Source organism: Mesocricetus auratus, unplaced genomic scaffold, assembly GCF_017639785.1.
Source record: "Mesocricetus auratus isolate SY011 unplaced genomic scaffold, BCM_Maur_2.0 Super-Scaffold_100014, whole genome shotgun sequence".
Classification (NCBI taxonomy): Eukaryota; Metazoa; Chordata; class Mammalia; order Rodentia; family Cricetidae; genus Mesocricetus; species Mesocricetus auratus.
In genome coordinates this window covers 72,851,119-72,995,297 of record NW_024429197.1, presented here as the reverse complement: position 1 = coordinate 72,995,297, position 144,179 = coordinate 72,851,119, and the positions used below count along the sequence as shown (strand labels likewise).

Sequence of the window (144,179 nt, the reverse complement as noted above, 5' to 3'; positions counted from 1 at the left end):
TTTTTTACTCCAGATGCTACTTTATTCATATAGACTCTCAATCACTTCATCTATCAGGATGTAGATTCTGCTTTTATTGCCATTTTATGCTTTAAAAAAATGAGAATTAGAGAGTTAATATGACCTGCTTAAAAGACTAAGACTGAAATTCTGGTGCTGTAACTGCACAGCCTACATTTCTCTTAGGGTCCCCGTAGAGACCTATGGGATAACTGACTGGCTGGTTAAATAAGATGTGGCTCTTCCTGAAATGTTATTTTGGTAAGAAATCCTAGGGAGGTGAATACTGATGATGGGAGTAGGGGCAGTAATATCCAAAGGACTATCCAAAAGTCTACTTTTGTCTATCTAGAAACCCTTCCTTCTCTCATCAGAAGGCACACAGTGTCAGCTGTGAAAGACAGAAGATAAGGCGACTAAGCAAGCTCACTTACAGTTCCGCAGCTTGAGACTACCATGCCCGAGAGCTCAGTGCAAAGTCCTTTGAGACATGCCATGTTCCTAAGAACAGTGAGAATATTTATATGGAGGATCAGCTTATAACCCATCATGGACATGGAGAGAAAATTACCAACACTCTATTAGGGAGTCCGTGTACACTACAGTTTGTTATCTCCAGTCTCTTAAGGGTCTGCAGCATTCTGGATGCACAGTGAGAAGCAGCAGCATCCTAGTATTGCCAGACCACAGGTGAATGGAGATGGCTTGTGGGAGTACAGGACCTTTGCCTATCATGTTTTAAACCCTTGAGAATCACCTCTAAATTCTGTTTCTCCACCCTATCGTTACTGGATCTACTAGCCTGAAATCCCCCCAGTGGCCCTCTGACTAGTTGGGAGTCTGCTTCATTCTGTGATCTTCTGGGGTCTGTCTCAGACTGCTGAAAGAGCTTGCTCTCACAGCTGTTGAAAGTGACCCATTGATGGAGTTGGCAACAGTTGCTTAGCATTGGAAGACCAAATGGGGTAAAAAAAATGGAAATAATGGTTAGTAAGTGACTGACCTCATTCCGTAGGAATTCTTTCTGGAAAGGCAGCCACAGAAAGTTGTGACAGGCAGTAAGTCATCTCTAAGAATGTTTACTGTGGAATTCTAGCAAAAGAAATGGCTGGAGAGACTTCCAAGATGACATGAATACAGAGACTCCACTGCAGAGTACTGGAAAGCTTCAGCCTTGGGGGAGAGGATGTCCACTCCTGTGCCGAGGACAGCTGAAAAGGCAGCAGTGTTTGAGATACCCAAACTGCCAGGATGACAATTTTATGGATCTCGAGTTGACTTGGCTTTAAACACCAGTTGTGACACGTGAGGGAAGAGTTCTTTGCAAACATGTGACCAGGAATCACTGTTACCACTCTATGGAGTCTTACATAGATGGTGAGAAATTTCCAATTCCTCAGGTTTAATTTCTGTAGTCTGGGTGGACACTCAGCTGTATATGACTCCAACTCATGAAGCTGCCCCTCTGGAGAACAGGGCTATCCTGTGTCCATATTTTCTTCCTCCATTGTGTTATCTGAATCTAGGTGTGTAGAAAACTGGTATATGAAGCCTGGAAGAAACTTAAGTTTCCCACAGTGTGGTCAGGATTCTGACTGTGCTGGTGGGAATGGAGTAAGAGAAGATGAAGTGTTTTTCACTTTCTCTCTTGCTTTCTAGGAGACCAGTTTCTAACCCCCTAGGAGTCCACCTTTCGATTGACTCGACTTTCTGGCTTGCGTCTATCAGAATACAGCCTCCACAGCCAATTCAGAGAACAGCGCTGTATGAGGTATGGGGAATGCAAACATAGATTGATCGTGGCTTATGAACTTTAAGCACTCATCTACAAGCTAGAAAGTCAGATATGAAAATTTTTTACTTATTTCATTTTATTGTAAAGTCATATGTCACAGATCATTGTGAGGGGTAGAAGTAGAGACAGGGGTATCTATCAAAGCCAGAGGAATGACACAGTCCTTTGAAGAGAAGTAATTAATTTAACCAATTAGTGGGACCTGCTTTGGGTCAGATACTCTTTTGGGTATTGAGGTATGCTGCACTTGGAAAGCAAAGGCATTTCTTACAGTATTTAGGAGGTACAGTATTCATAACTAAACATAATCTCATTCAAAATAGTAGTAGTGATGGAGAGGATAGTAGGAAAATATCTAAAATGTGAGGTGAAGTTGAGCATTTTTTAGTTGTTCATTGTGTGTGTATGAGAGAGTTGGAGAGGGAGAATGAGAAAGAGAGAGAAGGGAAGATCTTGCTATAGTGCCAAGTCTGGCCTGGCGCTCACAATCCTGCCTCAGTCTCCCCAGTGCTGGGATTTCAAACATGCACTAGCACATTTGGCTGAGGATTTACTTATAAAAGGATGTCCAGAGAAGCCTGCTTTAGTGAATGTCTTCCGAGCAGAAAACTAAGGGATATGACAAAAAAAACCTTTTCTGATGTTTAAAGTAACTGTTCCCTGGGTAGAGGGAAAGACAGAACCAACGTGTGTGGGATTTAAATGATTAAAGTATTGGGGCTTAAGAGATGGGTCAGCGATCAAGAACACCTGATGCAAATCTAGAGGACACAGGTTTGATTGTTAGCATCTCCATGGTGGCTCATAACCATCTCTAACTCTTGAAGTACACATGGTGAACAAATGTACATAGAGTGAAAACACTATGCAGATAAATAAATTGATTTAAAAAATCATTAAACTATGTCTGGATGGAATAGTCAAGGGCTTCTGTCGTAAAAGTAGAAAGAAACATTAAAGGGATCATTTACTGTATCTGAGCATTCAAGGCAAAAATGAGAAAAACCATTCCATTTTCTTCTTGGTCATCATCAGTGACATTCCTGTGACACCAAAGCACAGAGGAAAAAGATACTGGGTGCAAATATTCCACTCTGATTACATACCTGGAGATGCCACTGTGAATTATGATGCACACATTCCTGCTTCCAAATCAGACTCAATCCAATCACCTCTGCCTTCACCCCTGGCATCAGGAATACTACCCTCTGCAGCACACATCCCATATCTGTCATCGTCTTTCCAATCCTTCATCATTGTGCCTAACATCCCTTCAAGGCAAGAGCAATCGGACTGCAAATAAAGCTGTCTCCATAAATATTTAGACTGAATAGACAATGTGCCAAAGATGCAAAGAATATGTCCAGAAGGAAAAGAGACCTTCCTGTGCGTTGTTTCTCCAAACTCATGACTTAATTCATGGATATGTATCCCAGAATAACACTTAACTATTAGTTCACATGAAAGAGCCCCCACAGAAACGAGAGGTTCTTCATCTGCTATACTCCACGTGACATTGTCTTCTCACTCCTGTGTTCATGATCCTTCAGCTTCCCTTACCCTTCTCTTTTTTTCAATCTCTGTATTTCTGACCACATATGCAGGTTCAGGCTCTGCTAAACTTACTCCACAGCCTATATTTACCACCGCTTCTTACCTCCTTTACTTGTCGCTTCGTTTTAATTAGATTTCTTCCTACTCTATCCCTTTTCCTATGCGTGTCGTCACTGAGGTCAAGCCAGTAAGCATGTTCTGGTTCTTACTTTACTAGTTATCTTCATTGAAATAGGTTGTATTCATTGATCCCGACTGAAACTCAGGTATCCTCTGCATCCGTTTGAACCTTTCTTCTGCTTGGACTCGTCTGACCCTTTCTTCTCCGCCCCTCACATTTCCAATGCTTTGTGGGCTGTGTCACATGTGGCTGTATTTGACTCTTCATAGCTGCTGGTGTTGGATGCCCTGCCTAGGTGCAATAGGCAGCTCCTGCCTATGAACATCGAATGTTAAGTCTCATTCACCTCCCACTCCTGTCTGATGGATGAGTTTTAAAGAGATTGTTGACACGCCTTATTTTCATTCCAGTTGTGTGTGCTGTTTCCTCTTGAACCAATTCTTCCTTCTGTATCCTTTCTTAAGAAGGCAGAGAAGCTCTGCCCTCACACCAGTTGAGTGATGGAAATCATTTCTCTTAAATGTTTGATGGTGACACAGTTTGGCCCTTAGCTTTTTCAACCTGGAGAGAAATTCTATGCTGGATGAAAGTTTAAATTCCTTCCAGTTTCCTGCATAGTATAAAGATCTCATCTCCAGTCCTGGGGGTGAGAGGGTTGCTTAACTTCTCCTCTAATTAAATCAGTTGAAGCTAAAAGAGAAGGCTGATGACATGCAGCATCTCACAAACATTCCACTTTTAAGTATCTATGGTTTTCTTTCCCTCTTTTACCTCATAAATAAGACAAATTACTTTATTATAAAGGTTTTTAAAATATATTTAACTTTATTTAATGTGCATTGGGATGAAGATGTCAGATCCTCTAGAACTGGAGTTACAGATGATTGTGAACTACAGTGTGTGTGCTGGGAATTGAACCTGGGTCCTCTGGAGTAACAGCTGGTGCTCTAAACCACTGAGTCATTCTCTCCAGTCCCAATTCAAAGGTCTCTTAATCAAAACTCCCCCTGAGAAATGAAGAAATAGAAAGCGTTCAAAGCTATTCAAAGAAAAGTAAAGGGGCACAGACCCTTAAGCTGTTTACAGATGTTAACATCAGTGAGTTTGAGAACTGAATAGTGTGTCAGAGAGACAATGTGACCTAAAGCTACTTAAAAAACAACAAAACAAAACCTAGATGAACTACAATCCTGATATGTACCATCTACTGTGCTCATTTTTATAAAGTAACAGTGTGCCAGGAGGGAAGACTCTTACCCTTCCTTCTTTCCTCCCCCCGTCCCTCCCTCCGTCCCTCCCTCCGTCCCTCCCTTCCTTCCTTTCCTTATTATTTTATTTCTTTGAGACAGAACCTCATGTCTCTATCCTCATTACTTACTATACAACCAGAAAAACTTGAGCTTCTGGTCTTCTTCCCTCTACTCGGGAGAGCAAGCGTTAAAGGTCGAAACAACCACACTGGGTGTGGTTTGGTTTATGAAGTACTGAGAAGTGAACCCAGAGTTCAGGAAAACACTCTCCTAACTGATCGGCATCCCTAATCCCACTGATGTTCTTAAATGAATGCTGAGAATTATTTAAAATGGAATCTAATGTAAGTCCTAGGGAGATAATCTAACTCAACATTGCCAGGTGTTTGAAAGCTAAGGGTGATTCCCATGGTTCATGTATTCCTTTCGTTATAGGTCAGAACACTGCTAATGAGCAAGCTTAACTTTTAGTGGGAAGGACTGAATGTCTGTTTTGGAAACTATTACTTGTATTTTTACAGTTGAGATAACAATGTACAAGTACAATTCCTTTAAAAAAATACTTTCTGCAATGAATCCGTGCTCTATGAGCAACCAAGCCCCAAGAGAAATGTGATAGGTATTGGTGGGTGGGTGTGTCCACTCCTCACTCCACTTGGAGGGACATTGGCTAGAGTTTCTCCAGGTACCAGCAACTTTTTGATCTTTTCCTGTGTTACCCACTCCCCCTCCTCTTGCTGATATGGAAGGAGTGACTTAGGGGACAAGATGCTGAGCTGCTTGATTAGCTATGAAGTTGTCATATGTTTCTAGAGTCATTAGAGTTGCCATAATCAGGACATGTGTTAGAAATGCAGATTTTCAGGCCCTACCCAGGCTCATTGAATAGGACACTCTGTGGGTGGGCCCAGCCACCTGAGCATTAGAAATCCCTCTTGCTGATTAAGATGCCTTCACAAGCTGCAGAAGCACTGGCTAGCTGGTCCATCCATCCTCTATAAATCATCTTATAAGAGGGGCACAATTCTGATCTGTTTCCCTCCATGTGGTTGAAATAGAAACTCTGCCCAGTGTAGGTTAGAAAGGATACTTGGAGGCTAGGTGCGTTTATATGGTAATTTCAGGTGTAGTATTATCAAGATTTTTCAAACCTAACTCATTACTCCAAACAAGAATTTTTTTCTGATGAAATTGACAATTTGCTTATTTTTACTTTAATGTAACTCCGATTTCAATGTGTGCAGTTTGCTCTAACTTTGAGGGTAGAAGGAGAAATGATATGCATTCATTGGATCCCCTGAAGCCATGAAGAGTAGTTACCTATTTTTCTTTACAGCCATTCGTTTAAGCTTGGAGGGAACTTGAGACTGACCCAATTCATTCATATTGAATTTGTGTCAAGTAAGGCCCAGAAGTTACTAAAATTCACTCAGAAATTTAGCTGGAGCTAGTCATCTTCTAGTCATAGTCTCAGGCTTAAGATCTGACCGACAGCCATGGTGCCCCTTCAGCAGCTCCAAATTAAAACAGAGATCAATTTATCTCTGTCCTCACAGTGAGGATTCCCTAGCTGGGGAGTCAAGCTGGGAGTTTCAGCTGGGGAGTCAAGAATGACTCTTGTATCGACTTCATTTCTATGCCTTCTTGTGAATGTGGCATCTCTCAGTGTCACATCCAGGAATTCCTGCCCCAGCTTTTTTCATCCAACTTCCTTGACAGGAATTGAAAATGAACTGCAGCTGTTCAGCTTCCCTATGGCAGGGAGCAAATTTTTAATCCTCCTCTGAGCTCATCCCAGGGAAAAACGTGCAGTGTGCCCAGGAAGTGCTCTTGACTGCGATGCTGAGTTCACCCACCCCCGTTTCCTTTGAGTCACTTTTGTATTCAGTCTGCAATACAATCATTTCTTCCAACTGAGTTACATGACCATCTGTCAGAGACCATTTCCCATGAGTTAAAGAGATCTGACTTTCAGAGTTGAGTTTTGACTTATTTAATTTTCATCCACATTATGCCTGTTATAATCTTTTATTTCTCTTCTTGGTTGACAAATCACATGTGTTTTTCACTTTTCATAATTTCAGAGTGGGTACTTGTTTTGATGGTAGGAATCAACTACTTTGCCTCTTTTTGATTAGCTTTATAGTGCCAGCTCTTTTTTATTGTGAACATGGCGGCTAATGTGCTATGCATTTTATGTTGGCTTGACCAACTTTCATTGTCATATAAAGTAGGTATGCCTTCAATTTCCATTCTTCACAGAATCATGGCGTGCCATTTCTTTCTTTGGTCAGTACCTGCATGGTCAGACTTTAAGCCCAAGTCTGGCTCTCTTAGACCATTTTGTACAATGGAATGTGTTGGCTTCTTGGATGTCCATGCTAATGTGGAGGAGAGGACTTCCTGGGATAGGGACAGCTCAGATATGCTGAAGGCCTTCACAGAAGCCAAACAAGGCACAGGTTTAGTTCAAATTCGATGCCAAGGCAAAGAAGAGAAATTGGCAGGCGATTCTTAAAGAAAATGTTTTAGAAGGTTACCAGTACTATACAACTACAACCTATTTTTATGGAGTCTCTTGGATTTGAAGGTCCCCATCAATATCAAACATATGGTAGATCTGGAAGACCAGCAGCTGACCCATAATTCTACAAGAGAGATTTTTACATTCATGTGAGATAAAGCTTTAAAATGTATGCAAGGCAAGTCAAGATCATGATAGAGAAATCTACAGAGACAATTGAACAAAGCTTGTGGAAACTCATGAACTCTAGACCTAGAACTGTGGAGACTCCATGGGATTGAACTAGGCCCTTCATGTGTGGGAGACAGTTGTGAAGCTTGAACTACTAGAGGGGACCCTGGTAGTAGGACTAAGATACAAACCTGGTACATGAGCTAGCTTGTTGGAGCCCATTCCCTATGGTGGGATGCCATGCTCAGTCTTAAGACACCGGAGCCAGAATATGTTGACTCCTCATGGGAATCCTTACCAGTGAGGAGCAGTGGACTGGGTGTGGGCTAGGAGGAGGTAAGGAGAGCTAGGGGGAGGCACAGGGTGGGGGGAGGGGAGGGGGCTTTGAAGGAGGAATGGGAGGGAGAGCTGTAGTTGGAATGTAAAAAGAAATCAGAAATTAAAAACGGAAAAATATGTGCAAATACAGATCTACTTGAATAGCTGGGGTATACCTATAGAGAATCAAAGATCTAAGAATGTGTGCCATAATTTAAGAAGTGTAAGCACAATATAATGACCCATTTATAGAAAAGGAACGTGGCTTGCTTTATTGATGTTGATTGACTATATTTCACCTTTGTGCTCAAAGTGAGACTTGAGGATGAATGTAGGGTCTGGGCTGCCTTGGAAGGCACAGGAGAGCTCTATAACAAAGGAGGAAGTTGTTCCAAAATAAACAACATATCTTTCCTGGTTATCAGTGACAAAATCTGACTAATGGCAGAAAATGCCAAGGCCACTTAACAAGAAGTCTGGCCTGAATGCCAAGGCTGAAATCTTTGCTGCTTTTTTCTCTGGAAACATCTCATGCTGTGGTTCTGCTCCTTTCATAGGAACTCACAGTTACAATCAGATAAGGAAGAGGGAGTTAGGCCACTTTGTTTGTATCCCATCTTCTTGTCAGATAAACAGGAGTTTCCATAGGAAATACTATATTCACTTATGTTTATTCCCTGAGTCAAATCATGTGGGCCCTCTTGGTCCCCTCCTGAGCTTCTACGGAGCATATGTGAGGGAGAATGGCATGAAGAATGTTTGTTAGTGTTAGCCTAGTAAGTGAACACCTTCCACATGAGTTCTGCTGCTCTGGGAGAGTTATGAAGTCAGTGTTGGTATTTGCTTTATTTCTTTATTCCTTCCAAGTATGTCATGTCACACTCAAATAGGGATAACATAAAACATTCACTGATAGAATAAACAAATTCAGTTTCATCTCAGCAGGCATTTATCTGTTAAGCATGAGTCACATACTGGGAAATGTGAAAGTACAGATCAAGCTTGAGGTCCTGGAGGCAGGGAGTCACTAAACATGTGTTCATATAGGAGGCCTTTGAAAAATCCAGAGAAAGAAGAAAACAGAACGGGGGGAGATAGATAGATAGATAGATATGTAGAGAGATAGAGAAAGAGAGAGAGAAGAGAGAGAGAAGAGAGAGAGGGAGAGAGAGACAGAGAGAGACAGAAAGAGAGAGAGAGAGAGAGAGAGAGAGAGAGAGAGAGAGAGAGAGAGAGAGAGAGCATACACATCTCAAGGAGTCAAGGAGGTAATAGGGACAGCTTAAGTTACACTTGAGTAACAAATGTCACTTAACTGTCAATGTGTGACCACAGGTTTATTTCTCCAACTGTACAATTTGTCTCTGTGGTTAAGTGACTGCCTCAGCTTGGGACCCAAGATGAATGAAAAGCCTTAATCTGGAACCTGAGCAGAGAACAGATAACCGCACGTTGAATGTTGACACAATTTTGTCTCAGAGACACATACCATTTCTGTTCCATTGTTGGCCAGAATAGGTCACATGGCTCTTCCACAGTGAACTAAAATCTATTCCAGAGTACCCTCCTTTATATGAGGGAGAGATTGACTGGCTCTGCTGTCTCCTTTCTGCTTGTTTCAATTCTTTCTCCTTTTTCTCCTTCCTCTAGTGAGCACATCCCACCTCCCTCGGTGTGGGAGAGCTGTGACTGTGCTGAGTTGTAAGGGATGCGTTGATGGAGCCAGAATCTGACTTCATCTCCACCTGGTCCAGGAGGGGAGACTGAGGGAATGGTTGGATTTAAAGCCAGGAACAACTTGTCAGGATGTGGCTTTTCAGGAGGTACAAAATATGGGTTTCACCATCTGTGTCTTTCCTAATAATTTTTGGGGAAGAGTTACACCAGGATATGGAAGTGGGTGGCCAGACTTCTAAGAGATCTGAGCTGTCATTCAGCGCTGGCTCAGGACACACCAGCTGTGAGTCTCCTGACAGATGTAGGACATCATTTATGCAGGGGCCAGTGACAGCATGGACTAAAGACAGGGATGGCGACCAGAATCTCCACTTGTCAGTGGTAATAAGCAAGCACAGATGTGCATTTGGTATACAAAGAGCTGGTGTGACTTGGTATTTGGAGCTTTGGGTAAAAGGCTACCACAGAATTGATTTTTATTTCTCCTTCAGATACTTCAAGTTCATTGCTTTTCTCCTGGCTGGTATATGTCATGTCTGTGTATCAATATTCAAATATTCCTTTGACATACTATTTTGAGACATACTGTTCTTAAAATATACACTTAAATTTCTGTCTGTAGACACTAAGAATTATGCCCCAGTTTCCAGCATGGAGGTAGGTAGAATACCTGGCTAAGAGCATGGGACATTTAACCACTCATGGCCCCCAAATTTTGTTGGACTCTAAGGCACTCAACTCTTCTGCTGTTTAACTTCTCAATTTTTCTTTCTCCATATCCCCACCTGTCTGTTGTCAAATGGAATGCTCTCTCACTGTCTTTAAGGGATTTGAGGAAAAATCATGTGAGGGCTTCTTTTGTCAAACACCTACTGGATAGGAGAGTTTGGTTAAGGTGAGAACACATGATTTACATTCTTGAGGCCAATGAATGATTTTTCTATTACTGTATATATTGTGTTTGAGAAAGATAAAGCTGTGTCCAAAAAGGTACATCTTATGGAGAAATCACCATAAACTTTGGTATAAATATTGATGTTTATAATTTTGTACTATTCTTAATTGTTTCTGTTATGTTTTGGACCAAGAATATTCAGAAAATAAATTTCCATTTTTTCCAAGTTGTTGATATTTTGAACCTGTGTCAAACATGACAGTCACTCTTTTGTATTATTGCCATTATGCACTGTTTTATTCCCAATGTAATATTTATTAACTCTCAGTTCTTAGAAGACAGAGTCTGAATTTCATTATATTCTCAAGTCTTCATGTCTTTTCTCCCTCAAGTAGTACATGGGTTCCTATTATTATATAGATACTTTATTCTTGTGAAGTTTGTGTCTTTGGTCCTCGTATGGTGCAACAAAAAACCATTAGTTATGAAACGAATCAGTTAGTGAATCACAAGTTCAGTTCAAACAAGCCCAGGGGTCTCTATCATCTAAACTCATTCGGAAGCCTAGGAAGATGAACACCTTCTGATTATGATCTATTTTTGAAATTAAAATATAAATTATAAAAATATCATTCCCCTCCTATTTTTCTTCCCTTTAGTCCTTCATGTGAACCCTTCCTTCCTCTCTCTGAAAATCATACTCTATTTGTTTAACCATTGTTACATATACGTATATATATATATATATATATACATATGCATGTATATATATTCCTAAATGTATAAATGCATCTCAATCCAAATAATACTTGTATGTGTATGATTTTTAGGACCACTTGGCATTGGATAACTAGCTTGGGGCTCTTCCCTGAGGAAGACAATGCTTCTTGCTTTCAGCATTCCTTGCTCATCTATAGCTTTGTCTAGGGCTAAGGCTCCATGAGATTCCCCCTCCCACATTAGCATATGTATTGTTGCTGCTGCTGTTCAGGTCTTGTTTAGGGTGCCATCTGAATATCACAGAAGCTACACCCCAAGAGTCTTATCTCTTGAAACCTTTAAAATACCTTTATAAACCTCTACTGTAGTGAAAATAGATTGTCATGTTTTCGTAAGATATGTCATTCAAATCGTGAAGAATCCACAGTCTTGACTTAGCTTATTATTTGGTATTTTCAACCTTATTATAGTATACTGCTCTATCAGGTGGAAAAATTGAGGTCACTGGATCCAAAACCTTGAGCATATGCATGTCCAAGATATGTCTGTTGTGTGGGTTGCTTACCTTTAACAAACTTCACTATTCTTATCTACTAAGGAGATAGTAATATCTGTTCTTTTAAGAAATTCTTTTAAAATGTGATATAAGCACCTGATATAGTTACTGACAAAGAATGAGTTCTCCAAAATTCTGGTTCTTTTGTACCTATTCTATCAGGATAATATTCTGAAAAAGAGGAAGGAAGATTGTATACAACGTGTGTGGATGTAATAATACCTACTAAGAAGGGATAGATTTAGAACCATTAGCAAAGAAAAGTTTTCATATTACCATTAATCATTCTTTCATATACAAAAATTGACATTTTCTATTCCATGGGATAAGTAAGATCTCCAAACACTGAAACTTCCCTAAATTTTAGTGACTATAGTATTGTATTTTCTATCTTCATCCCCATCAGTTTGGTTAGTTAAGCTTAATTCAGGTTAATTCTGTTTCTCTGACAGTGGTCCAGAGTAGTATAGATTCAGCGAAGATGGAAGTTACATTACCTAGACACCCATGGTCATGACTTATAAGCTATACATTTACAGAAGATGGGAAGGACTAGAGCCAGACCATATAACACTTCATTCTCATGGTTATTGAAGAGTTCAAGTGTGTTTTATGATACCTGTGACGCTTCCTGGAGCAGGATAGTCTAAAGTGGCTGGTATGACAGGCTAGGATTTTGCTGTTCTTGCCTTATGAGATGGAATGGGCAGCTAAGTTACTGGAAAAAGAAATAGTGGTATGAAACATTGTGAAAATTTTTATATAGTCTCATTACACATTGCTTCCAGTCAGAAAATGCAGTGAAATTGAGGGTCTTGTTGCCTCACCCTGGTGAGGAGGCTTTCTTTTCAAGTCTCAGCCTGGTTGTGGTGGCTAGTGATCAGTGGGGTGATATTGCATAAGTCCAATAACATTTAATGGTCCTGACATTCCTTACTATGGGGAAATCTGGAGACCACATGTGAGAATTGGGTCTATGTTAGCGCTTAGGCTCTGATGTCTGGGGGAAGCAAACCTAATGTACAACTCTACTGCAGACTGGTATGTGCCACTGGTACATTACTTAAGTTTTCTAAACCCCTGTGCTCTATTCTATTAAATTAGAATGATGGTTGGTTCATATGCAAAAAACAATGTATGAACTAAGAGATGTCACACATGCAGTTTTACAGACCATTGGCTGGAACACAGTTAAAGGAATCCACCCTACCCTGCTACCATTGCCAATAGGAGCAAATGAATTCACAACCTATCATGTTCATTTGATTGAGGAGATATGATTCCAATACTGAGTGTAAAAAACAAAGAGACATATCAGGCCCAGACAATTTTTTACAAGTCACATAACTGAACCAAAGAATTGGAATTTAAAACACATTTTTTGATTCTGTGGTCTATTGACTATCTTTTGCCAGTGAAAGATAATGAATAGATGAGATCTTGCTTAGCCTGAAATGAACTATTTAAGTGGGACCAATCAATCATAGTCCTCAACTACTTAGAGAGCTGTACCCAAAAATGTCTCTAGTGCCATTGCCATAAAAAATGGACATCACAATTCTTGACTACATTGTTCATTTTTGAATGTAAAGTGCTTGGGAGAACTTTGTATCGTATAGGTGCTGTTAAGATTAGAGATTTTTGATTAAAATATTTTCCAAGAAGGGACTGATACACTTTGGAGATTCTGGGAGACTGAAGGAAGTAGCTGTGGGATGAATATGGTCTAGCCATCTTTAGTTGCATAGCCCCCTTGAAGTCCTCTGGAAGGCAGCTCCCATGAAGGAGGAGTTCCCTAATTTCCAGGTGGTGTTTCCTGCATCCCTTTTCTTTTTTTTTAATTAAGACAATTATCCTTTAATTTCAAAATATCTGAATGTCTCAAGTGCACAGTGATAGAGCTTGTAGAGACCCAGGAATAATAATGCATAAATTCTAAGTATGCAAGGCTTTCAGGGAGCATACAAGTAGCATATCAGTTGAAGGCATTTTATCTAAGCTATGTGACTGAGTGCTTCACAGACAATTGGGACCTGAGAAAGGAGAGCATGATAAGACCGTTCAGGGAAGGATCCGCCCACTATAATCATAAAGTCTAAAGACACCAACTGAAACACTCCTTAAATCAGTGGGCGGAAGTCAAAGTTGGTTCAATCCGTAGGTTAGGAGTAGATGCCCTGCATCCCTTTTCTAGACTCACTGCTTGTCACTGTTTCTTGGCTCAGTGTCAAATGCTTTCTGCACTCCTTGATAACAGTGCTAGGTCTTTCACTTCACTAATTTCCCCACAGTGCCCTGCCAGAATCTTATCACCAGACTTGTAAGGAGGAATAAGTATCTGTCTTGTGGCCTGGGCTGCCTTAAACTGAGCTGGCAATATACAAGGAGATGTTTCTAAGCCTTTTAGCAGATGGCTAACAACTCATAGATTCCAGAGGAAAGATCCATTAAGCCTCTGAGAACTAGCTTTCCTGGTTTTGGGAGACATGCAAACTTCTAAAGGAGGGAAGCAATCAACAATCTCACCCCAGTGTGACATCTATAAGCCACAGCAGTGACCAGCATAGAATGACAACCCTGTGTGCATCAGTGGCATATATACCTTGGTGATGACCAACAGTTCTCTAAGTAGACTTAAGATCTGTTCAGCAAGAGGGAAATCATTCTTGATACTGGAAACCTAGCAAACAACCCAAAGCTAGTGAAGTCATGGTTCTTGGAGGGGAATCTACAACTGCCAGTTTACTAAATCAGCATAATACCTAAGTATATTCTAAGTATTAGTCCTTATACTCATGGATAAGTATAGTCTTCACCCATCATCAAGGAAACTTCTTTTTGCAACAGCTAGAGACCAGTATAGAAAACCGCAACTGATCAAAATTCAAGAGTTTTGGAGTTCAGTCCCAGTTGATACATCTACAAAACACTTCCATACAGTTCCAGGGATATTATGGAAATGAAGGTAGAAAATTGTAAGAGGCAAAAGACCAGGTGTAGGATTGTGTCTCATAGTAATATCAGAAGTGACACTCATGAAGTGTCACCAACATGAACAATGACAATAATAGGCATGTTAACCTGAATGGGGAATGTCCACACTGCCTCAATCCTACACAAGGAAATACAGGGATGTTGAAATACAGTCTTCCTCAGAGAAGAGCACATCAATTGGTTATCCAACACTAAGTGGTTAGCCCTGAAAACATACATACAAATAACATTATACAGGTTTGTTTTTTTATTTAAGAATATATACCTAGGAACAATTAATGGAAAAGTAGGTCAGGACTTTGAAAGAGAGGAAGGAGGGGGAATATAGGACAGTTTGGAGGAAGGAAAAAGAAAGGGGAAATGATATAATTGCAATTTCAAAAACTGAAAGAAATAATTTAAAAAGCAAGTCTTGAGATTTGCTACAGTCTTAGAAATACTTGGTTCCTGTCCTTGGGATTGTAGGATGTACTGGGTATGGCCTTGACTTGTTATGTCTTCTGTGTGATATTACCCTCTGTAGTCTTACAGCTTCTTGAATCAGTGTTAAGTCTGAATGTTTGTCTTTGTCCTCCAGCTAATTTGTCTGTTCAAGTCCTATCCATGTCAATGGTAGGGTTATCTGGAAATGAGGTCCACGGGAATTATTTAAGATCCCGTTGCAGTCCTGAGAGTGGAGTCCATATAAATGGCTTAGTGCCCTTACAGAAGACTGAAAACAGCTTGTTTATTCCCTCTGCTTCTGGAATGTGAGGACAAAAAGTGGGTAATCATCTGTAACCCAGAAAGGAGTACTCATCAGACCTTCGATGATAGAATCCTCTTTCTCAGACATCTTAGTTCAGCCTGTAAAAAAATGAATGTTTGTTGTTTATGATACCAAGTCTATTGTATTATTTTTCATCAGATTGAGTGGACCAAGACATACAAGGGACTCATTATGACTTCTTGGAAGACTAATATAACCCTGCCATATATCTGGAGTTGTAAGAAATCCAGAATTTAGTGTGGTTCACAGCTAGTAGGCATAACCTCATGCACCAGCTGGCTGAATTTTCTTTTTCACACGGACTCTTTTGCCTTCTCCTGCCCTTCTATGATTCCTGGTGCCCTTGTAGGCTGGTCATCATTCCTTCAACGACGGAAGCCTTTGTATTCTCAGTTGCCTTTCCTTGGGCCTGTCATCACAGATCACAGTCCTCACTGTGCTATGAATAAGTTTAGTTCTCTCTCTGTCTCTGTTTCTGTCTGTCTCTTTCTGTCTCTGTCTCTCTCTCTTTCTCTTCTCTGTCAGTCATTTTTAGGTTTAATTAGTTTGCCAGAGAAATTTGTCAGACAGGGCATTAGAGGAATTTACAGTTTGGACACTTTTTTTGAAACTTTTTCCAGGACAGATGGTTGTTGGTTGAAGACAATAGTAAGGAGAATGAAATGTCTGAGCAGTCTTTCTCTTCCCTAGTGTGTGTGGGGGGAGGCAGGGGGTCACTGAGGCTGAGTGCACTGAGAAGCTTTATGAGTAAGATCCAGGAGGGAGGTTGGGGAGGAGAAGCACAGTGGTGGAAAACTTGACTCACTTGAAAACTTGCCCATAAGCCTGTCCTGGAAGGAAGAAATAAAAGGTGATCTCATCAGAGCTTCCCCCTTAGCATTCACGTACATTTTCCTTTCAGGCTCTCACTTTTTATCCTACCAAGAGCCCTCATAAGGCACTTAAATAGCTTTGTATGTTAGGCACAGCATAGGCCTCTCATTCACCAGAAAGTGAGACTCTTGAGTCTGAGACTTAGGAAGAACCTGCACCATCCCACATCAGCCAGTGGCTCAGACCTTTTGACCGGAAGCAGCTTCACAATCCCTTTTCATGTGTCCAACATGAAAAGTATCCAGACACCCTAGAGTTGCATCTCTGACCTCACATCTACCTTCAAGAGTCCAATATCTTCTCTGGTGACTTTTCCCATGAAGTTTTGTTGGCATAGGTCACTGTAGATCTTATGGCGCTCTTCATACCAAATAAGGTGTCAAAAACATGTAGGATAATATGCAACTGGAAATAGAAAATCACGACCAAGGACAAAGAATCTACAACTAGGCAAAAACTTGTATTCACATGGTTAATGTGTTTGAGCCTTACACATGGTTCTGTTTCTCATAATCTAAAGAAAATCAGGGAAGATGATTTAGTCATTTGGTCCTAGGAAAACGGTAGGGCCATAGTAAAATTCATTTGTGCGTGTGAGTGTGTGTGTGTGTGTGCGTGTGTGTGTGTGTGTGTGTGTGTCTGTGTGTATGAGAGAGAGAGAGAAAGAGAGAGAGGAAGGAGAAGGAGAGTGAGAGGGAGAGGGAATGGAGAGGAAGAGGGAGAGGGAGAGGGAGAGGGAGAGGATGTTCCTTTACAAAGTCAAAGACAAATCTTGGGCAATGCCCTTCAAATCTCCAAGGCCCAGATATCAGAACCTGAGGATGGAGTCTGTAACCAAATCCTTACCTTCATCAAAATAATTGATACTATCTTTTCTGAAGCAGTCCACTGGCAGTAAGAGACATGTAGAGGAAAACCTACACATTTAGACACCAAAAATATGTACTACAGCATCACCAGATCTCACATTTTGGAATTATCATTAAGTGAATATAAGAAAGCATTTCTAATTTAATTAATTAACTAATTAACTAATTTTTAAATTCTGTCACATGTAGGGATTCAGACCCACAGTTGCCACGGTAAGAAAGCAGTTGAGACAGCGTAGTGCTGGTAGAGCGAAATGCAAATTTTTCCCACAGTGTTTATTCTCCCTGAATAACTGGGTCTCCTTCTGAAGGCAGATGCTGGCGTGCCTTGATGACTCACTTCTGGGGAGCCCATCCCTCAGAATGTTTGAAGAAAGGAGGCCGGGCGCCAGGCCTGGAGCTGGTGGCACAGTGGCTTCTTGCTCGCTTTTCTAAAGTTGCCCCAGTGGGCACATCTGTGCCCAAAATTTTCCTTCTCTGTAAGAAGACAATGAAGGCTTGTTCCCTGTGCCTGAAATGATGACCTCATAGTCCTTTTAGGAGTTGGCAGGGGAGGTAGAGAACTAATGTAGTTAAACGGGCACACTGCAAAGATTGAGCCCCACATTGGGTAAAAACATGGACTACTCCTATCTGGGAAACTGTAAAGTCCAACACATTAACTACATTGGCAGTAGATGTCCCAGTTTTCCTCCCATTAAGCTCATTTAAAAGGCAGTCACAATTGTGCAGCCCATTAGGTTGACGTGTATAGACTTATTTTTGTCTTCCTTTGTTGAAAGCATGATACAGAACAGCAACCCTTAACATTTTTTGATAATGAACCATAGACTCAAGTATATTTTATACTGTGACTCAACACACATTGACTAAAATGTTTTATGAAAATGCCAGTATGATGTGTAACATGCACAATTCATATTTGTTAATTTGTCTCATTTACAAAACCCTTCTTGTGACTCATTGTGTTGATTCAGTGATTCCAAAACAAGCTGTAACCTATAGATGGGACACATAGATTGCAAGAAAGAACATAGAACTTGGATGTCCTGGCTCAACTCCTAAGTGTTCAACTACGTTACTGTATGAGGTTTTCTGAGCCTTAGTGTGAGCCTAGTCAGCATAGACTAGGTTATGCTTCAGTAATGAAAAGTCCCATCAATTTAGAGACTTAAAATTGCTAGAGTTTACTTCATCCTTATCCTGTATTTGAGGCTCACATTTTTGTAAAGACTCACTGATCCAGAATGCAGGAGGCTTCATGATAGCACCCTTGCTTCTGTATCTACTGACAGAGCAATTTAACTTTCGGCTGGGAGCACTCATGGGATTCCTAAGGGAATTAAAAGAAAGAAGGCATGGTGGTTGTACATGCTATGACTCCTGTTTTTATCCTGATGGTCTTGTTTAGATTTTACCGCTGGGGAAATAGTATGCTACTATTCTTACATGGAAACGGTGTTTTCCCATATTTAGCTACCTTTCTCCAGTCTGCTTACCTGAATTCTGTTCATTATCAAGACATCACTACAGCCTTGGTGGATAAACTTCCATGACTGCACATGTCCCCTCCAACCCCTTCTCTGCAGAAGTCGAGGCCTTCTTCATGCCCTTCTTCCTGTGGCCCTTTCTTCTCCTTTCTATCCTTCAGTGCTTGGACAGGTCCCTTCAGCTGCCTCAACTTCAGCTGGACAAGGGGTTCTTCTTGATGCCAAGCTCCTCCTCTGTTATTCTATTCTTTTATATATATATGCATATATATATTTAAATTTAAATTAGAAACAAGGTTGCTTCACATGTCAATTCCAGGTCCCTCTCCCTTTCCCTCCCCTCCTCCCGTGCCCTCCCACCAACCCCCCAATATCCCCTCATTTCCCCAGGGAGAGTGAGGCCCTCCATGGGGGTATCCACAGTCTGTCATTTCATTCAGGGCAGGGCCTAAACCATCCCCCAAGAGTTCAGGGTGAGAGTGCATCTCACATTGTTGGATGGGAGCCCAAAGTCCATTTGTATACCCGGGATAAATACTGATCTACTACCCAAGGCTCAATAGATTACCTAGGCCTCCTCACTGACACCTACATTCAGGGGGTCTTGATCAGTCCCATGCTGGTTTCCCAGGCATTAGTCTGGGATTCAAGAGCTAACCCTTGCCAGGTCAGCTGTTTCTGACGGTTAAACCAGCCCAGTCTTAATCCCTTTGGTCATTCTAAGCTGCTTTTTCTATCATTTTACTTCTATCTCAAGAAATGTTAGTAGTTCCATTCTACTAAGGACACAGACTTTTGACTCATTTTAGAGTCTGCCTCAAGGGATCCCTTCTTTTCTCATTTTCTTCTGCTGCCATGACACGGTGCTCTGGACTCCTAACTCTGCAATGTCTCTGCAATAAAATAATAACCTTTCCCCAAGTTTTATGCACATTCTTTTCTTTTCTTTTTGATTTAAATTAGAAACATGTCAATCCCAGCTCCCTCTCCCTCCCCTCCTCCCTTCTTCTTTCTCCCAGCTTCCACCCCTCTTCCCTGGCCCATGCTCGTAATCTGCTCAGGAGATCCTGTTCTGTTCCCCTTGTCTGAGGTACCATGCATATAGCTTTTAGGGTCCTCCCTGTTTCCCAGACTCTCTGGGTGTGGGATTGTAGGCTGACACTCCCTTGTTTCATGCCTAAAATCCATATATGAGAGAGTACATACCATGTTTGTTTTGTTGTGTCTGGATTACCTCACTCAGGATGGTTTCTTCTAGTGCCATCCATTGGCCTGCAAATTTCAGGATTCCATTTTTTTTGTTGAATAGTACTCCATTGTGTAAATGTACCACATTTTTCTCTATCCATTCTTCAGTTGAGGGGCATCTAGGTTGCTTCCAGGTTCTGGCTATTACAAATAGTGCTGCTATGAACATAGTGGAACAGACGTCCTTGTTGTATGAATGTGCATCTTTCGGGTATGTTCCTAAGAGTGGAATTGCTGGGTCTTGTGGTAGACTGATTTCCATTTTCCTGAGGAATCGCCATACTGATTTCCAAAGTGGCTGTATGAGTTGGCATTCCCACTAACAGTGGAGGAGTGTTCCCCTCTCTCTACATCCTCTGAAGCATAAACTGTCATTTTTTTTTTATTTTAGCCATTCTGACCAAGGAATAAGATGGTATCTCAGAATTGTTTTTATTTGCATTTCCCGGATGGCTAAGGATGTTGGGCACTTTCTTAAGTGTCTCTCAGCCATTTTAGAATCCTCTATTGAGAATTCTCTATTTAGTTTTGTATCCCACTTTTTAATTGGATCCTTTCGTGTTTTGGAGACTTGCTTCTTGAGTTCTTTGTAAATTTTGGAGATCAGCCCTCTGTCAGATATGGGTATTGGCATAAAAATAGACAAGTAGACCAATGGAATCAAATTGAAAACTCTGATATCAACTCACACTCCTATAAACACTTGATTTTTGACAACGAAACTAAAATTATACAATGAAATAAAGACAGTATTTTCCACAAATGGTGATGGCATAGCTGGATATTGGCATGTATAAGACTGCAGATAGATCCATGTCTATTGCCATACACAAAACTTAAATCCAAATGGAACAAAGATCTCAAAATAAATCCAGCCACACTGAACCTCTTAGGAGAGAAAGTGGGAGGTACCCTTGAACGAATTGGTGCAGGAAACTATACCCTGAACATATCACCAGTAGCACAGACACTGAGATCGACAATTAATAAATGGGACCTCCTGAAACTGAGAAGCTTCTGTAGTGCACATTCTTCTACTGAAATGACCTGTTCTCAGCTGTTGCTTGCAGGAATGCAATATTCCTTGCACTTATTCCTTTCAATTTGGATATACTCCCCTTCAAAATGTGAGCTTAGAGTGAGATGGGTCCTCTTTCCTTTTAAAATCCCCCAGAATTTGTCCAAATTTGATATGCATACTGTATGTGTTAGGCTATGCATCCAGTGTCTTCATTGTCTTGTCTAGATATATGTCTCAAAGGAAAAAAATATATATTTATATATACTCAGGGTGTCAGTGGACTTCGTGGAAGTCTCTTGAAGTGAAAAACTCCTGCAAGGATTTCTTGGTAATTTTATAATTCCTTAAGCTGGTCGGAATTATTTATTCTGCTCTGGACTTCTCTGTGCTTTGTAGATTCCTCTAATTGCTTTCCATTTGTTATTTCTTGGCGCGGCTGAGTTTCAAACAGGAATATTTTGCTTATTATTGCAGTTTGAAGAGGGCCTGGTGCTGTAAACTATCAATAAATGGATAGACTTTTGGACAGAGAGAGACCCAGATAGAAGAAGACTTTCTAGCGGTTGGAGATATAGAAGCTATATTGGGAGAAATCTCCAGCTATCAATCAGTATTTTTGGGCAAGCTGGGTAGTGATGACCATTGATTGGTTTTTGATAGCAAATGTGTTTACCACTCAGGTTAATGTCTGCTCCAAGTCAGTCTAGATCTCTGTTTTTATCCCCAACTCACTCTTACCTGGGATGATGGAAAGGGTCACCCATTTGGTACACTTGGGCCTGAGAACTTGATGTACAAAGATTCACATCAGTCTCATTCTGCATGTTTATTACCCTGCTCTATCTGGGGTCAAGAGAGGCTCCTTTAGACCCAGGATTGCCTATAACCTAGTAGGTATATTTGTAAAATTCTGGAATTCCATTTACTCTTCAGAAAATTAAAAACTCCAATTTAATTCTTGGTTTTATTTTGTGTATGTTTGTGAGCCTACATGTGCTTGTATGGGTCACATATATGCAATGAGCTGTAGAGTCCAGAAAGAGGGCCTTGTACCCTTGGAATTAGAGTTACAGATGGTTGTGAGCTGCAATGTGGGTGATGGAAACCAGATCCTGGGTCATCTGCATGAGCAGTGGGTCACCTCTCAGGTCACGTCGGTGCCTGCAGCTTCAGTACAATGAAGGTGATGTCCTGACCTTGTCTTGCCTCCTGTCTTTCTTTATTTCTTTTGAGCAAGGATGAGGAATGGAGTATAAAGTCTGAGCCATCCACTGCCTTAATTCTGATTTGGAGAAACATCAAGTGCTGTGGTTTACTTGTTTATTTTCGGTGCCTGGAGGTAAAACTTCATGCTACTGTTGCTGTATTATTTTACTCCCGGGGCTAAGGGGAGAGAGACGGTTTGAAACATTATCCAGCAGGTAGCTTCCTGATCCAGGACCATCTTCTAGAGAAGAGGCTAGATTCACCCTGGGCCAGCTTTTCTCCTGTGTGATCAGATCATAGAACAATGAGAATGCACATGGTAGGTATTGTCACTGAGTACCGTTCTAAAGTATGTATTACTGAAAATTCTCCAAGTCTGACTGCTTCCGTCCAACCTGGCCGGCAGACATGGTATTCAGGGACTCTTTTGCTGGGAGTGGGGGATATGTGCTCAGAAGCAAAGGATATCTATTCTATTCATATGTAACAAAGAGTTTGCAGGATCTGGAGATGGAATTCAAGTATTTCATGTAAGAGGTTTTTCCAAAACTATTCCTTCCCAGATTACACGTACTTTGTACATGTTGGTTATAAGTGTGGCATTTCTGTTTTTAACTGGACAAAGAAATATTATGATATGTGGTAGATGGGTGTATTGTAAGCTCAGATAGGAGCAACCTGGTTCAATGAGAAGCCATGAAAATATTAACAAAAACTGAAGGAATCATACTTGTGCCAAATTATGATTCCTAGAATAAACCATGTATTTGTGGATAGACAACAGGCATAATTCACTCAAAAATTTCACCTTTTGCTATTGATTGTGACAGGACAAGGACCAGATAGAAAAGTTGCCACCACCAGGGAGAATTACAAGTAGAGATCAGGTCATCTTCCTTCTGAGAATATATAATGTAACAGAAAAATGTAAAACAATAAAGGATGAGTTTAAAAGAGCTGATAATGGTGTTGGGATTATCAAGGACTGCTATTGTACACTGATGAACAGTGTCCTCTGTGTCCACAGGTTGCTTGATGTCTGAGACGTGGGCTATACTACTTGTCCTGTGGTATATGGATTTTCTTAATATCAGTTTAAATATCTTACTTTATCAAATCCCTCTATATTAGTTTCCAACATTTGTATATATATATATATCTTTTTTAAATCACAAACTTGGGGCTAGGGCAATAGTTACAGCCATGAAGATCTGAGTTCAGTGCCCCAGAGTCTATGAAATGAATTGCTGAACATAGTGGGTATGCAGCTTGAAATTCCAGTTCTGGGGAGGCTGAGACCACTGGTCTTCACTTCTTAAGAGCCATGTTTATGATGATCACTCCATCTCAATGGCTTTGTTCAACAGTATCTACAAAGTGTCTTTGACTCTGCATAATAATTTCTTGGTGTGTGCTCAGGGGAGGGTCATCGTTCTTATTACCACAACTTCCATGGACGTTTCATTGACTTTGCTTCAGCTTTGCCAGTCAAGTGATATACAGCCTTTAATAATGCTCAATGGAAGTCTCTGCTGGAAATCTGCCATCATTTATTTCAGACAACTCTAAAGGCAAGCGTTGGTTATATCCATTTTATAAATGGGCAAATGGAGGGTTGCTCAAGCTAAATGACTTAATCAGCCTGTAAGAAATGCAGGGAGAGAATCGAATACAATAAGTCTTTCTGAAAAACTCACTCAGTCCTTTCAACTTTAAATTCCCACTTCAAGGTAAACATTCACACTATGAAATGAACGGATAAGAGACATGCCAAAATTTCACACTCTTGCTTTCTTAGTGATTGCAGAGGCACAGTAGACGACCTTTGCCCCTAAAGTAGGGAACAGCTCAGATTCCTTTCCATTCTCTTAGGATTCTGTCCAGGATACCCTGGGTTTGTAGGAGACACACCCAAGTGCCCTGCATGAGTCACTGACTCTGCCTAGAGCTAAAATATGATGAGGCGGGAAGTCTTTGGCTGCTTCAGTCAGTGAAATGGTTTCCATTACTGTATTTCTGCGGAGAGCAGCAATTCTGTCTGTTGTTCCCTGTCACCCTGACTACAGAACTGTGGGCATCTGACTGAACTGGAGGGAGAGTGGTGATAGCAGGCATGGGGAACCCTGCTTTGGAGTTAGGGGGACCCAGATGATGGTATCAGCATTGCTTCTGACTAGTCTTTTGACCTTGGGGTCTAATGTCTGAGTCTTTAGTCCTTTCTACAGTCTTGGTCCCTCTCTCCTGTTACAAATTAATTACTATGCCTTCTGCTCCTTTCCAGGTGGCTCAGCATTCTAAAGTGCCTTGGGTTTTCTTGTTGGAGTCATGATCAACTGTGTTGTCATCACAGTGGTCAAAAACCTGTTTATCATCTCAGTGAAGGGGAACAAGCTTAACAGACTTCTTGCTTTTGGTATGGGTGCCCTGGTGATGATCAGAGTTAAGAAAAGCAATCTACAGCTAAGAATGAAGGGGCCTAGAGCAGTAGCGGTTCAAGCAAAAAGGACATACTGGAGAAAAGAAGGTATGTTTCTTTACTTTTTAAATTTATTCTTTGGAAATAATGTCTCTATCACTCAGGTAGGCTTAAGCTTCCCATGTAGGCCTTGCATTTCCGATCTTGCTGCCTCTGCATCTTGAGTTCTAAGAATGCATGCACCACCATGCCCAGCATATGCAGTTCAGGTCGTCAAATGCAAGGCCTCTAGACTTTACATGTATGTGCAAACATGTGAATCTACACCCATGTATTCTGTATCAGCTTCCATTGTCTGTAAGCAAGTCTGCTCTCATTTCTTAGATTCTCATGCTTGCCCGGTTTCTGCAGTTCTGGGTGTCAAATGCAAGGCTTTGTTATGCTATGCAAGCACTGTGTCAATTAGCCCATATCCCTCAAACTTTTTGAAATTTTTCTTTTAATTTTGAAGTCAGGCAGCACATGATAGAGATGAAATGAGGTTCTGCCATCAAAGAACCAGTTGCAAGCGAGTATGTACATTTCTATCCCAGGATGGCATCCAATTCATGGACTAACTGCTGTATGTTTCTCTAGAAAATTTGTAAATAATGATACTCATTAAAAAGTATGTGTCCCTGTAGATTCCTGGGAGTTTCCCTGGTACCAGGTCTTTCCCTAAACCTGAAGTAGGTCAAGGTCATGACAGAGGCACCCACAGAGACAGATGACCTGAGTTTGTGGAAGCCCATGGACTCTGGACAAACTGTTAGGGTGCTTGCATGGGACAAACCTAGGACCTCTGAATGTGTATGACAGTTGTGTAGCTTGGTGTGTTTGTTAGGCTCCTAGCATTGGGGTCAGGACCTGTCCCTGGTACTTCGCTAGCTTTTGGGAACCTGCTCCCCATGCTGAAATTACCTAGCCCAGCCTTTATGCAGGGGAAGGAGCTTGGTCCTATCTCCACTTGATGTGCCACACTTTGTCCAAGCCCATGGGTATCCTGTCCCTTTCTGAATGGGGATGGAGGAGGAATAGATGGGGAGAGGGGTATATGGGAGGTAACAGGGAAGAGAAAGAGAGGAAAGGGGGGAGGGGAAACTGTGGTGAGATGGTAAAATTAATAAAAACATGCCAATAAAATAAAATTAAATAAATAGCATGTGTCCTTAAAGTAGGAATGCTTAGGCAAACAGTAGCATTTTTGATGCATAAGCTATTTCCATCTTTACATGATGAGAGTTTGAAGACCACTCCCAAGGAACTTACATTAGAATCCTGACTCTGCTCCTAATATCCAGGTTATTGGAACCTCACCCTTTGAACCTGTGTAGTGGGAATAATTATAAAGAAGAGACCTACATTTTAGCACTCTGAGGGCTGAAGAGCCATTAGAATGTCCGGTGGGTTAGTTCTGTGGAAATACAAGTAAGTGGATCATCTTCGTTTTTTCTTGAGTCTTCGGTGGAGAAAGAGACTTCAGATCTAGAACCAGAACTCCTTGGCTTTCAGACGAGACTTTTCCACTCATCAGCTGTGTTATTTTAGACAATCTAGCTCTCTGACTCTCAGGATTTTTAATCTTGAAACTGAGGGTATGATGAAAGTATCTTCATCGTGGTGGTGGGGTTAATGAAAAAATATGTGTAAAGACCCTAGCAGCAGGCCGACATGTGGAATGTGTTTGCTCCCTCTGGATGTCATCCTATTGTTCTGTGATGAACTTCATTAACATTTATACCATGCTTTGAGTTGAATTCCATTTTCCGAGGTGTCAGGAAACATTGTTTGTTATTTAGGGCAGAGTTAAGCCTTCCTTTGAGCTCACACACTTATAAATGTGTGCATGAAACTGTGTCCTGATGCAGAACAAGGGGCACAGATTTTTCTGGCATCCTTATTTTCTAATTCACAGCCTCAACATCTGCAAATAATTACTGGAGAGAGCTGCCTTACAGCTGGCCACCCAAATGCATCTTAAACATTAAACTTGAAAATCTAGAAGGATGAACCCAGAAAACTTCTATAAATTTCAAACACACATTAGGGACTTAGACACATGCTGTTTAAACATATACCCAAGGTGATTCAAGATTGGCTGAGTAAAAACATTTTGGATGTCAGGGAAAGGGTGTAAAAGGTAAGCTATGTGTCTTCAGCTTGCCTAGACTAACTTTGGGAACAGAATTAGATGGCAGGAGACTTGACTCAACTCTTGGCTTTTGTAATACATGAATAAATTCAGAGGGCTCAGGGCAGGGAGGAAGTATTGGACAGAGATAGCAGGGCAAGGGGCAATAGCTGGGATCCTCTTAGGAGTCAGTTGCTTTTTATAAGGAATGGAGGCAATAATGTGTATACATTTACAGAGTAATTGCAACGAATGACATGTTTTTTTCTTGAGTTGATAATGGTTTAATGATATTTTATGAGTGAAGAGACCAAGGATCAAAGAATTTGTAAGAGTTGCCCAGATCCGTAAAGGCCACAAATACAAAATGAGAACTTAGGTGCCGTTCTACTTGATGTGAGACCTCTTTGATGAAGTTGTTAAATGGAGTAGATGTCATGTATGGTGAAGAATTTGAATGTTGGGATCAAATAAACATTTGAACAGGAGATATCTTAGACTTTTTCTTCTTTTGAATCAAAGATGCTGTGTTCAGCTTAGTAAGTAATCTGTTGAATGTTTCTGCTCTCTCTCTCTCTCTCTCTTTCTTACTTTCTTTCTCTCCCTTTCTCTCTCTGTGTGTGTGTGTGTGAGTGTGTGTTTGTGTGCATGTGTAATTACTGCATCCTGTAAAAAGGCATGGTGCTGATTTTATCCACTTGAAAGTTACCTGTCTGTCTGATATTTGCTGGAGAGTTAGTTTCATTTTTGACTAAATATTTGAAAACTCTTACTTCAGTTCAGTACTAGGATGACTTAAAATTGCTTGCATATGTATCTTTAGCTTTTGTTTCCCATGTTTGGATGGAGAAAGGAGCAGATGTGTTTCCAAATGAGGATTGTGTGAGCATTGTCTGTTGCTGCAGGTGTGATCACAGTCTCAAAGTAGTTTGGATGTGGGATAGCCATCCCTTGGTGCTGGTTTACTCTTCTTATATCACCTACCATTCTTCTGTCATAGTCCAATCCATGACTGCATACCACCTGAAATTATGAATGTCCTAATTATTGTCTCTGCCTCAAGCCTTCCTTCCTGTCATGCCAATGTCATTTTCAAGACTTTTATGCTATAAAGTGATACAAGCATATACAAAAGTCCAAGTAATTTAGAAAATTAAGTTTTTACTATATATACACACACATAAAACAACATGTACCCACTTAGATTTATATAAATTGTATCACAGTATACTTGATAGTTGACTTTCCTTCAAAAATGTTCTTCAAACATTGTTGTTAGAATAAATCTCCAGGTTCCCTTCAAAATTTTTTTTACCAGTGCCCCTATTCAACAGTACTCAGTGGGAGTTTACATTTCCTGAAATGTAACCAAAAATTCACATTTTCAAATGTTAGACAGTCTGATAGGTAGGGAAAACTGTCACATTTTAAAAATGTATGTTTGTTGGAAACATTTATTCAATCTATTTATTGCACTTTAACTTGTATCTATTAGCAAAAGTAAGTATCCTTTAGTATGTTCATTGTGTGCTGAGATAATCTCTTGTGTTTTGTCTCTTAGAGACTTTGATATTTCTTGTCTTGAGATTTAGGCTTGATCTGTGGACAATTTTCCTCTTGCATAGGCAACGATAATTCTTTGTTGTTTAAAACCTGGTCTAGGCTAGAGATGGTAGTCCAATCACCTGAGAGGTAGAAGAGTAAGACCAGGTGGTAAGGACAACTTTGTGTATATATAGAGAGGTGATTGAAGAGTTGACTATTAGTCAACTAAGCAACCAACCACACGCGGGTTCAAATCTTGTGAAAAACTCTTTCAAGCCAATGGCTTACTATTCACATGTCTTGTGTTTTCACCATGTACAATTGTTTTAGTTTTCATATAATTGATAGCACTAACTGGATTTAGTGGATTATATATACAAAGAAGGAAGAAGAGGACGAGCAAAAGGAAGAGAACAAAGAGGAGGAGGAGAATTAAGGGAACATGAAGTTGGATGATGGATGTGTTAGAGGTTACAGGAGCAGTTGAAAGAGGAAAAAGATAAGCTTACAGTTGTATTTCATTTTGTATACATCTACGAGGCCATCAAAGAATATGATTAAGAAACTTTCCATGTGTTCATTTTATCACTGGTACATGATTCATTGTGGTTTCAGAGGCTCTTTTTTTCAGTCATTTTCTTAGAAAAGTTTAGAAAATTGATTTTTTTAATGTTGTAATCTTCAGTTTTTTAAATTTATTTCTCTCTAAAGCTGTGTTCTACTTTTGTTTTGTTTCCATATGGAAGGCCAATTGCCTCTGCCCAGTTTATTGAAAACATACCTTTTCTGTGCTGACTTACAATGCCAACATAAATAATACCAGTTTTCCATGAGTCTCTTTTAAAATTCTGCTTCTATTATACCGATCTATTTGTTTCTCCTTATATCAATACCATGTTGTCAAGCATTGTTGTTAGAAAAAATCTCCAGGTTCCCTTCAAATTTTTTTTTTACCAATGCCCCTATTCAACAGTACATACATGCCACAGTATTACAACGAGACTTGATATCTAGTCATTGTATACTTTATGACTTTTCCTCAAATCTTTTGTTTATTCTTTAGTCTGTTTGGCAAATAGAAATACTTACTGGTAAATTTCAATGAAAACTTTTCCGGGAGTTTAGCTACAATTGCAAGCAGAGGAAACTAAACCCTACCTATTATTTAAATAGAAGAACAAGGACTGTTTTAACATAACATTTTCTTCCATCAATATTTTTCACTTTCTTTTATGTCTTTTAATAATTCTAAACTTTTTTCTGAGACTATAAAACTTTGCTAAATATTTAGAGAGCCCTTAGAGGTTTGTCATTATTGAAAAAGTGTTTTCAACTTTCACTCTATATTGTGATTGGAAAAATCGTTTTCTGAAAATACTAAGGGATTTAAATTTGAACTAGTAACATGCTGATTTTATTTTTTCCAGTTACAATTAAAACTTCCTAGTCATATTGTTCTAAAGAGAATGTCAATTTACCTCATTTTCCTGTTTTTTTTAAAAAAATGAATGTATAGTTTTCTTATTGCCTTGGTCAGGGATCATGATTAATGCATAATAAATAGTAAATGGGAAAGTAGGCATCTTGGTTTCACCTAGATTCTAAGCCAACTTTTTATGTGTAGAGCAACATCACTTTGTGGGCCTTATAAACATTCAATGGACTTGAATTTAGGTTCAAAGGCTGTATGATCTGAGCTAGATCATTTAATACCTTTGTAATTATGTTTTTATATTCATCAATGATTATGATAATAATGCTTAAAATGAGTGTTTGTGTGTGAATATGTGGTTGTGTTTGAATTAGTACATAGCCTACTACAAGATTAATCTCAATAAATATTTGATAAAATAAACAAACAATGTCTGGATTGTATTTTGATGAAGATTATTACTATTGTTGACACATTTTTTGTATCTTCGATTTCTAATATGGCAGGTTAATGCAAAACTTGTCATTTGCTCCCTTTATCATCATTATAAGATTAACAGTTCTTTAATTTTGTAGTTTTTTGGAATTGGTATGTATCTTTCAACCAACATCTGGAAGGTGACTTCAGGTACCATCTTACACTTCTTGCTACCTGTGCATATGGGGTCTAGAATTAGATGCCAATGCTCTGATATCTGTTTGTTTGTTCTCTTGCTTGGTTGTTGTGCTTATTTCTGAGACTGCAATGATATCAATAGACATGCCAAATTGGACCTGGGAGAGTTCAGGGGGCCTCAAACCTATGCAAAGGTTTACAGGCAACTGAGAAGATCTGTAAGCAGAAGAAGTGGTCTTCCCCAGGGAAGATCACAGCAATTAGTTCTACCACGTCAAACATTGGCCCTGAAACATGCTCTGATATGTTTAACTGAGCTATTTGCATTTGGAACTCTTCAGTAAGGTTACAGAATGATTCATCATAGAAAAGAGCATCAACAATGTAAAAAGACAGGCAGTGACTTGGAAAATCTTGGAACCCACATCAGAGCTGCACACATGGTTGCCTACGGTGCCCTTGTACACAGTAGGTACCATTGCCTGTTAGAAATTTCAGGTCCTGATCTCTGGACTGAAACTCAGTTGAGGTGGGCAGAATTCTGAATAGAAAAAGAAAGATATTTTGCACTTACTCAATTTATGTTTTGCTTTTCTGTATGAACCAGAGTGAGATAGAAGAATCTGTGATTACATAAGTCAAGATGAGCTTATTTTTATGTAGTATTGTAAGAAAACTAATAAGAAAGTGTGTTGAGTTGATCATGTATATATGTATATATATGTATGGAGAGAGATGTACATAATTATAGAGATAAATATATATATATATATAGGTGATAGAGATAAGTATAGGTAGATTAACTGGAAATAATTGATTAGAACGATTGTGGGTATTAATTAAGAAAGATTAAGGGGTACACTCAAGGCCTATGCTTTTTATTGTATTCATTTTATATTTCATTATGTGTTCCTTCCATTTTACACAGTTTTGATGCACACTTTCTTCTTTACTATCTCTGTAAGACCTTACTGAAGGTTTTATTAGAACACTTTCTTGAGCCTAAAACTGACTGGACTAGTGATAGTCATGTTGATTTTGATTTTCATGTGGCTTTTATTTCACTTTTATATTTATTCAGGCACTCATCTTTTTAAAGGATTATCTATGTTGTGTGTTAGGTGATTTTGTTTTGCATGAATGTCTTAGTTGAAGGAATATTCTTTAACATGATTATTTCTTCTTTTATCAGAAGATGTGAAATATTTTCTTGCAGTGGGCCTTGAGGATGCTATGCAGAGATGTGTTTCATGCCAACTGTTTGAAATTCCTGCTTTGTGGTGATAGTGGGGTTATTTCACTCGCACGGCTGGCTTCATTCAGCTTGACCTTTGAGGCTAAGCCAGCTTCACATACATGGGCCTTTTTCCACCAGGTGTCTTCATTCCTGGAAAATACATCATTTAATTATCAGTCTCTCTTTAGCAGGAGGCAGTCTGACTCTGGCCGTCGTCTACTTTATGTTGGGTGAACATTATGAGCCACTGTTCCCACAGAAGCAGCAATTCTGTTGAGCCTGGAATTCAGAAGGATTGACAGCTTGTCTCTCATAATGTCAGCCCATCCCTTACCACAGGTTATTTTTTACAGTTCTTGTCCTTTCTCTCTCAGAGATGATAACCCCAGGTTAGAAGCCAGCCAGGAGATTTGAATTTTCTCATATTTTCCATCCACTACTGTAATGAGTTTGGGCAAAGCCACAATGCATGGATTTCACCCTGTTTCCTACCTGGCAGGCTTGGTGATATTCCCTTCATTATGAATGTCATCTCCACTTTATGAAATTTCCTTGCTTCCTGTTTAACTTAGGGCAAGTGAGAATGTACAATCTGGCCTTTAATTACTCAACTGTGTCTTCCATTTTTAGGAAGCTGCTTTTAATTCCCTTAGCGCACCAGGCTTTAAAACCAGATATTTCTCCTTCTGATATGTGCTCATCTCTCAGGCTGCTTGTATTTAATATTTTGATCTTGCTCAGCCCCGCCTTTAAATGTATATTCATATATCAATTGTGTAGTGTAATAGGTTTGTTATGAGATTTTCATAAACTTGTATAATTTACTTTGATAATTCATCTCCATTGCTCTTTCTCTACCTCTTCTCACTCATGATAATTCCCTTCTTCCTCCAAAATAGCCATTCTCCTTCTGCCATATCCCCTAATGTCACTCCTTACTCTATTTATCACTTTGTGAACTGTCTTTTCCCAACCTAGCTCCCATATGATAATATTTGTCCCATTTCTAATTACTTTTGATTAGTTTTTCCTGCATGACTAATGTTTTCTAAAGAGGAACGTATGGCTCACTCATTTAGTTCTCAGTTGCCACACCTAGCACATTGTAGACATCAGCAAATAGTAGGAGACTGAGCAAATAGAAGGGTATGTGATTTGCCATTCAGTCTGTTTCTTGTTTTAATTCATTGGGTACTCTGCCTTTTATGTGGTGTGGAAGAAACACATTGCTCCAGTTATAGCATGACAGCAGGGGATTCACTGGGCTCAGTATTAACATCAGCAACATTCTGAGCTTCTTTCAAGGATGAAAGAGTGGGTGATGGGAGATTGATATGGAGTTGATGTGGTTCAGAGGAAGGGAGCCAGAATGTCCATGGTTCTTCATCACCACATAGTGCAGCTGTGGTGTGGTACTTGCCCTCTCTGGGCCTGAAATGTTTATGGCTCATTGGTAATTATTGGCCCATCTAACTCTCAGACTGGTAGCAGGAAAGGTCATCTGAGTTCAGAAGCTTTTTTGAGGCCAATGTGCCTCTTTCCTTTCTGAAGCAGTCCTGTTTGAGTGCACTTGGACAAAGGCTGTGACTCTGGCCTCAGCCAGTTTGTGCTGAGGAATCCACATTCTAGTTAGTGACCACTAGAGTCACTCTGTAGCTTTTGGTGTTCCAGAATTTCTTTCCTTTCATTTCCATCACCATTTTTCTGTGCACACTTGCCTTTTATGTATAGGCCGACATGGTGACTTCATAAAAGTCAAGATATGCAGATATTAGAAACTTCTTTGGTATTATTTAAAGTTAATCATTTGTAGAAATAATACAAAAATGAGGCGGTACTGCACAGATGGATTTCTATGGTGTTTGGAGATTGTTACCTGTCTTCTCTGGACTTGTAACTCTTTCCTACTTGCGTTTTCTCTGCCTACTCCACTTTAGACAATTTTCCTTTAGAATACATGTGTACACTTCTTAATTAGTTTTTCTATTGGGGTTATATGTCAGAATTCCAACACAGTTACTTTTCTGCATATCCCTTTATCTACTGCAGGGATGCTATAGCTCTTTAGTCTAATAGTACACTTATGAGAAGAGAGTCCCAGTCACTGATATGCCTAGAATTGTTATACTGAAGCCTATTAATCAGTAAAGGAGTGAAGTATTCTGGGATGGGGGCCAGTTTAGATGAGACACAATCTTACAATGATGGCTATCTTACCATTGACCAGTCATGTGGTTATGGAGAAAATATTTAATAGATAAGTCCACTAGCTACCAGGATTTTACTTGGCTCTCTTGAAAATGTGTCACCTGGATTAAGTCAAGGGTATTCATTCATTTGAATGGTTGAGAGTCAGTAGAGGATGTAATAAGGCAGAGATGAGGCAGTGACTAGGGTGAATGGGACATCACATATGAATCAAATAACTCCAGTGAATGGTCACTTTTAGTAAAGCAAGCCTGACAGTCTTAGAACTGTGGCCAAACTTTGAAAAAAGAATCCAGATCTGAATTCTATGTAAAATATTGATGTAGAATCAATGAGTCATTAAAGAAATAAAAACAACTTAAATCAAAATATACACAGAAAATGCTAACAATGTCATAGATATTTAGGGTTCACAATCCTGGAGGAGGCATAGTTCCCTGATGGATCCAGGAGCCCATAGGATAGGGCTTCATAGTTGTTTTATAGTAGAGACTTTATAAATGGTATATCATTATGTATTCACAAAAATTATATTAGTAGGAGTAGCTAAAAATAGCATGGGCTATTTCATAGTGCTTATGATACATCTATCAACTGAATAGTGACTGTACACTCTGGAGTAGAAGATCTCTACTATCAGCTTCACAGTTTGTCTTTATAATTGGCCATATTGTCTAGCCTCAGTCCAAGCAGGGTGTCTGGGTTCCTGGAAACAGCCTTCAGTAGCAACAGATTCCTTGGAGGCTGGGATGTGTAAAGTTTTGTTCTGGAAGAGAGGGAAATTTGGATTTCTTCTAGAAATTGACAACTTGGGGGTATTACTATCATTGGCACAAAGGTGGTATTTACAGTTTTCCCAGTACTAGAAATTATGAACACTCTCTAACCTTGGCAATGTTGAACCATCTGGTCTGATCCTGATTGTCTCTCCTCCCTCCTCTGATCCCGTCTTGGTAGGACTGTGACTGTAGATTAAATCAGAATCTCTCAAACACATTAGTTGTGTCACAATGTGAGAATCAGTCTGAAAGATGACCCTTCCCTGTGTCTACTCCCCTTTGTGCAGTCTCCACAATGCTACAACAGACTGTTATACGGGTCACTGGAAAGGGAAGAGTGACAGTAACTAGTACCTGAGGAGAGTTCATAGAAGACACTGCTGTTTCCACCTTGGTTTCTCAGATAATTCTGTGTGGGTGTTCAGGAGCTAACATGCCATGAAGACACTCAGGTAGCGCTGGGAGGAACAGCCAGCAAGGACTCCTGAGCTACATGAATGACCCATCTTGGCATGTGAGTCTCCCATGCCTGTAGTTTTGACCTACTGTGTTCTCTATGTGTTTAAAAAACATATATACACTCTCTGTCAACTAAGCTAGATCTGCAGCCATACAAGTTTATTTTAAAAATATTTTTGACATGACTGATTAAATTCTAAGATAAGAAACCCACTGATAAGGAATGGCCAATCCTAATTTCTCTTAGTTGAATCCTTTGGAAATGGGGTTGCAGGTGGTTGTGAGATGCCTTGTGGTTCCGTGAGCTGAATGTGAACATGGGACCTCTGGAAGAAGTAGTTTCTGTTTATATGAAGTAACACTGTCTGGTGAAATCCTAAGCTCCATGAAATAGCCCACCCTACTTCTTTTCTACTGTTGCTAATATAATTCTTTGTGAATATAAAACAATGTGAAGGTTATGAAGTTCTATCATATTTTCTGGGTTCCAGGATTCATCATGGGATCAGGCTTGACCCAGGATTGTAAGCCCTACATTTACAGATCAGGACATTGAAACATGGAGATGGCAGATGCCTGGCTATCCTTAGTGGGCCTCTGTCTGCTGTGCTGCCCTGAAGCTTGCACATAGAAGGGTACTCAACAGGGAGAATATAGCAGAGCCTGGAAAAGGACTGGAGTGACTTGAAGACCTGGTGTACAGTTATCAGGAGAGGGTGTGTGAGAAATCACAGAATCTGAGAACAGAAAGGTAACCAGCTGGTTAAGCAGCTTCTGTGGCAAATGCAATTACAGAACAGTCTCACTGTTCTTCAGAATTTAAATCAGTTGCTTTCCAAAGGAAAGAACACACACAAATTAATACAAGCACAGACATATGCTTGTGTGTGTGCATGCACTCACGCTCACATGAACACACAGACATACACACATGCGTGAACAAACAGCATGCACACACACATTACAGTAAACATGTTATATCAAACACTTCTCAGACAACTCCCAAGCCTCCAGTGAGATGCTCAGATGCGGTCTTCAAATGCATATCTTAGCCTCTCCAGCTTCTCAACCAACCCCCAAGCCCTTCCTCCCCCACTTGGCTATATTAAAATACCTCTGAGTTCATGAACATCTTGAATTTGTACAGAACTAATGAGGGGAAAGTATATTTTGAGATATAGAGGAATGTGTGGACCCTTGTGATTCTCTACTTGACAACAGAATTTTTATGAGTATTGAATGACACAACATTCAGACTAGATAGAAATCAAACTTGTGTGTTGGAGAAGTTAGGTGGCTGCTTTTAGATTCAGAAAAAAATGAACTCTTATTTCTCAGTTGCTTGCTTTAAACACTAGTCTTAAAAATCATAGCATTTTCTTTAGCATTTCTTTTCTAGGTCTTGGAACAAAAGAATGTTGTTTGGAAGTTGAGATCTCACACCTATCAGAGGTGAGACTGAGGCACAGGGAGAACTGAGGCATGACTCAAGGGATGTGATTGAGTCAGAGCACACAGGGACTCATCAACCTTGTAAATGAAGTCATGCTTTGTCTGCAAACAGAAAAAGCACAAATGGCTGGCTTTGATTTCCTTTTCCTCTTTTATTAGTTTTACAGTGCTGAGTGGATCACACTCTTCCATCTCCCCACTTTACCTCCCATTAGGTCTGAGAATCCATTCCATCCAAGGGAAGTAGAGATCTGAGGATAATGGGCTATGTTTCATATACGAAACCACGTTTTACAACTAACTTGTAAAGTTCTGAGAGCTGGTCTAATGGTGGAATGACTGAAGCCGTCCGGTGCTCAGTGTAGCAACCAGAAAGGCATTCCAGACATTTGCTCTAAGATCTTCCCTCTTTGTGACATCAGAAGGCAAAGGTCTTTCCTAGAGGCAGGGCAGTCTCTTTTATTTCTTAGGCAGCACATGTGTCTGCTGCGCCAGATGTCAGAGCCATTGAGTCAGGAAAGCAAAGCGGCTGGCTTGAGGTGGTGGAGAGCCACAGAAAATTGAGGCAGAATCAATGACTTAGTAGCCAGGAGCAGGAACCATTCAGAATCTACTCCAAGGGCAAGATTTTGGAGCTTCTGCTTCTGGTATGTTTTTTCTTTCTTGTCCAGTTTGATACTTGGAGGAGGTAGATGAGTGCTAGTCGACTCCCTGTAATGTCCATTTGGAATACAGGAGTGAATTTAAACTTTGGAATTTTCTGCAAGAATTAGATGGTTCTGTTTTTAATGCCGTATTTAAATCTCGTTTTTGAAAAGTTATTCAGACTAAATAGATAAATGTCAGCAGTTACCAGTGCAGTGAACAATGTTAATTGGAGCTTTGTCTCTCTGTGGCAGGTAGCATTCAGTAAAGCACATAATAGCCTGAATCCAGCCAGACATCTGAGACATTCACTTTTCTTAGGTGCCAGCTCCAATTCTCTAAAAAGACTTCTTTAAAACATCTTTTTAGAAACTCAGTGGAAGAGTTCATATATGTATATTAATTCAACAGATTACTATTTGTAATTACATGTCAGACATGATTTTAGGTTCTTGAGGTCCCTCCAAAACTAGACAAAATATACAGTTTCCTGCATTACTTTCTTACAACCTAGTGGGGGAAAACAACAATAAAATAGCTTTGTTAGGAAGGAAACCAAGTGCTGATCACTAAGAGTCTAATGTGGGGAGTGGATATCTTCAGACATGATGGGAAGAGAAAACCTGTGTGGAGAATTTCTAGGAAGAGAGGAATGAAGACTTTCTAGGTGACAACTCTGTGTGATGGTGGGAGAGTCACTTTTTCTATTATCTGTCAATCCACCCATCTAGCTAATAAGTTACCTATGTACCAGCATATCTATCTATCTATCTATCTGTCTGTCTGTCTGTCTGTCTGTCTGTCTGTCTATCTATCTATCTATCTATGTGCTATGCTCTATCTAGGCTGGTTAGATATGATAATAAACCCTTCCAGCAAAGTTCCTACTTTTGTGCATGCCTAGTGAGTGATGTAATAGAAACTAGGCAAGATTAAAAGGCTTGTTTAGATAAGATGGTTTTTATGGAGGAATTCTCTGAGCAGAAGCAAGTGAAGCAACCCCCAGCTTTATGTTCTACATGGAAGACAAGTCTGAAACTAAAATTTCTTTTAGTTCAAGAAAGCATGATTGTCTTCATGAGGTGGTTTGAAACATGCCACCACTATCTTGAGTGTGTTTGCGTGTGGCTTGAGATGGGGAGGAATCAAATCATTCCCAGACAAGAGACAGAAAACAATGCTCTGGGTTGTATAAACATGGAGGATCTGAGGGTCTTGAGGTTTCATGTTAATGTTTTGATGCCATTGGAGAGTCATGGAGGTAGTGCTTATGAAAAAAAGGACCTAGTCAGGGGAAAGTTCATCTGTGTTTTAGACATGAGCCTCTGTTGTCTGCACCAGAATCAGTTACAGCTGGTTAGGAATCGTCTGATTTTCAAATTTCATAGATGTCTTTTTCATCTTGGTGAAAGACAGGATGCTACTAAAGAGTGGGGGAAACTGATACGATCATCAACAGCCAATAAGAATTTAGGGAAAGACTGGGTGCTGGAGTGAAGTTATCACAGAGGTGGGGGAAATGCATTTTGTCTCCATAAAAGACTATTGTTTATGCTACTCTATGTGGATTGGAATTCTGAACCTGGTTAAGATGAGTTGCTGTAATGTAAGTAAGGATGTACCTCTTTGTCCTGTTGCACTTTTGGAATGGTTAGACTGAATAAAAAAGGAAAGGTAGGGCTGCTTTAAAAACTGCATTTATTTACTTTGAGTGTGTGGGTCCTATGGTTGTCTCTTTCTACCATGAGGGTTGCAGGGATTGAACTCAGGTTATCAGGTGTAGTGGCAAAAACCTTTCCCATTGAGCCATGTTGCTGGCCTCAGAAGGCAGGGTTGACCTTTAAAATAATTAAGGGAGGTAAACTATTCAAAACTGACTGTGTCAATTCACAGACTCATCCCAAAGGTTTTGTGCCCTTAATGTCAAAGGCCAAGCTACTGCAGAGAGTAAGGATGAGGGGTTGAGTCTCTGGGATGACTTGCCTTCAAGGGCTTACAGTCTGAGAAGCTGTTCCTGAATCTGTGTATGCTTTTATTCCTTCATTTATGAGGTCTGAGCACATTGACACAAAGGTCAACAAACCACAGTCTCTTTTCCCAAGAAACTCAAATTCTAGAAAAAGAAATAGGGACTAAAAGAAGAAGCTAGGTAAGTTTAGGGCATTGTAAGGGTTGGGTGCTTTTGGATTTGAGGGCCCCAATCCAGTTCAGGTTGACATACATAGGAAAGATTCTTTGAAACATTGGGATGGGTGACTTCAGAGTTAGAAAAGATAGATTGGACATTCTCATCATGAAGCTGTAAGTATTCATAGAGAAGCAGAGGGACGGAAGAGAAACAACCATTTAAGAAGTCACAGAACATTGCCACAACTGGACCAAGAGTAAATATTTGTCTAGGAAGAAAGATAGGTATTTTGAAGGAAAGGACCAGAAGTGAGATACATAAATATTTGTGGAAATGTTACAAGAACCCCAAGGATCACTATAGCAAACTTGAATTTGGTGTGGAGCAACCATGAACATATTTTAAATTTAAAATGCCTGGCTAAGATATTAGAAATTGCATGGAGTTCTTTTGAGAAAATAATTTCATGACAATTTTTCCAGTGGTTATGTTAGAAGAGAGAACTACAAAATAAATGGTTATAGGTGATGGTGGGTCAAGAAGCCATTTAACTATTTGTGTGTTGATCCTAAAAGGGTGGACAGCCTTCTTGTGGACCTTTTATGTAGTAAGTAAAAGATCTTAATATGAAAACTTATAGATGCTCTTAAAAGGAAAGGAAAAAGAACCACCATCAACAACCAAAACTGCTTCAATTACACTTTCAAGCTATGTGTAAGCTTTAATTAGACATGAGCGACTCTGGAAACATGGCCAGTACTTGACATTGCTTCTTATTCTTAAAGGGATCTCTTTGGTTTTGGCTCCTTTGTGCTGGATACAGATACCATGATGTAGAATATGTCCACTAAATGCATAAAGAAGATAATATACGATTATTCAGTCAGACTGTAAATGAACTCATCTGAGTATTTTCCAAAATGGGTATGAGATTAGGGCTATATCAGTAGCTGTGAATGCTAATCACTACAGACAATATGACCCAGTGGAATGAAACAGTCCACTGTACTTCTCTTGGTCAGCTTTGGATGGTCACATGCAGTCTGACTTAATCTTCCCTGACTTGCCATCTCATCACTTATACTAAGTGTGACAGAGTTTACTCAGAGTTTTCAAGGGCACAAATAAAGGACCAAAACACAGGGCATGGGCAAAGAACAATTTGCCATCAACGTCTCTGTGTTCTCTCTCTCTCTCTCTCTCTCTCTCTCTCTCTCTCTCTCTCTCTCTCTCTCCCATTTTCAAATGAAACTTGCAAGTGCTTCTTGTGAAAGAGGAAGCACGTTTGTTCCCTGATTCCAGGGGAAAGAAAGCAGACCAGGGGTCCATTGCATTGCTGGAAAGAAGAGCTTAACAAGATTTTGTGGCCACCAACCACTCTCATTCTCACTGACTCTTCTTTCAAGCTATGAGCATCTATCCATGGATATTCAATGCTGATGGAGAATGTAGATAGTTATACTTCAGAGTAGAATAATTTCTCCTCTGTCTGGTAGAATAAAGCATAATCACTTCTACATGTATGATCTTGAGATAGTCTCTAGGTAGTAACAATAGCTCTTGACATCTGGGTAATGATTCACATTAGACATACGCTTCCATGGAACATCTTATGTGGTCTCAAGTAGTATCCTTTGGGGATTAGGTTATCGTTGCTCAGAGCAGTAAAACTGGGACAAAGATGTTCAGAGTGAATGGAGGAAGAGCTTGGGAAAAATAATTCTAAGATCCTTCCCACAGGCATGCTGTCCATTGCAATGGTAGAAAAATCCACTCATCTATGGGGTGATACTGTGCAGGTTGGGAGTTCTTTCCCTTAATAAATTTGTAAGTCCCAACCTAGAGCTATATATAACAGTTGTATCTTTTTGTGTAGGTTAATATTCCCAAAGAGTTAGCTTTCTTCTGGGAAAACTCATGCTTCACAGTATTTATTAATCATGCAGTTTCACTATATTCCTTTTTGTCTGACTCTCCTGTTTCTAGAGGCAACTTATCTACATTAGGAGATACCAGAATGCTGTTTCTTACCTCAAACATTTCATGTTTGGATTATTTTTCCTGACATGTGAATCCAGGCCATGAGTCCCTGACTTGTGAAGTCCAGAGTGGACAGCCAGGCTAGGTCAGGAGCACACTGACTCCTGACTGTGGAAAGTCTGGCTGTATGCTAAGTGTAAGCAGATGGTCCCAGCTGTTGGATCATGGGTCCAGATGAAACTAATCATGAACTCTACACAAGCATGCATCATCAGACCACAGTCTGAAGGTGCAATGAACTTACCCTGATTCTCAAACTCAGTGGGTAGCAGGGGCATAGAATTGAGGAGACACTGAGCAGAATAGTACATCATAGGGCAAACTAGTTTTATGGGGTCAGAACGCAATTTTTGGGCCAAAGTTTTTTGGCAGAGTTATGATAGATTCTCAGACTGCGGTTTTAATATTATAGGAACATTTTCAACTCTGCACACATGATTATATAAGGTCTAGGGTTTGAGGTGACTTCCTTATGGTCACATTGCAATCTAACTGCTCAGTCAGGAAATTATCAAAGGTCAAAATGCCTAGTGAGAGTCTATTACAGTGGCATACATGACTTCAAAGGTAAATGGGACATTATTCAAGTCCTTTGAGGAAAAAAATGTAGTAATGAAATCGAACATACAAATGTACCCTCCTTCTGTATTGAAGCGATTTCTAAATGGATGAGAGGCCAGGTACAAAAGGAATAAAGTGAAAGGACCATATGCTTTTCTGAAGTATAGGTGCATTGTCAGAGAAGGGTTGTAATCATAGATACTGAGAGTATGTATAAAGAATGGAAACAGAACAAACTGTGGGAAAGGGGATACTTGGGGAAGCACAGCTTAGTAAGCATTGCTAATTTCTCAAAGTATCAGCAAGAGAGATAGATTATGAGATTAAATGCATCATTTTGAAGGATTCTGAATGTTTTGCTAATAGGATTGGAGCTTTCCTCTGAATGCAACTGTGAAAACTTTTTAAAACAAAAGTGTAAAAAGGCTAACATAGTGTTTGGGATCACATTTACAGCTAATGATGGAAAACTCCAAGTTCTACTAGCTTGAACACAATCTATTCACTTTACAAATAGAAATATGCATTTACATAGCCTGCACTAATATAACTGAGAAATTCTTTATTTTTCCAGCCATCCCTGATTGTGACATTCAAACCAACAAGATAGGAGCCACAATAAATCAGATACTTAAATATAGGTACCATCATTCTTTCAGATAGGTTACCAGAAACATATACAAGGCGCTACTGACTTTATCCTCTTCCTTGGGTCTCAGTCACGAATCCATACCAGCTAAGAAGGTAGTTGAGGAAAGTCATGTTTGTTGTGGGTAATCATGGGCCCATAGAAACACAAAATTTCTTATTTTTTTAGAAGCACCAGGGAAAAGATATCGAAGAACGTTAGTCATTTAATTAATTTCAAGATCTTGCTTCACCATCAATGAACAAACGAGGCAAAAGAAGTAGGGACAATACTGAAGATGGGGACCTATGGCTGATGGGAGGAGCCCCCCTTTTCAAATCACCTCAGCTTTGACCAACTAAGGAAAGCAATTCCACTTTATTTCTTCATACTGAGTCAGAGGAAGCTAGGTGTCTCTTTTAGTAAATGAGTCATACCCATTTGGTAAACCTGTCTGGATATGCATATGGTATGAACCTGATTTCGACTGTACCTTTCATTGACAAAACTCTGCTTGTTCTTTGTACTCTTGACCTCCAATAGCTAGACTAGACTATTTACTCAGATCTTCTTGCAAGCCAAGGTAACTAAGGTGAAATTTCTTTGCATACCATTCTGCTTAGCCAGAGTTAAAACATTTTATTTGCTCAGTATTCATGGGTTTAGATTGCTAATTTGGATATTAGAGCTAGAACAATCTAAATTCTAAGCTCCCTTCTGGACCTACCCCTGGATTGTTAGATTTCCTATTTGGTGATCTTCATCATACTGTCCTGCCGCCTCTCCGGTGCTTGGCATACTTCTACATCTCGTGTAACACTTCACTTTTAAGTAAGAAGGAACAGTGCCCACCACAGTCTTTTAAGTTGCAGAAGACTAAATTTAATTATAGTCTTGGGCTCTGGCTATACTCACCTGGTCATGTCTCTTTACATATATACCCTGTAAGGATCTGCTCCTAGAGTGTCAGGCAATCTAAGACACATTCATTATTGGTTCACAATACATCTGTTGTTTGCTTCTTGCCCATTTCCTGCCTATTTTTTCTTCTTATGTGCCTATGTCTTTTCTTTAAAGTCATGCATCCTCTATTTTGCTCCTTTTCTCTTGGATCTGTATCATGACCAGATGCCTGGATACAACATTTCCAGGGATTTGAAACACTGCATGTTATCTGTGAATTTCAAGGCTATGCTATAACTTGTATTTCAACAGAGATGTTGAAATCAAATCCATCTGAATGTAAATATTTCCTTCACAACTATTAGGTTTGGAACTTGGGTACATCATGTAGCTCTTCTGAGTTCCCATATTTGAACAAGTGGAGATAATGAAAACACTGATCATGTATGTTCTTGTCAGGATAATTTCTGTTAATGTGTACATTTTTGGTACAGTGGTTGCTCTACACAAAATGTTATCTCTTTTTTATTTTAAATAGCTTGTTTTACACAAAATGTTATTTCTTAATATTAATCTTGGGGCAGGAGATCAAGCAATAAAGTTGGGAAGTTGAGAGAGAGACATCAGAAGCAGCTACTTTTTAAAAAGACTGGATTTGGTAAAAAGGAGTGGAAAGGCTTCAGATAAGACAGAATTAGCTTCCTATTGCTACTGGAATAAACCACAGCACTGTCAGTGGATTTAAACAACACAGGTAAATTGCTTTGAGCTGCCCTGTCCCACGGGACATTCAACATGGGTCTGGTGGACACCTAGGAGAAAGATGGGGGATGGGAGATATGAGAAAGGACACCAAGACAGGTATCTGATCAAGGTGATGAAACTTTATTCTTTCCAAGGTATATTTAAGGTTCTTGGAGGAGGCAGGGAGGAGGGGCAGCTTCAAGCAAGCTGTCATGGAAAAAGGTCAGTGGGAGAGGTAGCCCTCTGTGTTGCCTGGAATCCACAGGGTAAAAGATCAGAGGTAGAACCTCCTGTGTTGCTTGGTAACCTGACCATAGGTCCTTACTTCATCTATCTCAATCTTTCCCTATTGTCCAAGCCTTTCTCCTGGCAGACCTGGGGGCTTTCTGTTGAGCTAATCCTTAACTGATAATTCAGCTGTAGGCCTGTTTCTGGAATTTGGCAGAGATAGCAGGATGGTCCATAGTCACGTACTCTCTATGAGGATAGAGTAATGTCTTCTCTATGAGTACGTGAGGCAGCTGCAGCTGGCTGATGGCCGGAGGCCCCTGACATCCAGCAGCTGCATGCATCCCTTGGCTCATGAGCACATATCACTTTGATTTCTACTTCCAAGCTACATCCCTTCTGACACTGATCTTACTGCTATACTCTTTCAAGTACATTTGAGTCTACACTTGGCACACCTAGTTTGTCCAGAGCAATCTCCTTTCTTAAAATGCTTAAATAAGCCACATATACAAAATGACTTATACCATTTAAGATAGCATATCTTTATTCAGGGCAGTAGAATTTCTCTTTATCTCCCTCTGTCTGTCTGTACATATGGCTGTCTATCTCTGTCTCTAACTTTGTCTCTAGCTTTATCTCTGTCTCTCTCTCTGTCTCTGTCTGTCTGTCTGTCTGTCTGTCTGTCTCTCTCTCTCTCTCTCTCTCTCTGTGTATGTGTGTGTGGTGTTATTTAGTCTACCATATGGCGTAGCATAGTTATATGATTTTCCCAGACTGATTCTAAGATTAAGCGTTGGAAGACCAGCTACAGTGTTGACAGGAGATTGGGTCTGAACACAAGATGTACAAGGGAGGATTGGGATTCAAAGGGAGGTGGGTAATGAACTAAAACCATCACAATATACAGCCATAACGGGAAGAAGCTGAATTTTGAACTCTGGCTACAGAGACTAAGAGAAGTTGGCAGATACTGCTGCATTAACTGATGTAAAGGCTTTTTGGGAAGCCATTCTTTATAAAGCAGAAGATGGCTTCATCTGGAACAGTGCTCTCTACACTTCAGTGACTCTCAACCTATATTTACATGCACACATTTTGAGAATTTTTATATAAATTCTAATTCAAATTAGCAACAATCTTATTATACATATCAATCCCAGTTCCCTCTCTCTCCTATCCTCACATGACCCCCACTGATCCCCATCCCACTCCCCATTCACTCCCCAGGGAGGGTGAGGCCTTCCATGGGTTTGAACATTTTGAATTTGAATATTTTTCTTAAGTAGACAAGAGTAAGTGTCTCCTTTTCTTAGGCGATTACTTTAAAAAAAATCACAAATCTAGAAAGTTCCTGGATATTTTGGATACACCTGAAGTTTGTAAGACTTTATTAAAATCAAAATATGTCTTCCATACATCACTTAAAACTATCTCTCCAACCATAGTCACCCACATTACTACATATAGACAAGTACTAGTGTTATGATAAGAACACACGTGGAGAAATTCAAACATAGACTTGATTTAGTCATTAGCTCTCCTTGGGCCTTTCTTTCCTCACCAAGAAAGGCACACAAGATTTAATTTATTATAATTCATTTGGATATTCTGTGGAAGTTGACAGGCTCCCTATTCCACAGTATGAACCCAGCTGTGTATGAGCACATTGTTAAGCTTGTAATGACTTTTCCTCATACATTTAAGTAAAGGTAAAGTCTTCTCATGAGGTCTGTTGGCTTGTTCTGATAAACTCATTAAAAATTCTTAGTTGTTGTAGTCTAGGCAGTCAATCAATTCAACTTAGCATTACTCACAATCCCTTGCATCATTTACCACCGATGCACTGAGATAGTGTCACATGGCTTAAGAAACAGTTTGTTTCTGGAACAAAGTTGAGTCTCAAAATGATGGGCTCCTGGGGAAGAAAACTTGGCTTTCTTCCAAGACTTAAGTGGGTGTTTGAGATGGAAAGAACCACTGTTTACTTGGTTATATTTGATTCATTTTTCTGCTCATGCCACTTGGGTCTATTGTCCTGAATTATTAGCCAAATGGCCCATTTGAACTCCTTGGAAGTCTATAAGACAGGGCCAAATGAGTGTAAATCCTGCATGAATGCACATGTATATGCAAGTATGCTCACATGTGTGCATGCATGTGTGCGCACACAGAGATATGCACTTGACAACAAGCATACCCCTGCAACATCTCTCTCAATTGCACCTATCCCTACTCAACAGAGCAGAATTAGACTCAAAGCAGGATTTGCTGAATAGACCACTGGTGGCATGATCTTTCCATTGATGTATTTGGTTTCCTTTTTGAAAAAGTCCCTCAAACTTCATAAAATGAAGTCTTTTGAATTGAACCACAAATTCTTCACAGCACAACTCTCTGAGCACTCTGTATCCTTAGCCTCTTGAGCCCTCAGTTTTCACTGCTCTTCTGTTCTCATTAAGTTATCTGGAACCAGACTTGCAAGAATAAATCAATTTCTCCCTCCCCAATTTACTTCTTATTAATAAAAATTACAGATCATTTCCCTGTCTCAGACCTTTGATTTAGAAAGGCTACCACTTGCCAAACTCTAACTATGTGCCAAATGGTTTTACATAGTATCCTATTCATCCTACAAGAGTCTTGCAAGGTAGGTAGTATTTTCCCAGCCTTTCCCACAGAGTAAAGAGAAAGTATTGTTTTGTCATAGATATAACAACTCAAATTTAGTCTGCACAACCCCAAATACACTCATTCTTGGTGTTTGTCTCTCTAACTGACAGATTCAGAAGGACTATTTTTCAAATACAATTTGATACTTAAACAGCTCCTCCTTTGTTCCAGGAAGTTATTATCCTGATTTTTGATCTTCTGGTGAGGGCTTTACTACCACCAATGGAGCGTGCTATTCTCCGTTTGTTATGCCAAGGGTTTTAGATATTTTGTATATTTAAAATTATCTCTAAGAGGCAAATGCTAAATGTATACTTTATAGATTGCTTAACAGAAGTGCTAAAATACTGACCAACCTTCTTAAGAATACACAGTAATTAATTCATTGGAAGTCAGGTACTAGAGTGAAGCAAAACTTAGCAAAGGAGAAAATGCTTTAACAGTTTTGTTTAACTAATTCAATCCCCTCACTATTGTGTCAGGTGGATAACATTGTTGTTTGCACTGTACAAGTAAGGTGGGGTGGTCCATCTTGAGTGTTGGGTTGACAACTTGATTAAAGTAATAAACAATTAGGAAAGTAGTGATGTTCACCTTTGGGTTGGTCTAAAAAAGGATCCCCAGACAGGATTAACTGAGCTGGGAGACCCACTCTAAACATGGATAGAAGGGAAAGAGGAGTAAGCCTGTTAGCTCAGACAGTCTCTCTCTCTGCTTTCTGGCTACTGGGAAGTGAGTTTTCCTGCCCCATTATGCTTGTAGATAGAAACCTTTGAAACTTGGAGCACAGCTAAATGTTCCTTCATTTATTTCTCTTTGGTATTTGTCACAGAGAGGGGAAGTATGACTACCAAACTAGGAAACCAAGGCACTGAGAAATGAAGTGGTCATTTCAGGCCACATGACTGTCAGTGGGATAGGAGGGTCATGAGGGTCTCAGGTTCTAATTTAGCACCCTAACTACAGCCTCCTAATACTTGGTTTCTTTACTCTGAGCATGAATGTACAAGAGAATTTAAAGTCATCTTACTTAGCCCAATTCTTTCATTTTCATGTGACAGAATGATGCATGCCATGTCAGTGGTGAACACTATTATTTAGACAGACAGGTACTGATGCCAGGGGATTTGAACTCAGTGCAAGTGGCATACAGAGGTGACTTGCATGTAATGCACGACTCTGTCCAACAACAAGAGCTGTGTTTAGCAAGAATTGTCACAGACATCAGCAGATTCCACTTATGTCCAGGCTTATCTGAAGCATGAACAAATGGCCCTGGAATCTTCTCCGATGTTGGAAGAGGGAAAAAGTAAGTACTAGGGAGAAACAGGGACATGGAGGAGGCTCAGCTGGATGACGGAACAGTGAATGGATCAGAGGTGAAGCTGGTGTCAGCCAGTTTTCTTTTGAGGAACGAAGGACTGGAAGTGCAAACATAATGGAAGCAATTTTTCTTTAACTTCAGACTAGGTAATAAAGAAATCAGCATCTGTAGAGAGCATGCAGACCACATCATGTCTGAAGATGCTTGGTGACTTTTAGTTCCCTCATTCCAAGTTAAAAGATAAGCTATTTGTGAAAACAGACTTAATTTTGGTGAGAAAATATCACTCAATATTCTACACATTTCTGTTACTTATTTATTCATCCAATTTTGTGGTGTGTGTGTGTGTGTGTGTGTGTGTGTGTGTGTGTGTGATTCTCTACTTTTCCTATAGCCAGTGAAACATCAACCTACAGGTCTTTCACCAAAGGTGGTATATTTAACCCTGACCTTTCTCTGTGCTGTTCTTGTATCTATACTCATTTGATACTATGCAGCAGAAACCACAGTGAGCCAGTTCCAAGCCTATTTGTGCAGCCTTGTATGTCTCCCCTCCCTCTTCCTCTCTCTGTCTCTGTCTCTTTATGTATCTGTCTTTCTCTGTCTCTGTTTCTCCCCTCCTTTGTGTGTGTGTGTGTGTGTGTGTGTGTATTTGTGCATGTACTATGTGTGTACATGGACTTGTGTATTTAAAGGGACCAGAGGACAATTTCGTCTTTGGTTGTCATTGGTAAGGTGATGTTGGCCTTGCTTTTTGAGACCAGATCTCTTGCTAGTCTGGAACTTACCAAGTAGCCTAGGCTGGTTTTACCAGAGAGACTCATGACTTCACATATCTCTATCTCCCCAATGCTGGGATTAGGTACACATGTGACCATGCTCAACTTTTTTATCAGAAGCTTCTTATGATTGAAATCTGGTACTTACACTCATAAGGCAAGCAATTTACTAACTGAGTCATCTTTCTACTCTGTACTTCTGCTTCTTAGCCGCTCCTGCATCCCAGTCATGCCATGGGTACACAATCCAGACAAAATAGTGGTGTGGTGAAAAACACACAGATAGTAACATGGAATATCTGAGCCGCTGTTGGAACACATCAAACTTCACTTCATGAAGGACTTCAGCAGAAACCAGAAGAGCTGGAAATCACTAACCCATAGATCCAGAGCTAGGTAAATCGTTGTGACTCCAAGTCACTAAGATATGGAGAATATTTTTCCCAGAGAATAACTGATATTTGATCAGTGAAATAGAATTGAGTACCCTTATGTCACGTTGTGGGAACACATATATGTGAAATGCCTGCTCTGAAGGGATATCCCACTACAATTGGGAAGTCAGGCATGTTGTAACTAATTACAACATGGAAAGTTACACAATTAAATAACTAATGGAGTCCTTTTAGTAAAAGTCATCCACTTCCTTTGTTAAGAAACCATTATTACAGAGAACACAGTGAGTGGATGCCAACAATCCTTGTGATAGTGTCATCCAAACCTCAGACTACACCAGTGGTCACTCCAGTGGAGCCTTGAAGATTACCAGTGCTATTTATATCTATTGTATGATGCCTGCTAAGTAACTTTAAGTAGGAGCCAGGAACTTGAAGTCAGAACTCTTTGTAAGAACTTCTTTAAAGAGATACTGTTGAACTGGGGCTAGCTAGATGTTTGTTGGTGCCAAGTAGAAATCTACCATCAATTGGATCTTCAATTATTGAAAATCTTTTAATAGAAATCAGGGGCTTTTTGAACATCTTTGCTTTCATAGAGAAAAACTGAGAGGAGCTGGCAAACAGATTTACATAGGGAAGCTACACATGAGTTTGAATCCCATGAGAGGTATTTCTTAGCTGTTTGGTTTCTTGTTGGTGCTAGAATCTCTATACTCTTTCATCACTCATGGTGAATGGCCTGTAAACGTCTACCTTACATGGTTACAAAGAGCTACAAAGACTTGATAACTCTTTAGAGTTCATTTTTTCCCCAGTATCTTTCTTTTGTAATTCTCCTTGCTTTCTGTTGTCATCTCTTATTTTTTTCCAAAGTTACTGGCTAGAGTCACATCACATCAATCCCCATATGGATGTGGGGATTTCTGGGTGTTTGTGAAAGGTCCTTTTGAAAGGGGACTTGAGTACTGCTTGAGAAGTACAATCTATTCATGGGGAGACAGACAAAAGGTAGAGTCAAGCATGTTTTACAGCAAACTCTGCCCTGAATGCAAATGTACACATCAATGTTTGTCACATCAGTGCACAGACTGAAGGGTGGCTTTATGACATCTTGACACTGCACAGTAATAAATCTTAAGGTGGGGGCCAAAATGACCAGGACATACATAGACACTATAATGGAGTTGTTTATATATGGCACACTCAACATTCTCCCCTGCTCTTCATATATGTTTGCTTACGTTGTAGGTGAGGGTTTGTGTGGGCATAATACCTCAAGTATCATTACTAACTACACTTCTACCTTGTTTGAGATAGGGTCTTTTTGTTGTATGTCACAGTACATCCAAGTCTGGATGGCCCCTAGGCATCTGGGGATTCTCTTGTTCCTGCCTCTCATTGCAGAAGCACTGGGACTATAGATACCTACCACTGTCTTGGCTTCATGTGTGTTCTTGGTATTTGAACTCAGATCCTTGTGTTTTCACCACACATGCTGTGCTCTACCCACTGAACTATCTCCCCCAAATCCATATTCAGTGCTCTTATGCAAACCAGAGAGGAAATGGGAGAATCCTTTCATCTTCCCTTAGTTTGCTAATGGACTCAATCACTGAACTGTTGTTCCAATTTTCCTTCTGTAGAGAGGACGCCCAATTGAAAGCATGAGTAAGAGTTAAACACACAGTGGAATGGAAACACAAATCAGTGGAATATGCACCTGGTATGTTTCCAGTGCGAGTTGCTGTCACTTGAATGGATAATTTTCTCACCTTTCGGGTAGGAGAATTCATGTTTTGGGTCAGTTTGGGGTTTTAGAGATGCTGCAGGGTAAGTATAAAAAAACTGGAGTGTCTTCAAGCCTCAGGACCTTGTCTCTTTCTGCTTCTGTTTCCATACCTCTTCCTTGCCTGGGATTCAGCTGTATCCCTCAATCCAGTATGATCTGTTTGAGGATGCCAGCTTTACAACAAGATCATTCTTAGCCTAAATTGCCCCTGCATTTTTTTCTGCTTTTTTATTGATTTTTACATCAGACCACCCACAAGACTTTGGTATCTTATATGTTGATCTGCTAATAGTCCACTTCCTGTTATTTTTTGAAAGTCTCATGTAGTATGAGCTTTGTTTTGTTGCTTCTGTCTCCAGTACTTATAAGCACCACATTTTATATGTAAAGCGTTATACATAATAATTGGTAAATGAAAGAGTAATTGAGAAGACAAACTTAGCTTGGAATTAATAATCACAGGAGGGCTGGAGAGGTGCTTCAGTGGTTAAGAGCACTTCCTTTGCAAGCCCGAGAATGAGGATCTGGGTTCAAGTCTTAGCACCTATGTACAAAAGCTTGCTGTGGCCTTGCAAAAGCCTGTAATTCTAGGAGCAGAGACAGGGAGATAATTTGGATTATAGCAAGGGAAGAAGGCATAGAGTCATACAGCAGGATATCAAATTTCCTTCTTATAGCCTCTATGTGAGCACACACACATGAATGTGAACACGTTCAAGCATCTGTACACATACATGTATGTATATACCACACACATACACACACACACACACACACACACACACACACACACCTATACACAGACATGGGGCAGGCATTCTGTAGTTACTGGTGAGTTTAATTGTACATGTGTGAGCAGATCAATGCACCATGACTCTCCAGCAAGCCAGTGTCGGCCTAATTTCATACTCCTGTAGATTGTGTAAGGAATGTCCAGACACTTTCTTTTTCCAGCATGATGTAATGTTGAATGAGAGGGCCTGCCGAACACACTGCTCGTAACCAGACAGATGACCTCACTCTCTTCCTGGGCATTCCCAAACTCTGCTGTTACAAAAGCACAGCCCCCAAATTCACAATATGCTGGTCCACAGGTGGTTATATTCCCCAGCCTTTTGTTGGCAAATTACTTCAAATCATCTCCAAGCTCCCCTGTGGCTTGTGGGAGGACAGCCCCAACGGATACTGTCTGGCCTATTTCTTCAGCCAAATGGAATGAATTCAGCCTGAGGATAAACCAAGACATAAAGGGGGATAAATATATTTTAGCATCAGCTGCAGGAGACAAGCTGTGAGGAAATAACTGTAGTGATGGGTAAGTTTGAAAAACAAAGGAAGAAACGTGTTTCCTTGACACTACAAGGCTCAGGTTGTTCTTGGGATTGTTTCAAAGGCTTGGGGCCTGAAGGAAAAATGTTGCCAATCTCTCTCTTATGGCTTATTTTCATTGAAATAAATTCCTTTCATATCATGCCTGTGTATACATTAACATGATTATAACTCAGTCCTTTTTAGTTTATAACAGATTTTAACATGCGTATCAGTAAACATGAGAGGTGGACAAGAATGACCTTTTTATGTAAACCGGCTGAGTCTCAGAGAGAGGAGCTAAATTAATCAATATCATGTGGGCAGAAAGCAACAAGGCTGACCATAGAACCCAGATGGCAACAACTTCAAGTCTCTTTTCTCTCCAACCAGATCAGTGCAAGATTGAGCAGGTGGTATTTCTTAACTCAAGGATTTGTATTCATCACATTTGCCACATTCATTTTCTTTCTGATCAGCTACCTTATACCCTATTGAGATCTGGGACAAATCTAGGAAGAAAAACCTATACAGATTCCAAGGTGAAGTCACCTGGATGTCATGAACAATCAATGACCACTTGGAACTATTTGCCCTGAGCTTCATTTCTCCTGTCATTCCTGCTGCCTTCTCACTGAGCTCTTTTTCTGGATAAACTGGTATTTCCACTCAATCAAGTCATAAGTATGAACAGCATCCCTCACACAAACACCTTTTTCATTTAATATGTGACAAAACACATCCAGATTCATTTTTAAAGCATTTCCTGTCTCTGTCTGCTTCTCTGTCTTTGCTGCTACCACTTAGGGTCACATCACGGTCCTTGAGCCCTAGATTGTATTAAGAGCCTCCTAGTTGCTAGCCTTTCTTCCAATCTTGATTATTCATTTCCAGGATGCAAAGAGAAGTGGGTGCTTGCTTTATAGTCATTTGCATGCCTACACACTATGGTGTCTTGATGTACTTATGAGATCCTTACCTTGAAAGAATCTTGGCCCTTGAAGTTTCATGAAACTCACTTATGCTCATTCCATACAATCTTATTTTGTTCTGGAAGATGATGTTTTCAGAGAACAAGAAGAAGAGAGCAGTTTGGAAGCCATGATATGCCAAATCATGTGACCAGGTTTAATATTTAATCTACTGGTGTCCTAAGAATGGCATCAAGTCATTTTGTTCTTTCCCTTATTTTTTATTCTTTTTTATAATTTATTTTTATTTCACATTCATTTGTGTTTTGCCTGCATGTATGCTTGTGTGAGGGTATTGGGTCCCCTAGAAATGGAGTTACAGATGCTTGTGAGCTGCCACATGGGAGCTGGGAATTGAACCTGGGACCCCTGGAAGAGCAACCAATGCTCTTAACCTCTGAGTCATCCCCCCAGCCCTCCCCTAATTTTTAAAAGTGAGACCAAGCTGGTTTGAGTATATTGTCACTCTGAGAAGATTGTTCTGGGTTTTAGTAATTCTACGTTACATGGGGGGAGGGTTATGTGACAGTTTCAATCAACTATGCAAGGTTCTGCATGACTTGAACATAGTGTGCATGTTGAACACAAGGGAAAGGATGGCTAGAACAGAAGGCAGAGGACAGAGCTTGGACTGGATGAGAAGACACTTTAAAGTGAACAGTTATCCTGAAACTCTTGGGGAAACATGGAAAAGTTAATGTTTCCATTTTAAAGAGAACATTCTCATGCTTTCCTACGTACTCTAGATTATTCTAGAGTGGAGTGTCTCTTGATAACAAGTCTGAAAGTGCGGCAAAGTAAATGTGGATTAGACATTATGAAAAATAGAAAACTGGAATATATTTGGGATCTCTGTAGTGCCAGGACATGGGCCAGCAGAGATATTCTGGCTCAGTGAGAAGACAAAAGAATGCATGGATGAGTGTGATAGATCCTACCAACTTTCTGTCGTTCAGAGATGACCTTACTGGTAGGGCATCTTGAGTTTTCACTGCATGTACTGAGGTCATAGTAGAAGATGCTGCTATGTACCCAATATATTTTATACTGTCCAGATAACAGCCTTCCTCCTATCTACCCTTGCTGCCATGTCTTGCATCCCAGCAATGTGGTACAGCCTGGACTCTCAGATGCTTCAGCAGTAAGAACCTTATCCTCCCAGTGTCTCTTCACGTCCCTTTCCATCTCATACCCTGTGTGTGTTCATTTTCTCTCCACTTAATGATGGTTCACAACATAGTAAAGCCAAGAAAATACCACAACTGTAGGTTTCATATACATGTTTCCAGCTCTAGTATAGGGGAAGAGCTTTGTGGGATAGAAGGCGGGTTGTAATTGGCAGTAAACCAGGGGAAGGCTTTGTTCTCCTAGGGTAACTGTCTGAGAGACCAGGAACTCTCAGGCCACATTCTTGGCAATGGCCTTCCCAAGCCATTTACTATACCACTGAGGGTTAGACTGGTTTTGCACTAATTGCTGCTGTTGTATAGAGGACTGGGATGGTGAGCCTGATCTTGAAGATACTGACATACTGCTTGCCAAATAGCACTCTGGAGGGACTGCCACTAGAAACAATGCATTTATTAGTGTAGAAAGTGACTTGGGTGTATTTATATTTTAAAACACCACTCTACTGCTCATTCAAGGGTGAGAGGTATTTTAATAATTTGAGAAACAGTTCATTAATTCATTCATTTAATCAAAATTTATGGAGAACTTTCTCTGTGTCAGTACTTGGACTGGGGTAAGTTAACTAAGATGCTGCCTTGGCCATTAAAGTTTGTAGTTCATCTGGTAAGCAAAGGATCATCTTGTAATCAAAGACATATGGTAATCAGACTTAATGATTATTCAATTGATTTATCACAGAAGTATTATTTTATGTTATTATTTTATATATATGGTGATTTGCCTGCATGTATGTCTGTGTATCATGTTCCATGTCTGGGTGCCCATGGAAGCCAGGAGGGTACATCACATCTCCTGGAACTGGGGTTACAAATCGTGAACCTCCATGTGGGTGATGGAAATTGAACCCAGGTCCTCTGCTAGAACAAGAGTGCTCTTAACTGCTAACTCTCTCTCTCTCTCTCTCTCTCTCTCTCTCTCTCTCTCTCTCTCTCTCTCTCTCTCTCTCTCTCTCTCTCTCTCTCTCTCAGGCCATTTATTTACTTATTTACTTGTTTATGAGACAGAGTCTTACTATGTGGACCAGGTTGCCTTCAGACTCAGAGATTAGTCTGCCTCTATCCTGAGTGCTGGGGTTAAAGATGTGTATTGCCATGCTCTGCATGCCTTTGTGTTTAATAGGAAATATAGTCTGCAAAACCACACAGACCCATGAAAATTCTATAGGAGATTGAGATATATAGAGAGGTCATTTGAGTAAAGGATGAAATGATAAAAAGAAAAAAGGCAAAATGGTTTCATATTTTGCAAATATTCCTGACTGCCTTCAATATGGAATTCAAGAACATACCTTGTTGAGAATATATTCTAGGTAAAAAGGAGGTAAAGGGAGGGAAAAGGATGGAAGGGCAGGAAGTAGGAAGGAAAGGAGGAGGAAGTATAAGAGGAAGGGGGAGAGGAAGGAGGTGAGGGAGGGAGGAAGGGAAAAGACAGTTCAAGCATAGTTCTATTGTTAAGGAGATCAGTATTTGTGGCTGATTAATAATAATAATAATAATAATAATAAATGTTGCGTTTCAGACATGTCGAAAATGTGAAGACAATGGGACTGTGGCAAACTGTTGGATGTCTTAAAATAGCAAGATGTGAGGAGCAGTTATCAAATAAGTTTGTGAAAACTAACAACTGGAAGAACACTCATTGATAAAACATATTCATTATGACTTAGTTGAAAATATTTTACTATCTAGTTTGACTAACTTGTCTCTACGTTCTAGAAAGAGGAATGACGGGCTTGTGTCAGAGGCTCCCCAATCTTGGACAGCTATGACAAGTGTGAGAAGGTGACTGACTTTTAGGCAGTTTTCCATCCTGGATTTGGGATCCCAGTTTGTTAGAAAGTGATAAGCCTCCCCTACTCCCACCCCCTCCACAGTGTTCTTCATATCAGAAGTCCCTGGAAATTTTTATGTCTACATGCCTGCTCCATTTTGTGTTTCATTTGATTTTATGAGTGGAAAGCTGTGAGATACATAGAATCACTCACTTGACTCCACACGAGAACACATGATCTCCTTCTCCCGTTCTGCACACCAGGCTCTGCCTGAGAAAGACAAAGACTGTCTTTCCAGTTCGTCACATAAAATTAGGATTTCTCCAGGGAAAGAAGATGGCTGTAGTTTTCTGACCTCTCTGTCTCTTCTTGGTGTATCTTTCTTCTGTTGAGAGGGGATTGTGTGTGTGTGTGTGTGTGTGTGTGTGTGTGTGTGTGTGTGTAATATATACGGGCACACACACATGTCATGTGTGGAATGTAATTATATTAAAGGAAGTGGAAATAAAGTGCAGTTAGACCTTTCCCTGAGTCCAGAGGGGTCTGCGTTCCTGGTGCTCAGCAAGGTGGCCTGAGGCATTTCCTCTTCTGCCTTCTCTGCCACCTCTACGTTTATTTGCTTTGTTCTTGCAGCAGATTTTAGCTCTGTTAGTGGGCTGTGGCAAATTGGTGCAGTCTTTGTGTGACTTGATTGGATACATGTGTGGGAAGGCACTTAGAATAAATAAAAAATGCCTTAATTTACTCTAATTATTGTAAAAGTCCTCAGAAATAGGTATTATGGATTCATGTTTTGTTCATAGCTGTTGTTTCTCTCTGAAACAGAAAAATCATATTCAATAGCTTGAGCATTGTTTTTTCTTGTTCTAGCCTTGCGCTGTAGAATCTAGTTCAATGAGCATATTGGAAAGAGGCTGCATAGAGGAAAGAGGCTGGGAGCAAACTGTGTTCTGGTCTTTGCCAAAAACTTCCTTTTTTTGCTCCCTCTTTTCAAACCCCCAAGGTCTTAAAAGCTGGAGTGGTTAGCTTCCACACTTCTTTCCTAAATGCAAAGCGAGATGCTGGTTTATGGACCAGAATGAGAAAATGAGAAGCACCGAGACTCTCACGGGACAGCTTGCCAGTAAAGTCTTCCAAACCCAAGAAGCTTTACATAAGTTGGAGGTACCCTGGAAAGGACCCAACAGTCTTTTCAGCTCTTTACCCATCACTAATTCTGGCTCCAGCTGGGCTCCGGCTGGCTGATGAAACGGGATGAAAGCCGCAGGCCTCCGAGGGCATTTTGGATGGGATCTATTCAGCCTGCATTTACTCGCCCTGCATTATGAGATCACCAAGGCAACAAGCACATGTCTCACTGTATTACATGGAGAGGGGCTGTACTTTGTAAGGAGAATCTGGTCACGTGTCACTTCTTTTCTGGATGTTGGATTGGGCTCCACCTTGAGTCATTCTCCCCTTATTCTATATGTGAGACATACAGTGAAATGTCTGAGGCATATATCCAAACTTCTGAAACCACTATAGATCCCACTGGAGACACGTGGGGATGGGTCTTGCTCCAGCGGCAGCTGGCATGCATGGGGCTGATGAGAAGTTGAGGCTGAGGCATCTTTTCTACTTTCAGTTGTCTCCTTCATTTAGCTGAGTTCTGAAGGCCATAAGATGAAAGGGTGGGTTAGACACTGGGCATCATTAGTTTGTTTCAAGAAGTATGATTTGTAAAGCTGCTGGTACCCAATGGAGCCCCACATTAGATTCTGAAATTATTGTCCCTGAATTGTCTGTCCTTTCATCATTTTCAAAGTTGAGAGACATCAAAAAAACAAAAACCAAAACAAAAATCTACAAAAACAAAGTCACTGAGGATTGGTCAAAAGAAAACTTAGTTTAATATTCTTGTGTGAGAAAATACTTTCCATTCTTCATGTTCTCATCATGTCAGTACACACACTAGGATTATCTATTATGTGAGGTGTTTAAGGGAAAATTATTGATTTTTGTTTTCAGCCTGCTTAATTATTCATTACTCAAAGGAAACATCTGATCTGTTTCCGGATAATAAGGGCCTGATTTCCAACTGTACATGTTTCTTTGGAGGTGATGACATTATGAGTACACGGTTCCCATATCTCCTATAGTTATTATTTTCATTTCTGCATTTAGTTCTTTAATTTTTATGTATGGTAGCTATAATAATTGAATCTAAAAATCAGCCATCCTTAAGATAGTGCTTACCCCTGGATGCAAAATCATCTCACTTATTATAGAGTTTATATTTAGGCATTAAACTTCAAGAATTGAGAAATTTTTCAAAGAGCTAAAAGAAAATCTGCCACACCATTCCTTGGTAGACTCAAAGAACTTACTCTCTAACTACAGTGAAACTTGCTCCGTTGTTAATTGATGCTTTGGTCACACTAACTAGGAAGTGGAAAAAGCTAAGTGCTCTTGAAATGATGAATGGATGAAAATGTGACTTATGTATATTGTGTATTACTATTTAGCTAGCTGCAAGTAATGTAAAATGATGAAATTCTCAGGGAAATGAATTGGAGCTAGAAAGTGCTATACTAAGTGATACAATCCAGACCCAAAACACAAATGCCACATGTCCTTCCCCACTTGTGGAAACACTTCCGAATCTTTGAGTTTGAGTATGTAACTTGGAGTAACCGCAAACTCCAGGAAAATAGGAAGGGACCGTGGGAGAGTGGTGAGGAAGATCTGTAAAGTGATGGGGATTAAAACACAAGAGACAAAACAGAGGGAGAGACTTTAACTTAGAAGACAAGAGGGAGGTAATGTAGAGGCAAAGAGAAATAAAACAGCCTTAAGACGTTTGAAAAAAATCACACACACATACACATCATGTAGAATAATAATGCTTCCCCCAAGAGCTACAGTTATAGCCATTGGGAAACCTTCTTTCTAATTGTCAATCAGGGTTTTTAAGAGATCCTCCCAAACAGTATAGGCTATCATATAGACTGTTGCCTTTGCCCTTGTTTGCCTTCTAGAACTTGAAGGCATGATTCTATTACTGAAGACATAATACAAGACTTGTAGAATTCAACCTGGATCTAATTAAGAAGCCTTCTCCCCAAAGAGTTTTGAATACATTTCATTGTATTCAAAAGTTTTAGGTAAGCCACAAATGCAAAAGAGTAATCAAAAGTCATACCCAGCTGTAAAGTCTCTGAACCATCACAATGGGCAGCCTGGTATGACATTCCTAATACTCTGTTTTACCTTGAGGGTAACCAACATCTGAAAAATTGGGAGAGAATTCACTTGATAGGAGGGAATTCATGCGAACACAATAAATTTAGACAACCTGTCAGTGGCTGGAGAGAACTTAGACCCTAGAGGAGAACCTAAGTCATTTTCCTAAGTCAATAGAGTTTGTATTTGTATTATAACACTTATCATTATATCCACAGATAACTGTAGTTCTCATCACACATCAAAGAAGTGCTTTTTGTTTTTGCAGCCCTAATTAGTACATCGACAGCACAACTCCTGTGGATATGGGTCTTCTTAGAAAACTGATGTAGAAAGACTGTAAGAATCTGAGGCAGTGTTTTCTAGATATGACAGGGATATGTTGTCTAAACAAGACCTGCATATTGATAACACCAGTGAACAGGAAAATGCAGGAGGCAGTCAGTGGATTTGAGAGAGGAAGGATCAGTTTTCTTCAAGGATGAGCTCCCTCATAGGTGGTCCAGTTCCAACTCTGCAAGGTCTATTCTTGATTGTCAACTTGACTGAATCTGGAACTAACTGAAACATCTGTGAGGGATTTTTATTGATCAGAGGGTTTGAGGTGGAAATACTCACCCTAAATCTAGATCATTTGAGGTGGGAAGACGCACATCACAAATCTGGGCCACACCTTCTAGCAGCAGTCCATATGAAGGACACAGAAGAAGGATTCTTTTGCTCTTGGTTTGTTTGCCCACACTCTCACTGGCAGTCTCATTCCTTCACTGGTATCAAAACCTACTTATTTGGGATTCCAATATATCCTGAAGACCAGATAAAACAAGCATCCTTGTAGACTAAACAACTACGGATTCTTGGACTTTCAGTCAGGATACAGTCATTGCTGGAGTAGCCAGACCACAGCTGGTAAGTCATTCTAGTTAATCCTGTGTGTGATACAAACCTAAACATATGTACATATGAGCAACACTAAATGGACTCAATAAGTTATCTGATATGCATCTTAATGTATATTTATGTTTATGTGTATAATGGTAGTAAAGATAATGAAGTTATGAAATTGAGAGAGAGTTGGGGGAAAATGGGAGGAGTTCAAAGGGAGAGAGTAAGGGTGGAAATGATGTAAATTTAGTAATCATCCATGGCATTCTCCGAGAAGTTAAACAAAAATAAAATTAAAATAATCGCCGGGCGTTGGTGGCGCACACCTTTAAACCCAGCACTCGGGAGGCAGAGGCAGGCGGATCTCTGTGAGTTCGAGGCCGGGCTGGACCGATAGCCTCCGAAACAATACAGAGAAACCTTGTCTCGAAAAAACAACAACAACAACAAAAAAAAAACAAATCAAGGAATGTTTTTAGTACAACTCTGAATAGCCAACTTATCTTGTGAGATCTGACAACATGGTGTATACATGTTTAATACTGAGAGGATCCTTGGTCATCTGTAGAAAGGGGCTCATATCTAAAGCTGTGTAGTATTTGGTTCCAGTGGTGTCTGCTGGAAGCCAGGATGTATGTGGCTGGCTGGGTCATTGCTTATTTTAGAAAAGCAATCTTCTAGTGTCAACTTGTAGAGGGTTCGTTTGTAATGGCAGGTATGTAGGCCTGGCTGAGATGGCAGAGGGACAGAATGGATTCACCAGGGAAGATAAGGTACAGAACACTTGAGTTATGGAAAGGGAGTAAGATTTTTCTAGACACAAAAGGAAGGAAGGAGCTTTCCAACTAAGAGCTCCCAAGGAAACATGATGCCTGTAACTATTTCACTATGTAGAAAATATAGGCTGTGTGGGGGATGAGTAGGGACTAAGAAACATCAGATTCTAAGCTGTCAGTGGGCATCTAATGAAAGTTAAATGCTTTGTACTTGTGAAAGGGATGTGCAGTCACAGCCTGCTCAACAGATCTGAGACATTTTAAAATTCCTTATTATACCCATTTTCTATTCTTCTCCCCTATTTGTTATCTGAGTGCAGCATTTCCCAACCTCAGCACTCCTGGCAATTTTGGTCAGATATTACTGTGCAGGGATGTCTCCCTAGTACATAGTAGGACATTTAGCAGCATCCCCGCCTTCCACACATTAAACACATTATGTGGTATAACTTAGTGCCTTTACCAGTGTCTACAGATATTGACAAATGTCTCCTAGCAGCAACATTGACCCACATTGGAACCACTAAACTAGCAGGAAGCAGGGGTGTGCGTTTCCTAAGAAGCCTAGTGGGCCAGTTTGTCTATTTATCCATAGATGAGTTTATCATGAGAACACCTTTTCACTTATGGACTATTATATGCTTATTTAAATTTGATTGTTTCATATGCCTATGCATTAGAGGTATTGACATCATTGTACTAGAAATTCTCAGATTTGTAATTTTTGGAAATATTCATTGTACTTAATGGAAGGGCTATATCACTGCTTATCGATTTGTGTTATTAGACCCTATGCTTATCAGTACCTCTCCCTCCCTCTTTCTTCCTACATTCATTCCCTCCACCCATCCTTTCTCCATCCCTTACTTCTTCCCTTCCTTTGTTCATCTCCCTATTCATCCCTTCACTTTCATAGTTTAAGCGTTTTTCAATGACTATCACCACGTTAATTTTGTGCTATGCAGAGAAGTTGGCACTGAACCATGAGGCAGTCTTTGCAATCCATTCCCTAGTCGACTAAACCATGAACTGGATTCTGTGTTTTTCTTAGAGAAATGCTTCTTTTCTGTTGAAAACAATTCTAAAAGGAAAGGGGGAGGGGAGAGGCAAGAAAGAGAGGTTGGAGGACAGAGCCAGCATGCAGAAAACAACAACAAAAGGATTTACCAGCTATTCCACTGGTGAAACTACAGCTGAGCATTAGTTCAGATTGAGCCCTGAATAACGCAACAGGGAATTTCAGATGTCAAAGGACACACCTTGGCACACCAGGAGGATGAAACCTCGCAGTTTGTTCCCAAGGCATCCCAAAACTTTGACACCCCACTCATATTTGATTTGACTGGAAGCCAAAACTAATGGGTTCCCCCTAGCCCTCCTGCCAAATAACCCTGTCCCTTTAATGCCTGCTTAAGTCAAGTATCTGAGATATGTTGTATGTTCTGAAAAAATGAATCATATGCTTTCAGCAGGCTAGACTCTTCCCAGGGGAAATAAACCAAGAACCCCTCTTTTGCTAATATACATTAGCAAGTGTTCAGTATCTGACAGCCTTCTCTAGCATATGTCCACAAGGACATGGGCCAGAGCTTTGGCAGTTAATCAGCTGAGAGATGCTGGACCTGAAGGTTCTTGGTTTTTCATGAGCAAGAGGAATTTCCAAATAGCAACTCCTGCACAGGTTTCAAGATCTGCTTGTTCCGTGTCAACATTTTAACCCCTGTTTCTCCTGACTCATCCCTATGGTGCTCCCACCCCTGTCTCCTATGAACTTAACTCTGGCTTAGGTACTACATCCTGTTCCCTGGGACAAGCCTACAATGCCTTGAGAGTAAGAGGGCATCTGAGGTTGCTTGTGCTTCTCAGTCTTCACAGTGCTGCTGTGTGTTTCAAAGTAAGTCACAAAGCCAGCTCACACTTGAAAAGCTGTGAGATATCTGGAAGAGCTGCAAAGTCAGATTGCAAAGAAACCTGGGTTCAGGGGGCACAATGTTGCAACTGTTTTAAGAAACAACCCATCTTGTGCAAACATAATACATTTAAGGAATATGTGTTCTGTGACCAACAGTTCCAGTTTTCAGTGTCTGAGGGAAACTACACACATGAGGATGAAGAAGCATGTGATAAGACACCCACTGCAAACAAAACAACTGTGATTAATAGCTTAATAACGCAGATGCAGGCATGCTGCAGATGGCCGTGCTGCAGACTACTATGCCATACTTTTGGAAAGAGGTATTATTATGCACAAGCATGTTCAGATCTTCTATGATGAAATAAGCAATTATAAATCAGTACACATGTGAGGCAGGAAAGCATAAGTGCATGTACTCTATTGGTAAACTTATCTGTAGGCAAATATGTAGATCCAGGTACATGAGCTTCCATAGCAAGTGGAAAACCCTAGTTAACAGGAGGCTAGTGGTTCTCAGGAGGGGATGACATCACCACCGAATGATGCTCTGAAATGTCTGGGAAGATTTCTGCTGTTGTCACAACCCCAGGAAGGTGGAGCATTGCTGCTGGGATCTAATGCATGGAGGCTGGGCATATGATAAAAATCTCATGGAGTAGGGAACAGCAAGGTACCACTAAGAACATGGCAGCCTAATTATTAATTGTGCCAAAGTTGAGACGGCCTCCTTTTAGTCATGGGATGCTCTGAAATCCAGTCATCTAGAGTATACATTGCATAATTTTGCTCATATATCTAACAAATAATCTCCATTTGACCTGCATAAAACTTTTGGGAGTATACACTCGGGCTTGACCCTCCCTCACACACCAGTCTTCTACTTGTCAGAACCTGGCAACTGTCTCCTGAGAAGCCATTTGATTCACTTCTCCCATCCACTCCAGGACCAAACCTGTCAGCTCTACCTTTAAGCCACAACCTGGATTGACTGATCACAACTTTGCCTTTAAGCCACAACCTGGATTGACTGATCACATCTTTACCTTTAAGCCACAACCTGGATTGACTGATCACATCTTTACCTTTAAGCCACAACCTGGATTGACTGATCACATCTTTACCTTTAAGCCACAACCTGGATTGACTGATCACATCTTTACCTTTAAGCCACAACCTGGATTGACTGATCACATCTTTGCCACGTTGCTGTCAGCTGAATCATGTCACCTTCACAGTAGCTCTGAACCACAGGAAGAGGGTAAGCAGGGTGAGAGAGGCCAAAACCATGTGGCCAGGAAAGTGGGCTGTGGAAAGAATGAATTGGGCTTGGGGAAATGTACCGTCAAAGACAGTGTCAGCAAGAGTGTGGAAACCCCCCTCCATTTTGACAGTAGAAGAAAATGTGAAATTAGAGGAATGAAAAGCTTTTCTTGGGAAGGCAGCCAACTGATTTTTCAGGGAGCGTATCCAAGATGCTTTTGCATGTGGTAATCAGACATTGTGAGTTGGATTTAGTCAGAGGGTATAGTAGCTCATTGTCAGGGTGGCTCCATGGTCCATAGAGACTGCCTGGTGCTTTTGAGGAGAGACAATGGAGTTAGATCAAGGGGTGTATTCATGTTGGCTTGGGGGCTTTATTCTCAGTCATGTTTGGAATGAAGTAAAAGTCTGGTGAAGCCTGATCATCCTTAGGGTCCAAGTCAGAAGTTAGCTCCCACTCTGTTAGATCTGGTCAAACATCTGAAGAGTTCCCTTCTCTGTCTGCAAATTCGATTTTCTAGTGTAGGCTGTAAGACCTTGCTTCTGCTGCCATCTCTGTTGGAGGCTTCATCTTACGCACTCATGCTAGGTAGGACTTAGAACTGGGTATAGCCATGGGAAGACTTAGAAGACAGTAAGATATCATGTTGTAACTGAGAGAACAAGAATGTGGCTCCCTGCCTCAGCACCACTCACCTTCACACCACCTCAGCAAGTAACCAAGAAGGTAGCCATAATCACAATTAACATCGTTACATGAGATCAACCTCTCTATCATCATAGTGCTTAACTTCTAGAACACCAACACATCAACTCTGTGTTACCACCCACAGTCACCAAGATTTCTTTAGCCATCTCAGGGAAAATAAATTGCCCATGTTCATGACATAGTGTCCCCCAGCTTGCCTTCATTTCTTTTTTCTATTACACTCTTGGCTTCTCACTCAGCAGTATGACTGCTTCATTAGAGCAGTGATCTTATTTCTGTTAAGAGGTCTATAGCTAACTCCAAGGTTTGTGCCTGGCCCATTGTAAATCCCACTGCCCATAATTGCTGAATGGTCAAATGAAATTTGATGGTTTAGTGAAATGAAATAGCCATTAATTTAATATAACACAAAGTACACAACAAGTTCTCAACAAGAAGTTGATTATATCCATAGCACAGATAGTCCCTTCAGCAATCTGGAGCTCTTCAACCCTCACACAAATCATTCATCACGCTTATTTTAAGTTTTACTCTTACTTGTCCTATTGGGTTCATGGCATGAAGTTCTTCATTTTGCAATATATAATTAGTGGCTTTTGGTTTCTTCACCCAGTTGTGCAAGCATCAATATGGTATATTTTTAGAACAGTCAGAAAGAAATGCTGTGCCCATTAACAATCGCTTCCATAATCCTGACTGTAGACATTACGCTGTATAGATTTTACCTTCATTAGTTATTTATTTTTGTATGTGTATGATGTACATGTATAAGTGTACCTGTGAGAGGGTATGTGTATATATTTGCATGTGAATGTATTGAGGCCAGATGAGGATGCTAGGTGTCCTGCTCTATCACTCTTTGCCATGTCTCTCCCTGATGCTCACTATTTTCCATCTAGGCTGCCTGGCCAGAAAGCCCCAGTTATGTTACTGTCTATACTCTGCATGAATTGCATGCATGTGTAGCTCTAACCAGCTTTTATGTGGGTGCTGGCAATCTGAATTCAGGTCCTCATGCTTGAGTAATAGGCACGCTTACCTACTGAATCATTTCCCTAGCCCTTCTATTGTAATTTAGGGAAAGCAGTGTCCAAGAGAAAGATGCCATGTGACAGGGAAAGGGATAATACAAAGGGGAAAGGGAAGGAGGGAGACTAGCCTCCAGAGACAGGAGCAACAGGAGAGAGGCAAGAGGGGGAGAGAAGGGGAGAGAGGGGACAGAGAGGGACAGATAGAGAGAGGACGAGAAAGAAAGAGAGAAGAATGGGAGGTGGGCAGAGCCCTTTTAAAAGGGAACATAGTATATGTGCACAGGTGGTACTCTAGGAAGTGGCTGCAGCTGAGGGTGTATCCTGTCAGGACCCCAAGGACTGACAGTCTGAAAGTCTGCTAGCTCAGGGAGGTAGAGAAAGCACCCAGTTGACCTTTTACCTCCACCAGTGTCTCAGAAGCCTCTCCTCCCCCACTATTGTCTCAAACAAATTTCATCAAACGCAATATCCCTCCCTCTACTTCATTTGTGTCTATCTGTCCTCCTGACTCACTCATACTCTATGACTTTTTCTTAATCAACCTATGTTCACTTCTTGTCAACTGGTTGTTTGATCTCCCTCTTGACTCAGTGTTGACTTTATTTAATCCTGTTTACAATATTCAATCAAAAAGCCCTTGGATCAAAGGTGTGCACTATGGCTGAACCACACCACAACTAGAAAAAGGGTTTTCTGACAAATAATCCAACTTTAGAGTTCAGTGTCATCATTGCATCATATCATGAGAGAAAGGATGGTGAAAATTTCTGCTTGGTTAAACTTGGTTAGGCTTCTCATCTTTTTTTCTAGACTTTGGGTCCATTGTTAACAAAATGCATCTGACAGTGATAGTTAAAATGAGATTGGGATGTTATTATGGATAACGTATTCTAATATATAACTTAGCTCATTGTGACTGCCTTTGCCAGACCTGTCATGCACAGTCTTATAACTAGTAATAAGTAGGCAATTAAGTTATGGATCAGTAACTGAGAGCAAGGTGTCAACTGTTTAAGGATTTTTATCAAGTGAATTTCTAGTCCTTTAGTATCTAAAGGTACAATTGTTCTCTTGTATATTATTGAATTAGTTATATAATGTTCTAAGTCTCCAATGAAATACTGAGGTTAGGCTTATATGCTTCAGGGCCATAATGATCACTCCTGCTTCTTAATGTCAATAAAATTCACTAACTTACAAGCTTGCAAAGGCAATATTGTGTCTTTATTGTTGTGACATCAGTGACAAGCATAGTGGTGCACCACTAATGTTTCGAAGATGGCAAAATAAAGATATAATATTTGATATAAAAGAAACCTGTAGACACACTATGAATTTGAGAACCCAATGCTGCATAGACCTCACCTCCAACAGCAACATTAGTTTCCTAGTAACTAATTTACTTCCTAGCTCAACTTTTTGAAGAAAGGTAAAGTCTTGTGCAGACTGACCGTCTTTCACTGCAAGACTTCTCAGTGGAATATTTGCTTAAGCTTTGTGTGACCAGCTTGATGCAGGAGAAAGTGCAGTCACTGGGGAGTCAAATGCTTAACCCACAGCAATTTAGACTGAGGGACAAAAGCAGGTCATTTGTGGTGGGCACAGAGACAGTCATTTTAAGCAATATTTCTCAACTAAAAAATAAAATAAATAAATAGTTAGTCTTTGTGGCTAAGCCCTGGAGAAAGTAACCTCACAATCATATGGCTTATGGGAACAAAGAGACTAATTTCATCTGTAAAATGATAGGCCTGACTGAGATAATAATCACCCTCACATCTCCCAGCTCTTACCAGTCTGTGGTTTTTTTCAAGAAATCCCACTGAGAGAGATGTGGAAAGTCAAGGCTCTTAGGGTCCCAGAGTGCCGTGGGAGGTCCAGGCACTGCCCCTGCGTGTCTGCTGTAGGATTCTGACATTTTTTTTTTCAGTTGCATGGTGCCAGCTTCCCTCTCCTTACCAGTGCAGAGCCCTCCTTTGCTCACACTTGGTAATATATATCACGTAAAGATGAGGTGGCCCAGGAAGTGTGCTGTAAATGTTCTCTCCCGTGCTTATAAAGCTCTTATGGAGCTCAGAATTCCTCTGCTGAACTTTGAGCTTGTACAATCAGCAGGGTATGTTTTAACGCTATCTTCTCACTGTCCTCTTTACCCTTAATCTGTTCCTGTCATGCCCTCATGTCTGTATTCTAGTAAAAGTTTCCTTGATAAGGTCACATTACTAAAGATGCCTTACCCCCAAATTACCACCACCACCACCACCACCACTGTCATCCCCATTAGAGTCATCATCATGATGAAAAATAGGCACACTGGCTAAAAATTTAAAGTATTAATGAAATATTGAGTCCTGTCTTGGGTATTGTAGAAGCCACAGTGGATTCTTTAATGCCAAGCTTTAGAGTCTTATCCTTGAGGCTCCTACTTCCATTGTCAAACTCATCTGCTTTCTTGGTCTCAGGACTCCAGGTCCACGTACTATGTTTAACTCATCGCCACATTTTCATTCTTCCTATTTAGAAGAGCAATCCTTTCTTGTCCAACTGGAACCTTCCTGTGCATTTTTGTAATAAACAATTGTCCGTTTTACTCTCCCAGCCCATTGTTTTCAGTTTGCATGTTATCTATTCTCTCTCTCTGTCTCTCTTTAGGGGAATCTTTTCACTCCTCACTATGGTCAGTGGTGTCTTGCTGGATGCTTCATCTCACAACCAGCTGGACTTTGTAATTATGATGAAAATATATGGATTTATTCAAGCCCATGGTTCTTTTGGGTCCTGCCATTTCTGCTATGGACACTATGGACACTTCCCAATGCTAACTGAGTTTTGCTTCTCCTTAGTCATCTTAATCAGTCTTCTCCTAACTCTGGGTTAGTCATGAAGTCCTGATGGATGACTTCTGTCAAATGATCCAGAGTTGAATTATGATTGAATTCTGAAAAATATTCATGGTGAGATGACTGGCCCTCATCTGAGACTTAGAGAAGGGTACACTTTCTTCACACTTTTTAGGTTTCTTTTATGGTTCTTCACTTGACCTATTAGATTTTTCCCCTGTGGTGGTGGTGGCACATGCCTTTAATCCCAGCACTCAGGAGGCAGAGGCAGGTGAATCTCTGTGAGTTCGAGGACAGCCTGTTCTGCAAGAGCTAGTTTCAGGACAGCCTCCAAAGCCACAGAGAAACCCTATCTCTTGATACTGAGGGTCTTATAACATTTCTGCATTTATAACTGCAGAAACTTGAGCAGTGCCATAAAAGATGGTCTTTGGAAAGCTTATGAACTGTATGTGCACATTGTGGGAGTGGTTTTCACATTTCTTGATGAGGAGTGTCTTTAGCAGCTTCAAGAGTGAATCCTATGGCTAGGGCTTACACACATTGGGTAGTATTGTACATAGTACTAAGTGCTAGTACTTAAATCTCAATGGGGAGACATGCTTGTCTGCTATCAGATCTCTGAGAATGCCAATTGAACATTTGACTTTAGACCTGGAAGACCATCTTTTGCTGGTCTGCAGTGAGGAATCATACAGTGAGAGCTAGTAGTGCTGTTAGAACCTACCAGGTGCAATCACAGCTACCACCCCCGCCCCTGAAGGCTTCTGGAACTAGGAATAGAGTCCCAGGCTCCTGTCAATTTTCTTGTTGAAAGACTTTTGTGAGGAGAGAACAAGCAGTCTGGGAATATTTTCAAAATCTAAGCTTCAGCACCTCAGAGCATAAAGGAATATGGGCTGAGAAAGAGGATAAATAACTGATATAAACTCTTCAGATTAAAAAGGATTAAGGAGTCTTGGCCTGCAATTTAATGTGGTAAAATAGTATCCTTACTCTGAAGACTGTTTTCAATATGATTCCCAGTAATACTCAAGTAAGAAATTGTAGCTTGGGACAGAACCTATGTGGAAAAATCCTGGTGCCAATGTAGAAAGTGACTCCAAAGTCAAAGCATTCCTGTGAGCCTCAAACACATGGAGCCCATGATTTATTTTAGTTTATGCTCATTTTTTCAACCCCTTGTTCCAAGAATGTCTTTTGGGCCAGATGCCCCTGTGGCTCAGATGCTTGGAAATAGCCTTTTACTATAAAGTCAGCTACTCCTCAAGCATCCCTGCCAAACTTCTTGTTGTGCATAGCCACACCCTGCTCTTCCAGCTTGTGTTGTCCCATGTGTCCCTCCTCCATGACCACCTCCTTTACTGTCCATTGCTTTTTTTCTTCCTGTATATATGATGTTTAGTTAGTGGATGTCTCTGAATTTCCTTCTAACTGTACGTTCTTCAAAGTACTTTTATAATGTTACTTCTTTGATCAAGATTTTTGGGGAATAGAGGATTTTGGATTCAAGTAATCACGTTTAATTTCCATCAAGTTAAATGAAAGTAAGTCTAATTTAATTTGTAAAACCTTAGCTACATAATTTCTCTGGAAAGCTTACTTTAACTGCAGGCTATGAACAAAGGTTGCTTGGAAGATGAAATGATACAAGCTGTGTGCTTCACCTAAAGAATAGTAGGATGAAGTAATTTTTAGTGCTTTTCATCTGATTAAGAGTAGGTGTTTAGTATATGAGTGAGTACATACCATGTTCCGACAGGTGGGAGGGCTCAGCAGACAAAGGAGCTTGCAGTCAATCCTGATCATATAAGTTGGATCCATCAGCTGAATAAATATAATTTTTATAATTAAGTAAAAACTAGGTGTTGTTAGGGAGGAAAGTAGTGTATGCTTTATATGAAGTGTTTGAAGAACAGTCTATTTTGAAGTATCTTTTCTGTTTTCATGGAGAAGCGTAAACACGTGATGTGCCCTCAGGATGTGGCTGGTAGAGCATTAGAGAACACATTTAGGAAGCCACACTATAAAAGGGATGGCTAGTCAAGCTAAGACCTAAAGGATGAAGGTGCAACAAAGGGCAGAGAGGGCAGGGGGAAGAATTGTTCATAGAGCAAGAGCTTGAACAGACCCCCAGAGATGAGAAACATCACAGTGCACAGTGAAGACGGCATCTAATGTCTGTTATCATAGGGAGTGAGGGAAGCTGAAGATGGGGAGGTTGGGCCTGAGGAACTGGGTCTTATGCTGTATCCAGAATCTTTCACTTTATCCTGTAGGTGATGTGGAATGGTTTAAAGGCTCAGAACAATTGAGTGACATATTCTGTTCTTGTGGTTGCATGAAAGAGAGAAGCAAGAAGATGAGAGAGACTAGCTGGGAGCTGTGGCAGTAAGCTCTGCAGGAATGAAGGCAGAAGCAAAGGAAGGACACTGAGAAGAGGCATGAGAGCAGGGTCTGTGGGATTTGGAGATGGATTGAATGAAGGAGTAGGACATCTGAATGTTTATCCACGAAGGCCCATGAGTGATGTCAGGAGTCTCTGAGTGAAGGAACAGAGGAAAGGACATTGTTAGGCTTCAGAAAGAATGGACATGGGTGCCATGCAGTGTGGAGCTCTCATCGCCCCTACTACACTAACTTCCTCTGGTTGCATTTTGGGTTAGATCATTTAGTTCTTTGTTCATCTTATTTTATTGAGGCAAAACATTTAATTTTCAATGAAAGATTTGCAAAGGAATTCCAAGTGCTGCCCTTGTCAAATTCTTTTCATTAGCATCTTGATGGGAGATGTCATTCTGTAAATATGTCTGTCTTATTGGTTGACGAATAAAGCACCGTTGGTCAATAGGGAAGCAAGATAGGTGGGACTAGGACTCGAGGAGGATTCTGGGAAATGTAGTCAAGAGGGGAGAGACACCATATGTTCCCGGGAGGAAAGGAAACAAGTCTGGCGTCCTTAGAAAGGTAAGTCCTTATAGAAATATATATTAGTAGTCATGGGTTAATAGTTAAGACAGAACTAGCCAATGAGAAGCCCTGGACATTGGCATACAGCATTGTAACTAATAGAGTCTCCCTGTGTTATTTTGGGAGTTAAAGCAGTGACAGGACCCAGGCAGGAATCCCATAACAACATCTTCTTTACATTAACTACTAGGAAACAAAAAAGGTACCACTCTCTAAAATTCCTCTTCATCAAGCCAAGATCCTGTTGGTTATCTTGTCATTCCTATAAGGTTGGTCCTTGGCTTTGCTAACATTTGGTTTGTTAATATTGCTTGTCAATTTGATACGATGTAGAACCACATCGAAGACACCATGCCTATAACTGCATAAAAAGGAAAAACCAAGCCACTCTGTGGACATGATGTGACCATGTGCCTCATTCCCCTCCTACCATGCTTCCCCACTGTGATGGACCATATCCCCTTAAGCCCTAAGTTGAAATCAGCCTTCCTCCCCTTAACTTGCTTCTTGAGAAACTCAGAGGATACAAGCTTCATAAGCCTGCAGACAAGACGTTGTTGTTGTTGTTTTCTGTTCGTGTTGGGTATCAAGGTGAGAGGTTACACTGAGAAGGTCCCAGAAGTGGTTTTTATTCCAAGATAAGGTATGAATGAATCCATAAAACTAAAATGATGTGGACAGAAGAACAAAGGTGATTTGGAAATTTATACTAGCTTTTGAAATGATCATTATATTTTTGTATTTCATATTGTACTTTTAAAGATTTCGAAATGAGTTTTGCTTTTAAATATTATGTTTTTTTCTTTGCCAAAATAATGATAAATAGCTTTCCTATCTCAATGAAAGACATATGTTTTGGAGATTCCTTTTTTGTTTTGTTCTCTTTCATTTTTTTCCCCAGTAGCAGGATGGAGCTGCAAGAAACTGAAACTCTCACCCCACACTCACTACCAAGAAGCCACGAAATAAACAAAGCCCTGAGGTTCTCCCTACATGTGTTTTTGGGACACAAGTGACTTGGATAGGGCAGATCCAGCTTTTGCTGAAGACTGTGAACCAGCATACTTTTAACTTGGCTTCTGGGGTTGGTGTAGGGCGTTTTCTTGTCCTTCTCTAATAAAATGCAGATGGTTCTCTCAGAACTCTCCAATTTCCAAAGATGTGTTTGAATATGAACCTCTTCTTTGAGGATAAGAATAGATTTATAGTGATGTCTTCTTGAGCATTATCTTTGTTCTTCCTTCTAAACTGCTTTTTAGATAGCTTGACACAGCACATTTACTAAGTACTTATTACATAAGTGTTACCAGAAGACATGAATAATAGGGTTTGTCTGGTGTAATCCTAACATAGTAGCCATTACTTGGAATGACTATATGTACTGGGTACAGTATAGAAGAAAAGCCTTTGGGTCAAAAGAGGATTAGGGTCTGTATTCAAGCCCTAGTTATGTGCAGGTACCTTTGACTTATTCTGCAAAACTGCCTTTACCACTACATTTAGTGTAGAGGTTGGCCATTAGGAATCCCAGTTTAATCCCTGAGTGTGTCATCTTTTATCTATGTGACTTTTGGAGATTTACTCATAATTCCTTAATTCCCTTCTCAGTACAATTGAGTAAGTTGACACACTGTCATGAGTTTGTATCAGGAATTGTGAAGCTCTTTGTGAGTTCATATTTAGAAAGCACTTGAGCCAAGTTTGGCAGGTGCTAAACCCAGTCTGCGTGTTACCTATTATTCTGTTATTTATCTGGCATTGTTTCTTGGGTTGTAAGAGTGTGCAGTTTTCAGGGATACTCTCTCATCCTAGACACACAGGGTCTAGTCCCTGCTCCAAATGATATCACAGACTTTGAAGATCCCCTATGGAAGGCCTCACTCTTCCTGGGGAGCAGAAAGGGGATGGGATAGGAGGTCAGTGGGGGGCAGGGGAGGAGAGGAGGGAGAGGGAACTGGGATTGACATGTAAAAAAAAGCTTGTTTCTAATTTAAACAAAATAAAGGCAAAAAAAGAGTGCGCATTTTTTCCCTTTGGGAGAGGTACTGTAGTTTGGAATTGGAATGGTTATTTAACTTCAGATGCTTTGGGTTTTCATGTCTGTCAATAAGACAGCAGTCTCATCTTTCTGGTAGACAGATTACAGTAGGTGTGTGTGTGTGTGTGTGTGTCTGTGTGTCTGCTGTGTGTCTATGTGTACATTCACAAGTGTGCACATATGTGACAAGTAGAATCACAAATGTGCAAGTACTTCGTGAACTTACAAATGCTCTATAAATACGACTTTATTAGTTGGAACTCTTTCTACTACAAAAATTCAACTCAAATTAACTTATTTCAAAAGGAACATTTGGGGTTGTTGTGATAGGACTCTAGGAAACCTCAGCCCTACAGGATTAAGAAACAGGGTTTGGGGAACACAAACTGGAGGCCATTACTAGTGGAGCACACAGTTCACCCCATCAGGCATTCCTAATGCTCATGCCCTTTTCTTCTTAACAATGCCTTCTCCATGCAATGGGAAAGGGGTAAAGGAGGCAAGGAGAAGGTGGAAGATGACAGCAGGAGCCCAGGTTCATGTTGCTTGAGCCTCCTGAATTGCCAAGTAGAGAAAATCTTCTAGTATTCTACTCTCCAGCATCAGAGTCTCCAAGTAGGGAAAATATCCTAATAGTCTAGTCCCCAGCATCAGAGTCTCCAAGTATTTCCCTGCACATCTGCTTCAGGGGAGGGGCCTGGCTGAATGGCTTTAGTCTGTCTAATCCCTAGTCTATAGTCAGGTTCAAAGGGATGGATCATTGAGATCATTTATTCCTCTGACACTACTCTTTCACTAAACAGATACAGGTGAATACATAACCAGAAGAAGGGGGAAAGAGATGGGATTACAAGGGGACTAAAACAAAAACAAAACAACAAAAGACAAACCCACAAACTATTACCACTATTGCTTGTTTCTGTATGGACAACCACAATCTCCTTGTGTATCTGAAAGCCTAGATTAATTATGCCCCAAGCCCTCAAGTCTCTAGCACTTCCTAGTACATAAACTTGTGATGATATTGGACATATTAGAAACTTTCTTGATTTGAGAGAAATCCTCTCAGCACAATATGTTTATCCTCTGAGTATTGACATTTGGGGCCGGAAAATTCTTTGTTGCGGGGGACTGTCTTGTACATTGTCGGGTGTTTACTGCATTCCTGGCTGGTAACACCTCCTCCCTCCTGACAACAAAATGTCTCCAGATATTGGAGATGTACATTGTACATTGTCAGATATGTATGGCATTCCCGGATGGTGACACCTCCTCCCTCCTGACCACAAAATGTTTCCAGATACTGTCATTAGTAGCCTTTGGGGACAACTCTCCTCCTGCTTTTGTACATAATTGCACTAGTCAGGGGGCATTTCTCCTCTGGGTTTTGTAAATAACTGTACCAGTGGAATACAGGTAAACAGGATTTCTTTCTCTTAGTCCCATGGAATCAGATGGGGTGGGGTGTTCTCTATGGATTGATTGGTTTTATTGTTTTTTAGCCTCTCTTTATCCTTCTATACACATTACACTACTTTCAAGCAACCTACCATTGGGCATTGAAAGGTTACATAGAATCCTCTTGAAGGTCTGAAGTGTCCGCTTACACTCACTTAGGGTAGGTGTTTGTCAGTGTTGCTTTTCTACTTTGGTAAAATGGGGAGATTGGTTACCTATCCTTTTCATGTTACCCTGATATTTCATGGTACATATTGTTAACATTTGAACTAAGAAACTGGATATTTCTCTACCAAGTTCACTTGTTGAATCATTTAGCACTAGGACCCTAAGTGTACTGCAAGGATTTCTGTTGTTTGTGGAAGTTAAGGCTACACCAGGTTGCTTGAGATGTCTGGGAAGCAAGCAAATGAAAGCAAAAATTCATCCTAGATGGGACCTCTACTACTGCTTAGTCCTTCGTTTACTTTGCCATGTCTGTGGAGCTCCCACTTGTGAGAAAGAAGGAAACCATGTAAGTGCAAAAGTGTTAGTGGGGCTGGAGCATAGGCTCAAGGGGTTGGCATGGTACAAGAAAACATGGGGATGTTGCAGGGCCTTGGATAAAGAATAAGGGTATGTCATTATTACCTGGGGAGTTTAGGGTGAATGAATGTATACTAAAATCATATCCATGTGAGTAAATTACATTTCACCTTAAGTTTAAGCTTTGAAAAGCATTAGAGTTACATTGATCAGATAAAGTTTGAAGTAAAAAATAACAGATGGATACTGTTTTATTTTTCCCCCAAATTCTTAGGATTCATGTTTCTAAATCTGAAGACTGATCCTCAAAAAGGAGGAATTATGAGTAGGGACCATACATTTGGAGGATTAAAAACAACAGAAATTTGCTAGCAAAATTCTAGAGGTCAGAAGTATGAACTCAAAGTCTTAATGGAGTGTACTTCCTCTGAACACCCTAGGAGGGCATTCTATCCCTTGCTTCCTCCAGCTTCTTCTTCTTCTTCTTCTTTTTTTTCAGAGACAGGCTTTCTCTGTATTGTTTTGGAGTCTGTCCTAGAGCTCTCTCAGTAGACCAGACTGGTCTCGAACTCACAGAGATCCGCCTGCCTCAGCCTCCCGAATGCTGGGATTAAAGACTCCTCCAGCTTCCTCCTTTTCATACACAACTTATGAGAGCACTTGTCATTATATTTTGAATCACTTATGATTCAAATGATGTGTTTTATCTTGGTACCCTTAGCAGAATCACATCTGTCCAAAACCTACCTTCTAAATGATTTAAAAGGATCTTGCATCAGTTCTGACTTTGTTTCTTTTAGTCGAGCATATTTTTTACAAATCCTTTTGCCTTTTGTTCCTCAGAGTTTTGAAGTGTAAGAAATGAGAAATATGAACTATGTGTGTAATTCAAACTTTCCTTTAAAATCAGTGACCAAGGACATGGATTCAAAGGAATGCTGCTGTAGTTATAAGTATGATAATTGCTAGCCATGGGTAAAATCTTCCACCCCTATTCTACACATAACCAGTGACAAGGAATGGAAATGCCAGGTAAGTTTAGGATTTGCCTGGCCAAAGATCAGTTTCTCTGAGACACTCTTTTGAAGGCGTGGGTGTAATGGTTTCACCAGACCAAGATAAATGATAAATGGGTGTTTATTGGGGAACACTTAGACAGATAAATATAAAGAACCATGGGAGTGCTTCTCTGCCCTTCCTAACAGATTGGCTGACCCAAGAGAAAGAGCACACACCGGAAAGACCAAGCCTCATTTTCCCTCTTTCTGTTTAGTCCACCTGAAGCCATGCCCAAAGGGGCGTGGCCACCATTACAGGTTCACCAGCAAGACACTCTTTATTCCCGAAGTTGCTTGTATGATCTTCAAACCAATCATGAATATTCCTCCCCCACAATTAATCTTCACAGCCATCTATTTTCAATAAATTTTCAAACACACACTTGAGTAATCACACTTATCCACATGCATGATTATTCTCTTATTATTCAATTCTTTAACATGTAAGGAAGTGACTGAGGTCTTTGACTTTCTCTAAGAAGACACAGAGGCAGGGAAACCACATTCTCACCTCCTTTGTGTTATGTTGGCACTGAGTTAAAATAGTAGTTCTCAACATGCAGGTCACAACCACCAAAAGGGTTGCATATCAGATATTTACATCATGAATCACAACAATAACAGCATTGCAGTTACAAGGTAGCAATGAAATAATTTAGCATTAGGAATGTTGAGACCCACTGAGTTAAAACAATATCAGATAGGTTCATTGACTCCCTGAGGCACATAAGATAATTTTAAAAGGAATTCTAGAATCCCATAGTTCCATCCTCTTTTCCTCTTTTCCATTGGTTATCATCCTTCAGTGTCTATTGATTTTCATTCAGAGCTTAAATTTAAGGTCACAAAGGTGGGCAGGTCATTGACTTCCTCAAGTAATCATTGTCTCATGGCCAAGAATGTTAAGGAAACAAATACCCATGCATATGTTACATATTATAAACTAGTATGTGAAACTTTATTATGATGTTACATATTATAAACTAGTATGTGAAACATAAGGCATACTACAAGGGACATGTGACAGATGGTTTACTAACCCTCTACCTGGCTCAAAGGGAAGTCATTAGAAAATGTGTTTGAAAATGAATTTTTTTCAGTAGAAATAAACTACTAAGATATTCACAACTGATCCAAATCCAAATACAAAGAACTGGCTGTGGGGTGCCCAATTAAACTGTATTTAATTAAAATTAAATTGTATTTAATTAAAATTAAATATTAGTTTAATTTTAAGTTAATTTATAAAAATTATTAAGTTTATTACTAATAGGATAATTAAATTTATTAAAGTTAAATATATTTAGTTAGTATATACATACTATAACCCCTACACCTAGGGATCAAGGAACATCACAAAAGGGGGGGCAATAAGATTATAAGAACCAGAGGACAAGACAACTGTGTCCACTGCCATTTTCCTTAGTCCTATAGCTTTGGACTGTATTCTACACATTTAACCTTATAACCTATAGCTAAGTCTGACATTCGCCACTCACAAGAGAAACTTAATTCTGCAGCATATAGAGAATATTGCAGAGATTCACAGCCAATCAAAATGCAGAGAATAAGTGACCTGGGGACATCAGTCCTTGTTGATACACATACAGCACAAACCCCACACCTGGGACCCAGGGAAAAACAAAGAAGAGGATAGAGAACAATTGTAACAGCTGGAGGCTCAGGATATCTGCTGTGACATGGTAGCTTCTAGATATGACTGGGATGTTACACCCATGAAACCTCAATACTATTGCTTCCTAAACAAAACCTACATAGAGATATCTCCATTTGAGATGCCATGGATAAGGGAAATCTCACAAGCCCTCACCTCTAGATGAAGAGCTACAAACAATTGATAGCTGCCAGGAGATAGAGTTAGCCTTCTCCAGTAATGACCTCACGGATAGGTTATCCAATCCCAAGCAGTTAGACCTAAACACACACACACACACACACACACACACACACACACACACACACTCCCAACATCTTTTTCCCTGGTCACCTAAAGGGAAGGACTGTGACCTCTCATGAATGTCCAGGTGTTGACTGCAGAGCCTGTACCACCACTGTCTTTAAAGAACAGCAGAGTGTGCCGACTGCATCATTTGTCCTGCCCAGGGTTCAGATTTCCATCCAAGCACAGACTAGAGGTCACAGCAAGCTGAGGCCCAACGCACTGCCTTTCTCACTGAGCCTTCAGCCTGGTTCACATTAGTCTCCCTTCCAGCTACTTTGGACTCCACTGAAACCATATGTCTTTCCATGCAAACTTAATTTGCAAAACATTCAAAAGACTTATTTTATTTCTCTAGGATTTCATGTTGCAAATAGATACTGATGACCAAATAGGGGCAGTTAGTGGATGCGGCTATTGCTCATGTATTATTTTGATACAGCCAATAGCCAGGCAGGTGCAAAAGAGGAGCTGTTTTAGCCCCAGGTAGCCTTTTCTACATCTGTCCTTGACATAGGTTAGACAAGCAGCAAACAGGATGTCCAGTTGAAGAGGGGGGTGGTCTGAATGAAGTACGCATTCTAGACTGTTTACATATGCTGGAAGGGACGGGATTTGAACCAAGGGATCTGGCTCTGGGCTCGCTGTGAACGAGCTAGCTCCAGACACTGTTGTCTGTGGTGCTCACGCTATCACTGTCATACTGACCTACTCAGGTCCTTTTCCTCCTTCATGAGGGGCTGTCTGTGGGCCTTTATCTTTCAAGTTTCCTTTCATTTTATTTTATTTCATGCTTCTGTCTGCAAGATTTTTATGAAATACAGATTGCAGTAGATGACTAAGCTACTGTTTGCTTGTACATTCTTTTCTTTAAGAAACTGTGGTAAAAATACTTAACAAATGAGCTGTACCTTCATAACAAGTGTTTCAATATACATACTATATAGTTGGTACAGCTTTTCTTGTGTAACTGAATCTCACCTTCTTCCTTTCTCTCCCCTCTTCTGTTTTTTTCCTCTTTCTCCTCTCCTTTCCTCCCCCCCAGTATCTTCTCTCTCCTCCACTGTTCCCTCCTCAACTCTCCCTTCCTCTTCCTTCTCATCTGCCCTCCTCTTCAGTCCTCTCCAGTGCCTCCCTCCCTCCACACTCCCTTTCCTCTCCTCCACTCCCCTCCTCTCTCTTTCTGTTCCTTTCTTCTCCATCCCTCCATTCCACCTCCCCTCCCCTTCCCTTCACTCCACCCTCTTTTCTCCTCTCCTGTTCTCTCCCATCCTCTTTTCTCTCCTCTACTCCTCTTTCCTCTCCTAAGCTTCCTTCTTCGCCTCTCCCCTTTCTTTGTCTATTTAAATTGTGATCTTTTGCCTCAGCCTCTTGAGTGTCAGTGCTACAGATGAGTACAGAGATGCCTGGCTCTGATTGAATGTCTCTCCACAACTTCCCAGCCCGGTCCCTCCCAGTCCCAGGCAGCCACACTCTTCATTTGTTTTTTATGAGTTTAGTCATTTTGGACACTCTATATCTTTAATTATGCACAGTGACCCCAAGGTTTCTGCAAACCGTCACACATGGCAAGGTTCATTGCATTTCTTGAGGCTGAATGCTATCCTATTGCCTGCCCATAAACATTTATGTTTCTGCATCTTGGCAGTTGAGTAGAGTATACTGGCTTGAATAATGATGTAATGAATATGAGGATGCATGATTGCCTTGCGAGCTTGATTTCCTTTCTTCTCCATATATACCTGGAAATGAGATTGCTGGATCATGTGTAATTCTATTTTTAGGTTTCTGAGTAACTGACTGTATTGTCTTTCATAGCAATTGCACTATTTTACACTCCGAGGAATGTGCCAGGGTTCCCATCTCTCCGCATACCAGCATTAACACTCGTTTTTCTTTCTCAATAATACTTGCCTAACCAGTGTGAGGTGACCTCATATTGTGGCTTGTTTTTGTATTGCTCTGATAACTAGTGACCTTTTTGTGTACCTTTTGGCCATCTGCTTTTCTTCTTTGTAGAAATTTCTTTTGGGGACGTTCATTCATTTTTTAAAATTAGTTGTTCAACTTGCTCGCTATTGAATAGTTTGAGTTCCTCATGTATGTGAGATACTGACGCACCATGTTCATGCTCTGTGAATATCGGTTTCTCCCTTCCATGTCACTTCCACTCTACTCTCGCCTTCTCACTCCTCTCCATCGATAGCTTCTTTCCCCTGGCGGAAGACCTCAGTTCTGACTCACTGGCTTTTTGCTTTTGTTGTTACACTTTTTAATTGTTGTTGTTTTGCTGCAGCTGTGGGCGATGAAACAGGAACCACAAAACCCACCATGTGGAGTTTATTGGGGAAAGGGAACAAAGGGAGGTGTAGGTGTTGCCCAACTGGGAACAGAGATGGAAGGGGGAAACGGGCTAGAGGTGCTCTTTTGAAAGGGGAAGCTTGCACATTCCTACAGAGTCCTTATGCGGCCATGTAACGCACGATGTAGCCATGACATAGCCACGCAACACATGGCCCTTTGAGCTGTCTAAGTATCTGCCTAATGCCAGTTGTCAGGGGACAGGGTATAATGCCAGGATATTAATATTAGTGACGCCAAAACTTAGTGCCCACCCCAGTGTCAAGAAGCTTCATTTCCATGTCCAGGACACAGGTTAAACTCTTCAACCTGTTCTGAGTTGATTGTACTGTCAACCCTGCCACTCTCAGGGGCAGCCATGCCCTGCACTCAAGCTGGAAAGCAGTTATTCATCTATTCCTCGGTGTCCTTCATCCAACGTGTCTGCACCAGCTGTACAATTTTCTAGGAAACTGTCCGTACCCACACCCCACACCATTCATTCCTCTTCCCACTTTTGCCTCCCTTCTCTTTCGCTTTCCTCTATTTTCTTCCCCTGCTCATTTGACTGACATTTGGAAGTCAGGTTAGGCTGCACTCCTTCTCAGAGGCTTCTCTGAAGTCTTCGGTCTAAACAGGAGTGCATCTCCTTTGAGAAACTGCATCTTTTTTGATCACTATGAGAAAGGCAATCAGCTGGTCATATATCAGCATTTTCTAGCTCTCTGTGAATACAGCAAGCATGAAAATAATTTCCTTACTCTTGGTTGTTTTCTCAGTTCTAATTATAGGGTATGCACAGCCAGTAGGAAAAAAGGAAGGGAGACAGGAGGGGAGGACAAAGTTACTTGAGAGGATGAAAGAAGTTAGCTAGCAGGCCAGTTACCACCAGCGGTAGAAGATACTCATGGTCTCTTGGTTAAGCTCAGCTGGAGTTATTTTATATATAAACTCTTCTGAATGAGTAGCCGCAGCTGCTCACTGTCTGGTTGTGAGGACCAGAGAGCTATGCGGCTACTGAGCGACTTCATAGACTAGCTGGGGAACTGGGGAGGTCTTCAGTGTTTGTGCTGGAAGGCAGTGGGTTGCTTTTGTTTGTTGTGTCTCTGTTGCCATGGCTCCCATGACCCCCCCCCATCTGCATAACCGCCTCAACATGCTGAGATGAAGCTGCCAGAAGGGTTTCCTCAAACTGGAGAGCCCCGGCAAACCAGCAGCTGAGAAAGACCAGAAGGGGCCTCAAACACCATCAGGGATGGAATGTGGATCTGTCCTGATCTGCCTCATCTGAGGGGAAATGATAAAGGAGGAGTCATAAATGACTGGCAACTGCTCAACTATTTGGCACCAAAGGGCTCTTCCCGAGAAGCATTTTCAGAGTTGTGTCGCACGTCCTTATGAGTACTGTTTGCCTTTCTTTACTGCCTTCCTCCGAGACCACTTCACCCTTTATGGAGCAGAAGAGGGATGGAATCAGGGGGCAGTGTGCTGCTTGGGAGGATGGGATTGGAGGGAGAGGGAACGTGGATTGATATATAAAATAAGATTGTTTCTAGTTTAAATAAAAAAATCCTGGCTTTTGCTTTCAATGAAAGGAAAACAAACAAACAAAAACCAGTTTTAGAAAGGCCAGGCATCAAGTATACATTGAAAAACAAAAAATGGAGAAGTGAGGCGAAGCGAGCAGGAGGAGCAGCCCCAGTGCAAGGATGTGGACCACGGGCTCGAAGGCTGCTGAGCTCCTCTTGCCTTCCAGTAGGTGAAAAGCTCCCAGGCTTCTGTGACAGTCCTCCGGAAGTCAGGGACTCAAGCTTTGCTTTCACCTTATTGTCCCCAGCCCTGTGCCCTTGTACCTCATATTCTCCGACTTTTAACTTTGCTATCAATTACTCCTGCCCCACACAGTCCATCCACATTCGGGAAACAGCACCTTTGTGCTCTGTTTTCCTCTAAACTTGCACGCATGGCCTGTGGACAGCGGGTGCACTGGCAACTCTCCCTCACAGTGTGTATGTATAAGACTGTAACTTCCCACTCAAGCATGGGGTTACTTTGTCCTTGCCTGGGTTCACATCAGGCCTCTCCCTGCCTCCTTTTAGCATATTGAGAACAACCATTCGGGGTTGGAGATGTGCGTTCTGTTGGTGGAGTGCTTGCCTAGCGTGGGTAAATCTCTGAGCTCAGTTTCCAGCCTTGTATGAACTAGGTTTGGTGGCATAATATGCCTGTCATCCAGCACTGGACATGTGAAATATACAGCTAGAAGTTCAAGGTTATCCACGGATACTTAGACAGTTCCCAGCTGGCCTGAGGTAATGTCTCAAACAAAACAAAACCAAGGAAAGCAAAACAAAAATAACAACGCTCACCTTCCCAACACTCTAGTTGCTTCCTGAGTGTTGCAGGTTGGTTGTTTAACCCTAGCCACAGACAGCACTAGTTTTTATTATTAAATCACAAGTGTTCTTCCTACGTCCAAGCTGTTTTTTTCTCCTACACACAGCATACTCAATAAAAGATATGCTCACACGTTCCTGCGCTATCCATTCACTTAGGAACCTAAGCCCTATTGATCACAGAGCTGGAAAGCTAAGATTCTGCTTTTGTCCATGGCATTTAAGTGTTGAATAGAATACTTCTAAGATCTTGAGGATAGTGATTCTGTTTGATTTAGTTCCACAGTCTCAGGGTCTAATGCAGTGCTTAGTCCATATTCCTAACGTGCAGTAAGCATTGTCTGGTGAAAGTTTGTGGTATTATTATTATTATCTTCTATTGGTGGGAGCAGAGATTTCAAAGCTTGCACAAGAAATCTTAGCCACACAATGAATGGCAGAGCCATGTCTGTAATACTGAATGGCTTTAGACCCCACCCTCCCAAACCAAACCTCTGCCTTCTCTGTCATTTGGTCAGCATGCCTCCGGCAGGTTGTATTTGTATGTGTGCAAATTCATTCATGTCCTTCACAAGTAGGTGATCCACACAGATTTCCTACTTTTCTTTTTGTGTGTGGCATGTGTCATGGGTGAGGGTTAGACAGTGGCACATGCCAGCCCCAATTCTTAGTGACACCCAGCTCATAGCTTCATCAGTAACTTCTATCCAAAGCAACTAAAGACAATTTGTGTCTACCACTCTATATGGTCTTTAAAGACCCAAAGGAATAATGAGAGTAAAAATGGGTAGACAAATAAATAGAATTTAAAACTCATTCAAGATATGAGAGAAAGATCACAGGGATTTCTGAATACTAGCATTCTGACTAAAATTGACACATTAAAATCCAATTCTCAAAGGGATAGTATTAAGTCATTACAGTATTTGAAAGGAGTCCTTATGAATGGGATATTTATAGTCTGAATAAAAATGACCCCATATGAGGAAGCATGGAGAAGCTGCCTTGTAAGCCAGGAACCAAAGCCTTACCAGACACTTAATCTACTCCCCTTTACCTTAGACATCAAAGTATGTAGAATGCTGTGAGATACATTTTTACATTTTTGTTGTTTATCATTTAACCAACGGTGTTCTATTTTCAATGCCAATGTAATTAAATGGAGATATTGGGTTATATGGAGATTTATGGACAAAATGGCTCAATTCAAAAATGTGCATGCTATCAAGTCAGCCAATCTGAGTTAGTACTGGTTCCCATGTAATAGAGATAATAGAGGGAGACAACTAATTCTTGCAGTTGTCCTTTTAGCTCCTGTTAATGCTGTGACATACCATATATATATATATATATATATATTTAAATTCTGCCCACTGTATTCATTTCTTGTTATCCTGTGGCACATTTACATAAGGTTATCATATATAGATTAACAAAATGTTATTTCAGAATGATTCTGGACTAGAAGTCCAAGAGTAGCTACACTTAGGTTTTGTTTAAGGTTGAGGAAGGCTGGAATCAAGGTGTTGACTGAGCTCTCAACTGGCAATGGTCTGGGAAAAATACTTTTAAAGTTCAATAAAGTTATGGTAGCTGTGACTGATGTAGCAGGCTTTATATGCTGGTGAGTGTCAGCAACTGTAAGTTAATTTACTAGGAAACCATTTCTTTTACCATTTTATTGAAAACAAGAAGAACAACATCTCATTGGTATAAAGATTAAAGCTCACTGAAATATCCTAAGGGCATGAATTGTGAAGAGGATGATTTATCATGATGAAATCTAAGAGCTACTCATTGTGCTAATGGGTTACCTTGATGCTGCATTATCAAATTCAACCTAAATAATAAGGATATCAGGTATGTTTCCCATAGAATGGATGGTTAAAATATGATTGAGAAGAATCAGTATCTTCTTTGTGACTGCCGTAACCTGAACTAGAATGCCCATGTCTTAGAGTTGCACTATTTTATGACTTTATTCACATCTCCAATAATACTTCCCTCTCTCCCTCTCTCCCAAACTCCCATTTCTTTTCCTTCCATCCTTACAGGGCTTCTACTGTACTGACGCCACTCACTAAGTCCCTATTTGGACCTTGAATATCATGTGAGAAGCCCTGGAGAACTGACTGAGAGTCAGATCTCAAGCTCGACTCCCAAAGTCTCAGTTTGGCACAGAGCATGTTTACTCAGAGTTGAAAGTATCAGTTCCAGAGTATTAAGGTAACTTTTAATATTTCTGTAGTTTATGTTTTTCTAGGTTGATGATGCTGTTTGACTTCAGGAGGCACTGGTGTATTTTTAACAGTTTAAATAATGTCTTTTTAAAGAGGGATGGTGTTGTAGGCCCCTGGAAGGGGATCAACAAATATATTCTGCAGTAGACTAGATAATACATATACTGAGATTTGTGGGTCACTTGCTCTCTTTCACAACTACTCAACACTGCTAACAGAGCATGAAATTAGCCCTGAGCATATATGTAAGTGAACACTCATGGCTACATTCCAAGAGAACTTTAAATGATGGACAGATTTGAGTTTTAAATTATTTTATGGATCATGAAATATAGTCTTGACTTTTCTCCAGTATTTTAGAAATGCAAACTCTATTGGCTTTCCTGCCACAAAACCAAGCCAGTGGCCTCGATGAAGCTGATCAGCCCCTGACACCGATATTCAGCTAGTGCCTGACTATTATTGTAGAGGCCAGTTGGTACTGTCCTTGGTTTTCCAGAGATCCCTGGAAACGCTTGGGAGAGAGGACTATCACTGCTGCTGGGATTTCAAAATGAATCCTTTCTGTACTTGGAGCTAGCACACAGAGGTAGAAGCTTCTAGACTGCAGACCTCAGGTGGCCTTTGCGAAAGGCAGCTAAGTGCATCAAGTTGCTGGGAACGGTGAGCTCGCCAGCAGGTGAGGAGCCTGTCCAGGAGCATCAAGACAGGGAACACCTGCCACTGGGAAGTCTTGCTAGAGCAAGGGTGACCTGGGGAAGAGCAGATGGCCATATGGAGATAAATATCTGGTTTATACTAAAGTGACAACTGAGCAAGATTTAGAACATTTTAAAGTGTCTTGAAGATTCCTGGAGGCAGAGTTTGGTGGAGTGTGGTGCAAAGCTGGTAAAGAAAAAAGAATGCTCTTTCTTTGAGACACATGAGTACAGTGCCCCTTTCACTGGGACATGTACAGAAGTGCAGCAGTTTTGTTAGAGTTCAGCTTGTGAGGATCAAGATGTATGTTATCATAAACACTCACAGTTGCCAAGCAATATCTATATCCTCATTATCCCTTGTCTCTGAGTTTTAAACTTTCTATTTTGAAATAATTAAAATGCTTCAGACAAGTTGCAAAATAGGGCTAAGGGCCTACAATTCCTTAACCCAAATTCCTTTGTTATTAATATTTTTCCACATTTATCTTTTTGTCACACACACAAACACACATACACACACATACACATGCACACACATCCATTTATAAGTTCCATAAATTCATGATTAACTGATTTTTATACTACTAATATTGACATATTTTTAAATTATTTGTTCTCTTACACTTTATACAGACATGGAATGTTATTTTATTAGATTATAATTGCAATATTTCCCCTTCCCCCATATAATCATATTTAATCAATGTTTCTACATCATTCTTTCTTATCTCTTTCCCTCTCCCACAAAGGCTCTTTGTCCCAAGTCTCCATCCTACATCTGAGTGTTTTACTGTGACTTCTTGAATTTAATTAGGGTTGACTGCATGAGAATGAGTTTAGGAAATGTGTTGGCGGCTACACTAGTGATAACTATGTCTTCTTCTCCTGAAAACTTGAACTGTTTGTACTGTCTATTGTTCTTCTGGGAGGAGTGGAGTCTTATCGGACCCTCTGACAACTGTGATGCCATGAAGGGATGTCAGTGAATTAAGTTTTGTGCAGATTTTGTGCAGGTAGCCCTGTTGCTGTATGTTCATAGGTGTAACTGCCATATCCTGTCCAAATGATCACATTTTGCAGCATTTCTTCCCATCTCTTCATTCTTCCTGCAATATTCCTCTAGCCTTCGAAGGCTAGGTGATATATATGTCACATATAGGACTCAGCAATCAACAGGCACTTGCTCTTATCACACTGACCAGTTGTCATTCTCTACACCAACTGGCAGCAACTTCAAGCTTCTTTGGCCACTTTCCTAAGCTATGGCAGTTATCAGTTATATCCATCAACATAGTGAAGTAACTTGACCCAATATTCTTGGCTCAAACCTAGGAATGTGTGTTCACTTCATTGTCATTTTTTTCTTTCTCCTCCACTCTGAGCAATTTCCAACCCTTCCTTCTATTTCATGACGGTGACATTTTAAATAGAACAAGTTTTACAGGACATTCCCCTGGATTTTTGTTTGCTTGCATCAGGGGTTGTTAAATATTCTCTTCTTGGCCGGGCAGTGGTGGCGCATGCCTTTAATCCCAGCACTTGGGAGGCAGAGGCAGGCGGATCTCTGTGAATTCGAGGCTGGGCTGGTCCGACAGCCTCCAAAACAATACAGAGAAACCCTGTCTTGTAAAACAAAAACAAAAACAAAAAAAAAAGAAATTCTCCTCTTGGTGCCTTATAATTAGGCAATATGTCCTTCCTTGTCTTCCTAGTGATAATAACTCCTTTGTCTCTCGGTTAAATGGGCTACTAATGTATACATAGCCAAAAATTACTTTGTGTTTGTGAATTAATGCTTAATAAAATGTATTTTGGGTGGGGACAAGATTTATGCCTACTTTAATAAGGAGCTTTTCCTTGTAATACATGCTCTTATATTAGCAGCAATTTGTGTATTTTTGCTTAACTCAAAAGTCTAAAACCTGTAAAGGTCAGGGTTCATCTTGATCCTCAAACTGTCCTAGATTTGTCAGTAAAGCCATTCAAACTGGCTTCAGTGAACTTTTGACTTGCTGTCTCAATTTCTTAAGAATTCCTTGGTTTATGCTGGGCGGTGGTGGCGCACGCCTTTAATTCCAGCACTCGGGAGGCAGAGGCAGGTGGATCTCTGTGAGTTTGAGGCCGGGCTGGACCGATAGCCTCCAAAACAATACAGAGAAACCCTGTCTCGTAAAACCAAAAAGAAAAAAAGAATTCCTTGGTTTATAATAAAGTATTATCAATCTTTGAATTGGCTTTTCCTTTCGTCAGCTCTGTACCAGTGTACTTGAGAGGTCTGGGTTCTTCACTGAAGAACTATGTGTAAAAACAAAGAAACTTTTATACCGAGAGAACAGTTCACTAAGAATAAACCCATGTAAATTCTGAGGGGAGTATCATTATTTGCAGGTTCTTTAGAGCTAGACCACAAATAAACAAATGTGCACACACACACACACACAGAAAGAGAGAGAGAGAGAGATACAAACATGCAAACATACCCACAGACCAGAGATACACAGAAATATGTGTGTGTTCACATACATTTAAAATCATGAGTCTACCTTATCTCCTTCAAATGTCAATCTACACTATGCCATGGGATTATTTTTCCAGTTTTTATTCTTCTATTTGCGATCCTCCCTCCACCCCCACCATGAGGAATAAAACAAAACATTTTCAATTTGCTTAGTTTTCCTCAACATCTCCGTTAGATAAAATAACTTTCTTGTTGTATGTCTGACTTCAACATCTAAGCTATGACTTCCACATTATTTAATTTATGTCTCTATGGAAAAAAATGAAGGAAGAAGGAAAAGGGAGATGAGTAGGACAGAATTCTATCCCTAAATACTTTGTCTTTTCCTATGTGTTGGATAAAATATTGATTACAAAAGTTAGCAAATGAGGAGCAGAGAACCAAATAGATCTGCCACTTTTTTATCTACCAGGAAATCCAGGAAACATATTAGCATGGATGAGATAGAAGGGAGATAGCAGCAGGTAAAGGACGACAGAAACTCAGCATCTTCTCTCAGTGGCTACAAATGCCTTACCAGTTTAGGTTTCCTACTGTGTTTAATAAGAAAACTAAATACTCACTTCCCCAGACTTCTTTTTTTATGACTGTGATTTCAATAAAAGAGCCAGACAGTATTGGAAGGTTTCGCATGCATGAAAAATGTGCATGTATTGGTCTGCTTCCTTCTTTTGTACCTAACTTGTAGAAAATGTATTGTGTCCATGCTGAGGCAGGAAGATGGACACATCAAGAGAATGTGTACTCATGAGTCTGGCTTCAGGTAACTGAGCGAAAGCTAGCATACACTTAGCTTTCATGTGAACAAGATAAATGTTTATTTTCTGACCACTGCAAGTATTAATAAGCAATCTGATGCTTTCTCATCTGAACTCAATTTGAACAATAGTATTGGGTAAAAACCAGTAGCCCCATGAGTGGATCTGGTAGGCTAAATACTTGTCTTTCTCTGTACTCCAGTAATTGACAAGGGATGGACAGATGGAAGAATTTTGTCATGGAACAGTCATCTCTTGTCTCCTCCTTTTTATTTTTCATGCATGGATATGAGGTTCATGGTCATTGTAGACATTAGCATCTTGTCTGACGGGAATATGAAACACTGAGAGGAACTTGATTCATAATTGTAGTATGAATTGAAGGCTCCACCATTGGGCCTTATGTTGTTTTATAATTTTATTATTAGCCAAGTCAGTTTGAATTGGGTTTGTGCTACTTGATGGTGAAGTCAGGCTGAGATGCAGATGACAGCCCTGTCTATCAACTTCAGTTGTTACTACCATGAGTTCTAATACAAAAAGAATGCAAGGCCATTTTACAATGAGATCAAATTAAATAGTGTAAGGTGTTAGGTAAAGGAGACACATGAAACAGAATTCAGAAGTGCTGTTTTAACTACCCATGTATTTACTGTGAATGGCAGTCACAAAGGGAAAAGAGATGGGTATAGACAAGACATTCAACACAGAGACATGAAAAACTGAATGGTGATTGGGAAGACGTTAATGTTAGAACCAAAGTATCCACTGCTAACATAGCTTATGCTGGCTTTCTATGAACTCTATGAACTCTAGTAAGGAGTTTATGATAAACTAAAGAAGGTGAAATGCTCCTAGAATAGAAGAATGTATAAACAATGTTCATCTTTCAAAAACTGGTCTTCTTGTGAAATTGGGTTGTAGTGTAGTTCCTACTTCTCTGAAGTATTTATTGTGCTTGATCTGTAAACCTAAATAACTACGTCCTTTCGTTTTGATGAAACTATTGTTTCTTAGATCTGAAATAAGAAATATCAGGAAGCCAATCATCTAAGGACTTTAGATATTTATGCCTCTAATCCACTGTGAGACACATGCCCACATATGAATTATCTTCCATGAAGTTGTGAAACAAAGTCCCTTGATATGAAGCCCAGTCGTTGTCACAATCAGCAGTGTGTCTGCTTTGTGGCTTCTTCCCACTACTCTAGAGCTGGTCCCATTCCATGGCACAGATTGGGTGGAGTTTTGAGTCAGTGTTGCTGACAGATGTACCTTTGGGACTGGAGCTGTAAGAATATGTTCTCCTTAGCTACAGCACAGGGATTCAGAACATGTCAGGTCACTTTGTTATTTGCTTCATTCAGAACTTAAGTTTGGGTCCTTTGAAGATATCAAGACTCAATAAGGGAAAAGTGATGTCATTTTAAAAGGAGAGGAAAAACATAAAATCATATTTTTATTATGTTTTATAAGATTATGGTTCTGTATTAATTTTTGCACCCTTCCCCCATGGGGGTCTGTTGACTGCTTGTTACTAGGGGCTTTTAGCGAAACACTTCTCATCCCCTCCTCCCAGTAAGGCCTGCATGCAAGTTCCTGTTTATTGTCTAAATGCTGATTCTTGTTTTTGGCCCACCCCTTTGCGGGAGGGCCCTGGGAACATAGGCTTCTGATCTTGGTGTTTTTCCACCATACCTGCCTTTGGTATATAAGACTCCATTCTTGTAATAATAAAGGCCATGCTGTCTTTGTCTTTATTTTCATCCTTGGCCCTTAGCCTCGGATCATTGTGAAGTATGGTAGCACTGTAGCTGCGAACATACTGGCAGCTCACTACAATTAATACTGTAAAAGATAAAGCAATTTAAGAAGTTAGCTAAATACAAGATAATAAAAAGCATTTACATACCATAATTTGTGTGATATAACACTTCAAACAAACAAACACAAAAAGGAAAATACCATTTGTGAGGACACAGACTGGTCACCAAACCCATCTTTCATAAACAATGAAAAGTTTTTATCACCTGATCTGAGCTGAATATGATGATCAGTATTTATATAACATACTGTTTCTTCTTCTCAGTTGCAAGTGTCAGCACAGTACTCACAACAATCCATTTGATATGTGATAGGGCTTATTTTTCATAAGTAAATTTGAAAAAGGTTGAGTGTTAGGATCACACCTGCTCTTCCTGATTCTTTTGGCATTAATGCTCCACCTTCATGTTTTCTCTTCTATCCACCAAATTCTCTCTAGGAATCATATCAGTGATAAACTAAGTGGGACATTAACCCACTCTGTCAGTCTGAGCCTAAAGCTTAGAGTTTTCTTTAATTTTCCTGCTTTTATCAGAGGAAACCACAGGGAGAATCCCATTTTAGAATTCTTCCCTTCAATCTCAAAATAGTCCATTTTTTTAAAACAGCCATAGCTACTCTTTTCCTTTCTAAGTCTTCTCTTGCATAGACCAACAATTTCCACATTTACCTCGAATCAGATTGCCTTCACATTCTTACAGGTAACTATTATTTCCAGCCAGTGTTCTGTGCCTGCTTTGATTTAGAAGAGCCACTTTTAAAGTGGGGAGAAAAATTAAATATGCTATTTTCAAATCACCCCTGTGTTTTGAGAAGTGGGATGTAGAGAATCCATGTGAAGACATCATGAATGCTCGTATTCAAAATTGGAAGATCAGGAGGAGAAATTGTGGGACCCACCTCTTCCACATGATCTTGTAAAATGTCCACACTAATGTGAAGGTGTTATTAAACATTCCCACTTCTTTATTCCCCGATTGCATATTCCCCAACCGAAGGCCATGTTATCCATCATTCATTATCAAGGGTACACACGTATCCTTCCTGGCTTATTCCTGAAAGACTATTTCCCCAAGGATGGAAGGTTTCCAATCTTGATTCTGAGGAACGTGGTTGTATGTACATATATTATGTGGCAGAGGTCCATGTGGGAGTCTTTCTGGAAATCTGTGGCAGGGTGTATTGTGAATTACCATAGTGTTAACAATTATTAAAGAAGAAAGATGTGTCGTGATCTTCAGAAGTTACCTACAATTGGGGAATTAATTACAAAGAGGCAATTTTACTAACCCTTCTTTTGATTGTCAGTAAATACTCCATGTTTGGTGGGTTAATCATATAGTGTCTTGATATACCAAGAATGGATACACTTTGGTGGGTTTTCCAGTGTAATATGATACAATATTAATAAGTTGGTCTCAGAATTGTATATTGAGCATCCCAATCTTTCAATCATGAAATGCATAACTTACATGACAGCTTTTGTTTGCATATGAAACACAGAGCAAGAACACATATTTCTCTTATCAGGTTTTCAGCTCAATGTACTTTCATACTTTGTTCCTACTGCCTGGAATGTCTTCATCAGCCTATATACTCGGCTGATGTTTTCCTTGGGGCTTTAGGGCTTAATTTGGAATTCATGTCTGTTATGAAGACTTCTTTGGCCATTTTCTCCTAGGTTGTTATGGTTTCTTTCTCTGGCTTCAAGATGATTTCATACTGCTATAAATATCATACTAGATTGAAATTGCTTGTTATCCAGGTGTGTCTCTGGTTAGAATGTGCCAAGATAGACTTTTCTTTGTCTTTGAATCTACAATATCTAGATAACTAGGCAGTCCCTAATAACCATGTGGATCAAACTAAATATATATATAATTATATGTATATATATATGGAATAATTTTCAGAATAAAATCGTTTTTCCTTATATAGCCCAGATTCTTGCTCCAGTTAACAATTGGTGTTGGTCAAATCTGACTGTGCCACGTTCTAGTCATGTCCATCATCTCTCTAGTTTTATCATCCCACCCTTGTGGGTCATATTTAACTACATCTGCTTTCAGAATTCCTGTTTCCATATATATATGTGAAGATAACTTCAAATGTTAGAACTGTTTACTTTGTATTCATCCTAAGAAGTTATTTAAGTGTTTAGTAATGTCCCTCAACTGTACATTACAATAATTTATAATTCAATGATGCTAAAGTACTGTTACAATGACTTCCTACCAGCCTGGTTCCAGGGGCACATCAACCCCAAATAACAAACAGAGACTCTATTAGTTACAATGCTGCAATGCTGTCGGCCAATGTCCAGAACTTCTCATTGGCTAGTACGTCATATATATATATATATGTATATATTTCTCTTACTGAGAATGCCAGGCTCGTGTGATCTCTCCTGCTGGGATCACTTGGCGACTGTCTTTACTACATTTCCCAGAATCTGCCTCAACTCCTAGTCCCGCCTATCTTGCTTCCCTTTTGGCCAACAGTGCTTTATTTATCAACCAATAAGACAAACATATACACAGAAGGACTTTCCCATCAAAGTATCTTGAGTTTTGTCTAGGTAGTGTATATAAGCATTTTATATATTGCCAATGTAATAGAATCTTAGAATCTCCAAGGTTTATATTCTCCTTATTTACCCACAAGGACTTATTATGCTTGAAATAGAACACATCTAAGTTGGAGCTTTTACTTGGAGAACCCAGGCCCAAATCCTGGCTTTCTGAGATGCCCTTCTATAACACTTCCACAAATTAAGCCAAGTATGTACATTTCCTTTATGTTGCAGCATTTTGAGCAACCTTTGTCACTGCTCCAGACTTTTGTAGCTAGGTTGAACACAAGATACTACACAGTTCCTTGTTTGTGCCCTAGCAACCAGGCACAACACAGATGGCAAGCCTGGCAACCTGCCCATCAGACACTGATTGCTTACCTGGTGCTGAGACTCACTGACAATTTCCCCATGCAGAGATATTGTGCATTTACACAGTGAAGCTGGAGTTCAGAGAAATATGCAGTAAAGATTGTATCCTGTAACTTAAGGCCAATTTGCTGGTTTCAAGTCTAGAGGCAATAACTTTCTGTTGGTGTAATGACAGCTTGTCTGCTGCAGCTGGATCATGTTAGGACAGTAGGAATTTTTTTGGTTCATTTTCAATAGTGTCTTGTAATAATAGGGTAGCATTTTCCCAAGATGTTTCTTGCCAGTTCCACACATGTACTGGCTCATGAACACAAAATCGTGAGCATTGCTTGGCATCAAAGAATAGGAACTGTCTTTATTTACAAATGAACACTCCTTCTTTTAGAGGTAGAGAGACCATGATTCATTTCAAATCCAAGAAGTATTTCTTGTGAATTGTTAATTTGAATGAACGTTAGTGTGCATAAGCATTTTACTCGGTCTTGGATGTTCAAAGATAAAAAATGTAGAATGTGACTCAAGAGACATTTAGAATAGCTTAGGAAACAAGTATTTAAACTAATACCTATAATGTAACACACTGAACTGTCTAATAATTGGGGTATATCCAGTACTGTGGGAACACAGATGAGGAGGTAAATTCCTGTTCGATGTTATACCAAGGGAAATTAAACATACTAACTTGGTGAGACACTTGCTTTACTACCCAATGAATCTAGTTTGCAGATTCTCCCTCTTCCACCTACTCAATTTGTTACATTAGGCAGCTCATTAAGTTTTCCAGATCTCTTTATCTTTAAAAGGTAACATATAAGTAAGAACAAGCTGAAATAATCATTAAGGCATGCTTAGTATCTTTTCTGGCACTTGGTAGTCAATAAATACTAACTGCCATCATTATTATTAACATCACTATTATTTAAGTACCAATCTTGTGAACAACCTTTGATATAGTATTAGCATAGCTAAGAATGCAGGTCTCAGTATTATTACCTGTGTGTCCTTGGGATAGTATTCCGTCTTGTGAAGTAATTTATACTACTGAACCAAGATGAGGAAGCAAAATGTTTGAACAATGTGGCATTTCCAGGATTATGGTATTTGAAAAAATAAAATATTTCATTAAGCTACCAGAAACACTGTCAATTAGATAATGGGTGTAAACTGTTACAGAGAAATGCAACAGTATGGTCACAGTGCATTATATTTTCTGATATATGAGTCAAATTTGGATTTATGGTGTTATTTTGCTTGTGTTTTAACAAATAAATCTTGCCTGAAGATCAGAGTTGAGAGATAAGCCATTAGTTATCCATAAAGGCCAAGCAGTGGTGGCATACACCTGTAATCCAAATAGTCACCAGGCAGAGGAAGACAGATCCCTGAATTTAAGACCACCCTGGGCTATACTAGATTGATCCATTCTCAAAGAGAAACAGAGCAGCACTTGGGAGCCATACACCTTTAATCCCAGCACTAGGGATATGGAGACAAGAGTGGAGAGAGGAATACAATATAGGAGGAGACAGAAGCTCATGGCATTCAGTCTGAGGATTTATAGAGACAGGATGACCCCTTTGGTCTGAAGATTCAGTAGAGGTAAGAATAGTTGCTGGCTGCTCTGCATCTCTGATCTTAGGATAAGCTTTATTTGTTAGGTTACAAACAAAATATCACCACATGGATTGCACACTCAGTAGATGCATATTGGACTCAGAATTTGCTTTCTGATGGAGCAGGAAAGCAATAGGGAATACTTGGAAAGATGTCTAGAAAGTAAGGAAAGATATGCTTCAAGGAAATAGCCTAGGCAGAAGGAGATAGAATATAATGAATGATATGTGAAAAGGTAGAATTGGCTTAGTGGCAGTAGGCAGTGTGAATACTTCTCTCTCTCTCTCTCTCTCTCTCTCTCTCTCTCTCTCTCCATCTTCCTCCCTTTCTCCCTGCTTTCCTTTTTATTTATTTTGTTTTCAATACATTCTGTCCTGAGTTTCACCTCACTCCATTCTTCCCAGTCCTTGCCAGTCCCACCTCCCCTCCCTATCCCCCAGATCAAGTCCTCTTCCATTTCCCTTCAGACAGTAGCAGGCCTCCCAGGAGTACCAACTGAACACAGCATGACAAGATGCAGTAAGACCAGGCACAAACCCTCATAGCAAGGCTGGACAAAGCTGCCCAGTAAGAGGAAAAGGATTCCAAGAGCACTGTTGTGAGTCCCACAAAATACTGAACAAACCACCATAACGTATATGCAGATTTCTTCTTAGCTATACAGGAAACAAGACTGGAAAAGTCATGAAAGGCAAGCATATAAGAAAGATAGTCCACGTTAAGAGAGTTGCAAATAATGAAATAATAGGAGAAACTACTTGAAGAATGGTGAGACATAAGTAGCTTGGTATACTTCATAAGGGGTATCAGTCCATACTGAAAAGATTGGTTAAAATATTTGGGGAAGGTAAGATAATGAAAAACCACTGTCAGTTGTGTTGCTTGCATACACTTTGTGTCCTTAGGCCATCACTCTCAGTGCTTTAACTGAGGTGTTCAAGAGATCTCAGCTTTGGCTGTGTATCAAGAGAAGTGGTTTACACACTGAATCTCTTCAAATCCTTGAAAAATAGAAGGAATTACAGTTTCACTGGGATTACACTTGAGAGAATAATATTGAAATTGTCTTCCCCCTGACTGGCATAAACACAATTGATTCTCTCCTGTACAAGGAGAGAGTTCAAGGTTTTCATGGGTCGCTCTGGTCCAATAGTCTCAGGTATTCATAATACTCTCATGTTTTACTTCCTTATCTTAATGTCCTAGGCATTGTCACAGTGTACTTTGGGTACTGCAACTCTGGGTACATTTTTTGAATTTTTATTAGCATAGAAGAAGAAAGGATGAAAGAAAAATAACAATCTGAGAATGATAGACATGTGCTAAGAACAACCTTCTGAAAATGTTTCTTGACAATTTTTCTTCCATCTAGTCTGGAAGTTAGCACTGTGGTTGTATATCACTGCATACTCCAGAGAATAGGCATTGGTAAGTATCTGGGCAACAAGGTACTAAGCTAATGATAGAAGTACTTTCATGGTAGAAAGAGTGAGTACCTAGGTGTGTGTAATGATGGTAGATATTTTATCCTGATTTTCCAGATAAGGAAACTGGAGTTTTACAGAGCAAGATGACTTCTCTATAGTGACAGAGCTAGTTAATATTTGGGATTCCGATTGATATCATTTCTGTTGGTCTTTACAATGAGTTTGTCTTTCCAATACTACTCATAAATCTTCACTGGAGTATGCATCCTCAAGACAGAGCAAAGATTGGGACTTTAGAAAAGAAGGAAGGAAAACCATGGATGAATGTGTGATTGTTATGATCAGAGTTTTGTTTTGTAATTTGAAATAAGCTGCAACAATCTCAGAAGAGGGAACAACAACTGGGAACATGTTTCAATATGATAGGTTTGTGGGTAGATCTTTGTGGGCATTTTCTTAATTAGTTATTGCTTTGAGAGGGTCAAGTCCATGGGGTTGCTGGTCCTTGGGTGGATAAGAAGGCAAACTGAGCAAGTCATAGAAAGTAAGGCAATAAGCAGCACCTCTCCTTGGTTCCTGTTTCCATTCTTACCTTGGGTTTCCCCCCTGACTTCCTTTCATGATGGACTCTGAATGTGATATATAAGCATAAATAAACCATTTTCTCAACAGGTAACCTTTGGTTATGGTGTTTTATCACATGCATACAACCTTCAACTAAGACAGGAGTCAACCAGTTTTGTTCTGGATAATGAGGTTTCTGGAATAAGGGATTTTTTTTTACAGTGAAGAGGGGCTTTGGGAAACTATACTGAGATAAGAGGATTAAGAAACAGAAGGTAGATGAGGGTATTTTATAAAAAAATATGATTTCGTTCATGAGCATCTCTGATTAGCATACAGAATGTCATTCAGAAGTATTCTTCTCAAGGAGGGCACCAGAAACATGCATCTTCTTTTCCTACTTGAGTGTTGGCTCAGTGGCTTTTCTTTTACCTCAAGAAATACTTCTTACTTAGTGCACCATGAGCCAACTTAAGTGAATAAAAAAAAATCAAACAGTCGAAATCCACTACCAACAAAGAAATATTTAAAACACAGTATGACATGGCACTTCTTGAGGAAACGTGAAAGAATTGGGTGAGTGGATCTTATCTACACAGTGAAAACTCCAATTCCAGCTTGGTTAGAAGGAATGGAATCGTCATGATAAAAACCTGAGGAAATTGATTGTGTTGCATGATTTAAGAGCTCTGAAAACTGAGCTGTTACCCAGAGGGCAGCCATTTTGATGCTATAGTTCTTTAACTCCAATTTTATTCTAGGCTTCCTTTCTTGTACAGACCTATCTCTCTCTCTCTCTCTCTCTCTCTCTCTCTCTCTCTCTCTCTCTGTCTGTCTCTCTCTTTACATGGATTCTTAGTGCATTGTTTCTCTAACTTGAACCAAAGAAGTCCCAGCCTTCTCTCTTTTGAACTTTACATCTTTGCAAGTTTCACTAGACGGAAGGTTTCTAAAACTGAAAAGACGGCAAAGCCCCATTTTGAAAATGAGGTCATTGAAGTACTTATGTAAAAGATGGACTATCACATAACATTGAATTAATCCATCCAGGCTCTGCTTAGGAGATGCACAGGAAAATCAAGTGTATGTACAAATAAAATAACTTCATATTTGCTGCAATTAATTGTCCAATGGACAGTATGGAATAAGTCATAGAAAGAGGACTGAAAACTATATTAATAGTAAACCCTACTCTCCAACATTATTATAAGTCTTAGTTTCAATGCTCCTTCAAGGTAGAGTCTGAGACACAGACTCACATTAGAATACTGGAAGAGAATGGTGGTCAAACCCAGTTCCCATGACTATAGGGAAAATGTGTGTTTGATTGAGGACTAAGTGGCATATTCAATTTGAATGATCATCTTTCTCCCCAGGTTAATAAGAATCCTTTAGCTGGGAAGGGCCACGGTAGTTCAGTAGTAACTCAGACTTCTGACTCCTTTTGGGAACCCGGAAAGAGGGAGTTCTTTATGTGGAATCCTCCTTTGTCCCAAGGACTCATACAGAAAAGACAGTAGCTCATCCTTCCATAGACAACTTGATCAATTTTTGTGTCCTAGTCAAAGTTCCAATGCTGTAAATAAATACCATGTCAACTCTTATAAAGGAATGAATTTAATTGAGACTGGCTTACAGTTCAGAGGTTTAGTCCATTGTCATCATGGCAGAAAGCATGGTAGCACACAGGCAGACATGGTGCTGGAGAGGTAACTCAGAGTTCAAAATCTAGACTGGCAGGTAGACTTAAGAGAGAGTCACTGGGACTGGTTTGAGCACTTGGAATTTCAAAGCTTACCCCTAGTGATATGCTTCCTCTAACAGGTTATGCCTTCTAATTGTACTCTCCTTATGAGCCTTGTGGGGCATTTTCATTCAAACCACTACAGTATGTTATACTGGGGTCCTTCTCTGTCTTAATCAAGAAACTTGGAGGAACAAATTTATGATGGTGTTCTGAGGAAAATACCATGTAGAGTCAAAGTGCTCTCATTAACTCATTTATAAATGGAATATCATGGAATATTTGTTGCCAAAATCCTTGTAATAAAACAAAAAATTGGGGACCACAAAGCTTCTTGTCTTAATGAGCTCACTTGGGCTATCTTCACCGATTGTCTATTTGAGACTTTTATTGAACTTTGCTCATGATAAGACATACTGATACAATTAGTAAAAAGCACAACTACAATGTACACCCATAATCTAACCTATAATTACAAATAGAACAGTAGTCAAGCTGCTAGTCTCCAGAGGAACAAAGAAGGCATTTCTCAAAACTTTTAGTTCATAGGTGGTTATTTTTTTAACATTTTATGATGTAAAATGAGGCATCATAGATATTTCAAGATTTCAAGGTTATTTTAGGGATAGTCCTTTAAAGCCATTTTCATTTTCCATAAGTTATTCTTATTCACTCTTATTCACAAACAAAAAGGCAAGCAAACAAGCAATATAAAGGATACATTGAGAAGAAAATTTCAGAATGGAAGTGTATGAAAACCTTTAAAATGATGTATTTGTTAGGAAAGGAAACAGAAGACACATGATGTAATAAAGAGTCATCCTAACTCCCACCAATTCCCCACATCTGGACCCTTGGTAGGATTCCAGTCTACTGAACCTGGCTGCAGGGCTGCTGTTCCTAACAACAGTGCTGAAACTCTACTGCTATTTATCAGCCTGCTGAGAACACTTAGACTTCCACAGAAAACATCCAAGTACTGTCTCGACTGCAGAATCATATGCAGACCACATTAATGTAAAATCTTGTGAAAAGTATGTCAAAACCAACATGACACTGAATGTGCTCTTGTGGCTCACTGCAGAGCCCTTGGCTCATTATCCGACAGTGTAGCACACTCTATGGAGACTAAACGCTTGTTAGTCATGAAACCTCCTAAAATAACGTAATTATTGAAAATCTGATATGCAATATTGATAAGAACGAGTGTGATGTAGTGGGGAAGATGTATTTGGGGTTATTCCTACCCACATTTGGTCATTTTTAGAGAGTCACAGAACATGGTTCGGAAACATATCCTGTAGGAAATTCCAGTTCAAGTGCCCATGGGATGCTTGAGTGAATTAGCCTTCCTTGGTCTGAATCTTGACACAAAGCCCTATCATCTCTGTGAATTTGGAAGGCAATATTTAATTTTATTATGATTGGGTTTATTAAACTTTTGAGGAAATACTCCATTTACTACACAATAGGGATTCTGGGGCTATTACATACTATGAGACATACAATCCAAACTCATACTTATCACATAGTGGGAAGTTAATTCATGGTCATGTGCAATGTTTATACTTCCTTGGAAAATGTAATAATGTCAGCAGCAACAGCCAATGTACAATACTTCAATAATCACTGGAACTGCAATGGTATCTTCTTATGTTATCTTCTTATATTACAGTTTCTGCCAGGTAAATAACTCCCAGATTTGTTTTTTAAATGAGGATTTCAAAGGCCATAAAGTTCAGCCTTGGTTCATAGTCAGAAAGCTTTTCCACAAAAGAGTCAGGGAAGACAACTGGGATGATTGGACCCAACAGATGAACACCTCTGCACTGCACTCATAAACTCAATTTCTTCCATTTCTTTTCTCCTTAGGGATTTTCCAAAAGATTATTCTAAAGGTGTTTAGGTACTGGGGGTTTATGCATGGATGCTACTCAGTGATGAGTAACCTCCTTGACGTTTAATGCTATTCAGTAATGAGTAACCTCCTTGATGTTTTTTAAACATTTTATAGGGGATAACAGTAATTATGTATATGGTGGCTCCATGCCATCTTTATCATGTCGATGAAGAATAACTTCATGACTGGGTAAAATCTTAAAACAAGGAAATATGTTTCTATATTCTTTGTTCCAGGATGATTCTTTGATGTAAATTAGAGTTATAGATCTTGCTGATCAGATGTCAACAAGTGAAACTGTACAACATGGATTCTATCATCATTATAGGGCTAAAATAATGATATGGCTGTATCTTATTTCTGTGGAATTTATTTATTCATATATTTATTTATTGGCTTTCCGAGTGCTGGGATTAAAGGCATGTGCCACCACTGCCCGGTGGAATTTATGTCTTTTTTATTCTCTGAACTCATCTTTTTATTTACATCGTAAATGGTGACTGCGGAATTAAATTAAATTGAAAGATCTGACTTCAGAGCTTTAAGTACTCAATATATGGAACCCATTATTAAAATTATTAAGTTCATCACTATCAGTTGCAAACTTCTGTTTTTAGCTAAATTTCACCCAGTGCAAGCTCCATTCCCAGGAGTCTGTGTTCTCTGCCTGGCTATTCTCTGTTACTTGGATAAAGGCATTTCCACCATCAAATAACCCCACTGAATCAACCCAACATTTCCCTTTCTCCACCCCCCTCAACTACACTTTGGCACTTCTTCAAGGGGATTCTGTAATGAGCAGGTTCCCAGAGGAAGCTGTTTCCTGAAAGGCTTATAGCATTTAAAAGAAAACAAGTTTAGGGTCTCAACATTCTTGTTTTTGAAGAAAGAAAAAAAGAAAGAAAGGGCTTAATCTGCAGGCCTGGCAGCTGCAGCAGGAGCCTCAGGCTTTCCTGGTCACAAACCTAAAGAACCACCATCTCATCATGCATGCTATTTCCCAGCTCCTTTGCAACTTTATTCTGGCTTGTTGCTTTGCCTGGGAAGGGCTTGGTGGGAAACCAGATCTCTCCCCTAATTCTTTGTTCCTCAAATTAGGGGTGGGTACTGTTGCCACTCTAATCAGCATAAAAAGCCCTTTCCATATAGCAGTGTGAAACAGGGCTTGGGCGTGGGCATTGTTTCTCTGATAGGCTTAAAAACTGTGGAGCAGTAGGGGAAAGTCTATGTGTAGGACCCAGATACAGTTGTTTGCCTATTTCCTACACCACAACCAGGATTTGGCACTTCCAACAAAGAGTTTATTCTCATTCACTGCACTGTCTTTCTTAGTTCAATGAGGGTCACAGTGTCTACTTTGGTTGTCTTGTAAATGGGACAACAGTGTACACAGAGTGATTATGCTATGTTTCAGCATCTATTCACTTAAATGTTAATTTATTAATGACACATGTATACATTTTTATATAAAACCTAAGAGAAGTTTTATATAAAGAATGTATACGTGTATATACATTCACAGACACTAAACACTGGAAATAAAGAGGATAAAATAATTGGACGTAGTATCATTGTACTTACAGTGATGTCAGCCTGGAGATTTGAAAACAAATGACCAGTGTGATATAGTCAGCTATCTACCTATTGGACATTAAAGGTGTTTGGGATCTTGGGAACCAAATAATAATTTCTAACTAGAAAACATGATGTAGCAGAGAATGGGAAAGCTATATTTATTGTCACATGGAACAGCATGGGGGAAATTGGTCTGTCATTCATGGTTCTACACTTCCCCATTCCTCAGTTCAGAAGCTAGTAGCTTCAATGAGAGATGAAATAATTTGGAGAAGAAAGGCTGTTGCAACCCAGACAAACCCTTGAACTTGGCACAGTACCTCTGTGCACCCCGGCTCTGTGGAGAGGCCCAGAGGTCTTTGAGAAACTCCACTCACTCCTCTCCCTCTCTCTCTCTTCTTATGTCCTCTCTCTAAGGAGGCAGCTCTTTCTGACCTCGCTGTCTCTCTGTCTCTCTTTATCTCTTCTGTCTTTCTTTCCCTTATTTGCTACCTTTCCCCTCAATAAAACGTCATGTCTGCAGGTCTCTGTTTCAGCCACGATTGGACAGCCATTCTCTGCATTCACCTTGCTCTATATTATAACATGTGCCATATTCCCACACCACCATATTCCTAACAAAGGTATTAACCAATGAGGAAGGAGCTCTACTGCCAGGGAGGCATTAAAGTGGTATTCTAGAGAAGGGGAGACCAGAAGACTTCCATGAATAATGACCTGACAGAGGAATATCTGGGAAGAGAGGGATGCAAGATGATATCACATAGAGTTTTGGGAGTATTCTTGTGGCACAGGGATCCAATAATTTAGTCAGACTCACAGTCACAAGGGTCTTTGCTCCTGTAAATGGTTCTGTTCAATGTAAATACTGGTCTTAGTGGATGATAAACAACAAGTAAATGGGCATCATCTGCAGAGATCGGTACTTTGATGACTTTATGGATTTTAAAAACAACCACCCATGAAAACTTTACAGCATCTTTGATCTCATTCTGAGGGCCACACAAGGGAGAGTTAGCCTGCCATATTAAAGACCCATTAAAAATCATCTGTCACTAAAATCTGTGAATATGAAGGCAGTTACATCTTAACCATGTCAGACCTCACACAGACTTTACATTAGAAGCCTTTTTATTCTTCCAGAAAGTGTTATCTTCCCTGAAGGTTATTAGTTATGCAGCCTGAATCTACTGGAAGGAGGTGAAATTCGATATTCAGTATGAGTCATAAGTACTGGGGCCATGGGAGAATCCATAAACATGAGGGAAGTTAGCTAGGAAACATGTAGATTCTTGAATAAACTTCCCTGCTGACCTTAGGACTTTCTCCAGGCAGGGAACTCCTTCACATATAATTATTATCACATGGGGGCTTGAAAGACTCCAGTTCCTAGGAACTATAGTCTATATTATTTTGAATGTTGTCTTGGTTAGGGTTTTATTGTTGTGAAATGACACCAGACCACAATAACTCTTATAAAGGAAAACATTTAATTGGAGCTGTCTTACAGTTCAGAGGTTTAGTCCATCATTACCATATGGGAACCATGGTGACACACAGGCATACATGGTGTAAGAGCAGTAACTGAGAGTTCTACATCTGGATTGGCAGATAGCAGGGAGAGACCCTGAGCCTGGCTTGAGCATGTGGAAACTCAAAACCCACTCCTAGTGACACAATTCCTTCAACAAGGCCACACATACTCTGGCAAAACCCCATCTCCTAAAAGTACTCCTCCCTATGAGTCTATGGAGGTCATTTCACTTAGAGTACCACAGATGTGGCCAGAGCTTCTAGAGCCTTTTCTCTGCTTCCAAGATTGAGAACACATTTTCTTTGGAAAGTTCTATGTCTATGGGACTGGACCAAGATGCTTTAGGCATCTTTAATTCCTCTGTGGTTGGTTTATAAGTGTAGCTGTCTAGCTTCAGTTGATCTCAGTAATGGTGTCTAGTGAAGGCTGAAAATGCAAGTTAAAATAGGTTGCTCTCCACAAAACAAGGTCTTTCATTGAATATACCTTCACAACTCATTGAACATGGACAAGTTGAGCTGGTGCCTGCAGAGAGCCTTCACCCATACCCATACATTCTAGAGTTCTTTGTATGGTAAGGTGCACTGCACACAACCAGTAGAAAACTGTAAACACAAAGCCAGTTGCAAACGCTTTGATATACAATGGGGTCCTTTCCCAAAAATATCCTAAGGCTTGGTGGCACAAAGCTTGTGGAAATAACTGACCAGTATCTGATTTGACTTAAGGCCCAGTTCACAAGATGGCATCCACACCTGACATTGCTTGGGTGACCAAGAACCTGGCTAGACAGCTTAGAGATTTGGAGTAAAACCAAATATATTGGACTAAAAACAAACAAAACCCAAAGGCAGAGATAAAATGACTCATAATGGTATTCTGCTATACTGATCAGCTCCTTGTTTAGCTGTCATCAGAGGAACTTCCTTCGGAGTAGATGGGACAAATACAGAGACACACAGCCAAACTTTAGGCAGAGAGAGAGAGAGACCTTGGAACACTGAGACCTAAATTGTGGTGATATTATTATTTATGATTTATTAAAGTTTGCCTGACAATTGAGAAAGCAAAGTCAGCCTCAAGCTATAGAGATCAGTCAGTGGTGGTACACACTTTTAATTCCAGGACTCAGGATTAAGAGGCAGACAGATTTCTGTTAGTTCAAGTCACCATGGCCTACAGAAGAGTGAAAGTAACAGCACTCATTCATGTTTTTAATCCCAGCACTTGAGACCACCACACACCTTTAATTCCAGCGTTAGGGAGGTACATAAGACAGGAGCAAGGTCTCAGAGTTGGAATGTATTCTGCAGCCACATTGAGGATAGGAAGAAATTGAAGTCTCAGGATTCTCCAACCACGCTGAGGAGAGGCTACAGTCTGATATTTGATGGAGCCACAATCGTCTTTCAGTCTGAGGCAGAGTGAGAGCTAGTGCCCAGTTGCTTTGCTTTTCTGATCTTCAGCTTGAAGTTTGAATGCCAATCCCTGTCTCTGGGTTTTTATTTTTCATGATACACTAAATGGTATGTCTTTATCAAATTCCTCCCATCAAAGCTAAGGTAACTCCGAAGAAAGGAAGTGAAAACGGCATCAGAGCTAAACGGGATGAGGATCCCAAGACAGCAGAGAACTCTGAGTTAGCGTGAGCAAAACTCTTATGAACCAACGGAGACTGAAGCAGCAAGCACACCAGTCTGTACCAGGGCCTCTGTGTATGTCTTATGGCTTCTAGGTTAGCACTTTCATGGCATACTTGAGTGGGTGAATGAGTGAGGTACTGATTTTTGTGCCTTCTCTTGGGCTCTATTACTTCTGTTTGTTTGTCTTTTCCAACTTTGATTTGACAATGTTTGTTTAATCTTATTATATTTTATTTTGTTATATTTTATTATTTCTTAGAAGCCTAGAAGCCTGTTTTTTTTTAATCAAACACAGAAAGTGAGTGGATCCTGATGTGGGGGAAGTGTGGATGAACAGGGAGGAGAATAGGGAGGGTAAACCATAATCAGGATATAGTATGTGAGTACAGAATACATTTTCAATACAAGGGAAAACAGACAGAAAGAAAGAAAGCGAGAAAGAAAGGAAGGAAGGAAAGGAGGGAGGAAGAAAGAAAAAGGCAAGTTAACCTGATCTATGTGGAGATTTAAAAGTTTTCATCTCAGTGTCAAAATAACCATATCTATTAGTGTACATTAGTGGCACAAAGTCAAATGTTTTATTGACATTTTCATGTGTGCACATGAAGTGCTAAGACCATAGTCACCTCTTCTAATGTTCTTGTTTAGCTCTCCATTTCCTTCTTAGACATCCCTAATGTTCTCCCTTTAGTTCCTCATGTCCTTTAACATCCCATCCAGATTCTATGTACAAGAGCAGACATGTAACACTTATCATTGTGGGGCTGGGTTATGTCACTAAGCTGGGTGACCTCCAGTTCCATCCATTGTCCTGTAAATGAAAGCATTTTATTCTTCTTTATAACTAAATAGCTCTCTATTGTACAGATCTATCACATTTATATTCTTTCTTTTCTCCTCCTCCTTCTTCCCCCTCCCCCTCCCCCTCTTCTTCCTCTGATAGGACCTCTCTATGTACTCCTGGCTGTTCTAGAACTCTCTATGTGGACCATGTTGGCCTCAGACTTGCAGAGATCCACATACCCTAGCATTCTAAGTGCAGCGACTAAGGGCTTGTCCTACCATGGCTGGCAACATTTTCTTTGTACATTTACCAACTTGTAACATCCATGCTGATTCCATGATTTGCCTATGGTGCATATATATATATATATATATATATATATATATATCCTGTTAATTCTGTTTTTTTTTTGGTATGCACCCAGTTGGGCATAACGTGAACAGGTGGATATCCTATTTTTAATTTTTGAGCAATGTTTATGCTGCTGTCTTAGTGGCTACACTAAAGTACATTGTCACCAGAGGGAATTAGGTCTCCTTCTTCTCTTGAATTCTGTTTAATGTTTCAGAAATAAGGTGCCACTCTGTGACCTAGGACTTACGGGACCAAGGCTAACCCTGAACTAGCAATCCTTTTGCCTAATCTTCCCAAGGGCTGAACTGCTATACCCAGATCCCTACTGCTCATTCTCGTAATGTTTATTGCTTCTTGTTTTCTTGATTCTGGCATGCTAACTGTGATGGAATGGTATCTCAATGTGGTTTTGATTTCTATTTCCCTGATGATTCTAGGCATTTTTAATGTATTTACTAGAAATCTTCATTTGAAAAGTGTCTGTTCCGTTTTCCTTCCCATTAATTAAGTGGACAATTTGTCTTGGTGTTTACTTATTTGGATTCTTTTCATATTTGTCTTAGTTAGGCTTACTGTTGCTGTGATAAAACACTAAAGCAATGAGGGAGAAAGGGTTTCTTGTCTTCACAGTTCCATATAATGGTTCACTATCATATGCGGCGAGGTGGAAACTCAGGCAGGAGCCGATGCAGAGTTCATGACGGAGTGCTGCTTACTGATCTGCTCTTCCTTGCTCACTCAGCCTCCTTTCTTATAGAACTTCGCACCACAAACCCATGGATGGCACCAGCCACAGTGGACAGGGCTCTCCCCCATTGATTACTAACTAGGAAAATGCCTTACAGCCAGCTCTTATTGAGGTAATTTCTCAACTGAGGCTCCTTTCCCTCTTGTCTGATAAGTCTAGCTTGTGTCTGGTTGACATAATACTTGCCAGTACAATATTCTAGAAGTTAATCCCCTGGTGGGTATAAATCTAGTGAGGAGTTGTTCCCCCATTCCATGGGTTGTTTCCTCACTGGGTTGATTGTTTTCTTGTTGTGTAGACGCTTTTAGAATTTGTCTCAGCTGTATTTATTGAGGAAAGAGGGTTTTCTATTTTTAAGAAACTGCCCTTTCTACTAAAGAGACAATTTAGAGGAAAACACAGCAGAGTGTGGTAAACCCAGGTTTGAGCATGGATTTTTATCTTTAATAGCTTCACTCTGTAAAGAAAGAAATCACTTAATCCTTTTAGTTCGTCTGCCTCATGTATAAAGCAGAGGTATTAGCTTTTGTAATGCTCAAATAAAAGATGGCATGTCAACAACTGGCAGGTAAGAAACCTGAACATGGCAGTGATTTTAATAACTAGGTTTTAAAGAAATTCCAAGAGAGTATTTCCAAGAATTCATGCATATTATTCAGAAAGGTGGACACCGGAAGGAAGGAACAGAAGTCTGTGTTTTTCTTCATGTTGTCTACGCCTGTTCTACATCATCAAGATCCTGAGAAGTGATCAACCAAATGCAGTCATTACCGGAACCAGTCTGATAGTGATTAAAGTCTAAAGTAAAACAGCACCTCATTTATATTTAGAAAAAATATGATCACTTTATGGGCTTGAGTCTTCTTGATAGTTCAGTCTTTCCATCATAAACTGACATATTTATGAGGAGATTTAAATCTCTAGTAGAAAGAGAGTGATTAAATGTTACAAGTGGAAGATAAGTTGACTAAAGGTCTTGCTGGATAATTTGAAGAGCCATGGCTCCCATATAAAAGTCAACCTAAGAAACACTTCTGTGTGTTCATGTGAGAGGCAGTGTCGAGTAGAAATACCACCATTCTCTCTGTTCCTCTCTTCTGGTATAAGCAGACTGAATAAAAAGAATAAATGGAATGTAATTAGGAGATTAATATGTATCGGATACGAGAACCCATGTTTGTCCAATTTCTAGGACAAAGAGACAGAAGGATCATGTGTTAGATAGTGTTTCTATTACTGTAACAAAACACCATGACCAAAAAACAAATTGCTGTTCATCACTGAAGGAAGTCAGGACAGGAGCTCAAACAGGGCAGGAACCTGGAGGCAGGAGCTGATACACAGGCCATGGTGGAGTGAGGGATGCTACCAGCTGGCTTGCTTCCCCCAGGCTTGCTCAGCCCACATTTTTGTAGAACTCAGGATACCAGCTCAAGGATGGCACCACCCACAATGGGCTGGTCTTTCTTCCGTTAATCACTAATTAAGAAAATATCTTACCAACGGATCCCACAGAGGCATTTCTTCAACTGAGGTTCCATCCTTTCTAACGACTCTACTTTGTGTCAAGTTGTCATATAAAACCAGCCAGTACAAATCAGAAGTTAAGAGTCATCCTCACCTACATAGTCAGTGCAAGGCCATCCTATCTCAAAAATCAAAAACAAACAAACTACACAGAAAACACAAGAGAAAGACACTTTAAAAATCATCATTTCTTCTCTTCTGGACCTAAAGAGAATTCTTTATCTTGAAATTTTTCTTTACATTTTGTTTATTCAGCTTAAGCCAGACAGTGGTGGTGCACACCTTTAATCCCAGGATGTGAGTTTGAGGCTAGCCTGGTCTATAGAACAAGTTCTAGGATAGGCTCCAAAGCTACAGAGAGAAACCCTGTCTCAAACACAAAACAAAATATTCCAACTATTCATTCAGTTTGTGTTGGGGTGTGAAGAATTCATGTGCCGTAGAGCACACATGACAACTTTGTAGGATTCTTTCTCTCCTTCCACAATGTGGTTCCTGAGGCTAGAACTCAAGTTTTGCAGCAGGTTTAGCAATCTTGTCAGCCACTAATAGACTCCTCTACCCTTGCATTATTGAGTAACAATTCTCTGGACACTTAATATGTGATATGCTCACTCTTATGAAAGATATGCCTTGTTCCCATTTCAACCTACAGTGTAACTATTTTTTGGTGACTACATTCAACATAAGGAGCTGCAGCATCCACTATATTTTCTCCTTTCTTTGCTTCATGGTGCCTTCAGTAGGTAAACTGTGGGAGTGTGTTCGTTCCTTGATCAGTTGTTATTCTTTTCCTTTGCTCCACTTTATAATTCCAAGTTGTATAAAGCTGATCCGTTAGGGAGTGAAATAGTGTGAAGGATGAGGAAAATGAGCTTCATGGACAAGGTCTTAAGATGAAGATGATTTTGATCTCATGTGAGTATCTTCTGCATTGGAAGATACTTAAATGTGATTCCCTGTGCCTGGGGAGAGACCTCTTCCATCTTCCTGCTAAAGACTGCTCTCATCTCTTGGATGAATGTACTGTCTCTGGCTGGCCACTCACGAGGCCACCAGCCCTGAACAATCTCTTTGGTTGCTATTAGCCTTCCTGGCGCCTCTCTCAAAAAACCCTATTCAGTTGACTGCTGCTTAGCCAGATTGCTCTGGTAGTTGGCTCTGTTGTCAGTGGGCCCGCAGTGACTTCCAAATAGGTTCCACTTAGCTGCCTGAATAAACCCCCTTCTCTTTGTATTTCTCAGGCATATTGAGCTGGTCATTTACAAGTCACTCAAGTATCTCCCATATTCCTAATGTGGCTTTTTGATTTGTTGGTTTGGAACTCTGATGGACGATTAAGGTAGGACTTAAAACCTACATCAAGGGACAATTCACTAATGTGCATCTTAAATAATTTAATTTTGGAAGTAAGCTAAAACACTATGTCACCTCCTTTATTAGTATGCTTAGATAGACAAGCATCTTATTTTTAAATGTCCCAGCAGCACCCATGAAACACACTCTGCTATAATCTTCCTTTTCTTCCTTCTAGTTATTTGATCACATTTTTGTAAACTGTGCAAGATTCTGGAGCTACCAAAATTCAACAGGCATGGTAAATAAGTAAATGTACCCTTATCACTGAGTGTGACAGAAAGTCATTCTGTAAAGAGGCCATGTGGGTGCGAATGGGAAGTCATACTGATCTTAGGCTTTCTTGGAGGCCTTGTTGAAAGGACAAAGAGAATGTTAGTTCTGTGTCCTTGCCTGGGAAGACTTGGCAAAGTCTGGTATGGGACCAGAGTGGGGTTTGGGCCTCTTAGGAGTTATGATTTTTTCCTGGGAACCCAGCTTTCTCCCTTGAAGAGCTGGGATTATCAGTTCCAAGTATCTGAAGTATCCAGTGTTCTTTTTGCCAGCACTGTCTGACTTAGTTCTCTGCTGAATATGGCCCTGCAAATAGTGTATATGATTCTATACATCTTAATAAACTTTCTTGCCATAGATATCCATTATCTGTCTCCTTTATTTCTCATTTCCAGTCTTCCTAGGACACCTAGCAGTTCAGGACTCTTACTCCTATGGGTTTAGGGCAGAGTCCTGTGGCAATACTAGGGAAAGTGTATATAACTCTCATTTTTAGAATTAGCTGAGGCTTTTCCAACAGAACGTTTGTATAAACTAAGATATAAAACCAATAGAAGTTGATAATGCTGAAGACTTTGTGTAGGGGGAGGAATTGGGTGGGTGGGGGTGAGTATTTGAATATCTAAAGAGGAAGAAGTCCTGGTAGTGCACTCCTTAAATCCCAGCACTTGGGAAGCAGAAGCAGGTGGATCCCTATGAATTCAAGGCCAGCCTGATCTACAAAGTGAGTTCCAGGACAGCTACAACTGTTATACAGAGAAACCCCGTCTTGAAAAAAAAGAAAAAAGAAAGGAAGAATACAATCTATTTTAAATACTAAAAGTAAACATTAAAAGGAATCTACTTTGGTAAAACATATAATAAGAGTGTTGAGGCTGGAGGGTCTAATGAGATTAGAAAGGAGACTTAAACCAAACCATAAATGTCTTGGAGAAATAAAACAACATTGCTAGTTTCATATAAGTGAATACTCATAATACATGTATCATTTGAGGAATATTTGTCTATATTCACTCTCAAAGGCACTATCATCTTCAGAATGGTTGAAATTAGAAGGCTATTTTTGAGCATGGGCAAGTTTCTTAAGCATATCTATTATCTATCTTTTCATTCATTCATTCATTCATTTGACAATCATATAGTGAGTTTGAGCTCCTAGTCAAGTCCTATGCAAGACCAAATGGATTCATTTATTAATGAGACATGTTCTGTGTGTCAGTTCTTGTGGGAAGAGACAGAGAAGGAAATCAACGGTTACAATTTAAATTCTATTTTTAAAAAAGAGTCTGCTATTCTAAATTCTGTAGTAGATGGTTTCCATGGGAAGACAAAGGAGGGAAATGGAGAAGATGGAAAAGTAAGATAAGACATATTTGCAAGAATATGAAAGAAAATTACTTCAAAGAGAAGGTAATGTGTTGGAGACAGATTGGGAGGAGGTGATAAGAAAATGGGTGATGGGCTAAGAGAAAGGCTGTGGGCAAAGGGCACATTTATTAAGAGACAGAAAGCACATGAAGACGTAGTGTGCAATGCTTATATTGTGTAAAGTGTATGCTGTTCATATTGACCAAAGACAGAATGGCTTTATGTGGGAGTTATATGGATGGAAAGGTAAGCAATAGTGGGTGACTGATTGGGAAACTCCCTGTTCCTCACTAATAAGTGCTGACATTCTTAGTTAAACTCTGTGAGGTTGATAGAATCTGTGATTATAGGAGGTATCTTCCTGAATATATTCTGTATTTAGTTGCAGGAACTTATAAGGAACGTTTAGCTTGTGGAATCTTGGCAGTGATGCTAGGAGTCCCAGGAGCATAGGGAACCCCAAAATTTTCAGGAGTAACTTGCTACATAAAGGGATGTAGTGTGATGTAGGTCGCCACCAATAGATGCATCTCACTGAACTTAAAGTTAACTAACATTGAAAGGAGTGGGGCTTATGAAGACAAGGAGGAACAAGGAACTATAAAAAATTATATTGAATTTCTCACATTTGTTCTTTCAAGAGTTAATGTAGGAAGGGTTAGCTCTGAGTTGTAAACCCAATGGTTTGTTAATGAGTTCAGTGATCTCCAAACATTCTCTCTGCTGTTGCAACAGAAGCTTTACTTTGGGGAGTTTTTTTTTATTTCATATTCTCTTGAGTACCAGAGCAAATTCTTTTGGATACCAGAACAGTATCAAGTGCTTTTCAGGGGAAGGCCCTGGTGGATCCGTTTCTACCTTTTAATTATATGTAGTTTAGTGTAATTATATGTTTACATGTATATATATTTGAATAGATATGTATACATAAACCATGTATATACATATGTTTAAATTACTATGGAGGTGGATAGATAGTTAGATGTGCATACTATTTAAAAAGAGAAAGATTACTTTTCTATCTTTTCAATTCTAAACAGGAAATGTAGATTGGTGAAGACTCACTTAAGTGTCATGTTGGCTTGTTTTATCTTAACTTTCTGTTTTATGATTCATACTCTTAAATGGCTACACATAGGTTCCAAGACATTTGGATTTACATTTCCCACGACGGGCAGATTATGAAATGAAATAGATATATTACTTTAATGAAGAGGTGAGAAATAGAGTTCTTAACATCTCACAACCTTCCTCTTGTGTCAGTTTCCCAGTCCAGATTTTCTCAGCTTTCTTTTGTGTGCCTTTCCTTGGACAACATTTAAAGTAAGCCTCCATACTGGGAAGTGGTGATGTGAAACCCGACGGATGGCTGACAAGCCTTTTCACGACTGGCTGTCCCTGAAAGCTTTTATCCTTGCCACAGAGAGGGCCAAATTCACATGGAAGTGAGGGGAAGTATCTATCTAAAACATGCAATTGATTTTAGAGGCCCTGCCATTTCCCTAAAACACTTCAAGGCTACCATGGTTCATGTTGACAGAACCTGACAATAATTGTTATGTAGCCTGAGTGAAGTTTGTCTCTATTCAATCTTATGCTTCCTTCCTTCCTCCCTCCTTCCTCCCTCCCTTCCTTGCTCCCTCCTTCCTCCCTCCTTCCCTCCCTTCCCCCCTCCTCCCCTCCCTCTCTCTTTCTTTCTTTTTTTTCCATTTTTGAAGACAGCGTTTCTCTGTGTAACAGTGCTGGCTGTCCTAGAACTTTACACTTCCATTTCAATCTGTCTTTAGCTGACAGAATTCTTTGCTCTTGTACCAGAAGACTAAATGCTACATACTTTCCTTGTGATGATCTTTGATTTTGTTATTAAATGAAATTCCACACTACCCTTGAGAAATAGTTTATGTGGTATATGTTAAGAACTCAGTACAGACCGAGTCCCCTTTTGAACCCAGGCACCTAGTGCTCAGCTGGAGACAACCTGGGCTGTGGAAGCATGATCAAAGGATGGATATATTGTGGATGGAGGGACACACAGCCCTGCTAGCCATGAAGACCGGGACTGTATGGTGGGCACTGGGCAGGATAGTCCCAAGCTGAGATTCTCTACCCCCCTTCTCAGAGTCTCCACAGTAGATATACATACTTTCTGACAAAAACTGGGAGCCATTACTGAGGAACAGAAACAAACAAAACAAAACAAAACAACCCCCAAAACTAGATGATATGCAATTAAGAAACTTTCCATTGGCAAAGGTAAGCAAAGGCATGAGGGTGGATCTCCCAAGTCTCAGAACCTTAATCACAGAAAACCTCAAACAGAACCTAAACTCTCAAGTGCACCAACTCAAAAGTTCGGAGAGGAGGAGGGGGTCAGCCTCAAGAACTGATGCAAAATGTAGATGTCACACAGACAAACTCCTCTCAGCAGCAAGGACACACTGACTTAACTGGTTTGATGGAGCTAGCAGGGCTCTCTCCAGTTGCAGAGTCTGCTACAAAAGCCAAAAAGCAATCCAGGTGGTGTGAGAAACCACTTTCTTTTCCATTAGGAAGAAGACTGACTTATGCTACGCTATCCTCTACTCCATTTTGCCCCCTTTAGATATTAAATAAATAAAATATATTTAGATATATTTTACATAGAAATCTTCCTGTCAACCCACCTCCTTATTATTTATGTATTTACAAATGTAAATATAAACACATGCTATTATAGTATTTTTCATTTCAAAATAAATTAAATATTCATACTTCATTTTTAAGTAAATATTCTAGTTTATAATATTTCATTTTTAAGTAAATATTCTAGTTTATAAAAATTATTGTGCTCCAGTTGCTTGGTTCTATCTTGTTTTGCACTTCAACAGGATTTCCTGACTACCCTTTTTTTCTGCACATAGTCTCTAGAATTTTCCTCATTGATCCTCACACTTCTAGCTCAAGCACTTTTCTTATCCTTCATACATTCTTCCTATGAAAGAGCACAGATCATGTCCTGGCAGAGTGGGGGAGTGGCCCAAGCTGAGGACCTAACCTGTGCCATTACAAGATGACACTGAGAGGAAGCTATGGAGGCCAGAATTCAAGTGCTTGCTAAGAACAACATTTGGTTGCCCAAACTCATATAGGATGAGGTCATCACACTCGCAGACCATGCCCAAGAGGGGATAGGACACTAGAAACATCACAGGGATAGCTTTAAATTTATTGGATAATACTTTTCCCGCCCTGAGGTTTTTTATTTTAAGAGGTCTCCACTATTAAACAATAAAAGAGATCTTTCTTTGACCTGACTCCCTGCTGCACCTGATTGTCTCTGGGTTCGTGGAGGCTGCTGGACTGGTAAACAGAGCACTCTACCCTCTGTGACCTCAACCTGAGGTGGGGCTGGGGCAGAGACCCCCAACATCTTCCCTTTGTATTTCCTTTCTGGTTACTTCCTCCTTTTTATTTTTTACCTATGAGTATTATTAACTGTAAAATGATGTCAACCTGCCTCTCCCCTACTCACTACCTCTGTGCTGCTGTCTCCTAACCTTATCAAGGATATAAGTGAATCACATCTATGGCTTCACTGCAAGTTAGCACTTGGATTTGCTGCCAAGTCATTGAGCTTGTTGCTGTGACTGCCTGTCCTCTAAAGCACCAATGGTGAGCACAGCATACATGAAGAATGCCCACTGGAAAGAGATGGAAAGAAAATAAAGAAAAAAACAAAATACAAAAAGTATAAGCTGAAAGGTAGAGAAATGGACCAGCCACAATGAAGAAACACCCAAGTTAAAAGGAAACAGGCCACTATGACACTTCCAAGCTTGCAGGGCCTCAATACCAGAAGCCAAAGAAAATGAGATAGTGGAAATCTCAGGGAAAGTTTTCAGAATCTTACTCATACAAGGGATCAGTAACGACTTTAGGGATCCAAATACACAGGTGAGAGAACCAAGGGAATCAGTTTAGGAGCTACATAAGCAAGTTATCAAAGTAGGTGATATGGTCAAATATTTGGAGAAGAAATCAAATATTTGATATCAAAATTAAGGAAGAAAATTAAGACTCTAAAGTAGAACCAGATAGACATGCTAGAAATGATGCCATATGACTCAGGTGGGCAAAAGACACCCATGTGGGCAGCCCGGGTCCTCCTGGTCAGGCCAGCCTAAAGCATCCACAGGCCTGCCTTTCAAAACTGTGTGGGAGGGTGCCGTTACTATGAGCACGTATATTGCAGACAGATGGGGGAGAAAGAGAGGCAGATCTGAAGAAGGGAGGGTAGGGAGGAATGAGCTGATGTGGGCAGGCTGCTTGGGTGGCATCCAGGCCTGGGCTACTGCCTGGGTCACATCTCAGTCCCTAGTCCTACCACAGCCATGGTTTATGTTGATGTCCATGACCCATGTTAGCACCAAGGCCACAGGGTTACCTGGGGTCTGGGCCTCTACCTGTGGCCATTTTGTGTTCTGAGGGCCATGCCATCAGGGCCATGTTAATCTGAGTGGCCTGTGCTGTTATGGGGGAACATGACATTGGAGCCCAGGCTGCAGTTGGGGGTCATGTATGGGTCCATGGCCTTGAAGCAGCCAGAGTCTGTGTTAACATCCATGGCTTCAGCAACCAATGAAGGCTGTGTCGATGACAAGGCTCTGGTCAGGCACAAGCCCTTGTTGAAGTCTGAGGGCCCTATGCTGCAGGATGAATTATGCTAATTTGGATGGCTTGTGTTGTCATCTAGGGCCATGGTGATATCCAAGCCTGGAATGTTATATAGGTTCATTCTGAGTTTGTAGCCCTGCCACAGCCAGGGGCAGGATTGATGTGTGTGGTTCCTGATACCATTGAAGACCATGCCTGGGGCCCTGTTGGTATCTGAGGGCATGCAGCCATGGGTGCCATGTCAATTGGTGTGGTCTGGGCTGCTACCTGGGGCCAAGCCTGGGCTGCTACTGATGACTATGTCTGGGTCTGCGGTCCTACACAGCCAGGTTCTGCACTGATATCTGTGGCCCAAGGTACCACCAAAGGCCGCCCCAATGACCAGGGTCTGGACAGCTACCTGAGATCATGTTGATGTCTGAAGGCCTTGCTGTTGCTGGAGACATGCTCATTGGGGGAGCCTGTGTTGCCACTTGGTTCATGGTGATGTCCAAGCCCAAGCTGCTGCTGAGGGAATATCTAGTCCCATGTCCCTGCTGCAGCTGGAGTCTGTGATGAAGCCTATGGCCCAGTTACCACTGGAGGTAATAGGAACCATGCATGTTGAAATCTGTGGATCATCATGCTGAACTGGACCCTGGGATAGCTGGTACTGCCCCTCTATGACCCTGGGATAGCTGACTCTGCCCCTAGTGGACACTGCTGCAAAAGACCTGCCCATCCCCCACCACCATGGGAAAGCAGGCCCCCTGTACTCAGGACAGATGGCCCCACTCCTCACCACAAGGGAGAGAAAGAGCTGGCTCTGCCCATTGTCTGAGGGGTGGGCACAGTGGCCTGGACTAGTCAGCTCTGCTACCCCAGACTCACATCCTAGGCCTTGGGTTTTCCTGCCCTAACATCTATCCCACCTATGACCTTCTGCAGTGGGTTAAGGGACTGGTTCTACAGAATGATAGCTGCAGGTTCTCCATGGCTTGGGACAATATCAGGATGTCTGAGAGCAGTTTTGGTGAGGGTGCAGTGATAATGGTGAGCCAGAGACCTTGGACCAGACCAATGTCTCATTGCAATGAACACTTTGTGCATGGGGCTGACTGGACAAAAGGGTATACTGCATGACACCCAACCACTTCCAATGCCACTAGAGTGAATGAAAAGGTGTTGGAACGATAGAGGGATGAGATGGAGTTTTTTGTTGTTGTTTGTTTTGTTCTGATTTTAATTAATTGGGGAAGCTTACCTTCAGGGGTAACGAGGGAATAGGAGGTGAGTAGGATTGAAATACATGATGTGAAATTCCCAAAGAACTCAATAAATAATTATGTTTTAAAAAGAATTGAAAGAGTCAAGGAGTTGAATTTAAAACACGGTCAGTTAGGAGGCATGGGCAGTCTATGGGACCACTGACAGTGGAACCAGTATTTGTTCCTAGTGGACAAATGGACTTTGGGAACCTATTCCCTATGGAAGGATATTCTCTCAGCCTAGATACATGGTGAAGGACCTAGGCCCTGCCCCAAATGATATGACAGACTTTGATGATTCCCCCATCAGAAGCCTCACCCTCCCAGAAGGTGGATGAGGGGTGGGATGGGGGTGGTCATTGGGGAGCATGGGAGGATAGGAGAAAGAGGAACTGGAATTGATATGTAAAATAAGATTATTCCTAAATTAAGTAAAAAAAATATTAAAAAAAACAGGAATACATCCTCAATAGGTAAGATCAAGAAGAAAAAAAAATAATTTCAAAGGTGGAAGACATGATAAGGACAATAATACATCCAGGCATGAATAAAAAATAACTATGACAAAAATTTTCAAGAACTCTAAAATATAGTCAAGAGACAAGAAGTAAGATTTCACAGGATAAAAGAAGGATTAGATAATGTCCAAAGTCATAGATAATTCATGCAAAGAAATTATAGGATAAAATTTGCCAACTCCCCAGAGGGGAGGTTGGTAATATCATGAGACATTTATTATTTGAGAAAATAACCTTTTAAAATCATATTCCCGTAAAGGTGAAAATGGTAAATCAAAGAAACAATATTAAAAGCTGTAAGGAGAAATAACCAATTTGTCTGCAAAGGCAAATGCATCAGAACAATAGCACATGTCTGGTCAGCATTGTTAAATGTCGGAAAAGCAAGGGGTGATCTGTCCTAAGACTTTAAAGTAAATGACTTGCAACCAAGAGTGCTATATAGTTATCTTTTGAAATTTGTGGAGAAATAAGAACACTCCAAGAAAAAAATCAGTTCATAATAGTCAAGCCAACGCTACAGAAAACACATAAAGATGTGCTTGGTGTACACAGAGAAAGAAGAAAGACAATCTCATGACAGAACAGGGAAAAACCTTTCATGAAAGAGATAAAGCAAGGACATTTAGTATGCAATCAATCATGCTGAATGCACTAAATTAGCCAAAACAATAGAAAAGGAAGAAAAACATGGATAGTAGTCTAACAAATCAGATTGACAACCTTAAAACCATAGCCGTCTGCAAACCATTCTCAGTTGTAATCTTAAATACAAATGATCTCTATTCACCATTTAAAAGATGCAGACTATCTGACTGTTTTCAAAAGTAAATCTGATTCTTTGTCTCCTCAAAAACCCCACTTCACTGACAAAGATATTCACAAGCTGAGAGTTGAAGTATGAAGTTAATGTACTGAGTAAATGGAAATGAAAATCAATCTGATACCTGATAAAGTAGACTGAAAGTTAAAACTAACCAGAAGAGATAAAGAAGTCCCCTGCTTATTCATGAAGGGAATTATTCATCAAGAATATACAACAACTAGCCATGTATACATACCAAAATTTGGAGTTTCCAATTTCATAAAACAAATTCTAAATGCTCAAAAATTGGCAGACTGTGATACAGCAATTACAGATGGCTTTAATACCCCACCTTCATTAAAAAATGTCTTCCAAACCAAAAGGCAGTGAAAAAAACTGCAGACTTAAGTGACATCATAGATCAATTGGATTTAACCAGTATTTATAAAAAATTAATTCTAACAGTTATGGGGTATTCTTACCTCTAAGAAGATCAAAGAACATTCTGTAAAATCAACCGCATTCACTGAAAAACAAAAGACAGCCTTTTTAGCAAAATTTTATGGGAAAGATAGATATCTACATGTAGAAGAACAAAATTAGATATGCATTCCTTTCTCAGAACAAAAATCAATTAAAATGAATCAAAGACCTAAGACCCTCCCTCCTTTTCCCCTCTACCTGCTCTTCCTGTTTTATCAAATTAGGTGTGATTCTTCAACTTTCCTAATGAAGGAATGTCATCAGATTCAGCTAACTATAAAGCTCACCTGCATTTAGTAACTATTTTTCAAATTTTCTAAGATTACTAAGTATTTACAATGCTTATAATCAAATTAGTAGGATCAAACAAAAAAACTTCTATATATTTTAAGGTTACATTATTTCAAGACTGCAAAACTTCCTTTGTGATTACAAACACAAAGGGATCTGATTTCAGGCTCTGTTACAAAATTAATGTGAGATGGATGGTTTGTAACACCCTGATGTTAAAAGAGTTGCAAACTTTATGGTTTTCTTTAAGGTTTAATTGTGCAACCCTGAATTATCTGTTGTTACCATTCTTCAGATTTAACAATGCTGGCAGTAGTAATCCATGTGCAAACATCAGGGAGCCTATATAAATTCCTGCACTAGCAGTGGAATGAATTGAGACCATTTTCTCCATTAAATGATTTTAAAAGAAGAAATTCACAGATCCCATTCATTAACAAATAATTGCATAATTATTAGTGACACTATTTTAGCCTACTGACTATTGTAACATACACTGTCTGAGATTGGTTACTTTGCAAAGGAAAGTTTATTTCATTTATTTTCTTAAGACCAGAATTCCACTTTTGTGGGGTCACTTTTGTCAAAGATTTTATGTAAGACAGAGGAAGATCAATGATCACAGGGAGAGAGGAGTAAAAACAGAGAGGTAGACTTGCTGTGTAACAATGCATTCTTAGGAAAATGTCTCCTCCTAGAAGAGTGTTGGCAACTCAACTAACAGTTTAAATCTTTTGTGTCTCAACATTACCATTGTAATTGCTTTTTAACATAGCTTTCCAAGGGCACAAAGCATATTCAAACCATAACAGATTCTATCAACTACCTGACCTGGAATGAAGGGCTGGTACATGGAGATTAGCCAGATATGACCCCTCTTATTGTAATAGATCTGAAAATTCACATGCTATTGTGTGATGGAACAGTCCCAGTGAGTGAACTGTTTTGTTCAAGGTCTAAGGGTTCACGCATAAGAGATGAGATTTCATAGCAAATTCTCCTAATCATAATTTTAACACTGAACTGAGGTCAGGGCTTCTTTCACACAAATCAATGGGAACTTCAGTTATGACAAAGAAACACTAAAAATGTCATCTTGGAAAATTCAAAATCTATGAAAGGGAAGCTCAGTTGAATGAGACCTCTCTTTTTACTTCTCTTACAAGCTCCTATATCTACTTCTTCCTCTTATATCTCCATGGATACCCAAAATTTGATAGCATTGTTGAGACTTTGGACCTAGCAAAGGGAATTTGTGAACATAACTGTGGTGGCAGAACAATATATCTCCTCTTCACTGGGGATGGACTTGGAATCTTTCACTTCCTGTCATCCACAACCCACATTGAACTCGCCTAGAATTTCGTGGAGGCGAAAGGCTACCACAGGAAGAACACTATAGAATTCAGCTGGGAGCCATTCAAATCTCCTCATTCTTAGATCCACCTCCAAAGAGACCCAGACAGCAAGGGTATGACGTAGTCTTGCTTGTCTGCCAAAACAGAGAAAAAATGATGAGGAAGAATTTTAGTTGGAAAGAGACTGCTTGAAGAATCAAATTTTAACTCTGTGAAGTGGAATTCTGAGACAAAGATTCATTGGATTGTAGCTTGGTGTAGGAATGTCCAACTCTATCCGGAAGGGGACAAATAATAAAGAAAATAAAAGTAATTCTTGGAGTTTTGGGAGGGTTGGGGAAATTTCTGTGCCTATTCTGCTGTCATTTATATTTGAAATGCTGGGAGGAAGAGATTGGACTAAGAAACAAGCACCTGTGATACACATTGAACCTGGCCTATGGATCTGTACAGAATAATTGAAGATTTAAGAAGTTTGTAATTCCAGAACATCTGATGGGTATTTGTGTTGTTAGCAATGAAGACAGTTTAGTTGAGGCTCTTTTTAGGGAAACAGATTTCCTCTATGAGAAATCTGTTGTGCCAGAAACTGCTATTGCTGATCAAGATCAAAGTGCCCTTAATACTTCCCAGCATCATCTGCACTTAGCTGGACCATGTGGCCTTTGACAATGGTCTGTGAGTGCAGGTCTTAGGTCACTTCCAAGGGAGGCAGACAGTATCTGATGTGTCTGTCTGCACTCTCCAGCTCCCTCCCTCATCACTGAGTGATAGAAAGGAATATAGATGGTGGAGGAAGACAGAAAGTATAGAGATCTGTAGTGATACATTATTTATGATTTATTAAAGCTTGACTGAGGATTCAGAAAAGCAATGTCAGTCACTCGCCTTAGAAACCTGGCACACACCTTTAATCCCAGCAGTCAGAAGCTAGGAGGTAGTGGTACACACCTTTAATCCTAGGACTCAGGGTAAAAAGATAGACTGATCTCTCTGAGTTCAAGGCCACAAGTCTTATATAAGACAGAAGCAAGGTCTCAGTGGAGGCATTCAGTCTCCAGCCACACTGAGTAGAGGCAGCAGTCTGAGGCTTGATGAGAGCTCATAGAGACAGGACCAGCCTATTCATCCTGAGGTAGAAGCTAGTAGCAGGCTGCTTTGCTTTTCTGATACTCAGCTTAAAGCTTGAACGCCAATACCAGTCTCTGGATCATTTATTCATTCGTGTTACAGAGATCCTCCGAGCATGCCTGGGGAGAATTATCCAATGGAGCTCCCTGCTCTGTGTCACAGCCTCAGCAAAGAATAGGTATAAATGAATGCTCAACTGTTAGAGAAAACAGACTTATATCCATGGAAATGAAAATAAAATAAAATGAAAGAAAAATGGAGAGGTCCCAGTGAGTTATTGTGGGAAGGGTTAGGTTGTAAATATTCCTGAAGGATAAAGACTTATGACCAGCCAGATGTGGGTGGCACATGACTTTAATTCCAGCACTCGGAAGGCAGAGGCAGGCAGATCTCTGTGAGTTCGAGACCAGCCTGGTCTACAGAGCAATTTCCAGGACAGCCTCCAAAACAATACAGAGAAACCCTGTCTCGAAAAACAAAAAACAAAAAATAAAAGCAAACAAACAAACAAAAATACTTATCACCTTTTAGGACCCTTAATCATTTATTTATTTATTTATTTAAATTAGAAACAAGCTTGCTTCACATGTCAATCCCAGGCCCTTCTCCCTCTCCTCCTCCCACGTGCTCCCACCAACTCCCCTATCCCCCCTCAATGCTCACTCTGTTTCCCAGGGAGGCTGAGGCCCTCAATGGGGGATATCCAAAGTCTGTCATTTAATTCAGGGCAGGGCCTAGGACCTCCCCTAAGAGTCCAGGCCGAGAGAGCATCCCTCATTGTGGAATGGGCACCCAAAATCCATTTGTATGACAGGGATAAATATCAGTTTACTACCCAAGGTCCCATAGATTGCCTAGGCCTCCTCAGGGGGTCTGCATCAGTCCCATGCTGGCCTCCCAGCCATCAGTCTGGAGTCCATGATCTCCCCCTTGTTCAGGTCAGCTGTTTCTGTGGGTTAAACAAGTCCAGTCTTGACCCCTTCACTCATCAGTCCTCCCTCTCTGCCACTGGGTTCCAGGAGTTCAGTTCAGTGTTTAGCTGTGGGTGTCTGCCTCTGCTTCCATCAGTCATTGGTTGAAGGTTCTAGGATGGCATATAAGGACATAGTCAAACTCATTATCAGGGAGGGGCATTTAAGGTAGGGACCCTTAATCTTATCTGACCCTTGTGCTAATAAAGGTCTCCATGCCTTACACAGTCTTGTGTGAGACAACAGGAGTGAGTAAGCTAGAAAAGGACAAGAAGCTGTCAGGACAAGCGACATTAAGGGAGACCTCAGAACCCTGAAATCCCTGAGTGCAAAGCAAAAGTGATATTATCCTTCTAAGATTTAAATCTTGTCAGGCATGGCACCTAATACTATATGTAAATGTAACAAAAAATGGCAGCATGGAGAATGCTTTCACAGGGGGAAACAGAGCCTTTTATGACAGACTTAGTTTGAAACCATGGGTTTGCTGTTATAAGTTTCTTTTCCTGAGATGATTTATTCTACAGATGTTCTGAGTATTCTTACAGTAGTTTTCTTAAACATATTTTTTAACATTTTCAGCTTGCTAAGCCACACACACGTTCATAATCTTTTCTAGGATCCAGAAGTATGTTTCTTGTTTGCTCTGACATTCAGGTATTGACTTAAGTTGTTCCATGCATAAGATGAGGACGACGCTAAAGTCAGAGCCTCCAGATTCTCGGGAGGGATGATTGACACAAGCCCTTTATCACTGCTCCTCAGATGCACAGATAAGCTGTGTGTATTACTACAGGAGCTTTTCCACCAGGTCAGCACGGCAGCCCTGTGTTAGGTGACAGGCCACTCTTGTGCTTTCAACAGTCACCCTTCATCAACATTTAGATGAAAAGTGGTAAAGGCAACTTTAGTTCTCAGAAAAATCTAGATCAGTTTCACTTCATCTTGGATTGGATTGATTCTGGGAGCTCAGAAGCTGAGAGACACCACTGTTGGAAACTCCGAGACAGTCACCCAAGCAGAATCATCCTTTCTGTATTTGTAGTCACCCGCCCACACCTCCCATCTGGCTGAGGCTTTGGTCAGTGTGGGAGAAGAGAGATGACTCTGTCCAGCTGAGTCATGACCAAGGCTAACATGGGAATAAAGCCATAAATGGCCCTTGTATCTGTGGTCTGGGCTAAGGCACTGAGGGGATGCAGGAGTTGGAATCCCAGTCTCACTTCTCTTGTCGGTTCCGAGGCATTAAAAAGAAAAGAGGTGGGGTTCTTGATGGTTATGGAAGAATTAGGCACAGGCAAGGGCTAGCTGACTTAACTTCAACTTCCCTCTCTACCAGAAATGTTCTCTGGCCAAACCAAATATCAGGATTCCCAGAAAATCCAGTCTTCCCAAAGCCAAGAGCATGTCCCACCTTCCTGTCGCCACTTACTGTCCCCAAAGATCTATCTAGTGAATCTGGTCAGGAAGCTTAAAAATAGTTGAGTGTGTGGTGACAAGCTGTGTGGATGTCATTAGTAAAAATATCCTGAGCAGAGAAATAGGACTTTCAGAGGTTTATTTTTCCTCTGCCCCTGAATACAGCTCCCACTTTTTGCTGCCATAAGCATCCTTGGGTACCTTGTAAAAGGTGGAATGGCTGTGCTGTGCAGAAAGTGCAGGGACTGCTCAAAGACTGGATATGGATTCCTCAGTGAAAAAGAAACATACACTGGTTGGTAGACCAAAGACAATGTGGGCAGTATGCCAGGCGTCAGAGAGACATGGTCCTCACATGTTTGCACAACCTGCATTCAGAAGGAAGCACAACAAAGGTAAGATATAGATTAGATCTTGGTTGTCTATCATTCAGAATGGCCCTGCCTTGGCATAATAAAGTTCACTATTAGATATGGTGCTGTCACTTCAGGGGATTCTTCATGTATTTACAAAGCTCCTATTTCTGGGGTAGGTCTATCTAAGTCTAACCCTCATTACATCAACCTCCTATGCAACATATTTACTTATTCAAATTCACCTCCAGTATCTGGAGAGATGGCTTAGGGGCTAAAATCTTCACTGAACAAAAAACAGTGAACTGAGTCCAGAACCCAGCATGCCTGTACACATCTGTAATCCCAGGGCTGTAGAGTTAGAGGCAGGGGATCTCTCATCTAGCCAAATCTTATCTGAAAACTGAAGGTGTAAAGCAACAGAGGAAGACACCAAACTCTGGCCTACACCACACACACACACACACACACACACACACACACACACACACTCACAACCTTCAGCCTAGAAGCCTGTTTTCTCAGGAAGAAACTCTTCCCGTTTCTCTACTGTGACAGTGCTTAACCATTCTGCCATCACTGAATTTACCACATGGTGCAGTGTTCCCTCTCAAGGCTTTCGTTTTAGCCATCTTGCTTTATATATAGACTAAGGCAGCATCTGGCAGGGGTAATGACTGCCCAAAGACTATGAATGAATTAAAGGTAGCAATGTTTCTGCTACAGAAGAGGAAAGGCACAAATCGCCAGCATTCTGGCAGGTTGGATGAATCCGGTCCCTGTAGAGTTGGTTTTATGAAAGGCTCTGCACCACCCTCACTGTTACCATGGCATCACTGATAGCTGTCATCCATGGAGAGCCACCACCAAGAGGGATGACAGCATGCTGCTCAGAGATGAAGCTCTGGATTCAAATCTTAGGTCCTCAGTCTCTCCAAGGCCAGCACCTGTGACTGCTCAGCGCCTCAGTTACCCATCCTTGAATGAATGGAATTATGCATAGCTCATAGAGTTCAGTAAACGAATACCATGGGGGACATTTTCTGATGAGTGTTAAATATTGCATGCTGGGTGCTTCCCCTTGGACACTCCTGCAATACCTGCAAAATGGCTCTGCCTTGCATGGGCATACCTTTTCTAGTGGGGGCTTTGACTTCCCACCTTTCTGGATTTACAATTTGATGTACATTTCTTCTTGTGATAGCAAAATGCCTAACTGAAGCTTTTCCACTGTGGCGTGTGAAAGCAGTGCTTCCTTGAGATTTGCTTGGGGGCATCATGTGGCTAAGGCAATCTATGGGTTAGAGATGCCAAGATTGAAGAGCTGGGGTTCCCTCAGCTTCCCGAGTCAGAAGTGATGCCTGCTGCTGAATGGTGCAGGGGAGCATCTGAGGGAGATACCAAAGCTTGGGAAGCAGAGTGAAAACATTTAGAGTCAATAAGTCTGATACTTGGTATTAATGAGTACTTGGGAGACATTTCCAAAGCTGAAAGGCCTATTGAAAGGACAGAGTGATATTAATTATTGGTCAGAAAGCAGAGTTTGCCTGTAGGGTAAGAGGTGCCCAAATTTACATATGTGCCTGCATATCATCTGGCAGTGTGGTGTGGGTGCCAACACTTTCAGTTGGGAGGGAGGCAAATGGGTAGGGAGTGATGCCAGGAGTGTCTGAACCTTGACCATGTGGAATAGAAACTTGGTTTTGTGGGGAAGAACAAAGAGTCACCCTAAGTCTTGTCAGCATCCTGTTCAGAAGGAAAAGTTCTTGCTGGACCACCCATCGAGTGTGAGTATGTTAAAATGCCTGTGCCCTGAACTGAATCAGGCAAAGTGGGGAAATGTGGTCAGTGCTTCCCTGAAGGGTAAGGCAGGGCCATAAATGGGAGAAAAATGAACCCTGAGCTCAGAGAAGGAAACCATATACAACCTGTCAGGAAGTGGAGTCCCCCGTAGGTCTCAAGTGGCTCTGAGAAGGGAGTGATGAATGAAGTGAGGGCCTAGCAGCTCTCAGCACAGCATGCTTGCTGCTCAGTGTAGCTCGACCTGGTCCCTACAAGGTTCCCTTCCCTGTCACAAACCTCACATCTTCTGAGCCTCTCCAGGTGCATCTTTCTTTGCACCCATGGAATGCTCCTGGTGTTTCTATCAGCAGGAGTAGGGGTTGTGTGGGTAGGGAAGGGAAGAGCCTCCCTTTGGAAGAGCAGCTCAGCCAGATCATTGGTGCCTTCACCATCGAGTTCTGTGAGCAATGCCTTTCTTTACATTTCCCACCTGTGTCTGATTGGGAAAATGAGGAAGGGAATGAAACTGTTCCCTATGTTTTATTCTGCCAAACTGGTACGCCCTTTCATTTTGTTAAGGTAGCAAAGGGGGCTCCTTCTCTGGTCTGCAACATTCTATTTGTTGGTTCAACACATTTCTGGGCACTCAAGTAGGCAAGTCTCTGTTTTAAAGAACTCTGATTTTAAGGCATCACTGACATATTTCAAACATTCCTTTTGGAAAAAATACACACACACACACATTTTTCATATGAGTTATTTATTTCTTTTGTGGAATTTTATTTTGAAGTGTGTTTAATTTTTTAGAAGAAATATAAGGCAAGGAGAAAAGTCACTTTTAAAAATCTGAACAGCCCCACCCATGGTTTTAGAATAGCAGGTTTGATTAACAATAGTTAATATAGTTCTATCTCAGAAGTAGCTAACTTTTTGTAAGATTCAGTTGTTTGCATAATCTCAGCTGGTCACTGAAAACCCTTTGTGCTCAGTGAGTAAAGCATGATAGCCTCAGTTTCATTCACAGGACATATGTGTAAAGAAGGTAGCAACAAGACTAGGCATGGTGGCGGGCACTCGAAAAGCTAGCCCTGGAGAAGCAGAGACAGGTAGGTCTTTGGGTCTTGCTGGCTAGTAAGCTTAGCCTACCAGGTAAGTTCCAGACTAAAGAGAGACCTAGATTCAAAAAAAAGAAAGAAGGGAAACCAAAGGAAGCAAAGGTCTGCTGGTACCAAAGGAATGATGATACTTAAGATTGTCCTTTACCTCCATGGGTGAATGCACACCTATGAACACATACCCACACCCATGAGTGCACACCACACACACACACACACACAATTTGTTAACTAGGCTTTGTCTTATTTTCTTATTTTAAATACATTTATTTGTATTTTCAACTGTAAAGTGAATGCACGTGTACAATTAAAAATAAATTACCTTTTTTCCTTCTGAGGATGAAAGAACCATAAGCTTTTCCGAACATTTTTTTAAAGAAATGTTTGGGGCAGAGGTTTTACTCCCTTTCAAAATATGGAAACCTATCACATCATTTAATGGGACTCATTGTTAGGGGAAAGGAGCCTCCTAAGTGTGTGCCTCTGTGGAAGTGGTCTGGATTCCCCACGGGTTGTGGGGAGTGCCCCAGGATGGGGAGGAAGGGTGTATATCATTTGCAGGCAGGAATGAATTCTAACAAGACACAGCTGGGTGGCTTGCCCTTGACTTTGGATGGAGCTGAGCAAATTGAACTTGTTGGTCTCTGGTCCTGGAAACTCAAGGGCATTGTGATCTCAAGCTCAGCACTGTGAGAAATAAGTAGACTGTGTTTGGACCCTGGATCAGTAGCAGCCTACATTAATTTCCCTCGCTCAGTGGCAATAATCAGTAAACATTCTGGGAAGGTCATGCTAGAAGAATTCTTTGGACATTGTGGGTCACATGGTCTCTGTCAAATGACTCAGCTCTGCTACTGTGGGTTGCTGATACAAAACAGAATGGATGTGACTGCTCGTAAATGCTGTTTAGAAATAGTTGACTCTTTGGATGGATGGCTGACAGGTGGCTTAAGACATTCACAGGAACAGGGTTACTATGTTAACAAGTGTAAACACATTTCTAGACTGATAGCAAGTTACCCTCCAGGAAGATTATACTGAGTCTTATTGTCCTTGCATATAAGTTACCTGTTTCATTCCATGGTCCTCAATATTCTGTGCTTCTATTAAAAAACAACAACACAAGGGTGCAGAGTTGAAGCATAATTTTCTATAATGAAAATATGATAACAATATTATTTGTTTCTCAGCAAAGTCTTAAAAGTAAGAAATTGACAAAATTGTCATTAGTACCTATAAACCTATAACTTTTGAATTCAAATTATATTAATATCATTGAGTAGACATTATCTGAAACTATATGTCTTGCTGTTTGTGAGTGAGGTGTGGGTATGGGTGTGTGTGAGTGAAGCATGGGTGTGTATACAAAGTGAGGTGTGTGTGTATGTGTGTGTGTGTGTGTGTGTGTGTGTGTCCAATAATAGAGAGAGGGATGCTCACAAAATTATGTTGACAATAACCTCTGACTTCAGGATCCAAAGCTACAGAGAAACCCTGTTTCGAAAAGCCCACCCCCAAATGATAACCTCTGATGTCTTCCAAATTCAATGGGCAGGTAGTTGGTTAAGGCACCTCAAGGGACTATGGCTCAGGACTTTAATTAATAACTGTCTCCACCTAAAGTGAATTTTCTGAATGTTTTGTGAGTTAATCTGTGAAAATGCTGTCTTGGATTCAGTTGTCCATTTCATCTATTCCATATCTGACCCATAAGAAAATGTTTTTTTTTCACTGAACCTTTCAGGATACATGATGATGAGAGGAATATTGGCTTAACATTTATGATTTTCTTGTATTTCTAGTTTCAGTTATGACTAACTGTAGTTGTGTAATATCATCTAATAGTGTGTGCCCCTTGGACGCACACAAACCTGACTTGGATCCTGTATTTGTTCTAGGTATTGGTCATCTGTGGTCTTAGATATGTTCTCTCTGCTGGTATTCTATAATATAAAGAAAATAAAGTAATATCTTCCACACATTTTGTTTACAAAGTGAGAATCATCACATATTTTCTATCTAATTAAATGAGGCATATCATTTGTCTAACCCCAGGACATTGACAACTATCCTGCTATCTCAGTTGCAAGCAGTAGGTTAGCAGGGAGATCAGAAGACCTGGTTTGCAATGAGCTATCTCAAGAGGCCAAGTATTGAGCCTCTCAAACAAAATTCCATAGGAAGCAACCTACGTAGAGTCACTGGAATCCATTTCATAAAAAAAACATAGTTTGATTCAACAAACAAGATTCAGTACTTGTGATGATGGGACCTGTTGTTTTATTCTTGAAGTGAAAACATCAATTAGAACTTAATTGTAGTTCCAGGGAGTCATTAAAAATAAAGATCCAGACAACTGATGTAAAATAGTTTCAGTATTTTAGTAGTTCAATATTTAAAATATAATATGGCAAAATGTACAACAGGGAAAATAATAGATATGCCAAAGAGGAAAGAGAAAAATATCCTTAGCCTGGTTAGCTGTGATTGGGAAGAGCTTCTTTTTTGGGTATTTTAGACTTGAAGTTTTCAAGAATAAATGTATAGGACTTGCTTGAGTGTAGAGGCACGTGACAGACAGCATATACAATGAAACAATATTTTTTTGCCTCACAGGGGATGTAAGGTGGAAGTTGGAGAATAGAAACAGGTGAGGCCAGTTGTAAACTATGATCAAAACATCTTTTGAAAGCTAGTGAAGGCTTCTGGGTGAAAGCGATATGATTAGGTTCCTACTTCCAGTACTTCATCAGAGCAGTGGTATCAGCTGAACTGTGGAACTGGCAATGAGAAAGAGAAAGGAATCTATGAAAACTACATTAATAGGAAAATCTGGTGAGGTTGGACAAGGGCAGAATACAATATTTAGCAACAATCATGTGTCCGAGACTGATCTGAGGATGACTGGATGGTTGGTGGAGTTATTCCTTGATGTAGGAATTGAGGAGAAGGTGGGAAATGTACATTAGATGTTTAGAAAGAATAGAGACTCTAGCCAAGGAGTTCTGAAGTGGGAGTCAGGCTCTCTAGCTTCTCATAACCCTTGCTGACTCCAACTTATTCTTCCTCTTCATGTTTAACACTCCCACTTCTGTCACAGGCATGATGTCCCCAAGGGAACTGGACACACATGTATCATGGTGTCAGAACTGTATAGTCTGATTCAAATGACCAATGCCAAACCCAAGAATCTGTGCTTCCAAAAGTTTCTAGGAGGGCCAACAAGTTTGAAGACCCATGGACCACAACATCCCTGTGGATTTTTTATCTGAAATATCTCTGAATGCACTCTCCCATAACTCTGTCCTTCATCCTGATTCTGCAAATGTGACCTGTCACACAGTGTGTCCTCCATAGTCACTGCCAGTATCCATAATGTATCTCCATTGTCCTTTGCTTCCCTCTTCACTCACCACACAGACTGGGCTGGCAGAAGAAGCCAAGATAACTGCCCTTTATAAAGTGGACTCTGGAGGATACTCTCTGCTGTGCCTCTTATATGCCCAAGACCATGGGGTTGACCTTTCTCAAGACGATCTAAATAAATTTGTAACAGATTTTGGGGATGGTGGGCTGCTTTTTATTTCAATGTGGTAATCTATTCATGAATAAAATGTGCCATTCTTAAACTCAAAATTTTAGTAGACAGAAGCAATCTAAGAACTGAGGTTTTTTTTTTCCTTTTTCCTTCACAGTTCTGCTGGGAGGACACGTTACCTACTCTGTCTCTTGGTGTTTCCACAGATCCCACTTCCGGATTCAAATGAGATCAACAGACCCTGCTTGTAGATACATGCAGAGAAATCATCCAATATGTCTGCAAAACACATCAGTGCTTGGCCGTCAACACTGAGGCTTTAGGTGTGACTTCTTACGACTTGCAAGTAGCATTAATTGTACTGAGACCTCCAGGCTGGACCAAGAAGGGGATCCTATTACACCACACATGAGGACTTTTGGCTGGAGTGAGACCATGCTGGCCTTTCCCTTGCCGCAGGGCTATGATCAATTTTTGGCAGCCAGACATAGAAGGGATGTGGAAATCTGGTAGGGCCTGCAAAGGCCTGGAATAGAAGACTTATGTGCAGAGATGAAAGGCAGCAGGCTTATTCAGCCTGGAGGGATTGTGGGATGGCTGAATTACAACTTCCCACTGGTTCTTATATCTCTGATGAGGATGAGGTAAAGCTGCTTCTGGAGCCTGAGACATTCTATAACAGACACATCTTGTTTATCTTTCACTCTCCCCACTGTGTCTGGGGTGAATCTGTGAATGAGAGGTCTTTGGGGAGTTGATTCCGCAACTGTATTCCCACATCTTCTTACTATAGAAAGAGACATTGAGATAATTCAAACCTGGGTTTGAATTTCAGATGAAATGATTAGAATCCTTGGATAAGGCACTTGAACTTGTACATTATAATTTATTATCAATTAAGGGAAGTTTGAACACTTACCACGTAAGACACTGTTGAGGAAAAAGAGATGGCGTTACCTTGCACTTCTAGAGGACTTCCTGGTACACTTTTAAACATTTGTAGGATGAAGAAATAAATGAAACTTTGGAGTATATTTGAATGAACTATTGAAAACAGCTAAGTGGGGTTATTTGAACCCTTTCTTTTCCTAACAATGCTGGCTTAAAGTCAAGCAGACAAGAAAAGATCTAGGGTTGAAGGGACAAGGTAAATAGGTGATTCATCTCTGCTCTTGGAAGAATATAGCCCTAAAGGTTTGGTAAATTAGTGCTGTGGTAATACTCTCTCTCTCTCTCTCTCTCTCTCTCTCTCTCTCTCTCTCTCTCTCTCTCTCTCTCTCTCTCTCTCTCTCTCTCTCTCTCTCTTTCCCTCTCTGTATGTGTAAGTCTGCACATGTGTGATGCCCTACAGCTACTATCCTGTTGGTAAATTTTAATGTCTCTGGCAATGGCTAATATTTGATTCATCTCTGTGTTTCTCATTCTCTCTTTAACAGTAGACTGATACAGGGAATCAACAATGATTAATGCCTCCTGTAATCTGGGACGAGAAAGGAAAAAGACAGACAAGGAAGCAAAGATCAAAGAATTTTCCCCTTCTCCTACTTAAATTCTTTCTACTTCTGCTATTCTCCTTTCCCCAGAAGCAACCAGCAGCAACAATTTGAGGACCCCACATTCTATATTTATTATTAGTTGTAGCCATAGTATCACATATAGTTTCAGGGATTTGCTTAAAAAATACTTTTATACACTAATTTCTTACTGTGTGCTGTATAAAAAATTTTATTTCCAATTGGTTTCTCTGTTGTTGAGAGGATCTTAAGTTTAATTAGAGAGCTGTTGGTTACTGCCAAGTTATGAGTGCCACTACTACACCCTTAGGGTTATCGTGGCATGCTGTTCATTGATGTGGTTCACAGGCATCATAGCTGGATAGGACTGTGGGCTGCATCCTTCCTTTGGAATTTTCTATGCTGCCTTCTAGCACTATGAAAACTACTCCCGCGGGAGGAAGCATTCATGTTAGTTCCAGATCAAGGGTCTCAGAAATTCTGAGGGTGGGAGAAATAGTCTTTCCTAGAGGAATGACAGTGCAATGGGTTATCCAATACCAAATACTGCTGGAAACATACATGCAAGTAACATTATACCTACTGAGCAGGTTATAGCAAGAATATATTTGTATATTCATATGCATAAAAATATCTATGTAGCAGCAACTAATGAAAAAAGAGACCATGAATTTGAAACAGAACAAGGAGGTGTGTATGGGAGGCTTTGGAGGGAGGAAAGGGAAGGGAAGATGATTTAATCTTATTTTAATCTCAAAAATAAAAGAAATATATCTAACAAATGATATATTTCTCTTTAAAGCTCAATGTTGTGTTTTTTTTTTAGATTTACCTGTAGCTAATTTATCTTCCAATATCTTTTACTGTAATAAATTGGATGAATACCTGATAATTTATTTTCCCATTCCCTGATGAAGACATAAAATTGGTTTCTTTTTTTTTTTTTTTTCTCCATTGCAGAGTGAGCATTCGGTTTCCTTGGCACACACAGGACTTTTCTAGAGTACAGTTGCAAGTCATGGGTATGCACATTTTAAATTTCACCACCTTCAGACAAATCGCTCTCCCCTGTGATTGAATTGATCCACAGCCCCACCTGCAGGGTCTGGGGGTCCAGCTTTCTCAGGGTTTTACTAGCATCTGGCATGGACAGATTCGTTAATGCTGGTCAAATGGTTTTGTGTGGAATGTTGGTCCATTGTTGCCTCGATTTGCACTTTCGTCATTCTGGTGATGATAATGGTCCTTTCCTTTGCTCCTTGGCGCTTCTTCATTGTATAACTGCTCCCTTCTTCAACACTTACCTTATGTTGTTGCCTTCCCTACTCATTAATGGGACTAATCTCTGCTGGTTTTCCATATTGTAAATGTCCTTCCTAAGCCTGTCCTTTTTCTCCCTTCAGAAGTTTTATGCTGCACTTTGTAATGGAGAGCTTTTTTCGCCCCCCTCAATATATGTTTCTTTTAACATTTTTTTTATTTTAAATAGCTTGTTTTACATGTCAATCCCAGTTCCCTCTCCCTCCCCTTCTCCCACACCCCCCCACCATTCCCCCCCCATCCTCCCACCCTATTGCCAATTCCTTCCACACAGGGGATATCTAGAGTCTATCATTTCACTCAGGGTAGGTTCCAGGCACTCCCTTAAGAGTCCAGGCAGAGAGAGCAACCCTCTTTGTGTTATGGACACATGATGTCTGTTAGTATTCAAGGGATAAACACTGATCCACTGCTCAGGCCCCCATAGATAGCCCAGGCCTCCTCACTGACTCTCATATTCAGGGGGTCTGGATCGGTCCCATGCTGGCCTCCCAGCTGTCGGTCTGGGGTCCAAGAGCTCTCCCCTGTTCAGATCAGCTGTCTCTGCTGGTTTTGCCAGTCCATTCTTTGCCAATTTGCACATCGCTCCTCTCTCTCTGTCACTGGGTTCCTTGTGTTCTGTTCAGTATTTAACTGTGGGTGTTTGCCTCTGCTTCCATCAGTCACTGGATGAAGGCTCCAGGATGGTTATAGACATCAAGTTCACTATCAGCAATAGGTATTCGAGGTGGTCTCTACACTATTGCTTAGCTTGCCAATTGGTGTCATCCGTTTAGATCACTAGAGGTCACAATGGTGCCTGATCTGTCTTCTAACCTATGATTCCCTCTTCCCCCTATCCTACCCCTCCCAGTCGACCTTCCTGTTCCTCCAAGTCCTACTCTCTCTTCCACTTCTCCCCCTCTCTATTTCCCAGGTCCCCCTCCCCCCAACCCTCGCCGTGTTCTCCATCTGTTCAGAGGATCTTGCCTCATTTCTCTTCTCTTGGGTACCATGTATATCTTTTAGGTTCTTTCTTGTTTCCCAGACTCTCTGTCAGAGGAAGTGCAGACTGGCACTCTCCTGATCCATGTTTAAAATCCATATATGAATGAGTACATACCATGTTTGTCTTTTTGTGACTGGGTTACCTCACTCAGGATGGTTTCTTCCAGTGCTATCCATTTACCTGCGAATTTCAAGATTCCATTGTTTTTTCTGCTGAATAATACTCCATTGTGTAAATGTACCACATTTTCTCTATCCACTCTTCAGATGTTTTTATTTAAATTAGAAACATGCTTGCTTCACATTGTCAGTCCCAGCTCCCTCTCCCACCCCTTCTCCTTTATCCCTCCACCAGCCCCCTGGCCCCCCACCCAATCCTCACATCATTCCCCAGCGAGGGTAAGGCCCTCCTTGGAGGGGATCTCTAAATTCAGTCATTTCATCCAGGGCAAGACATAGGCCCTTCCCATGGGTATAATGGAGAGCTTTTTATACTGGTGCTGTTTTATCAATGATTCCTGTAAATAACTGATTTCTGAGAGAAAAGATGGCACTTTCTTCCTCATAAATACAGCCCCCCCTTTTGAAAACTAGCTCTCTGAGACTTTAATACACTGTTTTAAACTTGTACATAAAAGGCACAAAGTGACATGCCCAACTTCCTTGACTCCCATGGGAAGCCTTACTCTCTCTGAGGAGTGGATGGGGGTGGGGGTGGGGCAAGGTGGGGAGAGCAAGAGGAGGGGAGGGAGTGGGAACTGGGATTGGTATGCAAAATGAGAAAAGATTGTTTTAAAATAGAAAGATTCTGAGAAAAGAAGCATAAGAAAGACACAAAACTGTGCATAGCAGTGGAGTACTGGGCGATAGTGTAGGTGCACAGTCCACAGTCAGGTTAAATACGTCTAGCAGCTCTGCCCTCTTCTCTTATTTATAACAAAATCGTTCAAAATCTTTTCTTCTAGGCTTTAGAGAGATACCGTTTGTAAAAATTTGAAAAGGAGAGCATTATTACTCTTTGTAACTTAAACTTAGTGTCTTTCCCTTTCTCTCTTTACTCTGGTAACTATTCTCTTCTCAACTCCTGTAACATGAAATATTTTACACATGCATGAGATCGCGTGGCCCTTCTCCTTGTGTGTCTGGCTTATGTCAGTTAACACAGTGATCTCCAATGCCGCCCAGGTTGTCAGCAATGGTAGCATTCCATTCTTGTCTGTAGCTGGATAGTAGCCCATTACGTGTGTATGTACCACGTTTTCTGTATAGAATCATCACTTGATGGATATTAATTTGTTCTTTTTGTTGGCTGGTGTGATTTTATTGCAATTGGGGGAGTAGCTCTGCAATACACTGGTTGCCTTTGTTTTGCACGCACATATTTGAGTGGGATTGAAGTGGCATGCAGGGTCCTTCCTGCAGGTAGAGCAGGAGAAGGGCCATTCCAGCCGGCCTCTTCCCGGGGCTGAGCAGGATGGTGAGTATCAACGACTCAGACCCTCCTCCCATTAGTTACCAGGGAGAAAAAACCACACTGAGTCGGGAGTCTGTCAAAGCAGGATCTCGATTTATTCCAACACGCAGGAACTTATATAGGACTGAGGTAGGGGATGGGAATCTTTGGATAGGGTAAGGAGTTAAGGGCCAATAGTATTCTGCCAAGCAGGCAGGTAGCTAGGCAGGAGGCAATCTTGCATCAGATCTGGCTGAGTCACCCCCACATGGAGATTACAGGTTAGAGACAGGTCACTAAACTCTAGCCAGGCTCAGGAGCTTACACTGGGCCTCACAACCCAGCCCAAAACTCATGTCAGGAGCTTACACTGGGCCTCACATCCAAGCCTTTCTTAGGCCCAACAGTAGTAGTTTTGACATTTTGAGAAACCTCTGCGTTGGTTTCTGTAAGAGCCCTATGGTTTCCCATGAACTGCATGCAACTGTTCCCTTGTTTCTTTGTGAGCGCTTCTTTGGCATTTTATTCTAATATTTCATGTGCACGCACATGCGAATGCAGGTGCACATGTGGACAAACATCTGGAGGTAGAGAACAGCCCTTGGAACTTGGTTCACTCCTGCCACCTGTGGGACTAGGGAACAGAGATCAGGGCTTCAGGCCTGAGCACAAGTGTCTCTGTCATAAGAATCACTTTGACTGCACCATCTTTCAGGCTTTAGACAGTGTCACTATTATGAAATGATCTGTCATTATTTCTACATTTCTCTAATGAACCTCCCCTTTGCTATTATGACTTAGACATCATTACCGCTGTGTCTACACTGGGATATATATATCCAAAGAGAAACCCTGTCTCAGAGAAAAATAAATAAAAGTAAAATAAATAAAGTAATAATAGATAAATAAATAAGCCGTGCAAAGATGGAAAAAATACAGAGAGTCTGGATACTGTCCAGTATTGTGTTTTTCAGTTTTTTGCTTGCTCAGGAAGGAACTGCTACTAAAGTACACTTGCTTATAAATGCTGCTAAATTAATACAACTTATATCTTTTGAAAATGCCTTGACCTCAAAATTTAAGTATAAGGATATGTTACTTGGAAAAGGAGAATTTGCTTATGTTTCTACAGAAAATGAAAAGCTGAGAATTCCTTCCAGGCTTCTGTGGTTTCACGAACCAAGACCCCCGGAAGCAGTGGACCAGGTGTTCCAACGACTGAGACAGCTAAGATGATACAGCTTTACAGACCCCGAAAATACGGACTTATACAGGTTTCTGAGTTTTGTCATTGTCCCCATGGTATAAACAGCGCCCCCTTCCAGCAGGAAGCAGTTTGGAATGAGCGACGTCCCAATTCCCATCTTGGTTATAAATCTTTGTTTTCATTTAAATGGGATTGTTTATAATTGTTTAATGATCACAGCCAATCTCTTTTTAATGGTAAAAAGGGGAATTATGGTATGGGTATTGTTTTTCATTTATTGATACAAATTCAAGGTCAATTTTGTGATAAGTATATTTCTCCTCTTGACTAAGTATTATACTGTTCTTTTAAAATGTAATGCATAATTAAATACAGACAATAGATAGTTACTTATAATAGTTAGAATTATTATAGTTAGGTAAGTTAGGTTTTCTAGATATACAAAAATATATTTGAGATGGACAGTCTTCAAACCTCTCAAAGACCTTCAGAACATGGCATTTAAAATGGTTTAGGGTTTTTCTTGACAATGAGAAATGTCTGCTCTTGGCAGCACCAATTACATCTGAGAGGAAGATGGGCATCGAAGAAACTTGTTATGGAGTTTGCTTTCAACATGGCAAGATTAGCCATTTGGGCAAGAACTGCTCTTGCCTGTACTTCTTGACTGTTGTTGTATAAACTGGACAAGCAGGACCCACAGGAAAGTGACTACTGAACTCAGTCTTACAGGGTTCCCGCTTCATGAAGAGTCTACGAGACTTTCTGCAGGACAAAGAAAAATGACTTACAGACTGCCAATGCAGATGGACAGTTTGAAATTTCCTGCTTTGCTGAGAAATCTTCTGGACACATTGTGGCCTATGGGCTGAAGATGGATGCCCCAACGTTACAGAGGAACTTCGGGTGACTGTCCAGGCAGTAAGATATCTCTGTTAATCCTAGTGTTTATATATTATCCTTCTGTGGTCTTTGATGGAGTTGAAGACAGATAGTTATAATTATAGTTTTCCTTAGTTATGATGAAAGATACATATAGAACTTTTGACTCACAAGGATGGGATGGATGATATTTTCTTTAAATCTTGCTAAAATATTGTAACTATGTTCTTACTTGATAACTGTTCTGTCATATACAATTTGACTATGTTAAAATTAAGACCTTTCTTTTGTTTAAACAGAAAAGAGGAGATGTTGAGGAAGTCCTGTTATTTGCCTGTGCATTTGTCAATAAAGTACTGTCTGGCCAATAGAAAACCTAGATAGGAGGGACTAGGAGTCGAGGAGGATTCTGGGAAGGGGAAACACAAGAGAGTCAACATGTAACACCATTGGGGGTAGGAAGCCTGGAACTATTCTCCGGTAAGAGACATACTTAGATTAACAATTATGGGGTAATTACTTAAAGCAGAGCTAGCCAGTAAGAGACAAACAAGGCCAACAGCTTCATAATGAATATAGCCTCCTGTGTGTTTATTTGGGACTGATGCGGATGTGGAACCAGGCGGGCAGAACCGCTCCTTCTCAAGGAAAAAGCTTCTCTTAACAAAATGGTTATAAATATATATATATATACATATATATATATATATATATCATGTTCAAGGACACTTCTAAGGCTATCATCCCTTTTGGGGGTTTTACTTATAGATTTTATTGGATTCCCTAGATTGAAAATTTTATGACCTCTAAATATGAAATAATAAGTTTTTCCATTTTATGTTTTAATTTATTCTTTTGTTTTGGTTTTTCAAGACAGGGTATTTTTGTGTAGCTTTGTAGACCAGGCTGGCGTTGACATATAGAGATTTGCCTGCATCTGCCTCCTGAGTGCTGGGACTAAAGGCGTGTGCCACTACTGCCCAGCTATTTATTCTTATCACCATATTACACATAGGCAGATAGTTTGAGACTATCCCATTATTTTTCTTGGTTTTAATTAAATGCTTTTAAACCTTCATAATAATTAAACTACAGGTTTATATCAGTTGTGTATTATTTTCCTAGATATGCACAGGGCCCTATGTTTGGGCACAAACATCCTTCACAAATATAAATACACATCTTCATCTTCACTATTAAGTAAGCTTGCTCCCTGTCCCCATATGTATGTGTGGTGAGGTATAGACAAGAGGTTCTCCAACTTATCTATCACTGAAGCACATCTTTTTGGTTGGCTGGCAAACTAATGAGATCCACAGACTTGTGTCCTATCAGTTTCAGGGTTACAGACACATACTGCCATGTCTAGCTTTTATGTGGTTCCTGGGATCTGCACTGGGATCTTCATGATTTTGCAGCAAGCTCTATACTCATTGAGCCTTCTCAAACTCATTGACTATATTTTTGATTTCTAATTATGGAACAAAATTTCCTATTATTGTTAACTTGGTGTGAGTTTTAGCATGCGTACAACTGAATTTTGCTGCCTGAATTTATTCATCTGTTGAGAAATTCATTTGTTTTTATTTTCTCACATGTTAAACTTTGATGCCTTATAATTTTCTTCTCCTGGTGAATCATACATTATTTCCTATGATAGATCCTAGCCAACCATGATGTTTTTTAGTTTTATTGGAGGACTAAATGAATGCTATTTGCTCTTTAAGCAAGATGTTTATAGGTAGGGCTTAGAGATGCTCACTGGTGAAGAGGTTGTTCTGCTTTGGAGAGAACATGAGTTTGTTTCCTTGTACTCATGACAGGTGCCTCACAATTATAACTCTTGTTTTAGAGTTGTGTTGCCTTCCTCTGGCCTTGGTGGACACCTACACTCATGTGTATATCTGTATGCTTGTTTGTTCTATCTGTGCCCTTAGATGAGCAGCTATAATTCTTAAGTGGAAACAGAATCTAAGTATCAATTTGAGGTGATTTCAATTCATGCCCCTCTGACTTTAAACCAAATATATTTAACCGCTTGGTTAGCCTTTGTCCTTCATCAAGGTCTGGAGATCTTAGTACCGGGCCTCTAGCCTGCCTCCTGGTTAGTGTGCTTCATGCGTTTCAGCTCTCTTTGCCTAATGACCCAACATTTTGCTTTGTTTGTCTTCTTTTATGTCTCATTTTCCTTTCTTTTTACATGTAATCTTAATGGTCATATCTCCATTGCTGACAATTCCTTTTCTGAATTCTCCAAATTTAGGAATTCCTATTAGTAGTTACTGAACATCCTTTACTTTTATCTTGAAAAAAAAAGACATAAACAGAACTTTTAAAAGATAAGGAAAACATATTTTCCAGCATTTGAACTATCGTCCTCCCTTGCTAGGAAGCTTGATTCTTTGATACTCATGAGATCTTGGTTAGTGGCATTTGCAGTGAGAGAACAAGAGGCTATGACCTGCCTTGGATGCATCTTTACCCTTGTCTTTTCTAACAGGCAATGTGCCTAATGTTGTCAGTGAGTTGCAGCTTCCTTGGCTGGCTAGCTATAAGACAGAACACAAAAGATGAGCTGCTTGCTGACTGGTGAATGTTTTTCTGTTTCTGTAACTTATGTTCTGTCAATTCTCTGTTTTCCTTTGTGATATTTAATTGAAATCACAGCCTAATGAGGTCTGGTCTATTTCTCCCTTTTGTTGAAGGCTTGATGTTCCTGCCAGAATGTCCAAAATGGGAAGAGAGCAACTTGTGAAGAAACACAAAACTTGACAACAATCAAAGGTCACCAGAAATCTGTTTATGTGATGGGTTCTTTGCTTAGCTTTTAACAGATTAATTTGCCACTAAGCTGATGTTTTATTCATCAATAATCATTTTATATGAAACTCTTGGAACATTTCTGGGAAAACAAATGCAGCCAATGAGTTTAGATTTTTGTTGGTTAAAGTTCAGATCTGTGATCTCACCTGAATTTTCTCATGGGAGTGTGCTCAGAAAAATTTAAATCATGCTTTTCCATTTCATTTGATATCCCTTTCTCTCCTCTCTTTCCAGCTCAATTTAGATGCTATGCCCTTATGAATCATCCTCTAATTTCCAAATTGCAGTCTTTTTCCATCACCTGGAAATTGGTGGCAATTCTATTTGAGCTGTTCTGGTCTTGACCGTATGCAAGGAGACATGAGGTGGCTAAAGGAGAGGCTGTGGATGTCAGACCTGAACAGAAAAAGTTTTCTGCTCTGTGTTATGTGTTTGCTGTGTGAGTTTGACACCTGATGCTTTCCTTTTCTATGAAATTTGATAATACAGCCAATCTGATTGTTAGTAGAATTTAGTGAATACTTATGTACATCAAAGTTAATGTCCAGGAGAAGTAATTGATAACAACTATGTTCCCATTAAGTCAAGAATATCACTGTACAACTATGAGTCTGTCTTTTTATAATCTAAATATCTACCCTAAGGCCATTCATCCAAAGAGTTTCCTTATTGTCTCAAATACTTGCTTTTGATACTTAGCCCAACCAGTAGACTTCATTAAAGTTAACTGTATAAAATATTGCTTTGTCTCACACAAGAGAGTCTTTCAAAAAGTTACTTAATGACATGCTTTTAGAATTAAATCTTATTTTTTAGACATCTGGGGAGCTCATTATTAAAGTGAATAATGAGTTTAGGTTTTTGGTACTAGGACTGGGGATGTGGAATTGAGGGTTTGTTAGCTATATTTCAGACCTGATGTTGATCCTTATTTAAAAAAATAAATATGCCATACCACATACTCATACACATATCACATACACACTTACATACCACAGACACACATACTCATATACACACACTACACCACACACACACTCTACTTATTCACATCTATATCACATATACACATGCTCACACACATACATACTCAGACATATAT

General features: G+C 40.3%; 1 long non-coding RNA gene across 1 annotated transcript; it reads left to right on the top strand.

Annotated features, from left to right (window-relative positions):
- The first annotated feature begins 36,824 nt into the window (after positions 1 to 36,824).
- Positions 36,825 to 143,094, top strand: LOC121144133. The gene is made up of 5 exons (XR_005881437.1): positions 36,825 to 37,011; positions 85,886 to 86,057; positions 133,098 to 133,214; positions 135,366 to 135,427; positions 142,960 to 143,094. It is a non-coding gene; the product is annotated as an uncharacterized LOC121144133 (long non-coding RNA).
- Positions 143,095 to 144,179: the final 1,085 nt, after the last annotated feature.